This window comes from Homo sapiens, chromosome 5 (assembly GCF_000001405.40).
Source record: "Homo sapiens chromosome 5, GRCh38.p14 Primary Assembly".
Classification (NCBI taxonomy): domain Eukaryota; kingdom Metazoa; phylum Chordata; class Mammalia; order Primates; family Hominidae; genus Homo; species Homo sapiens.
In genome coordinates, this window is record NC_000005.10 from 121,768,671 (window position 1) to 121,890,566 (window position 121,896).

The 121,896-nt window shown below is 36.6% G+C and overlaps 1 protein-coding gene and 3 long non-coding RNA genes across 5 annotated transcripts; 2 read left to right on the forward strand and 2 right to left on the reverse strand.

Annotated features, from left to right (window-relative positions):
* Window positions 1-53,003: 53,003 nt before the first annotated feature.
* LOC105379150 (uncharacterized) lies at window positions 53,004-63,696 on the reverse strand. The gene is made up of 3 exons (XR_001742865.2): window positions 63,637-63,696; window positions 63,316-63,437; window positions 53,004-53,111 (listed from the first exon to the last, which is right to left on the reverse strand). It is a non-coding gene; the product is annotated as an uncharacterized LOC105379150 (long non-coding RNA).
* On the forward strand, window positions 60,816-110,116 carry LOC105379149 (uncharacterized). Of its 2 annotated transcripts, none has more exons than XR_948712.3 (4): window positions 60,816-60,912; window positions 71,979-72,055; window positions 72,570-72,774; window positions 110,009-110,116. It is a non-coding gene; the product is annotated as an uncharacterized LOC105379149 (long non-coding RNA). The 2 variants fall into 2 exon arrangements; XR_001742862.1 differs by lacking the exon at window positions 110,009-110,116 and adding an exon at window positions 98,743-98,796.
* Window positions 83,212-84,163, forward strand: FTMT (ferritin mitochondrial). The gene has a single exon (NM_177478.2). The coding sequence runs from the start codon at window positions 83,294-83,296 to the stop codon at window positions 84,020-84,022; it is 729 nt and encodes a 242-aa protein (NP_803431.1). The 5' UTR covers window positions 83,212-83,293; the 3' UTR covers window positions 84,023-84,163.
* LOC105379148 (uncharacterized) lies at window positions 98,670-103,870 on the reverse strand. Its single transcript, XR_001742863.2, has 3 exons — window positions 103,635-103,870; window positions 99,072-99,184; window positions 98,670-98,905 (listed from the first exon to the last, which is right to left on the reverse strand). It is a non-coding gene; the product is annotated as an uncharacterized LOC105379148 (long non-coding RNA).
* Window positions 110,117-121,896: the final 11,780 nt, after the last annotated feature.

Consider the following 121,896-nt stretch of genomic DNA (forward strand, 5'->3'; position numbering starts at 1 on the left):
GCATCTCTAGCCAGCAGATTTCTCTTCTGTCAAACGGGCAAATTGGACTTTACCTCCAAATCTGTTTTCAAGTCCACATTCCCATGGCTGACTATTCCAAACTACTGAATACTTTGAAAAGGTTGGTTATAATATGACATAGTTTGGATATTTTGTCCCCACCAAATCTCATGTTGAAATGTAATCCCAAATGTTGGAGGTGGAGCCTGGTGAGAGGTATATTGCTTATGAGGGCAGATCCCTCATGGTTTAGTGCTATCCTTGCAATAGTGAGTGAGTAGTACTTGTGAGATCTGGTTGTTTAAGGGTGTGGTACCCATGCCCTCCTCCCAAGCTCCCAACTTCTTCTGGCTCCTGCTTTTGCCATCTGACATGCAAGCTCCCACTTCACCTTCCGCCATGAGTGAAAGCTCCCTGAGGCCTTCCCAGAAGCTGGGCAGATGCTGGCACCATACATCTTGTACAGCCTGCAGAACCATGAGCCAATTAAACCTCTTTTCTTTATAAATTACCCAGTCTCAGGTATTTCTTTATAGCAATGCAAGAATGGCCTGAAACAGAAAATTAGTACTGAGGGGTGGGGCATTGTATAAAGATACCTAAAAATGTGGAAGTAACTTTGGAACTGGGGAATGGGCAGAAGTTAGAAGAGTTTGGAGAGCTCAAAGGAAAATAGGAAGATGAGGGAATGTTTGAAACTTCTTAGAGACTGGTTTAACGGTTGTGACCAAAATGCTGATAGTGATATGGTCAGTGAAATCCAGGTTGACAAGGTCTTGGATGGAAATGAGGAACTTATTGGGAACTGGAGCAAAGGTCACCCGTTTTATGCCTTAGTGAAGAGCTTGGCTGCATTCTGTTGAGGCCCTAGGGATCTGTGGAAGGTTTAACTTCACAATGATGACTGATGGTATTTAGCAGAAGAAATTTCTAAGCAACATGTTCAAAATTGGGCTTGGCTGCTTCAAACAACCTATGTTCATATGTGGGAACAAAGAAATGACTTAAAGTTGGAACTTACATTTAAACAGTAAGCACAGTGTAAAAGTTTGAAAAACATGCAGCCTGGCCATCTGGTAGAAAAGAAAAACCCAATTTCAGAACATGAATTTAAGCAGGCTGTGGAGCCACAGTTTGCTAGAGAAATCTGCGTAACTAAAAAGGAGCCAAGTGCTAAAAGCCAAGACAATGGGAAAAAGGCCTTGAAGGCATTTCAGAGACCTTCTAGGCAACCCCTTCCATGACAAGCCCAAAGGCCCAGGACTACTAAATGGTTTCAGGAGCCAGGCCCAGGGCTCTGCTACCCTTCACAGCCTCAGGACACTGCTCCCCACATCCAGGCCACTTCAGCTCCGTCCTTAGCTCAGAGGGTACCAGGAACAGCTCAGGCCACAGAACTGGAGGGCATAAGCCATGAGTCCACTTGGTGGCTTCCAAGTGGTATTAAGCTGGCAGGCACTCAGAGTGCAAGAGTAGTGGAGGGTTGGTAGCCTCCACCTAGATTTCAGAGGATGTATGAAAAAGCCTGGATGCCCAGACAGAAGCCTGCCGCAGTGGTGGATCCCTCACTGAGAACCTCTGCTAGGGCAATGTGGAGAGGAAGTTTAGGCTTGGAAGTTCCACACAGAGTCCTCACTGGGACACTTCCTAGTGGAGCTGTGGGAGTGGGACCGCCATCCTCCAGATCTTAGAATGGTAGCTCTACCAGCAGCTTGTACCCTGTGCCTAGAAAAGCCACAGGCACTCAACAACCTGGACAACATCCATGGGAGCTAACCTCTGCAAAGCTGCAGGGGTGGAGTTTCCCAAAGCCATGGGAACCTACAAGGAGACTATTTTGGAGCTTTAAGATTTAATGACTGCCCTGCTGAGTTTTGAAACTGCATGGCCTATAGCCCCTTTCTTTTTGCTGCTATCTCTCTTTTGAAAGGGCAATGTTTACCCAATGCCTATACTGCCATTGTATTTCGGGAGTAAATAACTATTTTGATTTTACAGGCTCATAGATGGAAGAAACTTGCCTTGTTTCAGATGAGACTTTGGACTTTGGAGTTAGTGCTAGAATGACTTAAGACTTTGGGGGACTGTTGGAAAGGCATGCTTGTGTTTTGCAGGGTGACAAGGACATGAGATTTGAGGGGCCAGAGTTGCAATAATATAGTTTAGATATTTATCCTCATCCAAATCTCACATTGAAATATAATCCCCAATGTTGGATGTGGGGCTTGGTGGGAGGTGTATCGCTCATGAGTGTGGATTCCTCACAACAGTGAGTGAGTACTCATGAGATCTAGTTGTTTACATGTGTGGCACCTCACTCTGCCATTCCCTGTTGCTCCTGTTTTTGCCATATGACATGCAAGCTCTCGCTTCACCTTCCACTGTGAGTAAAATCTCCCTGGGGTCTCCCCAGAACCCAAGCCAATGTCAGCGCCATATTTCCTATACAGCCTATGGAACCATGAGCCAATTAAACCTCTTTTCTTTATAAATTACCTAATCCAGGTATTTCTTTATAGAAACGCAAGAACAGCCTAACACATAATACAAGTCCAAAGAAATATGGCTTTTCTTCATTTGGTTTATATATTTGAAACTGCATTTTCAAAAAATGTTGGCTAGTGTACTGGGCTGAATGGTGGCCCAAAAGAATATGTCCATATCCTAATCCCTGGAACCTTCAAATGTTACCTTATTTAGGAAAAGGGTCTCTCTAGATGTGACTAAGTTAAGGAACTTGAGAAAGAGTATATTCTAGATTATCCAGGTAGGCTCTAAATGTAATCACATAGAGAGAGGCAGAGAAATTTTTGACATACAGAGAAGACACAGAAAAAAGAAAGAGGTAACATGACCACAAAGGCAGAGATTGGAGTCATGTGGCCACAAGCCAAAGAACTTCTGTAGCCATGAGAAGATAAAAGAGGAAATGTTTTCCCTCCTAGAGAAAGTACAGCCCTGCTCATACCTTGATTCACTCTCTCACCCCTAGTATTGTAAGAGAATAAATTGCCACCCAGTACCTAGTAATTTGTTGTAGCAGCCTCAGAAAATGAATACAGATAGATTGCCTGAGATTTATTTATTGGCAGTGCAGCCAGTGATGAAGACTCTCTCTTGTTTGACTTCTTGGTTCCCTTGAAACAAGATTCTACTCAGGGAGTCAGAGAAAGAGTCCAAGCCGCTGTGACGGCAGAGTCTTCTAGTTCCACTCATGTTTTTCATCCTAAAGGCTCATCTCTTTCTTTCTGCTCCCTCTTCCTTCAGTTTCTGGTGTTGTCCAGAACAGTACCAGTTACTTATTACATTCAGTGATTTATCACCCATTGGTATTTGAAAAGGAAAAGGGGAACATCCCCCAGCTTTCTTAGAGAAAAGTCTCAGAAAATTAGTCTGATGTTATTATAAGTAAAAATCTGTACTACATGAATTTGGAAGAATCAAAATGGGTTATATCTCAAGTTTCTTAAGAAAATTTCCAGATGGTACTTCTGTAAACCCTCAACTATTGACTTCTTTACTCTCAGAACTGCTTTCATCTTTCATTCCCTACGTTAACCCTGTGAATTAACAACTGTGGTATTTAATACTAAATAGGATATATAACTTCCTATTTGGTCGTCTCATGAATTAGTTTCTTTTATCTGTTTGAATATTGATTATATTCTCTTTTTTTTACCATTAATAATGGCCTAAACCTCATCAACTAGCATGCAAGCAAATAGAAAGCAAGATATTAAGTCAAGTTTACCCAGGAGGTTCAAATAAAGTAACTTAGGCATAAACATGGTGGTAAATTCAAGCAGAAAGAGCCACATAAACAAAAACATCCAGATGGGAAAGTACATGGAGAAAGCTGTTTCTGAGAAAGGGCTAATTTCCTAGAAGTTGTTAGTCATAAGTTGTTCCATTAACAAACCCAGCAATTCATCTCTGGATAACTACTCTCACTCACTCTATCACCAGGTAGTTTTTCTAAGTGTGTCCTGTGTAGTATATATTTTGAAAAGTCTATAAACTCACTTTATTCCTAGAAATTAAAAAGTCTTTGGACCACATCAGATTTGATATGTTTTTCAATTAGTTTATTTGTATTTGGTTTGCATTTGGAAGAACAGAGCAATTTTCACCAATCTAATCTCATTAATCTCCAAGTCATCTTTCTGAGAGAGAAAAGCTACATAGCAGGCTATTCATTTTCTGTTCAATGAATTCTTGTGTCATTCTCTTTGCAGTTTAATGAACAGTTTCTCCAAATCCTCAAAGCAATTGAAGTGTTTATTTCAGCAAATAATATGTTTTCAGAAGCACACATTATTACAGAAGTCTTGCCTGGGAAACTTCTCCTGATATATTATGGCCTCTTATCCCACTGTGCAAAGGAAGGTCATAGTAATGCACGTTTATGCTTAGCTCAATGCTGCAGTCTTTCGCTAATAATAAAGTACTGGAATCTAGCAAGGCATTTAAATTGTCAAATAAACGAATTTTTTAAATATTAGTTTTCTTTCCAGGCAGTCTTGATTTGTTACTTTATATTGAAGTATAATATACATACAAGTATACATGTATATCTATAAATTTTTAAAAATTGCATGCATTCATGTTACTAATACCCATATCAAGAAACAGTCCATTTCCAGCACCCTAGAAGATGCCCTCATGCCTCTTTCCAAACACTGCCTCTAAGCTCAACACCATTCTGACTTTTATCATCATAATTTGTTGTATTATTACTTTATATAGTTTTTCATGTCTGACTTCTTTCATTCATTATATTTGTTGCATGTTCTTATAGATCTTTCATTCTCATTCTACATAATATTCTCATTTTGTGACTATGCCATACTTTATCTGTTACACTGTTGAGTAGCTTCGGGCTACTCAAATTGGGTAAATTTACAAATCAGGTTTTGATGAACATTCTTGTATATATTTTGGTAAAAATCAGTATGCATTTCTGTTGGATTTTGCCTATGAGTGATATTGCTGAGTCTTGGTATATGTATATGTTCAAATTTAACAAATAACAGCAGTTTTACAAATCAGTTGTCCTAATTCACTCTCAACAGTATTTGAGTGTTCCAGTTGCTTCACCGGCTCATCAATATATGGTATTGTCTTTAAGACATTCTGATAGGTATGCAGTGGCATGACATTGGAGCTTAATTGGCATTTCCTCAATTATCGAGCTAGAACATCATCTCTATGTAAGTTGGCTACAAATATAAATATATATTTGCATATATTTGATTTTGTCCACATACTGATTCTGTTCATATAAATTGCAGATATATATATTTCTTTATATATTTGCATTTCATAGGTATGCAAACATATAATTGTTCAACTGTTTTGCTTATTCTACTGCTCTCTTTTAATTTTCAAAATTTGTTTATAAATTATGGATATAAGTACTCTTAGAGAAATGTATTATAAATATATTCTCCCACTCTCGGAGCTACCTTTTCCCTTCTATATGAGAGGGAAGACTTTCCCTCTATCCTCTGAGGGCTCAATAACTAAGTCTATGAAATAAACTGACAACAGGCAGATTCACAGTAGAAGAGGTATACACATTTCTTACCTGCACAGGGGCATCACAAGAAAGAAAAGTGAATAGCCAAAAACTCAGCGAGACCCAAAAGCTTACATTCCCTCTTCATGGGGAATGGGGGATGTAGGCAACTTAGGGAAGAACAAATGGCTTTTGGGAAAGACAAATGGGCCTTTTGAAAAACAAGTTACCATCTGTGACAACGTTTGTCTGGGTGTGGTATTGACCACTAGCCTGGAGATCAATGACAATTGAATCCTTTTGAAGAATGCATCCCTAGATAGATAAGGGGAGGCCAGATGAAGCCTCTCCCTGCATCTGCTGTCCCCCGGGTGCCCTCAGTTTGAAGTAATCAGTATAGTAAGGTGGCATATTTGGGGATGCCATTTTGAAAACCCATTCACTCCCTTAATGCTCTCTCCTGATGAACAAAAGTTCTTCAATTTTACTGTAGATCAATTTTTAAATTTTAACTTCTATAGTGGACACTTTTTGTGTACATCTAAGAAATCTTTGCCTACAAAGAATCGTGAAAATGTTCTCCTATGCATGTGTTTCTAAACTTTAGTGGTTTACCTTTTTCATTTAGATGGAAATCCTTCTGTAAGTGATTTTCGGGTATGGTATGAGAGAGAAATAAAGATATTTCCATGGATATGCAATCCATCCAGCACTATTTATTGGATATCCATCCTTTTGTTTACTATACTTTCAAGACATTTTTCATGACAATCATTCAGGTATCAATCTAGCATATTTTTAAAAAACGTGTCTGTAGTCAAGTTTAAATCTTAATTTGGAAAAATATAAATCCACGGACAAATAAATGATATTTGATATGATAAATGATAAATGTTTACATATTAAATTTCAGAATTGGGAACAAGATTTTTAAATGACTGAGGAGAAGTAATTATATTCTTTCCACTGGATGTTTTGTTATTTCAAATGTAACATTGATCTATAACAATAATCACTAATATTTCCCCATCCCCTTTGTCCTGAGGTCCAATTTATCCCAAGAATGCCATGAAAACAGGCATTTGCCTAGGTTCCATAAAGGGATGTGTGAGGAAATTATCGCTCCCTTCAGCAGGCACAACTTTTTGCTTTCTTTCTCACTTCACCTGTTCAAATCTCCACTTATTTCCAAATGTATTGATATGTCTTCCTTTTCTAAATGATCATCAGCAACGTTTTTGCCTTAGTCTTGCCAATGGAAATTCAGCTAGCATTTCATGAACATTTATTATCTATTGAGCAGTGTGGTAGTTTTCTCTTAAAATAATATTTATCATATGTAGACCCAAAGAGACTCCAAAAGAAATTACTTAATTTTTCAGCTGTAATCAGTACTAATATCTTAATGAAGTTATATTCCTTGAAAATTTGATGAAAGATTTTTTATCTCCTGAAAATATGCATATATATAAAATTATAAATACAGTTTCAGAGGTTCCCAGGCTACTAGAGGCCATACACAGGTTGATGAATTTTCCGCTAGAGAACATCATTATTTTTCTTTTTTGATGATTCTCCATGAGCATATTTAATGATTGAACATCACAGTGTATGCAACATGCTGCTTTATTGAGGATAATTTTATGGTTGCTCCTAGGGCTGAATAAATGATTCCATTATAAAAATGTGTTAAACTGGATATAATAGCTACTTTTCATTTTAAATGAATTTAGGATATTTCATTTTGATACTAAGAAGTTTCTAAAAATCCCCTTTCAAAAAGAAGTGTCATTAGGAGTAGACATTTCTTTCAATCATGTAATGATATACTTAGTGGTTGCCCTTCCATCCTATGTTTAAGGCACTGGCTAAGAGAAACACAGACTGCCATATTACCAGCTTTTTGCAAATGAATGAAAGAACAAAGCATAATTATAACAGAGCAAAGCAGCTGGTCCTTTCTTTAAAGAATCTAGAAGAATCAATTTATGTTACAAAAGATACCAATTTGTTATGACATTCAGAAATTCCACATAGAGCACTTTGTAGTGCCATATTGAGTACAGACACACAGAAAGCCTCTCACACCTGAACACTAGAATGAAACAGAAAGCCTGCATGTGGTGTCAGATATAGCTGTGTATTGCAAAGAACTGCAACTTCAGTCTCTTATCCTCAAACAATCTCTTACTCCAAATCCCACTGTTTTAATTTTTTTCTTACTGCTCCACAGATGCTAGAGCTGTCAGCCCTGAGTTTTATCTAATAGGAGCATTCTTTGCTTCACCAAAATAAAATCAAGCTCTGGGAATTAACACCTACTTAGATGTGACATCATAGAACCAGTGGATTAAAACTTCTTCCACATGTTCCAGTTGCCTCCGTAAGTTAAGATTTTAAAAAACCAAAACTATTTTTACTACAAAGATTTTACATGTAGTTGTTCCTAAAATCATGTCCTTTTTATGCCTAAAACTTTCCAAAAGCTTTCCTTTAGACATAAAATAAAATCCAAACTTTTTACCTTCACCTATAAAATTATACATGACTGAATCCCTGGATACCTCTCTGACCTATTCTCAGATCACTTTTCACCTTGATCATCATACTCTAATAACTGTTGCAAGAATCCAACAAACATGATCTCTCAGGGCCTTTGCCTTTGCTGTTCCCTCTGCCTGGAATGTTCTTCTCCCAGATATCCACATGGTCCACCCTTTGCATTCCTTTAGGTCTCTTTTCATATTTCACTTCTGACTCTACCTAAAATCACAGACCATTTACCCTTTATCCTCTTTTTCTGTTTTATTTCCTCAGTATCACTTACTACCTAATATTGATTTACATGATTATCTTACTTATGTTTAAAATATAAGCTTCATGAGGGTAGGCATTGTGTTAGTTTACTGTTATTCCATTGTGTCTAGAACTGTGCTTGGCAAATAGGGGACACTCAGTAAGCATTTGTTAAATGCATGAATGCTTCCTGAATCTTAACACAGGATGAATTTGCTAATTTTTACTCATAACCAAGGCTTTATGTATACCATTATAAGCAGTCTAGTAACTCAATAATTTCAACACATTTTTTTCAAATGAAACAAATATCAAAAGAGTATTAAAACAAAAGGGTTAACTCCATTCATGACATTTAATTCATTGCAAGTACAGAGAGGATATAGTAAAATAGCAAATGACTTCAAAGGCAATTGTTGTCATTCTGTAGCCATTTTCTATGTATCAAAGTAATTCCTTTCTCTGAATCAAACTATACAGTAGGAACTTATTTTTAAAATAGGAATGACATTACGAAAACTTATGTAATAATTATTTCATGAAGAAATTTTAACACCATCTCTGCTAAGGGCTCATTACTAAGATGAAGTAAATGACCAACTTTTCCCAGATAAATTGTATGCACAGAACTGGAGTTGCAGTATACCATAGCATATATACATCCATTTGGCACACTGCAGGTGCCAGTGGGACAACATACCAGAGTGTAAGTCTTCCTGATCATTTTCATGATGTCCTCAGTTATTTACCTTGTAATAAGCTTGTAAACGTCTATGATTGTTTTTGAGTCATCCCAATGCAGTCATGTAATAACAACATGTATTTTAAATGAAACTTGGGGATTTTCCTCCATACCTGAATCTCTAGTATTCACATAAATGAAAAATCAAAATTAGGATAAGTTAGTGTCAAACATTAATGGATTTTTACAATGCTAATTGGTGTTCCTTTTTAAATTATTGCTGCCTACAGACACATAGCTATAGTTCCATGCACTTTCAACCACCAATGCTGCCAGGCTAGTAAAGCAGTTAATGTATATTTGGGGTTAATTATCAGAATCACCAGAAACAATTTTTTTAATTTTTAAAATATTTTATTTTTCCACAGATTATTGGGGTACAGATGCTGTTTGATTACATAAGTTCTTTACTGGTGATTTGAGAGATTTGGGTGCACCCAACATCCGAGCAGTATACATTATTCCCTATGTATAGTTTCTTACCCCTCGCCCCCTCCCACCTTTCCCCCCAAGTCCTGAAAGTCCATTGTATCATTCTTATGCCTTTGTGTTCTCATAGCTTAGCTCCCACATATCCATGAGGACATATGATGTTTGGCTTTTCCATTCCTGAGTTGTCTCACTTAGAATAGTAAGACTACTATTCTAAGTAAGACTCAAGAGACTCCAGTCTCATCCAGGTTGCTGTGAATGCTGTTAATTCATTCCTTTTATGGCTGAGCAGTGTCCATTGTGTGTGTGTGTGTGTGTATGTGTGTATATATATGTGTGTGTGTATATATATATATATATATCTCACAGTTTCTTTATCCACTCATCGATTAATGGGCATTTGTGTTGGTTCCACATTTTTGCAATTGTGAATTGTGCTGCAATAAACATATGTATGCAAGTATCTTTTTCATATAATGACTTATTTTCCTCAGGGTAGATACCCTGTAGTGGGATTGTGGATCAAATTGTAGTTCTACTTTTAGCTCTTTAAGGAATCTCCACACTGTTTTCCGTAGTGGCTGTACTAGTTTACATTTCCACCAGCAGTGTAGAAGTGTTCCCTGATCACAGCATCCAAGCTAAAAGATCTCTACAAGGAAAACTACAAAATACTGCCGAAAGAAATCATAAATGACACAAACAAATGAAAACACATTCCATGATCATGGATGGGTAGAACCAATATTCTGAAAATGACCATACTGCCAAAAGCAATCTACAAATTCAATGCAATCCCCATCAAAATATCACCATCATTCTTCACAGAATTAGAGAAAAATTCAAAAATTCATATGGAACCATGAAAAGATAAAAACAAACAAACAAAAAGAGCCCATATAGCCAAAGCAAGGCTAAGCAAAAAGAACAAATCTGGAGGCATCACACACACACCCGATTTCAAACTATACTATAAGGCCATAGTCACTAAAACAGTGGGGTAGTGGTATAAAAATAGACACACAGACCAATGGAGCAGAATAGAGAACCCAGAAATAAACCCAAATACTTACAGCCAACTGATCTTCAACAAGGCAAACAAAAACATAGAGTGGGGAAAGGAAACTCTCTTCAACAAATGGTGCTGGGATAATTGGCTAGCCACATGTAGGAAAATGAAATTGGATCCTCATCTCTCACTTAACATAAAAATCAACTCAAGAAGGATTAAGTACTTAAATCTAAGACCTGAAAGTATAAAAATTCTAGAAGATAACATTGGAAAAACCCTTCTAGACATTGGCTTAGGCAAGGATTTCATGACCAAGGACCCAAAAGCAAATGCAATAAAAACAAAGATGAATAGCTGGAACTCAATTAAACTAAAGAGCTTTTGCACAGCAAAAGGAACAGTCAGCGGAGTATACAGACAACCCACAAAGTGGGAGAAAATATTCACAATCTATACATCTTACCAAGGACTATTACTCAGAATCTACAATGAACTCTAACAAATCAGCAAGAAATAAACAAACAACCCCATCCAAAAGTGGGCTAAGAACATGAATAGACACTTCTCAAAAGAAGATATACCAATGGCCAACAAACATATTAAAAATGCTCAACATCACTAATGATCTGGGAAGTGCAAATCAAAACCACAATGCAATACCACCTTATTCCTGCAAGAATGGATATAATCATAATAAAGAAAAAATTTTCATGGTCAGAGTATTTATTGTGCCATGTAACAGTAGTGTTACTTTAAGATCAAATTAACTTTATTTGAAAATAACTTTTGAGTTTCTATATGTTTAGTTTTCATTTTATTAAGAAGTGTGGTTTCTATAGGTGGGAAGACTAAGTTTGGCTGTGAAGGAAATTAGGGAAATAGAATTGGGTTATAAGCTGGGACTGACATTTATGAAGAAAAAAAGGATTTGAAAATATTTAAGAGAAAATCTTAAATGATAGGAGCTGGCCAAAATGGGCACTGCATGAGACAAGGAAAGAGGTGACAACTCAGGTGACATGGTGGAGAACAACAGTGTGCTCTTTTTGGTAGTTTGATGTTGGGAATGTGATATATATACTTCCTTATCTATCTCCCCTGTGAAATTCTTATTAAAAGATACTCGATCACTAATAGTGACACTGCATGGGTTGATTCCTTACGAAAACTGGAAGAAGGACTGACCAGTATACATATGGATATGGGAATAACAGGCAAATAATTCACGAACACATAATTAGAGATGGTAGGAGGGCTGATATCTGGATTAAGTAATCTTTTTGATTCACCTTACTTCCAGAATTCAAACAACCATTACCTGCTTTCACCAAAAGCCTGTTTTTCCGCAACAAAATAACTTTGAAACAATTTGAATACCATACTTACAAAACTCATTTATAAAACTGAGCATTAATAAATTTTGCCTTTGAGAAAATTATGCCCAGTTAGCAATTTTATAATCTATCCAAGACTTAAAATAAATTTATTTGAAAATATTTTAAATAAAAAGACAATAATGACTTCCATGCATAGTGAATTTTTGGCAACCTTTAACTCTGTTAAGATCATAAATTCCATGCCAGAAGCCCCTAGAAATAAGAAATAATGTATACTTCCTTTCCATAGTACTCCTTTTAATCAAGATGTCACCCTTCAAATACAGTTTTCCCAAGCAGCTTTCCCCAGTGATGAGTTTATGACTCAATGAAGCACACATTCTCCTGCCCCAAAATTGAAGATGCTTCATTACAGACATAATAAAGTTAAATGGACAAGTCACACGCCTCACAACAGAAGGCTCCTACTGTTCTTACAATAACTAAATGTCCCTAATTTACCTTTATTCAAAGAAAGAAGATATACTATTTGATTAATCACCTAAACCCAACTTAACATAAAAAGACTTTTCATATGTGAAAAAAATCACACAGAGGCTGACTGTTTTGTGAATAGAAAATACACAAAGAAGCATAATCATTTCTCAATTTATGCTTTCTGAAAGTGAGCGTCATCAGGCCCAGGTGCGGCTGCTGAGAACTAAACAAGGTGGAAGAGGAATAAGGAGAGTTGAAAGGGCAAAGCTTTGTTTGCCTGTCTATAATAAGAAAGATTGTCCTTCACACATCCCACACAGAATAGAGTTTGGGAGGTATTTATTTTGGCAGGAGGGGAAAGAAATGGAGAGCCAATGTGAAGACACTGCAATAATCATTAAAAGATCTATTCAATAGAGAAAGAGTTTAGGATAATAAATTACAAAGAGTTATAGAAGACAAATATAAGGAAAAGTAATTGACTAAATAGAAAGGGAACTTAAAGAGTTATTAGCATTGAGTTGCATGGAAACAACTATTCTTCAGATGCTGTATTTAAGTTCCACATTTAAAGCAAAACAAAAAAATCCTTCTATTTTTTAATTCAATAATTGTTATATTTTCCTCTGAAAATGTTCCATAACTCATAGTGATAGCTCTTTCTTCTCTGGTTTGCTTTTTCCGAAGGTTATTTATTTTAAATGATAAATGAAGAAACATCCTAATATTTTGTAAATAGAGATCATTTTTGTTAGCAACCTTAAATAGAATTTCTTAGAGTATAATACACAGGAATGTAACCATTATCTTTACCACTGATATTCAGTCTGTTTTTACATTTTATGTGAGGAAATGCTTCTATTGTGTGAAATTTACTAAGGGCACCTACCATGTTTCATTGGAACTAGAGTTTATAGCTACTATAGTGGAGGATATGGACAGTAAGAATAATAAAAGTTTTGGTAAATAAATAATTTATTTCTACTTCTACAATGGTAAAGGAAACTCCTCAGGACTTTTCATATGTTATTTTTAGATCAACATCTATTCTCACATTTACAAGACAATATTTTACTCATGCCAATATATAAACACAGACTTTAAAAATCATATAGCAGTATTTCTTCAAGCTTGTTATTTAGAATTTTTCCATGATACATTGGTAGGTGTTTCAGAGAAAAATGAATCTTGTTCAACTAAGTTTGAAATAACTAAATTAACAGATTTCTTGTTTACTTGAGGACTTCTCAAAACATTTGGTATGCTCAAGCATTTAACGAATTTAAGAGGCAATAGATTATGCAGGCTTTCACATTTTATTTAATCAGGAAACCATTACACTAAGCATTTATCCTGTGATATTAGTGTTGTGCAGAAAATGCTTTGGTAAATGCTATTCTATTTATTCATAAAATAGATAAATCTATAGTTGTAAATGTGCTATTGCAGATCTACATACTATTTATTCCTAGATGTTGTATGTTAGAGATCATGAAATATATTAACCCTACTCTTTCAAACATCACACACAATGAGAATTCCTTGCTCTATACATGTGGAAATGCAATTATGCTCAGCAAATTGAGGGAAACTAACCGATGGAAGATTCCTTCAGCTAAGACTTATATTTTCCCCAGTAGTTTCTATAGGCTAATATGAAAAGTGCTCTTGGATCCTTCAATTCACATCTCTGTAAAAAGAAACAGCTAGAAAGAATGGAGTAAAATTTTTGTTTATGAGATCATGTTTTGGGTCACAGTGTTATTTAGAGTGAAGGTTTGAGAAAGTATAATCTAATACAGTTTACTGATTGTTGTAAAATAACTCAAAGTCATAAAATGAGACTGAGGCACTAAATATGCCAATCATTTCTAACAAACAAAGATGTGGTTCACTCTCAAATTGTGCCCTAAGCTGCTTACAAGATTTGTTTTCACATTTAGTGTTCAGGCATGTATTTTTGATAATCCTACAAAATGCAGGCTAAATTGTACTATTCAGATAAGCACAATGTATCTTTGCATGTACATAAGGCCTCCACTTAAGTCGCTTAGTAGGGTGTGATCTTGGGTGAAATACTTAATTTTTCTGCATCTCAGAGTCTTCATAAGTAAAATAGGAAAAAAATAATAATCATATGCACACACATTCAGACACACATGCCATAAAGTTACTGTGAGGATTAAATGAGTTAACATACATAAAGCATTTAAGACAATTCTTGGCACAGAGTAAATATTCAATACGCTTTAGACACTATCATATGTGACGTACTATGCTAGTTACTGGGGATGCACACAATAGTAAGCAAGGCAGACAAACTCTGTGACCCCAGGAAGCTAGCAGTCCACTATGAAAGAGAGACAAATAAACCAAAGAAACGAACAAATACATAAATGCAAGTGTAAATGGTATAATAGAAACAGCATATGGCCATTGAAAACTATATTAGGGATCCCACCATACTGTACCTAGGTTAAGGAGAACACCTCCGAAGAAGACATTTCAACTGATATTTAGAAACAAACAGATGACAATAATGTGAAGAATGTGAGAAAGCACATTCCAAATAAAAGAACAGAACGTAGAAATGCCTTGAAATAGGAGTAAATTTAGAGAGCCACTGTTCTGCCAGGAACAAGTGGCATACTCACAGTAGGCTAATTAGAAGAGGAATTATTAAAGGGATGATTTGCAGTTCTGAGCAGGGAACACAGTGTCCTGGTCGTATTAAGCGAAACTATTACCATCTTTAAAAGGATGAGATTGGGCAGTGCCTACCAGAACCCAAAATAAGAGAGATCAGGCCACCTTGAAAGGACTTGACCTTCCAATGGATGGAGTCAGCCAGAGACGGCTGCACAGGGAGAGAATGAGGGAAAAAAATAATCTCTCCCTCACATCTGCTAAGGCACCCTGTCAGTCAACCCAGTGAGCTACACAGCAAAGAGAGCATTGATGTGGTCTATAAAGACCTACTAGGGCAGAGAGCAAGTTGGAGAAAGAAGGAGAGAGGAAAAATAGAGGAACACTGAAAGAAATCTAGCATGAATGGAATATAGTAGTGAGAAGAGGAGTGCTACCAATAAGAGTAGATAGGCAGGGAATAAATTACTCAGAAGACAAAAGGGATTTATAACTTATTCTAAATGCAATGAGAAGTCATGGAAGGATTTTAAGGGAATTACATAATCCAATTTGTATTTTAACAGATTACTCTGCCTGGTATGTTAAAAACACCTTGGAAGGTGTAGCAATAATCTAGACAAAAAGTCTGATGATGGCTTACATTCAAGTGAGGACAGTGGAGATGGAGAGACGTGGGCACATTCAAGTTGAGAACAGAACTGACAGAATCTCCCCTGGGATTTGATGTTGGGTAACAGAAAGGGAGAAATCAAAGATGAATACTAGATTTTCAGCTTGAGCGACAGGTTGAATGTCCCTCAGCGGGTAGAAACAGACTTGAGAGGCGAGGATAAGAAATTCAATCTGGGATATGTTAAGTTTGAAATGATCTGGGACATCAGATGAGAATGTCGAATAAGTAGCAAAATACCTACATTCCCACTGAGAGAAGTTGTCTGGCCTGGGAACAGAGTTATCAGAATGTGGCAGTAATTAACACCATGCCAGAAGAATTAATGAGATCACCTAGGGAGAGTATTATGAGGAAACAGAAAAGATTAGCTCTGATTTATCCAAACCATTTTTATATAAATTAGTTGGATTTAAAGCAGAGATAGTAACATTTTTTATGCCATGGATGCCTTTGGAGATCTGATGAAACCTACAGACCCCATCTGAGATAATATTTCTCAATGCCTAAAGTAAAATATATAGGATAATGAAAGAAACTAATTATTTTGAAGTACATTTATCAAAATTTAAAATCAAATTTATAACAAAGTTAATTATTTTATTTTTAATGCATTAAAAACTGCATAGGTAAGTCTAGTAACTACCATAATTTCAATGTAGTAATAAGTGCAAATTATATTTTGTAATATCTGTGACAACTAGAAGAGGGTATAAAAATCTGCCATTTCTATTCAACATATTCTGATTCTATTGTGTGCATGCCTACATTTAAAATGAAGGAAATATTAAACATCAGTTGGGGTACTCTCTACCCTCAAGGAGGTAATGGTCTTGGTAATATTAGGAGTAGGAGAAAGTGGGGAGGACAAACAAGTCATTAGATCATTGCACTGTAATGAGAGAACATTTGGGAAACAGGAATGCATCATGAGTGATTGGAACGCAGTGGAAGTCCTATAAAGTCTTCTTAGAGATGCCTCTATAGCCATATCAATAAGGAAGTGTGTGTTTAGCATTTCACATAAAGTACCATGAGAATCTGAAACAGTAATGAAAAGCAGCAATATCACAGCTATGCCATGCATTGTCCTTGTGTTCTGCATGAGAATATACGTCAGGGAGTCTCACAACTGCTCTTTCTTCCACTCTCCCAAATAGCATCCTGAGCTTTGTCTGCCTGCATCAAAATATCTCATGTACCCCATAAATATGTATACCTACTATGAACTCACAGAAAAGAATCCTTTAAACTTACTAATCACTGTATATGAAACTTATTTAATTCACTTACATTATTGCACACATTGGCTTCTCACTTCAAATTTTTGTTCAAATGTCACCTTACCAATGAGGCCTCCCCACACCCCTCAATACAAAACAGCCCATTTTCCCATCATTCTCTACCTGCTTGGTTCCACATTACTTATCATTGCCTAAAATTATATTCTGAGAAGAGAATAGTAGCTTATTGTCAGGCTCCCCACTACAAGGTAAACTTCATAAGGGCTATGATTTGGTCTTGTTCAGAGCTGTTTCCATAATACCTAGATAAGTGATTGTCACATGGTAATAACAGTACTGATTGTTGTTTAAAAAATTAGTTAATGTACATATTGTTTAAGGATTTATTTGTCCTCACCCAATTGTAACCATGACTACAACCCTGTCTCACATGTCCATGTCTCTCAGTATCCTTGTCTTGTGTATGTGACACAACATACCCCTCGTCCTTGTAGATACTACAAAAACCATCCCTTGATGCTACATCTTGCTATTCCATCCCCACCTTCTGTTGAAGTTCCCTGCCTTCACCCACTGAAAAGCTAACATTCTGGAGTATCACTATCTTTAAATATCTTACTCCAGTATAATACCCTGCTTATCTCTGAGGATGATGATACCATCACACGCTACATCCCTGCATCAGGTTAGACTGGGACCTTTTCTCATAATGCTGCTGGCAATATGACTTCACAGTACACCGCAGACACCAAGGTAAGGCTTCACAGCAACACTGAGTTCTACTGCTTCCTGGTTCTTGTCTTCGCCACCCCCACCCCGCTCCAATGATCTATTTTCTCTCTAGGCTCTACTACATTTAGTTATTATTTTTTCTTCATTTTTAAATTTCTTTGCATAATCATATATACAACTGGGCAAATAGCCCTCCTTTATCACCCACATGCCTACTTTAATCATTGCTCATGCATCGATTATGGTTTATCTGTCCATGACAGATATTATATCAGTGGCAAACTACTAGCAGTGTGGCGTAAATAGTGCTCAATTATTTTTGTAAGAAGAAAAACAGGAAGAGAGTAAGGCAAGAACTTCATTTATGTATTTAGTGCGCATCTGTTGAGCTCAGTCTTACTATGTTCCAGATATTGTTCTGCGGACTGTGGATAGAGTGGTGAACAACACAGGATAAAAACATACCATCATAATGCTTATATTCTTTTGGGTAAATAAGATAAAAAAATAAATATATAATATAGCAGCTCATGATAAAGGCTATTTTAAAATTTAAACCAAACTAAGGGACTGGAAAAGATGGGTGGAAATGAGCTATCTTAGATAGAGTGATCAGTGAAATCCCTATGGGGAGGAGATATTTAAACAGAGATGAAATATAGGTAGAAGTAATTCTGGCCCAAACAAACCTCCTCAAACATTTTTTACTTTCTTTTTTCCTCTAACTCTTGAGTGGATATTGACCCAACAGCAAGCTTTAAGGTGGCAGAGAGTGTCCTTCAGACTGAGCCTGTCATTATTGCTTTAAACAGAGAGTCCTCTTCCCCATTACCTCCCATAATGTGCCACTCCCATAATGAACATCCTAATACTTTATAAATGTAATGCTGTATGTAGTGTATATATATATATATAATATATATGTGATTCTGTACATGATAAGTATAGTATATTTAATGAAGGTAAAATAGATTTCTGATTTTTTAGCCACTGAGACTATGAAGTTACTACTATAGCAGCTACCTGTAACATCTCACATTATAATAAATAATTAACCCTTCTAGGCAGAAAAACATTATGTGCAAAGAGTTTGGGACAATGAGGCAATACTGTGGCTCTGTGTTCCATTCCAGGCAGAGCATGGAAATTGTAGCTGGAGCCCAGCACATTAAAGAGCTGTGTGAAGTGAGATCTGAGAAGTGGGGATGGTAGATGATAGCACTTGGGATTTTAGTTGGTGTGAAATGAATAGGCCCTAAGCTCAGCTGTGGCCTAGAGCCTTCTAAATTGATGAAAACAGCTGCACTGTCCAAAAAGGTAGCTACTAGCTACAACTGATGAACTGAAATTTTAATTTAAATTTATTAAAATTTAAAAGTACAGAGTCACATGTGACTAATGCCAATATACTGGACAGTGCAGCTCTGGTGGCTTTCAGCAGAGGAGTGGCATAACTTATCTTACATTTAAAAATAAAAATCTTGATTCCTTTTAGGGAATACACTGTAACACAACCGGCATGGGAGCAAGGCTAATAAACAGAAGGGAAAGCTGGTAAAATCGTTCAATTGAGAGAAGATATCTTGGACTCTAATCATTGTAGTGGAAGCACGAAGTGGCTGGATTTTGAACATTTCAAAGGTGCAACCAGTACGGTTTTTAATATCCACAATGTGAGTTGTACAAGTAAAAGAGGAATCAAGAATTACTCAAATAATTCCCTCCCACCCTTGTCCCTTAAACAGCTGGATAAGCAGAAGGCATTTTCTAAAATGAGAAGCTTAAAGGAAGAATACATTCGTTCTGATGTAAGCATGTTTGGTTTGAGGTGTCCACTAGATATCTAAATGCAGATGTGTAAGGGGTCTGGAGTTCAGGGGACAAAGTTAGATAAAATGGTGAGCTACTAAATGCTAACTTGTAAGGGAGAAAACTCTTTTGGCCAAAGTGATGTTAATATCAGTGCATGATGTGTGACTTCACTAAAAATGCTTGTCACTTTTATTTCTGTCCAAATATTTAACTTATGAATTCTCCAGTTTCTATAATTTACACATTTTTTAAAAAATGTATAATTCCATATTTCTATAATATTATTTAAAACTGGATATAATATTTTATAATAAGAAATTCAATTATCTACACACAGAGAATAAAAAATAGCATAAAGGCATTCTTATATACCAAGAAAAATAGTGACTATGCATGAAATTTAATTCTATCAGAAACAGACATGGATGGCAATCATTGAGAATATAAACACATATTTGAATGTTACCCTTTATTTTTTTCTAAGCATTATCTAAAATCTTTATGCATATGTTCAAAAAATATTCCTATTTCTGGATAAGTGTGATCACATCATCTGCACCTTTTTCAGTGCCAGCTTTTGCTTTAGTTTTCCATTTTTGCCTGCTTCCCATCTTTCACTCTTTATCACTTCCTCCCCTCCCCACATCACATGACATACCCCTGCAGGTAGATCAAATTAAAATCTGGTTTGTAGCTGTTCATATTTTTCTCCATGATCGTGGGATAATAAACAGAAAATATGGTCTTATGATTTGTTTTAGAAAAATAAAGGATACACCCTTTTATCTGCTCTCATGAGAAATAATTCTTCCAAACCTCTTTACTTTAAATAATATGGTTTGAATTAATTCTTTTTAATGGCATAACCTCCCACATTGTTAGTTCCATAATTTATTCAACTATCCCCCTATCAGGTACGTTCACTTGGTTTTCAATATTTTTGTCAACATAAAAAAATGTAAATATGAATGTACATATATTCTAATATATCTCCTCACATACTGATGTTTTGGTTTCTATGAGATAGAGTCCTCAGAGTGACATTTCTAGGTCAAATAGCATATGAATTTTTAATAGATGTCAACAGTTTTCCCCAAAATGTGAAAAAAACAATTTGCGTTTCCATCAGTAGTATATAGAAATTTCCTTTTTCTCATATCCCCACTAGCAGTAGATGTTATAAATCTTTTAAATTTTATTTTACTTTAATTTGTATTTCACTAACTTCTAGTGATTTTAAATAACTTTTTGTGTGTAGGGAGAACATATGAATATGCTTTGCAATAAGGTACATATTTATCTACTCAGTTGTTTGCCATCTCCTTGTCAATCTTTTGAAAACTTTTTTAAAATGTGTTATCATCTGCACTAAAAATCTCTTTTCTCAAATTAAGCATTTGTCTATTTCTTTATGGTATTTTGTCATTATAAGTTTAAATATTTCTATCTTCTCTTTTATAAAATCAGAATTTTATTCTCAATTAAGAAGTCTTCTCCACACTTAACTAGTCTCCTAGATTTTCTTGCAAGGTAAAATTATTTTTTACATATAGGTCTTTCATTCATTTAGAATTGTTCTTATTTGTGGTTAAAGACTGGTTTTATTTTATATCCTTTCAGATGGATAGCCAGTAGTTGAAGTACTTTTCAGCAAATTATCTATCCTATTCTCATGATTTTGTATTTTTTCTAGAGAAAATATATTGTAAATAAATAATCATCAAAGGATCTTTAATGAGATTTTAGATGGTTCCACCAAACTACGGGGTAGGGAAACAGTTGGATAGTAAGATAAACTAGCAAACTATCTTTTTTTTAAGGGCATTTTTTCAGAAGTTCCACAAACTACATAAATATTTATTTCCAACATGAAAATGGAAGAGCCAGCCAAAGCCTTCCAGCCTGATAAATGGATACTTTCCTATTTATAGTTAGACTGTGAGTTACTTGAAGGCTTGTAGGTACAAACTACCATTCCAGAAAGTAATCAAAACAATTTTTTAATAAATGAATGAGCAAAGGAGTGAATGGATAAAGAAAGTGAGTACAGAGTTGAGAGACAATTCCCTATGGGAATTTTGCATTTCTTAACATTTTATGAAAAGGTATTGACAGCTTTTTTCCATACTATCTTATCAAGAATGTATGTATAGAAAACAATCTTGGAAGAAGATATTACCCCACTCTAAGGAAGAGGACAATATGTTTTCTGACCAGAATAGTAGCAATAATGTATAAGGCATAGGTGTTCCTCTAAGGCAAAGGTTGGGTAGGTTTGCTTAGAGCCCTCTTTATAAGACTGAGGATTTCCTAAACTCCAAGTTCCTTCAGTTGTGATATAAATCCATGTGTGCAGACCATATCCACCTGGGCCTGACTTTGCATAACCTTTGCAGAACTTAGGGGGCAACAGGAACTAAAGATAGCATGAATTTCATGCTCAGTGTGATCATGAAGTTCATGTGTCATGAGTAATAAAACTCTTTGTTTCTGACCTAGGTAGGAGTCTCATGCCTTCTGTCATCATCCATAAAACTACGACAGGCAAACTTGCTAGCTTGCAAGTATGGTAAAACCTCACACATTTCACTGTTCTTAAAAGAAGAACCAGCAAATTCACATCCCTCACAAAATATCTTACCTGCTTTCTGACACCTGATATTTCTTTCTATTCTCTGGATTAACTCTGTCCCTTGTTAAATTCCAAATATTTCTGGAGACCAAAAATAATTACTACAAAGAAAAAAGATAAAAAGAACATAGGAACACAATTCTAAGGAAATTATTGAAAGACTATAACTGAGCCACTAATGGAAGAAGTGGCTACATAGAAAAGTCTTGGAACTATCCAAGGCAAACTATGCCTCCATCAAATAATTATTTTGAAATCAATACTTGTGTGTTATGGTGTGTTCTAATTAACAATTTTTATATTTTCAATATTCGTTCCGGATTTTCTCTAAAGTGATCAGCCACAGCCCTGCAGAAAATATCTATAAACCACAATTTTCAACTTTTGATAAAATAACCTCTTAATTATTGATTACCAAAGTCCTCTTGCAGTTTCAAGAAGATTTTGGTTTCTAAAATTCTAGCGTGTTTTAGTGTTAAACTAATATACAAGGTGAATTCTTAAATCAATAATTGGGATTAATCACTGAAAAAAGCTAAGATGGCCTGACTAAGACATGTATTTTAAATTTTTACTGAAAAGTTTCAGTAACTATTAGTTTAGACTTGTGGAAAAAAGTTAAAAGTTTTACTAGTAATCTTTGATTTAATATTAAAAAGCTTCGAATGTCTCATGGTGTTATATAATTAATGCTTACATTGCTCTTGGGAAATTAGTAAGGATATAAGTTATTCTCTCTCTACTATGCAGTTAAGGATCCCAAGAAGCCACACAAGTGTTCAGTCACTTTTCTAACAAACACAACTTTTTAAACTATAAACAGAACTCGACACTCTACCAGACTGTATCTGGACAGTCTGTAATAAGGCCCAGTGGGTATAATGATAGAGGAGTGTCTATGAATTTTAACAGCTTGCTGAAATCTTTATGATGGAAACCTGTATTTATGCTTTTAATTACCATGAATTTGGCAGTCATATTCAGGTAAATATTTCTGGTATTCCGTGCATAGGAAAGCATACACGTGCCAATTTACACTGATGAAATTTGTTCTTTTATCAACTAACTAATTAGCTTTCATTATAATGCTTTAAAGATTTTCCTGGGATTTCAGCTCAGTAGTCTGAGAGCTCTCTCTGGGTAATGTATTCACAACAAAACTTGTGAAGCTGCCATCAGAAAGATGGAATTCATGAATGAGAGAGGAAGGCTATGTCAATCTTGGGCAAAGAGAGGGAGGTGTTAAAACTCCATCTCAGAGTGTGCTTCTTAGAGAACACATCTTCAACAGTTGGTAACAGGTTGGCCCAAGAAAAAAAGGCACTAAAATGGATGTTTAGAAGTGTATCACTTCCTACCCCCTTGCAGTAAGAACCTCCACACCTGCTGGCAGATAGAGAACTATAGACCCTGGCACAGGTGACAAGCCATCTGTTAAAAACTCTCACCACTGGTAAACTGGGATGATATTCCAAGGGAGGAAAATACATTCGTTGATGCATTTTGTCAAGCATTTGGAAAAATATGAGGCAAATAGTAACTATGTGGACAATGCAATTGGGTGGTTATTACTAAGAGTAATTGATGATGTAAGAAAAGATAAAGAAAGTCTGAGAGCAATTAGTCCCCAATTGATAGCTAACTGTGAAAGCCAGAGGTCCTCCTTGATAGCTCATAGTCATGGATTTGTTCTGCCAAGATAAAAGCCCTATTTATGAAAGAATGGGACCCTAGCAGCGTTTTATGGGACTTAGAGAGCAGGAAAAAACCCCACTGAACCATCACATTGCAATGTAAACAGCTCAATCACTGAGGCAAATGAACTGGCAGACTCTATGGTGTAAGACATTTTGGTGGGAGGAAAATATGCCACATGAAACTTATGGAAAGGTCCAACGTGAGAATCACAATGTGAACTACTAGAGCTATTGAGCAATGTCTTGCCATCTGCAACTAAAATTATATACCTTTTGAAAAAGCAACTCCTACCACATTACTAAGATAGAGAGCTTGTCCACGGGGCACTATATGATTATGCAGCATATTTGCCAATCATGAGCTGAATATTTTCATATGAATAACAGGACAAACAAAATCGATCATAAGATGAAAATGGTACATCAGGGTTCTAGCACAAGCAGAACCAATCATAAGCAAGCTGCATGAGTATGTAGCCCAGACCTCCACTTCATTGCTGTTGCACCAGTAAACCTCCCTCTGCTTACACCCTTAGCCATATAGGGAATCTCCTAACCAGCTGACTAAAGAAGAAAAGTTTGAGCTTGGTTCAGACATGGGTCAGCTTAGCATGCGAATGCAAATCACAAACGGACAGCAGTTACACTACCCTCACTAAGGAATGGTGTGCAAATCTGGGGCCAGGGAAAATCCTCCCATTGTGCAGAACTCTGGCATTGCACTTGGTCATCTACTTTGTATGACAATAGTGGTCTGAGAAAAAAATTTAAAATGGGCTCCCCTCTCCAGGCACAAGAAATATTTTACTGCTGAATTGCATCACATGCTTTGATTCTAGTCAAACTCACATGCTTACTTTTTGTTAGTTTTATAATCAGAAATATTTAATAAACCATGTCTTCATTTATTTTTTTGGCTTCCTGAAAAGTTAGAGTCAAATTTAAAGCCCAACTGTGACACTTCTGCTGGTTCACATTGATAATATAATTGTGTTTTCTTCCATAGGATTTTGATTTTTCTATTAATAGGTATTTTCTCCCATTCTAATTTTCCCATTTAGACTTCTTTTTAAATATAATGCCTTGCTGTGCCCCTCAGGGGTGCTTTGTGAAAAAGAAACTGATGATTGATATGTAATAAATTGACAGGCAAATAAGTATTGCTACATATTTTTAAAAGCAAACAAAAATATGAGACTAATGCTAAGACAAAACTGTTAATTGGGATAACATCTCTTGGGCATTCTCCTAGACTTAGTGTAGTCCCTACTCTCTACTCTCCAATTTCTTATTCACCTTTTCCATTTTCACCCTAGATTCTCTCATATCCTTTTGTCATAGAAATATGGGTTCAGCCAACCAGTGTCAGCCAAGGCTCTACTCTATAACACCTTAAGGAGTTACCCTTTCCAGGACCACTTTTGTTTTAATAGAAATCTATTAAAGACAAATAGGCTGAATGCCCAAAGGGATGATTGAATTTAACACATGCAGAGAGATAATTGGTTCCCTTATCTCACTTTGCAGCATCTTCTGTATTTGAAGCATGAGAATTATGTTATCCATGAAGATCACAACATTCCTATGTCTAGCTCAAAACTAGCTTGACAAGTTTTGTTTTATTAAGCCCCAAGACAAAGGAAAAGGGCCACATTTTTTATAGCTATATTGTCATTTCTTTCCTCTAAATTTTTATAACATGAAAGAATCTTATAAGAAAAAAGAAAATAGCTCACTAAGCCACTACATGAACAAAACTATTTTCACTTCTGCAAATTTCATCTATGCCTTTGCATAATACAAAATATGTTGCATAGCTGTAATCCCAGTTCCAAGTAAATTTGTATATGATGCTTTATGTTACTTTTAGAATATAGTTTCCCGTGCTTCTATATGGTTTCTGGAGCTACTCATTTTAACAGGAAATGATGTAACATAATTTACCTAATCATCCTTTATATTATTAAAATTAGGCTATTGTTTCTTGCTATTTTGTATAATGCTACAATGAAAACTTGGCATAGCTTTATATCATTGTTGCATTAGTTCTGCAGAATTAAATACCAGAAGTAAGGTGTTTAAGTCAAACATATGAATATTTCGATTTATCTTATTATCTCTTATTACTTTGCTCTTCAAAATTCTTATAGAAATTATAATTATTTAAACCATTTTAATAGAGCATAAGATTGTTGAGTAACCTTTCCAAAACATAGACTTTAATTAGTAACAGAGTAGATACTGGAATCCTGTCTGAGTCCCTGATATTAACTTATAGGATGCACAGTTGTACATAAAAGAAAAAAAGGAAATAATGAACTCAATTTTGTGAAAGAGAAGGATGCAGATCTGACTAAATTCCAAGTATAATAGGGACTTCACTTGATTCTATTTTCTGGGCATAAAATGTTTTTTCCCAAATTTCTTTCTTAGAAATTTATGGACAGTCTCCTCGCTCTAGAACAGAACTCGAGTTTTACTTTAAGAAATCTCCTCTCACCTCCAGATTATATTAGGAATCCTGAAAATTTAATAGGAAATTCTGTCATTCCAAACTTATTTCTTCATATAGAATCTATTACAACTGTAATTAAATCACTAATAATTAATGACTTTCCTAACTGAACATAAGCCAGCTTCCATCTATCCTGTTCTCCACTATAACTACAAGGCCTCAAATAGTGCCTTATATATAGAAGGTTCTCAATATTTATTGAATGAATAACCAATGAATGGATAGAAGAACAGATGGAGAAATTAATATAGTTTTAAGCAGGACTGAATCACCTTCACCAAAACTACTATTATCTCTCTTTCATCTAAAAATCCACCAAGACTATTCTGGTTCAAGATGATAAATTTACTGTAAGCATGTTCCTTTACTACCTTTTAAAATCACAGTAAAATGACAGTAAAGATATACTATAAATAACAAATTGTGGCAACTATGAAAATAGAGAATATGCCATTAATGAAGGAAGAATTTTCTGGAGGATAGCATGCATATGAGAATGTAATGACAAATCAGACCAGAGGAAATTACAACCCAAAGCATTAACTGGAAAAGGCTAATACAGAGAGGGGAGTTGCTTTGCCTGGTAATGACCTGAAAAGGTCTTAAGGCTAGAATTGGCAGGGATAAAAAATAAGCATGGGCCGTGGGGAAGCCATCATATATTAATTGATAGAATACCTAGATCTGCTCCTAGCTAGAGCCCTAAAAAGTACTGTATAAAGAGAAAAAGTTTCTCCTAGTGGCCAGTCGTGATGTGAGTGATAGGGATTGGGATAGAGGCAAATTAAAGCCTGCAGTGATTCTATGCCTCTGCAAGGACCTGCAGGAGCACAGTGGGGGAGGCAGTAGAAAGGAAAACAGCTCCTCCTAGGAATAAAATTGTTCATGTGCTCTCCCACCAGAGTAGAGAATGCATGACTGCCATGCATCAGGGACTGTCTGGATGTCCCCCACCTTTGTAACAAAAAGGTAGGCTTCCAGGTGATAAAGTCCATACAGTTACAGAAAGTCTATATCCAGGCATTCCACTGAGGGTGGAGGCTTGAGGATGTGCAGACATCTGAACTGTGACTACTCTCTATCTATGTTAATCAGCATAGGCCTCTGTCTATAAACAGGAGTGGTTGAACACACTAATAACAGCATGAAAAAGAAACATTAATTTTTCAAGCATTAGGTTTAAAAACAAAACCCTGGGTCAAATATCAATATTGTAAGGATAATTAAAGGAAAAACATCCACCAGTATTATATGAAGAGAAATAAAAGATTATTATTACTGAAAATTCTTTTGCTGTCAAGGATGTAGAGACTGGAAAGAATATTGCTTCCATCATAAAAGCAGGAAAATGCTGAGGAAAAATTTTGAAGAATCACAATTTTTCTTGAAATTATTACAGAGCTGAGTTTGCAAGGTAATCAAGTAGCCTAAATCCAAGGGAAGATGGGTCCCTCCTCAGAGATATGGGATGTGAGCACTGAGTTACCTCAGGCAGAAGATGCAAGAATTCAAGCATCATGCAAGCTGGTTATATGATTTCAGGTAAATTTAGTTTTAATTGCCATATTAAAGTTCTCTAGAGAAACAGAACCACCAGGATGTGCATGTGTGTGTGTCTATATATGTGTGTATATACGTATATATGTATATGTATATGTTCATGTTATGTATATATACATATATGTATATCTACATATACATACATGTGTGTATGTGTGTCTGTGTGTGACAGAGAGAGAGAGAGAGAGAGATTGATTGATTTATATTAAGGAATTGATTCATGCAGTTATGGAGGCTGGCACATCCAAAATCTGGAGGGTGAGCTAGCAGGCTGAAGGCCGGGGAAGAACCAGTGTTACAATTTAAGTCCAAAGGCAGTCTGTTGACAAAATTACCCCTCCTTCAAGAATGGCCAGTTTTTGTTCTCTTCTGTCCTTCAGCTGATTGGATGAGACTGACTCATATTATTGAGGACAATAGCTTGACACAAAGTCCACCATCTTAAATGTTCATCTCATCCCAAAACACTCTACCAGAATCACCTATAATAATGCTTGACCACACCTCCGGGCACCATGGCCCAGCAAAGTTGACAGGTAAAATTAACCATCACGATTGCTAAAGCCCTTAAAAAATGTTTAAATTATTACTGCTAAAAAGTAAGACTATGGGATGAAATAAATAAAGGTAATTTTTTACTTTTCATATTTGACTCTATGGTATAGCATCTGGTTGTTATGTTAACTATGTATCTATGTTATTTTTACAACTATTATAAAGATATAGAAATAAAAGCCACAACGTTAGCAAAGTATTTTAAAGTTCCATGTTGTTTCAAGCCATCATTAACTCTTTGGATTTGCAAAGTTAAATTTGTTATACTAGACCAGATAATTGTTACATGCAAATTATGTTTACATAAAAGAAATTTTACCCAAATTGTACCCAAGGGGATTTTGCTCCTGCTTCGAGGTTTCTTTCTTTCCAATGATGTCCATCACGTGTTCATAAGAAAGACTGGAGGTAAAGTGAAAGATTGAAGACATTCTTCCATAGTGGTTCAGGCCTACAGGACTGAAGTGACAACCACTGTGAGAAAAGCCTGAAGCCCTAACTAGACACTTCTTTACGGAACAAAATCCTTAAACAGCTTAGGCACAAAAGGAAGTTCTGTCCTCACCCAGGGCACAGGCAAAGATTCACTGTGGCTGAAGGAGGGTAAAAGAGAAAATCCTACCCCTGGGAGAGGGGCAAAAAATTATTCCTGGGCTCAGATTCCTATCCCAGTAAAAGCATTCTACTCTGGCGAGGGGAGCAGAAAAACTGTACCAGAACAAAATCTGCAAACTATAGAAGGCCGAGATTAGCTGCCATGGAGACAAGGAGCAGGATCACTGAGACAGCTCCACCCCGAGACCTAGAAGCCCAAAGCCTACTTAAGACCAAGACAAGACCCAGACAAGAGAGAACACCTCTTGCCCCACACCTTCAGACAAGAAAACACCCAGCAGTCGGCCACTGGAGGAGAGTGGAAAGCTTGGAGAGACATTCACATTATGACCCAGGAAAGAAAGCTGAGGCACAAGGAAACATTGAGAAATATTCTCCATCAGGCCAGCCCCTAGCTTAAACACAAAGAAACACCAGAGCGGTTTGAAGCTGGAGGTGCACTGAGGGTAACCATGGCAACCAAAAAATTCCAAACCTGTCTCAACTCCTGATAAAATGGAAGCAACGCTTTAAACTAAGAGCCTAGCAGAAAATGCCTGCCCATTTCTTGGCATAAATGCTATTTTCCTTCATCTTTTCCGTACTACACATTATGTATAACCTCGTAAAAATTATGACACATACACACACACACAAAGAACAATTTATTGTCAAGAAACAAAGAAATCAACAGAACTGGACTCACAGATTACTCAGATGCTGAACTACACACCAGATATAGCAAAGAGGAAATGGGGAAAGTAAAGGAAGCAATTTCAGTAACTGAAATCCAGACACAAGTCTTCAGATTTTTAAAGGATCTTTAAACGAAAATAGTACAACAAATTTTAAACAACTTAACCCTAGATTCATTTTAATAATATTCAGAATTTCAAGAGTAAATTAAAACTTTTAAAAGCATCTAGAAAAAATAAGTTTACTTTCAAAGGTATAAAAATAAAATTTGCATCAAATGTCCCATCAAAAAATTGGAAAGTAGAAGGTGGCGCAATGCCTTCAGAATTTTGAAAGGAAAAATTTTTAACCTATAATTCTATACTCAATGTATTAATAAATGAGGAGGAAGGACATCAGCAAGACAGCAGAATACAGTTCTCCAGCGCTTGACCCATCACAGAAATTCCAATTTGAATAACTATCCATGTACAAGTTTGAAAGCAAAATAAAGATATTCACAGGATAAACAGATTATGTAAAGATTATGTGAATAACCAAATAAATGTTTTAAACATAAAATCTAATAGAAAGGAAATAGGAGATCTTAGAAACAATAACACCAGCTCAGGGGAGAACTGTTAAGAATATTTTAATAAGATCACCAAGTGATTTGTTTGCTTGTTAAAGTCTGAGAAATTGGTGTGAGTGATTTAAATTACTAGTGTTTGATATCAAAAGTCAACTGGTAAACTCTCAAGTTGATAAATCAAGAAATCAAGACTCAAGAATTGAATTTAGAAGTATGGGCAATGGAGGAGCTGAGGGAGTAACAACTTTAACTAAAAAAAAAAATGTTTAAGTTATTACCTCTAAAAAGTAAGACTGTGGGATGAAATAAATAAAGGTAATTTTTTTACTTTTCATATTTGACTCTATGATATAGCTTCTGGTTGTTTTCTTAACTATGTAACTAAGTTATTTTTACAACTATTTTAAAGATATGGGAATAAAAGCCACAATGTTAGCAAAATATTTCACAGTTCCACACTATTTTGAGCCATTATTATTTGGATTTGCAAAATTAAACTTGTTATACTAGACCAGATAATTGTTACATGCAAATTGTGTTTACATAAAACAAATGTTACAATGAAGCATAAGAAAAGATTTACAAACTACAAGTTCTACTTATTTTTTAAAATATTCAGTACAATAAAATTCCATTTTGGTTCAACAAAGTATTAGACAGTTTCTTAGATTTGACTGAAATGGTATTAGACTTGAAAATTTTTGCCATTTGGACTGAAAAACAAATATCACTGTAAAAGAAACTACTCATTTTTCATATCACAGTAAAGTTCTAAATAATAGATCATTATCTCTATTCATAAATTGAAAGCAGTACTTTTAACTTGAGTCAATTTTTAATATGGAGTGGTTCTAAAATGAGATTAATCCCACTTTCGTACTCTAAACCTTAAAAGGAACAAGCTAGAAACCATCATTCTCAGCAAACTATCGCAAAGACAAAAAACCAAACACCGCATGTTCTCACTCATAGGTGGGAATTGAACAATGAGAACACATGGACACAGGAAGGGGAACATCACACACCGGGGACTGTTGTGGGGTAGGAGGAGGGGGGAGGGATAGCATTAGGAGATATACCTAATGCTAAATGATGAGTTAATGGGTGCAGCACGCCAACATGGCACATGTACACATATGTAACAAACCTGCAACGCTGTGCACATGTACCCTAAAACTTAAAGTATAATAATAATAAAATAAAATAAAAGGAACAATATTTTTTGTCCTTATTAATGAAGGAAACCTACTCAATTTACAATTTCTGGAGATAAAAACACAAGCAACCATTTTGTATTAATCATTTGTGTTGTGGTAATAATCAACCCATACATCTCAATAGTTTATGACACAAAGGTTTATTTATCATTGATGTCTGATTTTGGTAGCTATAGGTCTCTGCTTGATGTGTCCTTTCATTCAAGGATCTAGGATGAAGATGAGGCACCTGTCTGGGACACATAATTCTCAGGGCAATGGAGACAGAAAATAACAAGATTTCTGCTTGGACTTGTGTATCTAACTTCTGATCACATGTCATTGGCCAAAGTCCAATGTTGCTGGGGAATTTCTATTCCACACAGTAGGCATATAAAGTTTCTTAGAAATGCATGAGACTCATAATCCTCTTTCAAAAAGAAGAAGTAAATTTTAGGGACCACCATGCAATCTTTCATCATCCTGTTTTTGTCACTTTTACTTCACACACTGTCACACTCACCTTGGAAGATATTCTGAGGTCATGCCAGATGATGATGTGTTCCACAGAGGAACAGGAAAGCTGAAGAGTTGTATTTCTGCCAAAAGTATGGTTGAGTAAATTGAATAATCAAAGTTTTTTAACCTTCTTTAATGCCAAAAGTTCTGCATTTTCGTTAAATTTATGCCACTTAAATTATCTTGTTTTATCTTTTATTTTAGGTTCAGAGTTACATGTGCAGATTTGTTACATAGGCAAATGCATGTCATGGTGGTTTGGTCAGATAATTTTGTCACTGGGGAAATAGCGTAGTTACCCAGGTAATAAGCATAGCACACAATAGGTATTTCTTCTGCTCCTCTCCCTCCTCTCATCCTCCATCCTCATGAGAGCCTCAATGTCTGTTGTTCCCCTAGCACCCATGTGTTCTCATTGTTTAGCTCCCACTTATAAGTGAGAGCATACAGTATTTGCTTTTCTGTTCCCGTATTAGTTTGCTTAGGACAATGGCCTCTAGCTCTATACATTTCATCTTTTAATTGTTTGATAAAATCATAGGTTTATGAATATTATTTCTGTATAGAATTTTGAAAAGGACAATAAATATAAATATGAGATGCTTCAATTAACCATGGGATTAAACTGGGAGCCAAATCTGACACCAGATGAATTCTGAATATCGATTTCTCAGTTGAATAGAAAGAGCTATTTAATTCCAATCAGTTCTATGCAAAATAGACAACTCACAAAAGAATTTTCTATGAAACATTAGAATTTGTCAGACTATGTGATTTTTCTCCATTTGTATGCAGAGTATATGCAAGTCAGACTGCAGATCCTGAAACTGTCAATATCATGTACCACATTGATTAATAACAGTCTGCTTATACTTCTTATCCAAATAGCTATCATCGTCAATCAATAGAATGTCTGTTAAAATTCTTGCACTATTGAATAACAAAGGATACAAAGAGTAAGTTTTCTTACCTAGAGGATAGAAAGTAAACATGTTGCAATGGTTATGTAATGCTTTTTATAAAACTCAAAACATAAAGTGTAATTGTTCTGCATAAAAAGCACTGAAAATGTACTGATTGCCCTAAATAAGAAGTAAAAACTCTAGAAATAAAACTGTACTATACATATATTCATGGCTATATTTTGCCACTTTGCATTCAAATAGAAAAGTGTACATGTGGTGAAAATGTCCTTTTTTTCTTGAATTTTAAATCAAAATAACTGATGTACAGTTTTCAGTGTGATATCATATAAGACACAGATTTAATTTCATTTTTCATCATCAATAGTATAATTCATTAAAGGGAACCAGAAGCTGAACTATAAAGGGAATGTCCCTTGGGTACTGGCAGGGGACAAACTGAAGTTTTTCAGGAACTTCAAAATAGGTAATACCACTATAAATTTTCCAACATCCTTTCATTTTGTAATAATTCATTTCATAAGTATAGAGAACATTTGAAAAAGCTTCTGACATGGGGAGCAGTATTACAGACAGTGCTTGCTACATTTGCATCTGAACTGTGTAGTTACGAGCAAGTCAATTAAGCTATTTGAGCTTCATGTGTAAAATGGGGTAAGACATACCTTGAAATATTATGAGAATTAGAGAGGACGCATATAAAGAACCTGGCATAGTGGTTGGCATGTAAGTAGAAACCAATTTTTGGAAGTTTCCTTTGTTAAGATTGATTTTAATGTTTATTAATCTGAAAAGGTGTTAAAACTTTAATATGCTACTCTGTTGCTTTGAATACACTCTTTTAAAAATAAGCCTTTTGGGAATGCACTCTACGTAAGATATGATGACTTTAATTTCTAACCCATTGTCAATATGCTACTGGGAAGGGACAACAGTGGATTTAGCCGTAATAAAAATTAGAGGTATTCGGTTGTTACTTTTGTAACTGTTTGAATGAAAAAATAGAGTCCTAGGCATTCTGGACATATTGACATATATGGAACAAGCAGAGACATCTCTCTGCAGTTTTTTCCTTATGGAAAGTATGATACATTGGGAAATAGATAGTTGGTCATTGACCCCAGTTCTTAACAGAGCTCCTAAATTCCTTTTAATTTCTTGAGTGATAAGGGTAATAAAAACTTTTTCATATTGAGGCGACTCTTGGTGAGCCCTAACCAGCTTCAGAAGGGGGACTCATCACCAGAACAACTAAGGCATGATTATTTTGTCAGAACCTTCAGTCCCACCCTCACAACCACTAAAGAGGAGAAAACGGCTGGAAGTTGAATTAATCCCCAAAGGCCAATGATTTAATCAATTATATATATGTAATAGAACCTCTTTAAAACATGGGATTCAGAAAGATTTTGGATAGGTAAACACATGGAGGTGCTAGAAGAATGGAGTCCTTGGAGAAGCATGGACGCTTCATGCCCCTTCGCACACACCTTTTCCTATTCAACTCTTCCATTTGGTTCTAGGTCAGTTTTATTATCTATTTAAAAAAAAAAGTAATAGCAAGTAAAGCATTTTCTGGAGTCCTGTGAGGCATTCCAGCAAATTATCAAACCTAAGGCAGAGGACATGGGAACCCTTTGTACAGGCAATCAGTCAGATGTACGGGTGGAAACCTGGGACTTTTGACTAATATCTGAGTGGAGGCAGTTGTATGGACTGAGCCCTTAACATGTAGGGTCTGCATTAACTCCAAGTAGTAGCAGGATCTCAGTGGATTGCAGGACACCCAGTTGGTGTCCAGAAAGTTGGAGAATTAGTTGGTATAGGAGAAAACGTCTACATATTTGATGTCAGAAGTGTGGGAAAGGAAGTGGAAAGGGTATTGGCAACAAACAAACAACAACAAAAAAACACTACTCGGACAGATATTCCAGCTAATTTATAACTCTCAAAAAGAAGGGAAATATTGGGAAAATAGAATTCCAAAGCAATTTGACAAACAGGGCAGAGAATGAAGCTTTTTAAATGTTTTGCTTAGTCAAGGAATTTTAATGGTGTTTTGAAGCCCCAAAGGGATTAGAAGTAGGGAGAGATGCTATTCATGTGATATCCTAAACATTATTAGCAACAGGGGAAATCAAAACTGGAACAAGTATACTGGTTAACAGCAAAGGTTTAGTACAAGGAGGTGTTAAATTCTTATCTAGGGCTCTAAAACATTTCAATCTTATTTCTTATAGTTTCTATTCTGATATATATATACGTAATTATTAAAAACACACTGGTTTGCTTTTACCCTAAAATTGTCATGAGCCACACCGAAGGCAGTACCATTCACTTCTAAGAACAATATTTTCTAGGACCAATCCAAGCAAAGCTTGCTTTAAAATAACTGCAAATATAACTTGGATATATGAGGAATAGTAAAAGAAATGGGATTATTTGTCTGGAGAAGAAACATTTGCCTAATAATTGCTTTAAAAGTTCTATTTAATAATCACCATTCTAACTGGTATGAGATGGTATCTCATTGTGGTTTTGATATGCATTTCTCTAACAACGAGTGATGAGTTTTTCATATTTTGTTGGCCAAATAAATGTCTTCTTTTGAGAAGTGTCTGTTCATATCCTTCGCCCACTTTTTGACGGGGATTTGTTTTTTTGAAATGGAGTCTCGCTCTGTTGCCCAGGCTGGACTGCAGTGGCATAATCTTGGCTCACTGCAACCTCCACCTCCCGGGTTCAAGCAATTCTCCTACCTCAGCCCCCCAAGCAGCTGGAATTACAGGCAGCCACCACCATGTCCAGCTAATTTTTTGTATTTTTAGTAGAGACGGGGTTTCACCATGTTGGCCAGGCTGGTCTCAAACTCCTGACCTCCTGATTCACCTGCCTCGGGCTCCCAAAGTGTTGAGATTACAGGCATGAGCCACGGCGCCTGGCTGGATGTTTGATTTTTCTTGTAAACTTGTTTAAGTTCCTTGTAGATTCTGGATATTAGACCTTTGTCAGATGGGTAGATTGGAAAAATTCTCTCCCGCTCTGTAGGTTGCCAGTTCACTCTGATGATCTTTTCTTTTGCTGTGCAGAAGCTCTTTAGTTTAATTAGATCTCATTTGTCAGCTTTCGCTTTTGTTGCAATTGCTTTTGGTGTTTTAGTCATGAAGTCTTTGCCCATGCCTATGTCCTGAATGGTATTGTCTAGGTTTTCTTCTAGGGTTTTTATGGTTTTGGATTTTACATTTAAGTCTTTAATCCATCTTGAGATAATTTTTGTGTAAGGTGCAAGGAAGGGGTCCAGTTTCAGTTTTCTGCATATGGCTATCCAGTTTTCCCAGCACCATTTATTAAATAGGGAATCCTTTCCCCATTGCTTGTTTTTGTCAGGTTTGTCGAAGATCAGATGATTGTAGATGTATGGTGTTATTTCTGAGGTCTCTGTTCTGTCTACATATCTGTTTTGGTACCAGTACTATGCTGTTTTGGTTACTGTAACCTTGTAGTATAGTTTGAAATCAGGCAGCACAATGCCTCCAGCTTTGTTCTTTTTGCTTAGGATTGTCTTGACTACACAGGCTAAGTTAGGAAACAACAGGCTGTGGAGAAATAGGAATGTTTTTACACTGTTGGGGGACTGTCAATTTGTTCAACCATTGTGGAAGACAGTGTGGCAATTCCTCAAGGATCTAGAACCAGAAATATCATTTGACCCAGCAATTCCATTACTGGATATATTCCCAAATGATTATAAATCATTCTACTATAAAGACACATGCACATGTATGGTTATTGCAGCACTATTTACAATAGCAAAGACTTAGACCAAAATGACCATCAATGATAGACTGGATAAAGAAAATGAGGCACATATACACCATGGAATACTATGCAGCCGTAAAAAAGGATGAGTTCATGTCCTTTGCAGGGACATGGATGAAGCAGGAACCCATCATTCTCAGCAAAGTAACACAAGAACAGAAAACCAAACACCGCATGTTCTAACTCATAAGTGGGAGTTGAACAATAAGAACACATGAACACAGGGAGGGGAATATCACACACCAGGGCCTGTCAGGGGTTGGGGGGCTAGGAGAGGGATAGCATTAAGAGAAATACCTAATGGAGATGACGGGTTGATGGGTGCAGCAAACCACCATGGCACATGTATACCTATGTAACAAACCTGCAGTTTCTGCACATGTACCCCAGAACTTAAAATATAATTAAAAAAAGAATATGGGGGAGTCTTGGGAAATGTGGGCATTTTGAAACTGGAAGGAAAGTGAATTATTTGTGATCAGAGAGTAGACTGTAGATTCTTAAAATGTTTACAATTATCCCTCCTCCCATTAAAAGGCAGAATCCATTTTTCCACCTCTTGAATCAAGGTTAGCAATACAATTTGCCAGGTAAATAAGACATTAGCAAATGATACAAGCACAGAGTTGAAAAGCTCTTGCACGTTAGAGCTTACACACTTGCTGCTCCTGGGACTTTGCCCCTGCCACTATGTGAATACATCCATTGCAGCATACTGGCTAATGAGAAACATATGGTCCAGTCACATACCCCATTTGAGAGGTGGTTAACCACCAGTCATATGAATAAAGCCATCCAAGATTATCCAGGCCCTGAAGGCCTGCCAGGTAATAACAGAGGAATGGCCTAGCACAAATTGCCTAGCTAGACAAAACGTTTTTTGTTTCAAACCACTATAATTTGTTACGCAACGAAGGTAGACCAATACACAAAACTAACATATCTCTAAACAAACATTAAATATAATATTAAGACAATGGCATGAATGTCTTCTATACCTCTTGTTAGAAGTTTGGAAAGCTACATCGTTGGAATTTAGATATTTTATTTGCTTAAAGAAAAACATTTTCATCAGGAGGGTTGAAACATTTTAAAACATGATGGTCTACACTAGCCTGTGTAGTACTATCTTAAAAAGTAAAGTGAATTAATTATACTGCACAAAAAGGATTAAAGTTGAGAGATCTGGCTGTTGGTGGTGGTTGTTTTTCCAGTAATCTTTAGGTACATAGCCGCCCTAGAGTATGAAACTCAACTGTTCTAGTCCTCTGCTGTTCAATAAGTAATATAAAGGGGGTTGGAAGAGATGATACCCGAGTTTAAATCTAAGATTTTTTGGTTTTCTGATTTCATTTCAAATTTTGAGGTCCAATTTTTCTTCTGTCAATCAAACTATGTTTTCCATAACACTTAAACTTACGTAACTATATTCTTTAATCTAAGTATGTACTGAAGATTTATATTTCAAGAAAGAAAATAAGTACAAATGTAGTTTGTTCACTCTACCTATCTTTAGAAAGAGAGATAGAGATTTGTATTTTCTAACATTTTATAACTGGGAGTTTCACTAATCAGTTCATTAAAATAGTTTATTAAACCCCTATTATATGTAAAGCATTTGTGCTTGACACTTTATAGGTTACAAAAAATGTTAGATCTAGAAATTTTCCTCAAAGAGCTTTCTACTAGTTAGAAGAGGTATTTACTTATTAAAAAGCAAATACAAGGTAAAACATTAAAATATATGACAAGTACCAGAGACACACCACATAGATTATTATATGGAATTAATAAATAAGAAATGCTGAGAAAAGTTTAATGTTAAATTCATGAGGTGCTACACACACATAGTAAATGTTATTTAAGTGTTATATGTTTATGTATAGATAGTAAGTGGCTAGGAATAATTAGCTACTTGACATGAATGGCTCTGAAAAAGAGATAAAAGTCAGCTACCTCTTTTTAAAAGTCAGCCAACTTCCTGCCAGGGCATTCCATCCATTAATCAGTTTTCAGAATTGAAACAAAATTTGCTGAAAAGTTTATTTCCTCAAATATTTAAATGCAGTGTTGCCATGGTATTTTATATTATGGATGAACTTTAACACAAGAAGTCTTGTTGGCATATTTTAATCACATCCCTCACATGTTGAGCCTGCTCTGCTTTCAAATGGCTGCATTATCATAGAAATAAACGCATAAACTTCATATTTATGTGGCGTACTGGTGTACTGGCGTGCTGGTGGATCTAACCCCAGAGATTGTTACACAGTAGGCAGTCCAAGAATCTTCTTGGAATAAATAAATATGTCAAAAGTAATTTTAAAATTTGTAGACTACTAAAGGCAGTGTTTTTTAAATGCAAAGCTAGTAGGTACTGTTGTTCAGCCTAGAATTTCTTCTTTAAATATAATAAAAAGTATAAAGCCACCAAAGTAAAAATCCAAAAACTGGAAGTTGAAGATTACTTTGAATTTTATTTCAAATACATAAAGATTTACAAAGCCATGACATTAATCTAAAGAGGCTCTTAAACAAAATAAAGATTTTATGTAAAATTTATATGTAAAAAAGAACTAATTTTCCCAACTTAACTTCCAGCAGAGACAGGCTTGAAAATTAAAAGCAGAGATGAGGGAGGAAATGGGAGAAATACAAAGGGAATTTAGAATCAAGTCTTAAAATTATGCCAAGGTACTATACTATTTTTTTAATTTTTGTTATTTTTATACTTTAAGTTTTGGGATACATGTACAAAACATGCAGGTTTGTTACATAGGTATACATGTGCCATGGAGGCTTGCTGCACCTATTGACCCATCCTTTAAGTTCCCTCCCCTCGCCCCCCACCACTAACAGGCCTGGTGTGTGTTGTTCCCTTCCCTGTGTCCATGTGTTCTCATCGATCGACTCCCACTTATGAGTGAGAACACGCAGTGTTTGGTTTTCTGTTCCTGTGTTAGTTTTCTGAGGATGATGGCTTCCAGCTTCATCCATGTCCCTCCAAAGGAAATGATCTCGTTCCTTTTTATCGCTGCATAGTATTCCATGGTGTATAGGTACCACATTTTCTTTATCCAGTCTATCATTGATGGGCATTTGAGTTGGTGTCTTTGCTATTGTAAACAGTATTACTATAAACATATGTGTGCATGTGTCTTTATAGTAGAATGACTTATAATCCTTTGGGTATATACCCAGTAATGGGACTGCTGGGTCAAATGGTATTTCTGGTTCTAGAGTCTTGAGGAATCGCCACACTGTCTTCCACAATGGTTGAACAAATTTACATTCCTACCAAAAGTGTAAAAGTATTCCTATTTCTCCACTGCCTCGCCAGCATCTATTGTTTCACTTTTTAATAACTGCCATTCCGACTGGCATGAGATGGTATCTCATTGTGGTTTTGATTTGCATTTCTTTAATGATCAGCAATGCTGAGCTTTTTTTCGTATGTTTGTTGGCCGCATAAATGTCTTCTTCTGAGAAGTGTCTGCTCATATCCTTTGCCCACTTTTTGATGGGGTTTTTTCTTGCAAATTTGTTTAAGTTTCTTATAGATTCTGGATATTAGACCTTTGTCAGCTGGGTAGACTGCAAAAATATTCTCCCATTCTGTAGGTTGCCAGTTCACTCTGATGATCTTTTCTTTTGCTGTGCAGAAGCTCTTTAGTTTAGTTAGATACCACTTGTCAATTTTTGGCTTTTTTTGCAATTGCTATTGGCATCCTCATCATGAAGTCTTTGTCCATGTCTATGTCCTAAATGGTATTGCTGGGTTTTCTTCTAGGGTTTTTATGGTTTTGGATTTTACATTTAAGTCTTTAATCCATCTTGAGTTAATTTTTGTATAAGGTGTTAAGGAAGGGATCCAGTTTCAGTTTTCTCCATATGGCTAGCCAGTTTTCCCAGTACCATTTATTGAATAGGAGATCCTTTCCCCATTGCTTGTTTTATTCAGGTTTGTTGAAGATCGGGTGACTGTAGATGTATGGTGTTATTTCTGAGGTCTCTGTTCTGTTCCATTGGTCTATATGTCTGTTTTGGTACCAGTACCATGCTGTTTTGGTTACTGTAGGCTTGTGGTATAGTTTGAAGTCAGGTAACGTGATGCTTTCAAGCTTTGTTCTTTTTGCTTAGAATTGTCTTGGCTACATGGGCTCTTCTTTGGTTCCATACGAAATTTAAAGTAGTTTTTTCTAATTCTGTGAAGAATGTCAATGGTACCTTGATGGGAATACTGTCGAATCTATAAATTACTTTGGGCATTATGGCCATTTTCATGATATTGATTCTTCCTATCCATGAGAATGGAATGTTTTTTTCCATTTGTTTTTGTCCTCTCTTATTTCCTTGAGCAGTGGTTTGTAGTTCTCCTTGAAGAGGCCTTTCACATCACTTGTTAGCTGTATTCCTTTGTAGCAATTTTGAATGAGATTTCATTCATGATTTGGCTCTCCACCTGTCTATTGTTGGTGTAAAGGAATGCTTATGATTTTTGCACATTGATTTTTGTATCCTGAGACTTTACTGAAGTTGCTTATCAGCTTAAGAAGTTTTTTGGCTGAGATGATGGGATTTATAAATATAGAACCATGTTGTCTACAACCAATGAAAATTTGACTTCCTCTCCTCCTATTTGAATACTCTTTATTTCCTTCTCTTGCCTGATTGCTCTGGCTAGAACTTACAATATGATGTTGTATAGTAGTGGTGAGAGGGGGCATCCTTGTCTTGTACTGGTTTTCAATGGGAATTCTTCCATGTTCTGCCCATTCAATATGATATTGGCTGTGGGTTTGTCATAAATATCTCTTATTATTTTGAGATATGTTCCATCAATACCTAGTTTATTGAGAGTTTTTAACATGAAGGAATGTTGAATTTTATCAAAGGCCTTTTCTGCATCTACTGAGATAATCATTTAGTTTTTGTCTTTGGTTTTGTTTATGTAATGGATTATGTTTATTAACTTGTATAGGTTTAACCAGCCTTGCATGCCAGGGATGAAGCTGACTTGATCGTGATAAGTTTTTTGATGTGCTGCTGGATTCAGTTTGCCAGTATTTTATTGAAGATTTTCACATCAATGTTCATCAGGGATATTGGCCTGAAGTTTTCTTTTTGTTGTGTCTCTGCCAGGTTTTGGTATTAGGATGATGCTGGCTTCAAAAGATGAGTTAGGTAGGAGTCCCTCCTTTTCAATTGTTTGGAATTGTTTCAGAAGGAATGTTACCAGCTCCTCTTTCTACCTCTGGTAGAATGCAGCTGTGAAACACTGTGAATCCATCTAGTCCTGGGTTTTCTTTTTGGTTGCTAGGCTATTAATTGCTGCCTCAATTTTGGAAGTTGTTATTGGTCTATTCAGGGATTCGACTTCTTCCTGGTTTAGTCTTGGGAGGGTGTGTCTAGGAATTTATCCATTTCTTCTAGATTTTCTAGTTTATTTGCACGGAGGTTTCATAGTATTCTCTGATTTTAGTTTGTATTTCTGTCAGGTCAGTGGTAATATCCTGTTTAATATTTTTTATTGTGTCTATTTGATTCTTCTCTCTTTTCTTCTTTACTAATCTAGTGGTCTATCTACTTTGTTAATTTTTTCAAAAACCCAGCTCTTGGATTCATTGATTTTTTGGAGCATTTTTCATGTCTCTGTCTCCTTCAATTCTGCTCTGAGTTTACTTATTTCTCGTCTTCTGCTAGCTTTTGGATTAGTTTGTTCTTCCTTCTCTAGCTCTTTTCATTGTGATGTTAGGGTATTGATTTGAGATCTTTCTAGCTTTCTGATGTGGGCATTTGGTTCTATAAATTTCCCTCTTAACACTGCTTTAGCTGTGCCCAGAGATGCTGGTATATTGTATCTTTGTTCTCATTGGTTTCAAAGAACTTCTTGATTTTTGCCTTAATTTCATTATTTACCCAGGAGTCATTGAGGAGCAGGTTGTTCGATTTCCATGTAATTATGTGGTTTTGAGTGAGTTTCTTAATCCTGAGTTCTAATTTGATTGCACTGTGGTCTGAGAGACTGTTATAATTTCAGTTCTTTTGCATTTGCTGAGGAGTGTTTTACTGCCAATCATGTGTTCGATTTTAGATTAAGTGCCATGTGGCACTGAGAAGAATGTATATTCTATTGTTTGGGGTGGATAGTTCCGTAGATGTCTCCTAGGTCCACTTGATCCAAAGCTGAGTTCAAGTCCTGAATATCCTTGTTAATTTTCTGTCTCATTGATCTAATATTGACAGTGGGGTGTTAAAGTCTCCCATTATTATTGTGTGGGAGTCTCTTTGTAGATCTCTAAGAACTTTTACGAATCTGGATGCTCCTGTATTGGGTGCATATATATTTAGGATAGTTAGCTCTTCTTGTTGAATTGATCCCTTTACCATTACATAATGCCCTCTTTGTCCTTTTTTATCTTTTTTGGTGTAAAGTCTGTTTCGTCAGAGACTAGGATTGCAATCCCTGCCTTTTTTTTTTTTTTTTTTTTTTTTTTTTTTTTTTTGCTTTCCATTTGCTTGGTAAATTTTCTTCCATCCCTTTATTTTGAGCCTATGTGTGTCTTTGCATGTGAGATGGCTCTCCTTAATACAGCACACCGATGGGTCTGGACTCTTTATCCAATTTGCTTCTCTGTGTCTTTTAATTGGGGCACTTAGCCCATTTACATTTAAGGTTAGTATTGTTATGTGTGAATTTGATCATGACACTATCTGGTTATTTTGCACACTAGTTGATGCAGTTTCTTCATAGTGTCATTGGTCTTTATATTTTGGTATGTTTTTGCAGTGACTGGTACCAGTTTTTCCTTTCTATATTTAATGCTTCCTTCAGGAGCTCTTGCAAGGCAGGCCTGGTGGTGACAAAATCACTCAGCATTTGCTTGTCTGGAAAGGATTTTATTTCTCCTTCGCTTATGAAGCTTAGTTTCACTGGATATGAAATTTTGGATTGAAAATTCTTTACTTTAAGAAAATTGAATATTGGCCCCCACTCTCTTCTGGCTTGCAGGGTTTCTGCAGAGAGATCAGCTGTTAGTCTGACGGGCTTCCCATAGGTAACCTGACGTTTCTCTCTGGCTGCCCTTAACATTTTTCTGTTCATTTGGACGTTGGAGAATCTGACAATTATTTGTCTTGGGGTTGATCTTCTCGTGGAGTATCTTAGTGGTGTTCTCTGTATTTCCTAAAGTTGCATGTTGGTTTGTCTTTCTGGGTTGGGGAATTACTCCTGGATAATATCCTGAAGTGTGTTTTCCAGCTTGTTTCCATTCTTCCCATCTCCTTCAGGTACTCCAATAAATTGTAGGTTCAGTCTTTACATAGTCCCATATTTCTTGGAGGTTTGTTCATTTCTTTTTGTTCTTTTTTCTCTAATCTTGTCTGCATGCCTTATTTCAGCAAAGTGGTCTTCAAACTATGATATCCTTTCTTCTGCTTGGTTGATGTGGCTATTGATACTTGTGTATGCTTCACGAAGTTCTCATGCTGTGTTCTTCAGCTCCATCAGGTCACATGTCCTCCTCTGATCCTAGTTAGCAGCTCCTTTAACCTTTTATTAAGGTTCTTAGCCTCTTTGCATTGGGTTAGAACATGTTCCTTTAGCTCAGCAGAGTTTTTTATTACCTGTCTTCTGAAGCCTACTTCTGTCAATTCATCCGTCTCATCCTCCATCCAGTTGTGTGCCCTTGCTGAAGGGGCATTGCAATCATTTGGAGGAGAAGAGGCACTCTGGCCTTTTGGGTTTTCAGCATTTAATAGATTCTTTCTCATCTTCATGAGCTTGTCTAGTTTCAATCTTTGAGTCTGCTGACCCTTGGATGGGGTTTTTGTGGGGACTTTTATGTTGTTGTTGAGGCTGTCATTGCTGCTTTCTGTTTTTTGTTGGTTTGTTTGTTTTCCCCCCAATGGTCAGGTCCCTCTTCTGTAGGGCTGCTGTTGTTTGCTGGGGGTTCACTTCAGGCCCTATTCATCTGATTCGCTTTTACACCTGGAGATGTCACTCAAGGAGGCCGAAGAACAGCAAGGATGGATGTCTGCTTCTTCTTCTGGGATCCCTGAACTTGAGGGGCCCCAACCTGATGCCAACAGGATTATTCTTGTATAGGGTGTCCAACAACCCCTGCTGGAGGGTCTCACCCAGTTGGGTGGCACAGGGAACAAGGCCCATTTAACAAAGCACTTTGTACCTTAGTGGAGGGGGTGTGCTTTGCTGGGAGGAAACACACCCATCTGGGCTACCAGGATTTCTCAGAACTATCAAGAGGAAAAGTTAAGTCTAGTGGTCCATAGAGACTCTATACTACTATTTTCAACAGTGATTGAACATCTATATTATCTCAGTAGAAGGATGATAAGTGATTAATGCCACTTTTGTGATAGACAATGAAGGCTACAGGATCAATATAAATCAAACTTAAGAGATTTACATTAGCAGATAGTGTTGCAGTTATTTATTTTTGCTTCAAATTTCTTGTTTTGTATTTTAAGGATAAATCGTTATCTCCTTTATTTTTCCCCTTTACCTTCTATTCTTATAGTTATTCCCTACAACCATATTACAAGTGATTTACAATTAACCATAGTATTAACCACTTTCAGGATTAGAATTTAGATTAACACAGTCCCTGTTCTCACAAGGGTCACAATGTAGCAGAGACATAATCTATCTACTTCACAACGAAAGTACACATCTAAAAGCCCTAGAGAGCAGACAAAAAAAATTCATTTTAACAAATAGATTTATAACACTGAGCTCCAAGAAACAGTTCTATAGTTGGTCTTTATAAGTGAATCACAAAAACAGATCTCCAATAAGATAAAATTATGTTGGTACAGGCCTTACACAGTGTCTCAGACATAGTGGACACTCTGTAAACATTTGTTGCTAAACCTCGCAATAAATTATACTAACTTTACTTTCAGAGTATAAATACCTACACCTTAGATGGTTGTGTTAATATACCAACCAGAGGAGTTAGTAGAAAAGCAAAGAAGATATAATTGTCAACTACACTACCAGAGGTTTCAGCGTTTATGTCATAAGAGGACTTAAGTGACAATGAAATGATTCAGTGAGGGATAATGCTCTAGGGAATACAATAATAAAACTGTTAATAGGAATTAACCTCTAAGAAATTTATTTAAATCCAACAGTGTGTAAGAAACTCTAGAAAACTAGATTTGTATCTAGAAATGGGAGGACAAAACAGCTAAGAAAACCCAGTAGAAGGATGGTAAGTAATAAGTCCCACTTTTATGATAGACAGTAAAGGCTATATGGTCAATATCAATCAAACTTAAAAGATTTACATCAGCAGATAGTGTTGCAGTTGTTTACATTTGCTTCAAATTTCTTGTTTTGTTGTATTTTAAGGATAAAATTATTATCGCCTTTATTTTTCCCCTTTACTTTCTCTTCTCACTCTGCCCAAAGCAAGAATATCAAAGAGCTTATGATGGTGAGATGGAGGATATATGATGAGGAAAATTTACAAAGATAGTAAAGAAAAAGAAAAGAAGATTTTGTCTGTAGTCTGTTCAAAGAAACATTCAATCAAATAAGTTCACAGGGTCAAGGGGGAGGTAGTTAATCTATATAAGATATCAATGGTTTATCATAAAAACAAAAATCAAATCTATGGAACTAATTATAATTGCCACCAAGTTTGCCAGTGAAAATAATTTTTTCCTGACTCATGTTCACACATCCTAAACAATTTACGAAGTGATTTTGTACACATTTTATGATTAATTTGCACAATAAATGGGTAGAAAACAGCTGCTCAGAAAGTTTAAATAAGTAAAGGCTAACAGAAGTTGGATGAAGTCAGGAACTCAAATACTAAAAACAGGTTTCTTTGAAAAACTAGAAGTGAGGAAGCTTCGTGGTCTATATATATTTAATATTAAAATTTCTCCCGATAAAAGTAACTATCATTTGTTAAGCAAACATGTGACAAATGTTTTACCTCTCCAAGTGGGAGTGTCTCCCTGGCCCAGCTGGTGGCTCCTAGGACCCATATATTATCATATGGGTTTCTGCCCTTATAGTCAATAGTTTTCACCTGTTAGTACATGAACCTCAGATATGCACGCATGTGGGTCTCTTTGAGAGTAGTAAAGACAAGGGAGAATAGCTACCAAACTTCTCCCATAATCTTTGCAGACCCTCTGCCCTACTGTCTGCTGGGGTTCTGTTCTCCCTAATTAATTCGTTATGTCCACCATATTGCTGATGCACCACCCAGGCAGCTGGCCACGTACCTATCAATTATCTTCAGATCACTGACCTCCACTCTGCCCACAGGCGGTGCCTATGTCATATTACCAACCTCCAATGCTCCTCCAGTACTCTGCTACCTCCCACAGAGCTCTCTCTACCTACCTCTAGATGTTACTCACTCATTCTCTGGCCAATAAATGAACATTTTCCTCATCTAGTAAACAGTTTTCTTAAGAAGTTCCCCACAGTTTATTTGCTTGGTCCCTTGCCTATTATTTTTACAGTTCCACTAGAGTAAGGTGAAAGAAGTCCTCAGCAGAGTGACTTGGAGACTAATAACAGTCTTTCCTCCCTACCCCAATCCCTTACACATACAGGTACACACATGCAAACACACACACACACACACACACACACGCACGCACACAGTATAGAGGTGATACTAGAGAACATATCAGGAAATGTTCAGCCTCAGCAGTTTATACTATATATTGGATGTATTGCCACCTCTCTTGACAGGCAAAACTAGTACTGAATTTTATTCACTCAAGTCAGATTTTTCATTTCTCTCAGGAGCCTGGTTGACAATAGCTCAATCCCTAAAATCTAGTTTTTCATTTCTATTGCTCCAGTTCAACATACATAACTGTATTCATCAGAAAACCAAAGTCAGACAGATTTCAAGCTCTTTTTTTGGGCTTCTGAGCCTCAGGCAAAAGCAAACCAAGGAATGTGGCTACTACCTCTATCTCTCAAGGTTCTATGGCCATTAATGAGGTTTTGTCTTTGCAAAACAGAGAACTTCTACTACCACAGTATTGTGCAAACCACATTATTGTTTCAAACAGGAAACAATACATGTAACCTCAGATTACATACATCTAAAATAAACATTGATGAGCCTTATCTATGTCCAATGAAATTTGGTAATTTTTTATTCTACTCAATATTTTTTATGTTTAAATGGGAGTCAAACCCACTAAAATGATCTGATGCATCACTAGTAGATCATTCCCGCAGTTTTAAGAGCTTTTTCTAGCAGGCAGAATGAAAAATGCCTAACTCAACATGTTTGAATATTAAGTCTCTAATTCTACCCAACAAAATACCAGGTAACGCATATGTTATATCTTAAACTTTCTCAATCACACTCCATGGTAGATATTGTTATGCCTAAATGACAAAGTCCAAGATATTTAATGACTTTCCCAAGATCACACATCTAGAAATGATACTTCAGAACATCAAATTCAGGTTCATCTGAGCTCTAAGACTCCTCTCCATATGACAATATGTTGTTACTTATGGTTCAAACAACCATAAGTATGGATGGAACAATGAAGAATATGGGGCATATGTTGCAGGAATTAAGAGATTTAAAAGCCAAGCTTCCTTGTGAGCTGGACTTTATCAATTCAGTATACATATATCTTTTGGGGCCCAATTTGCTAGACATTGTCATACAAAGATGGATATAAACTCCCTCTTCTCCGAGAATCCAAAATTGTGGGCCAAACTTGAATTCTGGATGTAATCTGGACAGACAGAAATGATGAAGATACTTCAGGTCAAGAGCAAAACATGAGCAAGGAATAATCACAATAAGAACATTATGCAGAGGCAACAATAAAAAAAAAGAAGACTGAGGTGGAGGAAGACACCCTACTATATGCTGCTATATGTGAGAAGTAGGATGAGGACTAGTCACAAAGAGCAGCAACTATGTGCAGAATGGGGCACTTGGTGAGGAAAAAGACACCCTGTAGGGTCATACCTTTGACAAGGAAATAATAAGGAAGAAGAATATATTCAAAGGCACAGATCTTTTTTTGACAAGTTTTCTAAAAGATAGTAAAAAAAGATATCCAAAAGGCAGTAGAAAAGCTAGCTGCCTCACTCTTTCCACACATTTAATCAGAATGCCAAGTACAGTTGTTTTAAAATGTCTCCCAATTTTTTGATAGTCCTCCCATCAAAAGGCAGAGTCTAATTCTCTTCTTCTTGAATAAGAATTGATTTTAACAAATCACTTTTAAGGAAAACTTCTAGCAATTAGAATGAGAAGGAACTGATGCTATGTGACCTCCAACGCTGGTTCAGAGATCAGGTAACCATAGTATTTCTGTCTGTCTGTGTCTGTCTGTCTGTCTCTCTCTCTCTCTCTCACTCCCAAACAAAAGGAGGAGCATGGATCACAGTATTTTCTCTTGAACAGTCACTGCCTGCAAAAGTAACACATACCGAAAACAAACTGAGGGGAAAAGAAAGTGGGTGCTGATTGAGACGAGAGACCGTGATGGCTTAAAAATACAAATCAGTGGTGCTGTCCCAGAAGCAGAGAGGAGCACACAACATGCAAAACAAACATTTTCTTCAAACATAGAGCTCGATACAAGGATTTGGGTGCAAGAGGTTCATTTTGGAAATGATTGTAGGAAGTGCAATGAGGCTAATAGGGATCTAAGGGAGGGAAAGGAAAACAGCTAAGAAATGTTCTGTTGCTCTGTGGGCAAGTAGAACTTATTCCTACTGGAATAAGTAGAAATAGCATTGAATACTCCCTTGGAGTCATCTTGCATGGGATAAAGAAACTGGGGTATTTCCACCAACTCCCATTCTTCATTAAAGAGATTGCTCCAGAGTTGTTAACTCTTCAGTACTGCTGGTCTGGCACATTTGTGGGTAGAGCGTAATCCTAGAAGCAGATAATGTTTCAAGCAGAGACACAGGTAGCCATTGGCATTCTTCCTGCAGGTGAACTTCAGGTGGGCTGAGGGGATGTGGGTGTGACACTGTCTGCTGTAGTGTCTGACCGAATGTGTCATTGAGCTGTGAGTGAGGTAAAGAAATAGATATGGTGGTAAAAATATCATTCTGGTGAAGATTGACCGTGGAACAAGGAAAGAGATGCAGTGATAGCTAGTGTTTTATAGTTCTAGCACTTAATTCATAGATTCACATTTCAGCACTCAGTGTTTCAACTGCCATCTTATGTGAGAAACCTGGACCTAAGAGGAGATAACTTGTTCGTCCAAATTTTCACAACCACCATGGTTCTGTGTCTCCTAACATTTACAATTCTGTGTTATTACATACTTCCTCACTAATACATCTTTACCTTAAAAAGAAAAAAGAAGGGACAAATAGGGATTGGCATGACCACCTGCACCCAGATAGGGCATTGGCAGCCCCTGGAAAGAGGTCTGTTTACCAGTGAAGTCAACACACAGCACCCAGGATGTGAACACCTCTGTTTCTTGAAATGTATATAAATACTTTTCTTTGAAGAACTCACTTTTTCTCTATCCTCATATATTCTGCTGTTTTTGAAAAAGATGACAATATTTTCCACAGATTGTTGCTTCTGTGCTTTATATGCACATTAAGATATATAAGTGAGAAAAACTGAATTTCTCCATTTGAGTATTAAAGAGTGAAGCTGGATTATCGAATTCAGCCATGTGTTAGTAATCCTCGAAATAAAAAGTTAGCATATACCACAGGAACAAAATTTTACTAAGCCAGATACATCATGGGCTTCTAAGAAACAACCTGAAAAGCTTTAAAAAAAGAAATCAATGTTAACATAGCATTTAATCATTTATAGGAGGACACCATTCTCAGGAGTATCTTTTAGTAACAGTCTGAAATTATATCCCTTAGTAGAAGAACATGCCTTTAGTCATTGGAGAGATTCTGGTGGCACCAAGTGATTTATTAGGGAGTACAGGAAGATTTGAGATAGTAAAGTCTTATATTTGAAAGATTATATCCTCTGCCTGGACAAAATTATATATAAGGGTAAAAATATGACATGAAAAAATGAGAGTACAACTATGAAATAAGAATGCAGTATAAGAGCAATAAAAATTGTTTAAATAATGTGAACAAGAGAATTTATTAATAATATCTAATATACTGAGTACACACCTGAGGGCAATGTAAAAAAAAGTCATCGTAACTGCTGCCATAAGCAATTTTAAAAAGAAAAAAACTATAAAGGAATTATTTTAATCAAGATTAAGTTTTCCAGAGACCTATGTGAGGTTGTGGCATACCTCTCAACCTTTCCTAAAAATCTTCCCAAAATGATGCACCATTTCAAACCTTTCTATTTAAGCGGCTTCAAAGGATCACAGTAAAACTTGGCCTGCTCACACATTTTAAATTCAGCTTTTATCAAACTGATTTATGATTTGAATTAGACTTATGTCAATTTGATTTATGTGTCTGCTCTTGGCCTATGCTATGTGTACTGACCATAACCGACTTGTCACTGAGGAAAGACAATCCACAAGGACAGGGATAATATACCTCCCAAAGGGCCATTAAAGGGAAATAACAGTACAAACCTTGTCCTTTGCTCTCTGTGTCCCGTGAGCTCCAAAAAGTATGCATCTTGCAGTGCCAGGCACAGATTAGGAGCACGGAATCCCCTGAGATAAGCAAACAAATATATCATGTGCTTTCTGGAAAGGTAACATCACTCATCATGTTCCTTTGAAACTATTTTTAAATAATGGCTGAGTTGGGAAACCATTTAAGACGCATCACCTGTTACCATTAAGTGATATTCACAATTCTAATTAGCTTGCATTGCTACACAGGGCCCTTGTGGTTGTCTTAAATTTTCTGATTTAAATACAGACATTTTTCTTGTCCCAGGGAGACACCATTATCAAGGTTTGGTGGAGAAAAAAATATATGAGACAAGTATTGCAATATCAATAGTCTCATAAAATTAAGTTCTTAGCCAATGAACTTGAAGACTTGATATTAAATTTCTAAGGTTATTTTTTAGCAGTCTGCCCTTTTAGGAACAATATTGTGATTTTACCATTAACAACTGTTGGCCAAGATAGAGAGTCCTATTTTCTTCACTTGTGATCTGTCATTATCAAATATATTCAAAATCTTCTTGCCATTGCTAAGCATCATTTTAACTTTTTTCTCTTTCTGTTGTTGTTCATTTCTATATTTAGCTTCCACAAATCTAAAATGAAAAATAAAGTATAGAACAGACTGTAGGTATCTATCTAGGATGTCAGTATTTTATTGGATCATCACCAAACAGTGCAATGACAGGATTCCCAAACTGGTCTGCTGCTTAACATTGCTTTTCAAAGATCTGCTGAAAACATTACTTCTTTAACAACTACAGTGTAATTTCTGCCAATTGCCACTTGTTGATACCTCCTAGGAAACCACCAAAAATTAGCTGGAAAAATATGTTTTGAAATGTTTAAGAGGAAAATTATTTCCTTTGAATATCTGTAGAAAGCAATATACCATGATTTTTGAGGGCTGTGTTGCTGCCAAAAAATGTGTTTGTCTAAGCAGAACTTGAGGTACGTGAAATTTTACATTTTCTATAAACTTAAAGCTGTAACCATCAACAACTCTCTGGCTACTTTCTTCTCTCTGGTTAACAACACTTAATAATAGGGTATCCAGAGAGTTATGAAAGCTTACTCTTTATAGATCTTCAATCAAGAAAACGGCCTTGTCCTTGGTAAGCTTACGTGTAGTTCTCTCATTGGAGAAACTGTTCTAAGCAAATCATGAAGTCCTACTTTCTCCCCAGAATATTAAGGTATCAGGTGCCCAAACTGGAAGGTTCTACTGGTCTCGGGAAACCTCAGGCAAACTGGACTCTTACCAGTTGCCTTTGATATTCTTAAGGAATTAATTTGAAAAACTTTATGCTTTCCCAAAATATCAAATAATACAGTAACATTTCAAAAGTACTACTCAATTTGAGTAAGGGACAATGAAATTTGCTTGAATTGCAAACATTAAAAGTAGTCAAAGCTTACTCAAAAACAAGGTGACTCTTTTCCCATATCTAACACCCTCTGAATACAATTCAAATTTGTGACTTGGTAAAATAACAAACTATGATAGGTTTTAGAAAACATTGTTGAAGCAACAAATGCCAAAGTTCTGTCTTATTACTTCTCTCATAACCATGGCTTCAAGCACCACACTGTTCTGCCTCAATAAAATGCACATCATTCAGAGAGCTGATGGAGGAGAAAGCAGCTAATAGCTCTGAAAGAAAGGAATGATTAAATACAGTGTATTGTGACTATTGTGTTTAATTTCATGATATATAAAGAAATTTAATGACTTATTTAGCTGTTTCTTCAGGATGGCTTCTTCTGACCTTTTACAGCTCATTCAGTGCCCTAGGAGAGAGGAAGATAAGAATGCATTTCAGATTCTTCCATTATCCTACAGTGTAACAGGTGGAGCATTTTCTGGTGTCACTACAAAACTTGATTAGCCTGGTTAGGAAGATGCTTTTCCAAAGGAGTGAAAGTGCTCACACTCTGCATGATGCTTTCCTTTCTCATTAAGCCTGACATTTCAGTGCTTTGTTGCAAACAAAAACTCATAATAGCACTGGACCAAGGGTATAAAATTTTGCGCTGTACACATAATACACTTTGTAAAAGGAAAGGGAGTGACAGAGTTGTTGATGTATGCTTTGTAGTTATCACTTTACGACAGTTACCAAACAGCAGCAGCTTTTTAGCTAGTTTTCAGACAACCGGTTTTGGACAGCTGTTCGAATATTGGCTACTCAACCAACCTATGCAATGATAATTTAGGGTGGGCTTTCGCCAGAAAACCAAGCATATTTACTCTACCCTTTATTCCAAATAAACAAATGGCCTACTTTCTCCGTAGCCAAAAATGTTAGCTAAATTCCTAAATTTCAATTTTGACCTTCATTTTAAGGAAAATGAGCATCTGTTTTACTTTTAGAAATGGAGACCTAACCAGAGAGTACCAGCAACCATTGGAAAAACATAGCAATGGTCTGTTAGGGGTGGAGTGGCTGTTTGATCCAGCTCAACTATCATTATGATCTAGGACTTAGATTTTCTGGAGATTGAGGAGGGGTGGCTAGCCATATGCATATGTCACTGTAACCTTCTCACACTGTATTACACCTCTTTATTTTCTTGATAGAAGTTTAACATTTGGGTGTGCTTTTCTTTTAATATTGAAAACATTTTTTAAATAAGTTGAATATTACCATTATTTAAACTGCCAAGTCTTTGCAAATTTTTTTAAATTTCCACTTTTATTTTAGATACAGAGAGTATATGTGCATATTTGTTACACAGGAGTACTGTGTGATGCTGAGGTTTGGAATACGGATCCAATCACCCTGGTAGCAAACATAGTACCTCATAGGTAGTTTTTTACGCCAACACCCCTCCCTCCACCCTCTGGTAGTCCACAGTATATATTGTTTCCATATTTACGTCCATACGTGCTCAATGATTAGCTCCCACTTATAAGTGAGTACATATGGTATTTGGTTTTCTGTCTTTGTATTAATTTGCTTAGGAGTATGGCCTCCAGCTCCAACCATATCCCTGCAAAGGACATGTTATTCTTTTTTATAACTGTGTAGTATGCCATGGTACATATATACCATATTTTTTTTATCCAATCTACCATTGATGGGCACCTGGGTTGACTCCATGTCTTTGCTATTGTGAATAGTGAAACAATGAACATATGAGTACATGTGTCTTTTTGGTAGAATGATTTAGTTCCTTTTGGGTACATACCTAGGAATGGGATAGCTGGGTCAAATGGTAGCTCTGTATTAGCTCTTTCAGAATCTCTAGAACGTTTTCCACAATGACTGGACTAATTTAAATTCCCACCAACAATGTATAAACTTTCTCTTTGCTCCACAGCCTCGCCAGCATCTGTTATTGTTTTTTACTTTTTAATAATAGCCATTCTGACTGGTGCAAGATGGTATCTCATCACGGTTTTGATTTGCATTTCTCTGATGATTAGTGATGCTTAGCATGTTTTCATATGTTTCTTGGCCACCTGAATGTCTTTTTTTTTTAATTTTTCATAGGTTATTGGGGTACAGGTGGTATTTGATTACGTAAGTTCTTTAGTGGTGATTTGAGAGATTTTGGTTCACCCATCACCCAAGCAGTATACACAGCACTCTATTTGGAGCCTTTTATCCCTCGACCCCTCCCACCCTTCCCCCCAAGTCCCCAAAGTCCATCGTATCATTCTTACACCTCTGTGTGCTCGCAGCTTAGCTCCCACATATCAGTGAGAACATTAAATGTTTGGTTTTCCACTCCTGAGTTACTTCACTTAGAATAATAGTCTCCAATTTCATCCAGGTGGCTGCAAATGCTGTTAATTTATTCCATTTTATGGCTGAGTAGTATTCTATTATATATATACACACACAGTTTCTTTGTCCACTCATTGATTGATGGACATTTGGGTTGGTTCCACGATTTTGCACTCGCAAAATGTGCTGCTATAAACATGTGTGTGCAAGCATCTTTTTCGTAAAATGACTTCTTTTCCTCTGGTAGATACCCAGGAGTGGGATTGCTGGATCAAATGGTAGTTCTACTTTTAGTTATTTAAGGAAGCTCCATGCTGTTTTCCATAGTGGCTGTACTAGTTTACATTCTGACCACCAGTGTAAAAGCGTTCCCTGATTACCGCATCCATGCCAACATCTACTGTTTTTTGATTTTTTGATTATGGCTATTCTTACAGGAGTAAGGTGGTATCACGTCGTGGTTTTGACTTGCATTTCCCTGATCATTAGTGACATTTAAGATTTTTTCATATGTTTGTTGGCCATTTGTGTATCTTCTTTGAGAATTGTCTATTCATGTCCTTAGCCCACTTTTTGATGGGATTGTTTTTTTTCTTGCTGATTTGAGTTTGTTGTAGATTCTGGATATTAGTCCTTTGTCAGGCTGCACGGATTGTGAAGATATTCTCTCACTCTGTGGGTTGTCTGTTTACTCTGCTGACTGTTCCTTTTGCCACGCAAACACTCTTTAGTTTAAATCCCAGCTATTTATCTTTGTTTTTATTGCATTTGCTTTGGGGTTCTTGGTCATGAAATCGTTTCCTAAGCCAATGTCTAGAAGGGTTTTTCCAGTGTCATCTTCTAGAATTTTATAGTTTCAGGTCTTAGATTTAAGTCCTTAATTCATCTCGAGTTGATTTTTGTATAAGTCAAGAGATGAGGATCCACTTTCTTTCTCCTACTTGTGGCTAGCCAATTATCCCAGCACCATTTGTTGAAAACAGTTTCTTTTCCCGTTTTTTTTTTTTTTGTTGTTGTTGTTTGTTTGCTTTGTTGAAGATCAGTTGGCTGTAAGTATTTGGGTTTATTTCTGGGTTCACTATTCTGTTCCATTAGTCTATGTGTCTATTTTTATACCAGTACCATGCTGTTTTAGTGACTATGGCTTAATAGTATAGTTTGAAATCAGGTAATATGATGCCTCCAGATTTCTTCTTTTTGCTTAGTCTTGTTTTGGCTATGTGGGCTCTTTGTTGGTTCCATATGAATTTTAGATATAATTGTTTTTTCTAATTCTGTGAAGAATGATGGTGATATTTTGATGGGGATTGCATTGAATTTGTAGATTGCTTTTGACAGTATGGTTCTTTTAACAATATTGATTCTACCCATTCATGAGCATGGGATGTGTTTCCATTTGTTTGTGTCATCTATGATTTCTTTCAGCACTGTTTTGTAGTTTTCCTCATAGAGGTCTTTCAACTCCTTAGGTATAGTCCCAAGTACTTTTTTTTTTCCAGCTATTGTGAAAAGGATTGAGTTCTTGATTTGATTCTCCACTTGGTCACTATTGGTATACAGAAGACCTACTGATTTGTGTACATTAATCTTGTATCCAGAAACTTTCCTGAATTCTTTTATCAGTTCTAGGAGCTTTCTGGAGGAGTCCATAGGGTTTTTTGAGGTAAATGATCATATCATCAGCAAACAGTGACAGTTTGACTTCTTTACCGATTTGGATGCCCTTTATTTCTTCCTCTTGTCTGATTGCTCTGCCTAGGGCTTCCAGTACTGTGTTGAAGAGGAGTGGTGTGAGTGGTCATCCTTGTCTTTTTCCTGTTCTCAGAGGAAATTCTTTCAACTTTTCCCATGTTGCCTGTGGGTTTGTCATAGATGGCTTTTTTTACATTGAGGTATGTCTGCTGTATGCTGATTTTGCTGAGAGATTTAAATCATAAAAGGATGTTGGATTTTGTTGATTGCTTTTTCTGCATCTATTGAGATAATCATGTGATTTTTGTTTTCAATTCTGTTTATGTGGTGTATCACATTTATTGACTTGTGTATGTTAAACCGTCTCTGCATTCCTGGCATGAAACCCACTTGATCATGGTGGATTACCCTTTTGATATGTTGTTAGATTTGGTTAGCTAGTATTTTGTTAAGGATTTTAGCATCTATGTTCATCGGGGATATTGGTCTGTAGTTTTTTTTTTTTTTTTTTTGGTTATATCCTTTCCTGGTTTTGATATTAGGGTGATGCTGGCTTCATAGAATTAGAGAGGATCCCCTCTTTATCATGTGAAATAGTGTCAAAAGGATTGGTACCAATTCTTTGAATGTCTGGTAGTACTCTGTTGTGAATGCATCTGGTCCTGGATTTTTTTTGTTTGTAATTTTAAAATTACCATTTTGATCTTGCTGCTACTTATTAGTCTGTTCAGGGTATCTAATTCTTCCTGATTTAAGCTAGGATGATTGTATTTTCCAGGAATTTATCCATCTCTTTTAGGTTTTCTAGTTTATGTGCATAAAGGTGTTCATAGTAGCCTTGAATGATCTTTTGTATTTCAGTGGTGTCAGCTGTAATAACCTCATTAAGAAACAAAATGGGAGATATTTGGGTTTTCTCTCTTCTCAGTTAATATTTCTAATGGTTTATCAATTTTATTTATCTTTTAAAGGATGAGTTTTTTGCTTATCTTTTGTACTTTTTTGTTTCAATTACATTTAGTTCTGCTCTGATCTTGGTTATTTCCCTTCTTCTGTTGGGTTTGGGTTTAGTTTGTTCTCGTTTCTCTAGTTCCTTGAGGTGTGACCTTAAGATTGTCAGTTTGTGCTCTTTGTCTTTTGATGTAGGCATTTAGGGCTATGAACTTTCCTTTTGCCTTTGCTGTATCCCAGAGGTTTTGATAGGTTGTCATTGTCATTCAGTTGGAAGAATTTTTTAATTTCCATCTTGATTTCATTTTTGACTCAATGATTATTCAAGAACAGGTTAATTTCCATGTATTTACATAGTTTTGAAGGTTCCTTTTGGAGTTGATTTCCAGTTTTATTCCACTGTGGTCTGAGAGAGTGTTTGATATCATTTTGATTTTCACGCACTATTGAATAGAATGTGTGTTCTGCAGTTGTTGGACGAAATATTCTGTATATATTTAAGTCCATTTGTTCTAAGGTATAGTTTAAATCCACTGTCTCTTTGTTGGCTTTGTCTTGATGACTTGTCTAGTGCTGTCAGTGGAGTATTGAAGTCCCCCACTATTATTGTATGGCTGTCTATCTCATTTCTTAGGTCTATTAGTAATTGTTTTATAAATTTGGGAGAGCTCCAGTGTTAAGTGGAACCTAACAATATGTTTATGGTTATGATATTTTCCTATTGGACAAGGCCTTTTACCATTATATAATATCCCCCTTTTTTATCTGCTGTTGCTTTAAAGTTTGTTTTATCTGATATAAGAACAGCTACCCCCCTGCTTACTTTTGGTGTCCATTTGCATGAAATGCCTTTTTCTACTCCTTTAAGTTTACGTGAGTCCTTGTGTGCTAGGTGAGTCTCCTGAAGGCAGCAGGTAGTTGGTTAGCGAGTTCTTATCCATTCTGTGGTTCTGTATGTTTTAAGTGGAACATTTAGGCCATTTACATTCAATATTAGTGTTGAGATGTGAGGTACCATTGCATTCACTGTGCTATTTGTTGCCTGTGTACCTTGGTGTTTTTTTTTTGTTTTTGCTTTTTAACTTGTATTTTTGTTTTATAGGTCCTGTGTGATTTATGCTTTAAAGAGGTTTTGTTTTGATATATTTCCAGGATTTGTTTCAAGATTTAGAGCTCCTTTTAGCAGTTCTTGCAGTGGTGGCTTGCTAGCGGCTAATTCTCTCAGTATTTGTTTATCTGAAAAAGACTATCTTTCCTTTATATATGATGCTTAGTTTTACTGGATACAGAATTCTTTGCTGATAATTGTTTTGTTTGAGGAGGCTAAAAATAGGGCACCAATCCCTTCTAGCTTGTAGGGTTTTTGCTGAGAAATCTGCTGTTAATCTGATAGGCTTTCCTTTTTAGGTTACCTGGTGCTTTTGTCTCACAGCTCTTAGGAGTCTTTCCTTCAAATTAACTTTAGATAACCTGATGACAATGTGCCTAGGCAATGATCTTCTCGTGGTGAATTTCCCAGGTGTTATTTGTGCTTCTTGCATTTGGAAGTATAGGTCTCTAGCAAGGCCAGGGAAATTTTCCTCGATTATTCCCTCAAATGTGTTTTCCAAACTTTCAGACTTCAATAGGTTTGGTTGTTTAACATAATCCCAGACTTCTTAGAGGCTTTGTTCATATTTTATTTGTTTTTCTTTGTCTCTGTTGGGTTGGGTTAATTCAAAGACTTTGTCTCCGAGCTCTGAAGTTCTTTCTTCTATTTGTTCAATTCTATTGCTGAGACTTTCCAAAGCATTTTGCATTTCTATAAGCGTGTCCAATGTTTCCTGAAGTTTTTATTATTTATACTATCTGTTTCCTTGAATATTTTTCCCTTCACTTCCTGTATTGTTTTTTGGATTTCCTTGCATCAGGCTTTGCCTTTCTCTGGTGCCTGATTAGCTTAATAACTAACCTCCTGAATTCTTTTTCAGGTAAATCAGGGATTTCTTCTTGGCTTTGATCCATTGCTGTTGAGCTAGTATGATTTTGTGTGTTGGGGGGGTTGGGGGGCGGTGTTAAAGAGCCTTGTTTTGTCATATCACCAGGGTTGGTTTTCTGGTTCCTTCTCATTTGGGTAGGCTCTGTCAGAGGGAAGGTCTAGGGCTGAAGGTTTTTGTTCACATTCTTTGGGGTAGTGTTCACTTGATGTAGTACTCTCCCCACTTTCCTATGGATGTGGCTTCCTGTGAGCCGAGCTGCAGTGACTGTTATTTCTCTTCTGGGTCTAGCCACCCAACAAGTCTACCCAGCTCCAGGGTGGTACTAGGGATTGTCTGCACAGAGTCCTGTGATGTGAATCATCTATGGTTCTCTCAGCCATGGATACCAGCACCTGTTCTGGTGGAGGTGGCAGGGGGTATGGTTGTGAAATGGACTTTGTGAGAGTTCTTAGCTTTGGTGGCTTAATGTTCTGTGTGTTGGTTGGCCTCCTGCCAGGAGGTGGCACTTTCCAGACAGCATCAGCTGTGGTAGTTTAGAGAGAAACTGGTGGTAGGTGGGACCCTAGAACTCCCAAGAGTATATGCCCTTTGTCTTCAGCTACCAGGGTGGGTAAGGTACCATCAGGTGGGGGCAAGGCTAGGTGTGTCTGAGCTCAGACTCTCCTCAGGCAGTTCTTGCTGCAGTTGTATGGGGCATGGGGGTGAAGTTCCTAGGTCAATGGAGTTATGTACCTAGAAAGATTATGGCTGCCTCTGCTGAGTCATGCAGATTTTCAGGGAAGTGGGGAAAAGCCAGCAGTCACAGGCCTCATCCAGCTCCCACACAATCTGAAGGGCCGGTCTCGTTCCCACCATGCCCCCAATAACAGCCCCAAGTCTGTTTCCAGACAGCGGGTGAGCAGGGCTTGAGAACTTGCCTCAGGCTACCCACCTCGCAGCTGCGAAAGAAAAGGGCTTTGGTTCTGCCCCAGCCTGTGGACTCTACATGCCAGATTCACACCCTCCCAAGTTCTGGCCAGGAGTCTTCTCTCCCAGTCCAAATTGTCACAGAGTTCAGCCAGAGACTTCCTTCTCCTTGTGGTGTTTTCCCCCGCACCTCTGGCCACCCTCCAGAAGGATCCCTGTGTTGCCAGGCAGGAATGGCTTGCTTGGGGAACCAGCCAGCTCCCAAGTCCTTCCCCTTTGCTTCTTCTACCCCTGTATTTCGCTCAGCTCTCTAAATTGACTCAGGTCCAGGTAAGGTTGGAAACTTCTCCCACAAACTAGTCCTTCGGTTTTCCCAGTGGAGTTGTTTGTTCGGGAGTGGTGAATCTCCCTTTCCCACTTCCACAGCTGGGGCCTCACAGTATTTGGGGTGTCTCCCGGGTCCTGCAGGAACAGTCTGCTTCCTTCCTTTAGAGAACCTGTGGGTCCTCTTGGGATTCCTGGTTTGTTCTTTCAGTTGTTCTGGAGCCAAAATTCACGATGCAAGCCTCCGCACACTGCTCTGTCTATCTGAGTAGGAGCTGCGATCTTGTATGTCTTTTGAGAAGTGTTTTGTTCATGTCCTTTGCCTATTTTTGAATGAGGTTATTTGGGTTTTGCTTATCAATTGAAGTTCCCTATAGATTCTGACTATTAAGCCTTTGTAGGATACATAGTTTGTAAATATCTTCTCCCATTCTGCAGGGTGTCTGCTTGCTCTATTTTTGATGTGCAGAAGCTCTTTAGTTTAATTAGGTCTGATTTATCTGTTTTTGTTTTTATTACAATTGTTTTTGGGGACTTAGACAAAAATTCTTTGCCAATGCTGATGTCAAGAAGAATATTTCCCAGGTTGTCTTCCAGGATTTTTATAGTTTGAGATCTTACATTTAAATATTTAATCCATTTGGAGTTAAATTTTTTATATGATGAAAGGTAGGGGTGCAGATTCAATCTTCTGCATATGGCTAGCCAATTATCCCAGTAACATTTACTAAATAGGGGTTTTTTCCCATTGCTTATTTTTTTCAGCACTGTCAAAGATCAGATGGTGTAGGCATGTGGCTTTATTTCTGAGTTTTCTATTATGTTCCATTGGTTTAAGTGCCTGTTTTTGTACCAATATCATGCTGTTTGGGTTAATGTGGCTTTTTAGTACAGTTTGAAGTTGGGTAGTGTAATGCCTCCAGCTTTGTTCTTTTTGCTTAGAATTGCTTTGGCTATTCAGGCTCTTTTCTGGTTCCATATGAATTTTAGAATATTTTTTTTTTCTAATTGGGTAAAGAGTGACATTGGTAGTTTGATAGGAATAACATTGAATTTGTAAATAGCTTTGGGCAGTATGGACATTTTTATGATATTGATTCTTACAATCCATGAGCTTAGAATGTTTTTCCGTTTATTTGTGTCTGATTTCTTTCAGCAGTGTTTTATAGTTCTCCTTGTAGAGATCTTTCACCTCCTTGGTTAGTTGTATTTCTAGGTAATTCAGTTTCTTTGTGGCTATTGAAAGGGATATTGTGTTTTTTATTTCACTCTCAGTATGGATATTGGTGTTTAGAAATGCTACTTATTTTTGTATCTTAATTTTGTTTTCTGAAACTTTACTAAGGTTGTTTATCAATTCTAAGAGCCTTTTGTCAGAGTCTTTAGGATTTTCTAGGTATAGAATCATATCATCAAAGATGGATAATTTTCCTTCCTTTCCTATTTGGATGCCTTTTATTCCTTTATCTTGCCTGATTGCTCTGGCTAGAAGTTCCAGTACTATGCTGAATAGGAGTGTTGAGAATAGGTATCCTTGTCTTGTTCCATTTTTCAAGGGGAATGGTTCCAGCTTTTGCTCATTCAGTATGATGTTGGCTATGGGTTTGTCATAAGGGGCTCTTGTATTTTTCATAAAGATAACAGTCATTGCCCTATTTAGGAACTGCACTGGACATGGGAATTTTACTTTTAAAAAATGTTTTGAGATCACCTGTTGAAACTGTCATAATCAATTTGTTGCCATTTTTATACTACTGAAATATACTTAGAGGTATTATGTTTGACATCCTCTATAGTGTTGTTAGGAGGCAGCATGGTTTTATGTAAAATACTCATTTATCTGTAATCTAAACCCTTAGTAGAACACACTCTATCTTATTTATCCATAGAAATAAGAGGCATGGATCCACTGAAGCAAGTTAGGAGGGTCAGAAAAATCCTGTTTAGTATATAAACAATACATGCAATTGTATGCTATAAAGAGCTGCATGAAATTAATTTTAAACACAGGGTTATCAAAAGATGATATAGACCAATGGTCAGAAAAGTCTAAAATAAATGGATTTTATCTTATGTTATAATTTCTATTTCTAAATTTCTCACACTTTCCTCCCTGAATTTAAGTATGCCTGAAATTTAGAAATCAAATATACACTATGAAATATAAAACTTTCCTACCCTTTAAAACATATTATTCCTGAAAATATCAGTAACATGTAATATAAACAAATTCACATGCTCTGTAGATCTGCATTGTCCAATTCATGCTGTCTTTAGTAAGAAAGCATATAAAAATTATATTAAAATAGAAATGACTGGTGGTTAATGAGTTAATACTAGTTAATAAATTAACAAATATGTTAGTTACTTATCACGGCATAGTAAGATTAGCAGCCGAAAACAACAAACCTTTATTATCCCCCAGTGTCTGTGGATCAGAATTCCGGTTGTAGCTTACTTTGGTGCCTCTGGCTCAGGGTCTTTCATGAAATGGCAATCAAACTGTTATCTGAAGCTGTGTTCCTCTGAGACTGGACAGGAAGAGAATGCACCTCCAAGGTAAATCATATGGCAGTTGGCAGGTCTCAGAAGACCTGCATCTAAGCTCACTCAGTCCCCTGCAGAGGTCTGCCTCATGACATAGCAACTGGTTTCCCCCCACAGCAAAAATAATCCAAGAAAAAGCAAGAGAAATCCCCAAATAGAAGCCACAGTCTTCTTTTCACTTACTGTTGTATGTGATATTCCATAATGTTTGCCATATTCTAGTCATTAACAAGTCAGTAACTCCAGTTCACAATCAAAGGAAAGGGATTACACAAGGGTGTGTATACCAGGAGGTAGACATCTGGGGTGAAGGTGGAGGCTACCTTTCATTTATTATGTTGACAGTCTCTTAGAAGTATATCTTTTAGGTGGTAGTTTTGCTTAATCACTATTCATTTCTTATATATGATACTTAGTTCAAATATTCTATATCAATATATCTGGCTAATTCAGTTGTTTGCACCTATTGAAATAAAGGCTCCAATAAGTACATTTAAATATAATGTATTCTTCCATATAAAGTAAGGTATAACTTACTTTATATAGAAAAGTGGGATATTTTTGACATTGTTAGAAACCAATTTGTACTTTCTACATTTAAAATCACCTTCACACATAATTTCTAAGTATCAAGTCATTGTTAAATGCCATTATTTGAAAATAAAATTATAAAATTATCCGGTACAATAGTAATAAACTCATTTTTAGCCCACAAATCAAATCTGAAAACTGACCTCTGTATTTCTGCCAAGAATGTTTTTCTGGTTCAGCAGAATGGGGTTAAAACATTGGATAGAAACAAAATGTAAGAGCCAAAATGTAAAAGACTTAGAAAACTTTAGTTCATAACTATCATTTTCTCAGATTTTTATAAATAAAAGAAAAACAGCATTGATCAAAAACAGGCATAACATTCATACCTGCCTTTTAACTATAGATGCTGCACATATAGCTGCCATTCATTCACCACTTCTCAAAGTTAAAAAAGAATCAAGTCTCACTCTAAATTATTTATATAATTCTTTATATAAGCATCATCAAGGATTAAATTTAAATTTCAATAATGAGTCACAAAATCTGTCCCTTCCAGCTTTCTAAATGATTTTTTTAATACATTCCATATTAGACTATTACATTTTTGGCTTTCTTAAGACAGAAATGCTATAAGACTATCTGATTTCTACCATTACTTTTTTTTAATAAGGCGGGGTCAAGCCAATTCTGTGACCTGTGGGTATTTCAGACAATGTCATGTTTAGGGGACTAAATCTTTTCTGAGTATCTTTCTCCCTAACCTGGTTCTTGACTGTGGTTGGTCCTAAACGGAAAGTGTTGGATGTGACAAAAGACAGATACTAATGATCACGCATATCTGCAAAAATCACACCTCACAGCACTAAAGACTTCAAGGCTTTTCAGAATACTCTGTGTCAAAATGATTCATCACTTTCAAGACTGCCACTTCAAAATATTTCTAGCAATCACATAAGGAACATGCTGAGAGTGCTGTAAATTAGATCATTTTAAACATATAGAAGTAACTTTATTTTCTTAACTGCTTTCATCTAAGCAGAAGATATTCCCAATTTAGAGGTTCTTCATAAATGACAATACACATTCACATAAGAATTGTTCATAGAAATGCTAATGTACAAACACACACACTCATTACACATTTAGGCTCACGCATGCTGTGAAGAATAAAACAGCTTCTCATCTCAAGCAATGCTGAAATATACTTTTGTTAAAGCATAAAAGGCACTTGTATAGATGTATAACCATCAAACTGAAGGTTTACAAGTTAAACAATTTAAAAGGGAAATAATGAGTGCTAAGAAGTTTCACTTAAAAATTAAAGCTTGTTCCATAGACCAAAAAATATGTAATTACTAGTAAGCAAAAATAAATCTCTATTTTAATTCCTCCAAGAAAATAGCTCTTTCAACCATTACGTGAATTCATCAGCTCTAAACATGAAAGAACAATGGCTGGTCTTTCCTCTAGAGATGCTTTCTAAATGTGAAAACAAAGTTTTATTCAAGACCTTTACGAACACAGAAGAAGTTAGTTCTGACAATGAGATCTGTGTTTGGAAAGAGTATCATATTTATAAGGATTCTTGCAGGTCATAAAGCACCTTTGTGCAAATTAAAAAATAGCAACCCCTCTGGGCCCAGATTGTCACATGAACAGCATTGTGAATTATGGGCTTCCTTTTATTTAATGGATACAGACTTAAGAGGAAACACAGGCAGGATTTTGGCCTCTTGTAAACCCCTCCATTGTGCCCACTTCTACAAAGAGCACAAACCGCACAACCATAGATGACAGTCCTGGTTTTAGGTGGCGGGACTCTGAATGATTGGGGAGCAACACAGGTCACCAAGCAAACATTCCAGTATAATGCTATTATAGCAGGTAGCTAGTCAGGCATGAGCAGGACAGGAGAGGGCTCCCCCTGACCCAAACACACACCAGGAATGTCAGGTGACCATCAGATTATGGTCAGGCAGTTGTCACCCTGTCTCTCTAAAGTAATAATTGGTCACAGCTGGCACCAGGGAAAGGTTGTCTCCCAGTAGATGGTAACACCTGCAACTGGTGATCAGCAGCTTCCCGGTAAGATCTAGGAGTCAGGCGAGTAGGCTCAAGCATATACATTAAGAGGCCAAATGGCAGAGTTTGACTGGTTTGTGATCTTCCAGGGACATTTACTTGGTAAGGGAAGAAGGCCTCAAATGTGCATGTGTACAATTTCAGTAAACACTGTGCATGCTCACCTCCGAAGTGCTAGCAAGCCACTCACATGGGGACAGCCCACTCCAAGGGAAGAATCGGGGGTAAAGGGATGCAAGAACTTAGAAGTACGCCAACATATAAAACCTCAAGTCAAGGTCAAACATGGCACTTGATCTCTCAAGTCACTGCTTGGCCATCTTCTAAGTGTCCTTTACTTCCTTTCATTCCTGCTCTGAATCTTTTTAATAAACTTTCACTCCTGCTCTAAAACCTACCTTGGTATCTCCTTCTGCCTTAAGCCCCTCACTTGATTTTTTGAGACAGAGTCTCACTCTGTTGCCAGGCTGGAGTGCAAGGGCGTGATCTCGGATCACTGCAACCTCTGCCTCCTGGGTTCAAGTGATTCTCCTGTCTCAGCCTCCCTAGTAATGAACTACAGGCACACACCACCACACGCAGCTAATTTATGTATTTTTAGTAGAGATGGGGTTTCACCATGTTGGCCAGGATGGTGTCGATCTCTTGACCTCATGATCCGCCTGCCTCAGCCTCCCAAAATGCTAGGATTACAGGCATAAGCCACCACACCTGGCCCGAATTCTGTCTTCAGAAGAGGCTAGAATTGAGGTTGCTAAAGACCCATACAGATTTACTGCTGGTAACAATGCAACCCTAATATGGTTTCAGCGTTTGTCCCCTTTAAAACTCAGGTTGAAATTTTCTTGCCATTGTGACAGTACTGGGAGATGGGACCAGTAATAAGTGTTTAGGTCATGAGGGCTCTGCCCTCATAAATTGACTAACGCTGTTATCACAGGAGTGAGTTCAGCCTCTCTTGCTCACATTCTCTTTCACTCCCCCTCTCTCTTTTCCCTTCTGCCATGCTATGATGAAGGCTCTCTCACCAGTTGCTAGCACCCTGGCATTGGACTTCCCAGCCTCCACAACTGTAAAGTCAATCAACTTCTGTTTATTATAAATTACCCGGTCTGTGGTGTTCTGCTAGAGCAGAACAAAACAGACTAAGACAAAGTCTTACAATGCAAATAGTTAACCTGAGAAGATTAAGTTCTAGGAGGTTTCAAATAGAATCCAGAGATCAAGGAAAATAGTGCAGAGAATCCCAAAGCCAAAGAAAATGAATAACTCTGAATTCCACAACAATGATATTCTGGCAATCTCTGTAATTGGTTTTGTCGCCGAGAACTAGTTTATCTGCTAGAGAAAGCAAGAGAAGTAACATATTTTTATACCATATTTTATAACATGCTTTATAAAATGCTTGATCCAGCTGTCTATTCTCTGGATTGGATTACAAATGTGATTACAAATGTGCTATAGACAGGGACCTTAAACTGTGAATGTCATGTACCTTATGGGTACTTAATAATGCAAAGCAATAAAATCTCACTTTATACAGAGGGAAAAAGGGAAAAATGGGATTTTGAAAAATTAGTTGGGTAAAAATGACTAATTTCTACATTTATGGAAACAATTATTTGGTGATAAGGGATAATCTCAAAAGTGTCCTGCATACACTATCCTAAAATATCTCCATATTCCATTTATTTTAGTGTTTTTCCAGTAGGCATGCATGAGTGCATGTCATTAATTTGGTGAATGAGAAGTTTGGTGACACCATTTTTCTATATCATGAAGATATATTCACAAGTTAGCTTTGGGCTTATAATTAGATGAAGCACAAAACTCTGATTTATTAAAATTCATTGCAGATTTTTGGACAGAAATTTATTCATGCTCAAAGGCAACAAGAAATTATTGTGAAGGTCTGTGAACTGAAATTTGTATTACTTTTACCCCAGGAAAAAAACAAGAAGTGAAACCTGTATTATCTTTACTATAGTGTAATTCATATCTAAGTGGACCAAGTTAATAATATGGTTGATGGAAAATATAACTGATAGTAATGCTAATAAAATATGAATAATATTTTTAAAATGTGGTTGAATATAGAAAACACTGCAATACCAATGACAATACAACAGCCCTAGATTCTAGTTAGCACAAATCCCCATTCCCCTTCCAGCAAGCACACTTGTTCATAATCTTTTGCACAACTGACTCTATTTAATTCTCTACTAACATTTCCTAAACCTACATTGCCATCTCAATTTGCCTCTTGATCTCTGCAAATTATTTCTCATCCCCATGTCTCTCCCTGTGCCACAAATTCCACCACTCTCAGACAGATGAGTAGACCAAATTCATTAGCCTGTGTTGAGATTTATTTCTCCCATCTATGATGATCTGGCCTCTTCAAAAGTCTCTTTTAATTTTTTTAATTTTAATACTGAAAAAGTAAAATAGCTTTTAATCACACTATTTTAAAATGTATAAAAAGTTAATGTATAAAAAAATTAAAGTCACATTTCCTTTCTCCAATCCATCCAATTGTGATGGTCAGAGGTTGCCATGGTTAATAGGTTGTTGCCAATCTTTTCTGACATTTTACCCTATTTATTCGTTTGTCTTTCTCTTTCTCTCTCGTGCATCTGTGTGTGTACATACTTACATATTCACCTTTTTTTATCCCTCCAAATATAGAATCACATACACAGGCATACATTGCTTTTCCCATGAATAATATCTTATTAATATCTCCCCATATTAACACAAAGAGGACTACTTTGTTTTATTAAAGGGCTGAGTGGTATTCCATGGTATGACTCTTCAGTAATTTCTTAATGTTCTGTTGATAATTTACATTCAGTTTTTAATTTGTATATACCACACTGCAATGAAGTTAACATACATCTTTATATACTATCTCCTTTTCCAATACAGGATATTGGATCAATATATACTTCAATATATACTTTTGCCTTTTTTCAATATGGTAAATTTCTCAAAATGGAATGGTTAAATTATAGAATTTTGTATAAGATTCCTGAGAACAGGATTAGTGCCTTTTCTTTCCTTGTAGCTTCCCACATGATTCATATAATATTCCAAGATATGGTAGTGACTAAATGGGGTTAGCAGACTCTAGTTAATTGAGTTGTTGACTATTCTAAATACAGAACTGATATTTGTAAACATTCTGAAGAAAATTGATTGACCCTTTCATTTTTTTCCTACAACAATAGAGCACTGCTATGTTATTCAATATCTAAAATATTTCTCCCATTTTGATTAAAAACTGAATTATCAGAAACATTTTTCTATATTCATACAAATTGTATAAAATGGAAGATAAATGTGTGCATATTCTCTGCAATTTGTAAAGAGAAAAAAATGGGTAAACTGATTCCTACTGCACAGCATGTTTGTGAAGGTTCAATGAAAGGATGCTCTTAGTAAGTCTTGTATAGTATTCTCCATATACAGGCACTCAGTGGCTATGACCTTTCTTCATTATAATCACTGGAGAAAGCCAAGAGCTTATGTTTAAATGCTATATTACCATATCCTGTTTTAAGTTATAGAAATTGTTCAAAGTAGGAGAATTAAGTTATAATTATCAAAAAGGTTTTAGTGACATAAAATCTGCAGTGTCTTGGGAACTTTAACATAAATAAAAACACTTTCAAAGATATTTACTTGTGAGCCAATGTTAAAGAATTAAAAAATAACAAGCAGACAGGATTTCGAAAATACAATTAGTCATCAAGCATCCTTGGTTTTTCTATGTCCAATCTGTGAACTGGAAGTACTCTCTTTTATGTAACTTGAGTGACAGTGGTAAACCACATCTTTGATGGAAGTAGCATCCTTGCAAGAGTTCTAGCACTTAAAATTTCTACTCCTGGCACACATAAAGGCCAGCATATGTATGTTTCATGAACTTTATCATTTCCTAAGATTATCATTTCCGTATTACAGCAAGCAAGGACATACACACTATTAAATTCTTTAGAACTAGAAAGACGACTTAAAACTCAAGCCCAATTTCAAACCCATCCTCTTCTAAGGTACAATGTATATTGGCCATATTGGACCAAGCACCACAGAAGTTTAGTATACACTTTTCCTGCTCCAAATGTAAGTTTGACCTTTCACCTTTAAGTTTCTGATTCTATTTTTTCTGCATACAGTCATCATCCCTCAACCTTTTTTAAGACTGTAGTCAAATCCTACCTTCTCTACAAGGCATTCACTAATCCTTCTCCTGCACTTGGGTTTGAGATGCTAATACAGCTGACTTTCTATGACTTTCTGTGATTAAATGTGGCTCTACCACTTTGCCATGAGTCCACATAGGCCATACGATCCAACTTACTTTTACTCTTTTGCAGTATTATTTGATTCTTACCCTTCTAGAACCAGGTTCTAAAGACATTTTTTGAACTGAATTTAGCTGAGTTGAAGATAACTATTTAATCTTTAAGCATGTAAGGCTCAAAATATGTGGTCACTTGCCTCTACTAGCAATAGAGCTAGACAAAAATAAGCCATTAAGTGAACTATAATTAAATTTAAAAAAACCATAACTCTCCTCGACTTTTTTCCTAAAGTATAATTTGGAACTAAGAAAGTTTGAGGATTTGAGGGAAGTTTAGTTCATAATTATGTTCATTAACAATATTATTGACTCCATTGCATCGAGAACCATACTAAATGCTGTATACACAGGAGTGAGAAAAGGGACATTCCCAAACAACCAGAATCTCTTAATTTAGTGGGGTTAAAAAAGTAAATCATTATAATCCAGTGTTATGACAGAGTAAGTACAAGGAGTTGAGATGCCCTATAGGGAAATGAAGGCTTCTAAGAACCATCTAAGAAATGATGCGACAAATGATGGGAATTAGCCAGCAAACAAAGCCACGAAAGGACAGGGCGAGAGTAGACACAGTTGCACAACTATGGAAAAGAAGAAGCAGCATGGGAGCTGTCAGAGGATAAATCCACTCTAATTTTTTTATTCCCTTCAGTGACTACCAAAGGGTTTTCTTGAGTTCAACTAAACATTTAAATTTACAACACTAGCACATGCCACTAAGAAGGACACAGAACACGAACTGCAGCTTACTGGTAGTGTAGTACCAAGCATTCCTCATCAATGTGGACACCTGCAGTATTTCATACAGCAACTCATATAGCTCTCCAGAAGCTATTTTCTCCCCTGTGTAACAACTCAAAAGCCAAGAGACAGGATCCACATAAAATGCATATAGGAGATTCCCTAGATGGAAAGCCTCATAGCTGACAAGAGCCACTCTCTTGTAACAACTCCATACTTTCCAGTGACCACACAAAGAATATACCTGGAAATAAGAGTCACCACACTCAGAGAAGCCCAGTGTTACTTTGCCAATCAAGGGTAATGTTCCCATAAGGAAGATTGTCTAGAAATAGACTCCATATTTAACAGAGCCAGTTAACTGGTGGTCATAATTTCATACAGAAGGGGAAAGAGCTTTGTAATCCTCTGCCCACACTCCCTCTGTGATTAGTCCTGGATGGGCCAGTGATCCAGGTAGTGGACACAGCATACAGAAGCCTGTGGGAAAGAAAAAAATGTACATCCGCTGTCTAAAAGCAAGTTCATAATGACTGGAGCATATTGGGGTTGGAGGAGAGTAAAAGATGCTGGAACTGGCAAAAGAAGAGCCACAATGCAGCAACAGAGAGTATACTTTGCAGGGCTATAGTTTAATATAGAAACACTAAAAGGTTTAAAGCATGGGAATAATTTAGTCATATTTATACTTTAAAAAGTTATCTATTGCCTCTCTATGGACAGTAGATTGGAAGAGCATCAGAAAGCCTAATACCTTATGTTTGACCCAACAAATCCACCCCTACCCTGTTTGCTTCCCAAGGGGCTGATCTGAATGCACTACAACAGAGGATTCACTATCTCATGGCTTCCTGTTAGTTTCAACCTAAGAGATCCAAGGTAAGAAAGAGGCCAGAGTATTCATTCTCCTAAATTCTATCCTCCAAGGATTCCTGAGGTGCTATCTGCTCCTTGACCAGGTGCCCCTACTCTTCTCTATGTGATTGTCTCTGAAGAGCTCACTCACACCTGGGTTCTGATAACACCTCCCCTTGAGACTAACTCCAGGCCACTCAACTATCTTTTCTGACCTCCCTTCACATACATTTGTATACAATCCTTCTATGAAACCTGTCTAGAATTCTAATTTACATGCTCCATCTATTTTCTACTGGTTCCTGTGCCAATCACAATAAGACATTAGGTCAGACAACAAGTGAATAGGTGTTGGTATTCAGCCCAAGACCTTTTTGTAAACATTTTACTATTTGTGTGCCTCTCCACCCCGCTATCTGCATGCTGCCTCTAACAAGAGAAGTTATAACTCAATTAGGATATCAGTCCTCAGACTACTGGAGCTACTTTGATAGGACATGAAAGCCAGCACAGAACATGGGTGTTTATATCTTTCCAGAGTGGTCCTGAGACAATGAGTGGCTGGTGCAAGAGTATGAAAGCCCAACTCCCTCGCTCCATCTTAGGACAATTTCTGAGCTCCTGATTTTCTGTGTTCCTGATTTTCCCTGTGGGGTCAACTGATATTATTCTGCACAGAGGATTCAGTACAAAAAAACGTGTGGCTACCTTCTTCAAAAAGCAGGAACAAAGTGCTATTAGAGGTACTAAAATATAGAATATTTTCTTCTATGATCTGTCTTGTCATGACGTTTTTATTTGCTTTTATGTCATTCTAAGTTTTTTTAAAAAAGCTTAAAATTTTAAATCGTAAGCCTATATTTCCCCATTCATCTTTAGATTGTGCAATGCCTGTTTTAATACCAATATAAAAGCAATTAACTCATATGCAAAATCTCTAATTACACAATTTGTATTTTGTAGCTTGTACATGCACATGTATTTCATTGTTACCAAAACAATGCATACACTACACAAAAGTAACGGAAGTGTTTTTCTTTCATTTATTGATAGGCTCACATTCTATCAACACTCACTTTGGCTTACTGAGAAGGAAGGAGTAAAAGAAAAATGAACTGTGGTTTGCTTTATTTCCCACTTTCCTTCTGTGTCATCGTTTTTCGCATAAGTAGTCACTAACACAGGGAGGTAACTCTAGTAAGAATAAACCTGATGTTTCTTTGGTTGTGTGTGTATCTGAGAATGCCATTGACTTCTTTCTGCATTCTCAGCAAGTGCTGTTTTAAAGGGAAAGCACAGCTTCTAGGAGCTGTTGGCACCCTGATGTATTCAGTCATAGACTCAATCCACTTTTGTGCTTGCTTTGAGTCTTGCTGAACTCCCACTACTGCTGAGTCACCAAAATTCCATGCTTATGGGCCATTGCAAATGCTACATATGAATGGGAAGGCAAGAAATGGGAAACACATAAATTGCACTTCTCTCCTCTGCTCAATTGCATGCTCCATTTTCCCATCAAACTTCAACCACAAATACAAATTCAAAGATAAAGTTTAAGAATTTCAAGACATAACAGCAGAACATTAAGCCAAGCAAGCTCCCCTCTGAGTGAAGGTCCCTGTGCAATTGCAGAGGTTGCACATCCAAGTCATCTTTATCTTCACTGGATTTTGCTGAAATCGGGCCCTTTTATTATTTCTCCCTTTCCTACTACCTCTAGCTCCTTATTGGTTTCTCCTGGCAGTATCTCCTTAATAAATCACTTGTGAATGAGTCTTTTTGTCAAAGTCTGCTTACCAATTTAACCTAAAACGGTTTTTACTGAAAGTGTTCCTGAGAAGCAAATTTAATATGGGATTCAGGAGCTGGATCACATACTTAGCAAATAATAAAACACTGTACTCCCTTTCCACCATACTGGTGATGAGTTTGATAGCTTCTGGAATTCTGTGGCACTGAAATTGCTAGAATATTCGCCTATTTAATTGGGACAAATACAAAGAGATGCCCTGGCTTGGGCAGTATCTGTCTTGATTTATGACTATCGTGAAAATGTGGAATTGATTGCTTTTAACTAGGTTATACTAAAGTTTTAAAAAAGAGAAAATGGCAGACTCAACTGATTTACTTACCAGCTTAATGATACGAAAATCAGAAATTTCCCCATAGTGAAATTTAAAGGGACCCTCATGTCCTAGAGCAGGAGTCAACAAACTCCAGACCTTGGGCCAAATCTGATCCCTTATTGTTTTTTATAAATGTTAAGTGAAATAAGTCAACCACAGGAAGAAAAATACCGCATGATCTCAGTTATATGTGAAATCTAAGGGGAAAAAAAGGTAAAATATGCAGACAGAAAATAAAACAGTGGTTACCAGGGATGGGGGGGGGATGAAGGGAGAAATGGGGAGATGTAGGTCAAAGGATGCAAAGTAGCAGATGTGTAGGATGAACAAGTCTAGAAATCTGATATATAACATGAGGACTATACTTAATACAATTGTATTGCATTAGGGATTTTTGTTAAATAAATAGTTTTAGCTGCTTTTGTCACAATAATACAATGTGAGATCACAGACATTTTTAATCTGTTAATCTTCACTATAGTAACCATATTACCGTTTATATGTATCCCATCACATCATGTCGTAAATCTCAAATATACACAACACAATTTATTAAATAAATTATGCATTATTATTATTAGCACACAACCATGCTTATTCATTCCCTGTGGCTGCATTCATACTACAAGAGCAGTTTAATAGTCGCAACAGAGACTGTATGGCCTGCAAAGCCTAAAATATTTATTGTCTGGCCATCTATAGAAGAAATTTGCAAATCCCTGTCCTGGAGTCTGAGAACCAGCCTGAGCAGAAGAAAAGGCACAGGACTTGTACTAGTGTGTTCTCACACTGCTAATAAAGACATACCTGAGACTGGGTAATTTATAAAGGAAAGAGGTTTAATTGACTCACAGTTCCACATGGCTGGGGAGGCTTCACAAACATTGCAGAAGGCGAAGGGGGAGCAAAGTCATATTGTACATGGTGGCAAGCAAGAGAGCATGTGAAGAGGAACTCCCATTTATAAAACTATCAGATCTTGTGAGACTTACTCACTACCACGAGAATAGTATGGGGGAAACCACCCCCATGAGTCAAGATTAAATTATCTCCACCTGGCCCTGCTCTTGACATGTGGGGATTGTTACAATTCAATGTGAGATTTGAGTGGGGACACAGCCAAACCATATCAGGACTTGATTGTAAAAGTAGGAGAATTTCACTGAAGGCTGAATGCATTGCCTTCACCAAAATTATGGCTCTGATAGAGAAAGACTGAAACTTGGAATAGAAACATCTGGGTAAAATGCATTTAAGTTCATTCAGCTGCCAGATTTTCTTATTGGCTTATTATTGAACCATATTGGCTTGCAGAAGTGGCCAACTGCTTCTTGCTGGAAGGAAGAAGCAAACCCACCTGTCAGAGACAATGCAGAGGCACCAACAAGGCTAGTGCCAGTAGGACAATGCTTTTCCTCAAAATCGATCCACATCGCCCCTGATGGCCCCTTGTATTAGTTTCCTATGGTTGTCATAATAAAGTATCATAAACTAGGGGGCTTATATCAACAGACATTTATTCTCTTACAGTTCTGGATGCTAGAAATCCAAAATCACTGTATCTATTGGCAGGACCGTCTTCCTTCCAAAGACCCAAAGGAAGAATTCTTCCTTGCCTATTCTAGCTTCTGATTGTTACTGGCAATCCTTAGTGTTCCTTGGCTTGTAGATGCATCGCTCTAATTTCTGCCTCTGACTTCACATGGCCTTCTCTCCTCTGTGTATATGTGTCTGTCTAAATTTCCCTCTTCTTATAAGGACATCAGTCATTGAATTAGTAAATACCCTAAGCCAGTAATCTTATTTCAACTTGATTATATCTGCAAAGATCATGTTTTCAAATAAGGTCACATTCACAGGTTCTGGATGGGCATAAAGTTTGGGGGGGATATTATTCAACCCAGACACTCTGACATCAATAATTAGGCATCAATCATTAAGCATGGCCCAAACAGAGAAATACTGATGCTGACCCTGCTGTGAAATAGAAGGTTTATACTTAGAGGGAGCTACAAATCTGGTAAATATATACTGGCATCAACTGAGACAGAATGCTTGGGAGTGGATCTTGAGGGTGTAAACTGTGGCAGAGTGGGGAGAGTTCTAACTCTCCCCACTATACACAATATAAAGTTGTGCAAGAGCAGGAATTGGCCAGGCACGGTGGCTCATGCCTATAATCCCAGAACTTTGGGAGGCCAAGGTGGGCAGATTGCTTGAGGCCAGGAGTTTGAGACCAGGCAGACCAACATGGTGAAACCTGTTCTCTACTAAAAACACAAAAAATTAGCCAGGCATGGTGGCATATGCCTGTAGTCCCAGCTGCTTGAGAGGCTGAGGCAAGAGAATCGCTTGAACCCAGCAGGCGGAGGTTGCAGTGAGCTGAGAACGTACCAATGCACTGCAGCCTGGGCGACAGAGCGAGACTCTGTCTTCCAAAAAAAAAGCGGGTTTTGTTGATGTGGGGGCACTTTTCCCATGACTAAAGATTTAATTCCCTGACAAGAGTGGTTTTGTTGATGTGGGGGCACTTTTCCCATGACTAAAGATTTAATTCCCTGAAGAGACCCTAGAGAAAATATTAATACACTGCTGCATGGCTCTTTGAAATCTTCAAAAAACTGATACTACATGTTAAATGATACAGAAATAGCAGAACTGCCTGTGCAGAATTGAGGGAGAGATCAAGTTCAGAAAATGAGCATGCTGGAATGGATTTACTGTATAAGGCCCAAGAATCCACCAGACGACCACATTCCTTAGATGGCAGAGTACACCGTTTACACAAGGCAAAAATGAACGTGATAATGCGGGAGTCATCAACATTATTCAGAAGATCAGTTGTATAGGCCAGGACTGATTATTAAAGATGCTGTTATATAGAACTAAGTTCCCTAGTATCAATGAGTATGACAGGATTCAGAATAGCAAGGCCAGATAACAGCGTTTATCCACTAGAGAGAGGTAAATTGAATCTACCACAATAGCCAGAAGATCAAACGGCAACCAGGGGCATTGACCTGCCAACACGTATGGTAATGTCTATGGACCATGCTGTTACTAGTGGCAAGACAAGTGAGTAGCCAGCTTGAGATACGTGATATAATAAAAAGGGGTCCAGAGTGGATGATATCAGCTGCCTCAATGGAAATTTATAATCAATTGTCTAGTTTCCAGACATGATCCAATTCTTTTTTTTTTTTAATTGAGACAGGATCTCGCTATATCGCCCAGGCTGGTCTGAAACTCCTGAGCTCAAGCCGTCTGCCCCTCTTGGCCTCCTAAAGTGCTGGGATTACAGGAAAGAGCCACTGTACTTGGCCTTTGACATGAGCCAGTTCACACCCAGACATAGCAATTGAACATGTGTCTCCTTGTAGAATGACCCTGCAACTACACAGCAAGGAGATATAGCTGTTTTGATTGTTTTTGAGACAGGGTCTCATTCTGTCATCCAGGCTGTAGTGCAGTGGTGCAATCACGGCTCATTGCAGCCTTGAACTCCTGGGCTCAGGCGATTCTCCCACCCCAGCCTTCCTAGTAGCTGGAACCAAAGATATACACCACCAAGATCAGCTAATTTATTTATTTATTGGAGATATGGGTTTTCCTTATGTTGCACAGGCTGATCTCAAACTCCTGATCTCAAGCAAGCAATCCTCCCTCTTCAGCCTCCCAAAGTGCTGGGGTTGCAGGTATATGTAGTTTGAATTAACTCTTTCCTTTCCTAAAAGGATCTATGGCCATTTGCTTGTGTAATAATACACTAGAGAAAGAAAAATACCCAATTCTTTAAGGATTGGATACAGAGTCCAACTGATGCTGATATCCAGAAACCCAAAGCACGACCATAGCCCATTATTATAGTAAGGGTAGAGGGAAGACCTGTGACAAATGAAGTCCTCCCCTAGGGTTATCTCACTGTGGATACAGTATATCCATGGACCTACCAGTTGCTATCATCTCAGTTCCTAAATGCATAATTGGAATGCATATACTTAGCAGGCACCAGGACCCTCACATTGATTCCTTGACATATGGAGTAAAAATCTCCACAGAAAACTCAAGAGGAAGCCCCTGAAACTTCCCATTCATCAAAGTTCTTCAAACTAATGAGTTCCACATCCTGTTTGGAATGGCAGAGGTTAGTTTTACCCCTAAAGAATTAAATGAGGCAGGGGTGTTGGTTCCCACTCTATCACCATTTAATTCACCAATGTAGACTCTGCAAAAAACAAAAAAATATTAGTGAAGTATGGTGGACTTGTCCAAGCAGTATCCACAATCACAGCTCTTATCCTGGGTGTGGTGTCTTTACTAAAACAGACTAACTAAGTCTCTAGTTCATGGTATGTGAATTTTGATTTGGGTGCATATGTAATTTTCAGTATTCTTCATGAAAGCATCTGAGGTAGTTTACATCCATCTAGGATGGGCAACAGTATATATTCAGTCTTGCTCCAGAGATATGCTGACTTGCCTGCTGTCATGATAAATCTAAAGACAACTGGCTTATTTGAACATTCCACCATATTGGAATGATGACACTAAGTTAATAGACCTAATAAGTGAAAAAGTACTCTGGATAGTCAGCTAAGAGGGTAAAAGGTAACCAGTGACTGGAATATTGGTGAAGTTTTAAGAGTCCAGTGGTTTAAGAAAAGCCAACATCTCTTGCAAGGTAAAGAGTTACTGCACCTTGCACTTCCATTCCTAAATGAATAAAATGAACGAATAAAGCAGAATTTGCTAGACCTCTTTTGGTTTTAAAGGCAGTATGTACTACACTTGGGAGTTTGGTTCTGACTCGTATATGGTTCTTACCTAAAACGTTCCCAGTTTTCAGTGGACCCCAGCATAAGGCAAAGAAAAGTACTCCATAGCTGAGTCCAACTACTCTCGTCAGAATTCTGAGAGACTTCCTAGTGATAACAGAGCAATACATATATTATATGCTTTTTCTTTTCCCAAAAAGTAGAAAACAAACCCTCTATTGTTTTCTATTCAAAACCCTCAAATATTCCATTAACAGCAAGTGCATAATCCATAGTGATCAATGGACTTATCTCCACCCTGGCTTCATCACATTACAGGCTTCTGATAGCAAGTAATTTTAGAAGGGACCAAGGTCAGCAATGAAAATGAAGAGTTGCTTACATGACTGACTTTGTTATATAAAAGAGAATTTTTTAAAAATGAGAAAAAGAGAAAAATGTCTTCATTACAAATGCAAATATAAAGGGGTCAAGTTACTTTCTACCTTTTTTCCTCATTGTTTATGACTCTGATCCCATCTGTTAATGTAAAAGAGTAGCATATTCTTCAAAGATTTTTCAAGGTATTTAAATTCTAAAAAATGTTTAGTGTTTAAAATAAAGTGCTTTCAAGTAAATAATATAATAAAATGTGATCTATATATTACATAAATCAAAACATGGCTTAATAAAAAAATCCACATTCATATAGTTAATTTCCCATTGGCAAAGCATTTTCACATATATCATCAATGATTGTCTAATATATCTATAAAGGAGAAATGAGTGAATATTGTTATTCCTTTGGAGACTGAAACCACCAAGTACAGAGATTTTCTGCAAAGCCTCAAGTAATTTAAATTAAAGTGAAGATGTCTCCCGATATACTTTATGAAAATGTATTAGGCTAAACTGGTATACTGTATGAAATAAGAATTTCTATTCCAATATATTTGGACATTTTAAAGCATTTATATGTGTTTATTTTTTAATATGTGTCAAGCTGTAGGCTGAGGCCTGGGGATTTAAAAATGAATAAATAGTAGGCTCTGCCCTTAAGGACATATACATACACACATGAATATACAAGGAATTATAACATAATACAATATGCTCTTGATATAAGCAAAATACTTAACCAAATACAAAGTAATGATTAATTCTGAATGATGCTATATAAGACTTTACAGAAAAGGTAATATATTTGATGAAACAGTGAAAGGAGGTTGGAAAGATGAGTTCTAGCTGCGAGGAAAAGAAAGTGAAGAAGCAGAGAGAAATCCAGAGAAGCCTGAAAGCTTAGGGTGTTTTAGAGGAAGCGAAGACATTACAACTAAGAAAGAAATGAGTTGTGAAGAGTGGTGGGCAATGATCTCGGTTTGTATTTTTTTAGAACATTAATTTTACTATAAATACTAGAAATCAAAATGCCCAGAAGATAAACATAAGACCTACCACATCCTTGCATTTTCAAAGTCTAGCAAATTATATGACAAGTTTTGTAATATGAAGAAGAAATATTTTTGACAAATTAACATAATATTTCAATGTGTATTGTGTTTAATGGCATTTCTGCATTACATTTCATGTATTACATTTGTTTTATATCTATGCATTTTATTACTTAGGGGATAAACATTTATATGAAGAGCATCAATTTTCCTAAAACGCTAGTAGCAGCAGTCAACATTTAATACTACTCTAAACAATCATTTTCATAACCTCTCTTTAGGGTACTATATTTTAGGAAGAGAAAAATTTGGGGGAAAATAAAATTAAAGATGGGTGTGTTGAAGTGAAAACTAGTGAGAAATTACCTGGTGAATATCAATCACCTTCTAATAGCAAAGTTTAAGTGCAACTAGATCTTAAGCATCCCTTTTATTTACAGGGAAATAATATAATGTAATATAGCTTTTAAGAAGCTATATGAGAGCAGGGAGCTTACTAGTAAACTACAAGTTTGACACTCCCATATAATACAAGAATTTTCACCTCACTACCCATATATTATAGCAACAATATAATATCTGTAAACATCCTTTGTAAGCTGTAAAGGTCTTTTCATATTCAATAACAATAATACTTGCTTACTGAATAATTAAGATAATTAATTTTGAATAATTAAACAGGAATTATCCAATAAAAACTACTAAAGGGCATTCCAAGTGCTTATCCTGTGTCAAGCACTGTGATAAATGCTCTGTATGCATTCTCTTATTTAATTCTTTCAACCACCCATGGGAGGTAAATAGTTTTCTCAATTCACAACTAAGGCAACTAACCTAGAAAGATAATCTGAGCTGACCAAGGAGATAAGGGAAAGTAATATAGACACAGTAATATACAGATAACATAAAGAAGACCTAAACAGAAGCAGTGCTAATATCAAAGACAGATAATAACCATAAGAATCAAACAACCATAACAAAAACAAATAGCTCAATATATGAATGGACAAAGATTTGAATATACACTTCACCAAGAATATGTGGTTGACAGAAGGCAGGTGCAAACATACTTCAATGCAAATTAAAAACACATTGAAACACCAGCACACAGTCATTAGAAATTTTTAAATTTTAATTAAAATTAAATGACTGACAATACCATGTGTAAGCATAAAATGTGAAGGAACTTGAACTCTTAACACTCTGCTGATGGGAATGTAAAATGCCATAATCACCTTGGAAAACAGTTTGGAAATTTCTTTAAAAAGTAAACATATACCTATCATGTAATCCGGCTTTTCCTACAAGGTATTTTATCAAGAGAAATGAGAGCATCTGACCACAGAAAGACTTGTACAGGAATGTCTATAACGACTTCATTTTAATAGCCAAAAACTATAACAACAAAAATGTCCATCATCAGATGAAAGGATAAACGAATTGTGGTATATCCATACAATGGAATACTACTCAGCAATAAAAGGAACTACTGAAACAAGATACAGTGTGGATGGAACCTAAAATAATTACACTGACTAAAAGAAAGCAAGTAAAAAGGAGCACATACTGTTGACTCTATTCACATGAACTATCCGCAACTGCAGTTTATTGTATGTCAATTATATATCTCTATATAAAGCTGTTTTATATGTCTGTATTCGCTTTTGTGGGTCTGTAATACACGTTTTTCATTTTTTTAAACCTCTGAGCATTACCATCAACATTTTAACAATAGTAATCTCGGCAGAAGACGAATTAGGGTTGTTTTGAACTTTCTTCTGCGTGCTTACCCTTTTTTCTTCAGTACCCTGCAACAATTACATAAATACTATTTTAACACTAAATGCTATTTAAAGTTTAATTTTTAAAGAGCTATTTTAAGAGGATATAATCTCTGCACTAAGAAAAGATGGGAAAGTAACATATTTTGAGTTCAGAGGCATTTTATTCCTCCTAGGGTTTCTACGGTATCTCATTTCTCATTCTTTCTTTCTTTTTTCTTTTTTTTTTTTTTTTTGAGACGGAGTCTTGCTCTGTCGCCCAGGCTGGAGTGCAGTGGCTCGATCTCGGCTCACTGCAAGCTCCGCCCCCCGGGTTCACGCCATTCTCCTGCCTCAGCCTTCCAAGTAGCTGGGACTACAGCAGCCTGCCACCACGCCCGGCTAATTTTTTGTGTTTTTAGTAGAGACGGGGTTTCACCGTGTTAGCCAGGATAGTCTCGATCTCCTAACCTTGTGATCCGCCCGCCTCGGCCTCCCAAAGGCGTGAGCCACGGCACCCGGCCTACAGTATCTCATTTCTTTACAATGAAGATACATTTTATGTTTAAAAATAAACTATGCATGTATTTTAAAAGAAACAGAGTCTTAAAAATTTTCCCACTATGCTGGCAATTGTTTCCACACTTACATGTTAAATAACCAGTTAATTTATGTACACTTGCTTTGGATGTGGACCTTTATTCTCACAGGTAAATTGGTGACTTTTGGTTCACCCTTTTCACTGTGTTGCCAGTCCAACTCTTGGTCCTTATGAAAAGGTCAGAGAAGAAGGGGGAGTACAGCTTGGTCCCTTCTTTGGGAAGTCCCAGGGCCTACTCTCCTGACAGCCTTTTTAACGCAGGTGAAATCAGTGACAATCGCCAAAGAGCAGAAATCTCACGTCGTCGGTGGGGGCGAATGCTCACGGAATCGTGACTGGGCATCTGCGCTGGCCTCCGCCTAGACTGCGCCCCACGCGGGTCCCCAGAGCCCCCGGCGGCGCTTCCCCAGCGCCCTCCGCGTGGAACCCCGCGCCTCTGGAACAGAAGGGGCGTGTGACGCAGTCACCGTTGCCTAGGGCCACGTTCTGATCAGATCTGACGCCTCCAGCGCCCGACCCCACGCCAAGAGGGCCGGGCCTCAGTTTCCCCACTTCCAAGGAGGCGGCGCTATGCTGTCCTGCTTCAGGCTCCTCTCCAGGCACATCAGCCCTTCGCTGGCGTCTCTGCGCCCGGTGCGCTGCTGCTTCGCGCTCCCGCTGCGTTGGGCCCCGGGGCGCCCCTTGGACCCCAGGCAGATCGCCCCCCGCCGCCCCCTGGCCGCAGCCGCCTCCTCCCGGGACCCTACCGGGCCCGCCGCCGGCCCCTCTCGGGTGCGCCAGAACTTCCACCCCGACTCCGAGGCTGCCATCAACCGCCAGATCAACCTCGAGCTCTATGCGTCCTACGTGTACTTGTCCATGGCCTATTACTTCTCCCGGGATGACGTGGCCTTGAACAACTTCTCCAGGTATTTCCTTCACCAGTCCCGGGAGGAGACCGAGCACGCGGAGAAGCTGATGAGGCTGCAGAACCAGCGAGGAGGCCGGATCCGCCTGCAGGACATCAAGAAGCCGGAACAGGACGACTGGGAAAGCGGGCTGCATGCCATGGAGTGTGCTCTACTCTTGGAAAAGAACGTGAACCAGTCGTTGCTGGAATTGCACGCTCTAGCCTCAGATAAAGGTGACCCCCATTTGTGCGATTTCCTGGAAACCTACTACCTGAATGAGCAGGTGAAGTCTATCAAAGAACTAGGTGACCACGTGCACAACTTAGTGAAGATGGGGGCCCCGGATGCTGGCCTGGCGGAGTACCTTTTTGACACACATACCCTTGGAAATGAAAACAAGCAGAACTAAGCCACGAGCTGCCTTCCTCCCAGGCTAGTGGATCCAAAGACCAAAGTCAGCTGTCTCCTGCTTTCTTGCCCTTAAAATCACCTCCATCTTTATATTCTTCTGTTATACTATTCCTCCAATAAAGTGATTTGTAGAAAAAAATGTTTTGCCCATGTTTAACAAGGGCTTTTTACTAACCATCAAGGCAGTTATTTTCCCAGGCTCGAAGATAGCACAGGTAACTATGGTATAGAAAAAGACTCCAAAAAGCTACTGAAAGAGGGTGCAAACTAACGTTCTCCAGTTGCCAAGTATTATCAGAATATGAACCTACACTTAAATTCTGTGATTTTTAATTCAACAAGTGCCTGCCATATTCAATACCTTATGCAAAACGCTAAAGTGGGAAAATGGATAAAAATATACAAATAACTATAAGTGAAGAATATTTAGTACTGTGAAAATTATACATGCAAAAATGCTATGACAGCTTTTGCCTTTTCCCAGTGTGTCCCAAGAAGCAGTACTGTCTGGAGATCGTTTTTTAAAAGAATTCGTAGTCAAATTTGGGATAAGCTACATGAATTATCAGTGTTAGTCTTGGAAAATCACAGCATATATTAACATTTTAAGGGCTCTGGGAAGTTTTGCAGTTAATAAATATAAAAGCTTTAATTATTTTTGTTTAGCTCAGTGTTTTCCAAACATATGCAATCTCAGTGTTTTGTTGTTTTAATGTTGGTAATATAACAAACCAGACCTGATTCCACACTCTATATACTTCACCATTGAGTCTCTCTTTTAACCTGCCAAGAAGAGTGAAAACACTGCATAAAACACCTTTCTGTGGTCTTTAAAATGGACAGAAAAGAACATGGGGGTTTAAAAAGTCAAGAAGGGATCCAGAATAGAGGAGGCATCTAGTCAGGTAGATGTTTTCTTTAGGCATGGAAGTGAGGAGTGGGAGAGTCCAGCATTGGAATAGACTAGAACACTGAGTGGTGATTGGAAAGATGAGCTGCGGCAGAGTACAGAGGTGAGAAGGGTTTGGGCTTAATTCAGGGGACAAAAGCAAGGTCTTCAAAGGCTCTTAACAGAAGAAAACAGTGCTCAAAATGGAGCAATCTGAGGCTTAGTCTGGTTATACAGAATAAGAATCTGAAAACAACCTAAATATCTCTGTTAGTTTGGGTTTTCTGAAACACTGATGCCAAAATGGGATTAAGTGTACAAGAAATTAGGGGAAACAGACCTCTGAGAGAAAATGGAAAAGCAGCAAGTGGGAGAAGCAGGGAGAGCCTTCAGACTTCATGCAAATGTAATCCCCCGGGGGGATGAAGAAGGGAAGTTGTGCATATTTCTTTGGAAAGGTCTGCAAGGCTGTCAGGGAGGCCTCAAGCCAAAGTCACTAGTCAGGAATCCCAAGTCTCCCAGAAATGAGCCTAAGTACCTTTCCTGTATTTAGGTATTGACTGGGAAGTATGGACTTGCAGCAAACCAAGTAATGAATCAATTTCAGAGCACGGCAGCTGAGGCTCTTGGCAAATTGTGCTCCCTGCAGTCCAAGACCTGAGAGCTACATGCATATTACGGCACAAGCGCAACAAAATGGCTTAGATTAAAACACCAAACACTCAGTGTTTTAGATTAATACACAGAATACTCTGCAGCTATTGTTAAATATGGTTTTGTACAAACACCTTATGATGTGGATAGAAATTCTCAATGTTTTATGTTAAACATGAGGAATATTACAAGATGGGGTTATATAATTCTATATGTACAATTATAAGACATATTATATACGTATATAAAATGACAAAGTATATATACCAACAAGCAAAGCCAGAAAATTCTTTTAAATAGTGAGATTGTGGTTGATATTTATTTTCTTTAATTACATGTCTCTTAAAAATACATTTGTTATAATGGACAGCCATTATTATAATAAGACAAGAAAAGCAAAACGTAAGATGGAGGGAAAAGCAATAAAGGCCAGAATTATGGTAAAACCAATGGAAATACAAACAGAGATTCTGGTAAGAGTTTAGAGGCAGAATCATTTCAATTTTGTGATCAATTTAATGACTGGAGCTAAAGAAATGAGGTGTGGGAGAAAACGTGATGGGTCTAAAATTTGAGTTACTAGAGAATAGGATATTTGAGAATAGAGATCTCAGCAGGAGGGATAATTGGAGGTGGGGGAATGCATAATGATTTTTGTTGATTTTGTTGATCATTCTCACTTTACATTCTATTCTTAAGTGGGCCTATTTTGCTGCTCAGGAATCCTGTTATATTTCTATACAAAATCTCTTCAATTTTTCTAGATGAATGGTTTTCAAACTGTACCTTGCAGCCCATTAGTGTGTCACGAAATATTTACTGAGTCACTACACACGTTTTGTGAATAAAATAGAGTAGAATTGAAGCGACAGTAGGTGAAGTAAGGGTATTATTTCCTGAAGCTCTTGTTTCAGGTGTGTGAGTGTGTGAGCGAGAGAGAGAGAGAGTGTGTGTGTGTGTGTGTGTTGTGAATTTACATCCTGGATAGTGATATTTCTTATTCTGTGTTTCTGTCAAAAACTTTCAATAGCTGCTCTCCTAGATAATTATTTTACAGATTCTCTTTTCTCCTCAAATCTCCAAATCTCCTCTCCCTCCCCACTGTCAGTTGATAATCCGTTTACTTCACTGAGAAATTAGAAGTACTAAAGGAGAACTTCACACTTTTTCATCATTGAATTAATCATATGCTTATATCTGTGTTCACTTAGATTTTGTTCTGCTAGAATGGTTGTTGCATCAGTGTTCCTCCTTAAAACCAATGTCCTCAATCCTAACCTCCCCACATAGGCAAGGACACAAGGATATCACACCTATGGTTATCCTCTCTCTTGCAGCAGCTTTGCCTTCTTTATCACTTAGTACCATGAGAATGCAAACACTGTATTATTTCTCCTCATCCTTAAAAAAATGCCACCTCTGGACTCACATTCCATCCAGCAAACACCAAGCTACCCCTCTTTACTCATCTCCCTCGTACAACAAAACCTCTTGAAAAAGTTGTTCTTCTTCCTGTCTCCACCTCTTGTTCTGCTCTCTCTTGATCCCTCCCAAGGAAGCCCATGTTCACCACTACACTAGCCTTTTTATTTCCTGTCAATAAAAATAGTGACTTTCATGTTAATAAGCTCAATGGTCAATTTCCCAGTCTTCCTAGAAGTACTTGTCCATTCTCTGTTGAAACATGTGCTTACTGTTCTGTATTTCAGTCGCTCTTTCTAATCTCTTCCCATCTTTCTGACTGTTAAAGTTTGGAGTGTCCCAGAGCTCAGTCCTCACATCTGGACTTCTTTATCTATACTTGTTCCTTAAAGATCTCATCCTATCCGGGGACTTTTATTTAAACATATATTGGTTAACAAATCGCATGTTTTAGTTTGCTTCAGCTCATCTTTGAACTCCAGACTTACATATCTAAATACCTAATCAATATTTCCCCTCAGATGCCTAATAGACACTTCATATTTAGCAGGGTCACAGCCATACTCTTTATTTCACCACCCTCCAAAACCTGTTCAACCCAGTCTTTTGCTTCATAATGAATAGAAACTCCAATCTACCAGTTTCCATGGCTCAGTCATCCTTGACTACTCTCTTTCATACCAAAGTCAGGTCTTTCAGCAAGTTCTTTCAGGTCTTCCTCTAAAATAGATCCCGAATCTCACCACTTTTTAAAGGCTTCATCATTGCCACTTCTGTACAAGCTCTCACCTTTTTTTTCCATTATCACATTTTATGTCACACTCTGTTTGTTTTTTTTTTTTAATTAATATTCCCGGCAATCCAAATATGTCACACTCTTAACAGATCTAACTGCTTTCACACCTAGGAACATTCAGTCACTTCTTCACAAAGCAGCCAAAGTGTTCCTTTGCAAGTATAAGTCATTTATTGTTATTTCTTTGCTCAAAACTCTCCTATAACTTCTTTAATTTGGAGAAAAAGTCAAGGTCAGGATCCTTACTATAGTCCACAAGGTGCTTTGTGATATGAGATCCTAAAATCTTTTTGACCTGATATTTCTATATGTACTCTGTGTGTGTGCATGTGTGTGTGTGTGTGTGTAAGAGGTGGTAAGATCTGAACACAGTGTGCCCGTGGCACACAGACTGAGAGGTGCAATTCAAGCTAAGCATTCCCTTAGGGGACCAATTAATAATGATTCCATAGGAATCATTGTGCAGCACCTCTGTCTGTTCTGCAAAGCAATCTTCCTAAACAAGTACCTTCATTTTTTCTAACTGGGTCCAATCCTGTTTACAAATAGGTTTTTGAGGGCGGTATGCCTCAATTATAGGAGCAGATTTATTATGGTAAATACTGAGATCAGAAAGCATGTGTAACTGTGTCATAGAGTGATTACATCCAGGCATTATTGCCAGCCAAGATTGATAAATATGCCCAATAAGTATAATTGTTCTCTGTGTCAGCTCTTGTTGAAGAAATACTCACAGCAATAGTGATCACCACTATCATAGCTACCATTAAATTATTCATTGTGACTGGTTGTCCTGCTTTCCTCAGATTTTCTTCCGCCATCTCTGACAGCTTCTTGATCTGTCCCCAGGTGGGTGCTGCGCTCGACAGGTGTTGCTTGTGACAGATGGGGTCCTCCTCAGCGTCAGTCTCAACATGGCTGCAACTGAGGGGTCCTGGGGATCCTCCCGGAATCTGACTCATAAGGTTTCAGGTGTCTTGATGGTATCCAAATCAGCTGTTGATTTTTGCCTGGAGAAACACAAGCATAACCTCTACCCCAAGTTATTATTTTACCTTCAGAATTATATGGGATACCAGTAATGTGTTTAATATTCCACATAGAGAAAAATTTAGCCAGAGCTTGGCTAGTATAGCCAGGGGCATTATCTGTTTTAATAGAAACTGGGATGCCCATCACCGCAAAACATTGCAAAAGATGACATTTAACACAGGCAGAAGACTCTCCTGTTTGGCATATAGCCCAGACAAAGTGAGAAAAGGTGTCCACACACACATGTACATAAGCGAGTCTCCGAAACGAGGGAACAGGTGTGACATCCATTTGCCAAAGTGAGTTAGGTTCCAGTCCTCAAGGATTAACTCCTCCTGTAAAAGATGAGGAATGTACCATTTGGCAAGTTGGGCATCGCTGGATAATAGCTTTAGCTTCTTTCCAGGTAATGCTGTATCTACGTTTGAAACCAGAGGCATTAACATGAGTTACATTGCGAAAGTGTCTAGCATTAGATATTGCAGTAGCAACTAGGCGATCAGCCGTTTGATTCCCTTTAGTTAAAGGTCCTGGAAGAGGTGTATGAGCTCTAATGTGAGTGATGTAAAAAGGATGCATTCTACTCCTAACTGCTGTTTGCAATTGGGTAAATAAAGTCACCAGTTGTTCATCTGTAAGAAATCGTAACTGAGCATTTTCAATTAACTGTGTGGAGTGAACCAAGTATGAAGAATCAGAAATCACATTAATAGGCATATCAAAAGCAGTCAATACCTCAATTACCACTACAAGCTCCGCTTTTTAAGCTGAGGTATAGGACGTCGGAAAAACTTTACTTTTTGAGCCAGAATAAGAAGCTTTACCATTACCAGACCCATCTGCAAAGCAAGGAAAACGCTTAGCAGGCTACAGGTTGTTTACTGCAGGAATTCTAAATGCAAACTGTTCACAGTCTTGCTCAGCTAAAGGGATAGTAAAGAAACAGTCTTTTAAATCTATGACTATTAAAGGCCAATTTTTTGGAATTATAGCAGGAGAAGGCAATCCTGGCTGTAATGCTACCATAGGTTGTATAACTGAATCGATGGCTCTTAAGTCAGTAAACATTCTCCATTTACCTGATTTTTTTCTTAATTACGAAAACTGGAGAATTCCAAGGAGAAAATGTTGGAGCTATGTGCCCATTTTCTAATTGTTCAGCAACTAATTTCTCTAAAGCCTCCAGTTTTTCTTTACTTAGCGGCCATTGTTCTATCCAAATTGGCTTATCTGTTAACCATTGTAAAGGTACAGGTTCTGGAGGCTTAACAATGGCTGCCATCAAAAATTTTTTCCTAACCTTTGGCGGGAACTTTGTTTTTCCGCTTGAAGCAGTTCTTTCAAACCTTGCAAATTTTTTTCTAGTCCCATACCAGGGACATACCTCAATTCATGCATTGTATATTGACTTTGAGGGCTGTATAATTGTTCTGGAATTAGAAGTTGTGCTCCCCATTGTTGTAATAAATATCTTCCCCATAAATTTATAGGTACAGAAGTTACAATCGGTTGAATAGTCCCAGGTTGTCCATCAGGCCCCTCACGATGCAAAATATAAGTACTTTGATATACTTCAGCGGCTTTACCAACTCCAACTATATTAAATTGAGTGGGTTGAATTGGCCACGTGGACGGCCAGTGCTGTAGAGAAATGATTGAAATGTCCGCTCCTGTATCTACCAAACCTTTAAATTTCTTTCCTTGAATAGTTATTTCACAGGTAGGGCGTTTATCAGTAATTTGATTTACCTAATAAGTTGCTTTGCCTTGTTTATTTGTGCTTGCAAATCCTCCTGTTCGTTTAATTTCACTTTTTCCCATTCCCACATACGGCACCATCAGGAGCTGTGCTATGTGCTCTCCTGGCTCTGCTTTCCAGGGAACAGAAGTAGATATAACAATTTGAATTTCTCCATTGTAATCGGAATCAATGACTCCTGTATGTATTTGTACGCCTTTTAAACTATCGCTAGACCTTCCTAAAAGTAATCCTATAGTCCCTGCTGGCAAGGGTCCACCAACTCCTGTCGGGACCTTTTGCGGGGGTTCCCCAGGCAAAAAGCTCACAGCTTTTGTGCAGCATAAATCTACTGCGGCACTACTGGCTGTGGCAGGGGACAGACATTGTATAGGGGTGAGGGAATGGCCTGAGCTGGAAATGCCCTGGTTTAGAACGGGGCCCGGGACAGGCCCCTCATGGCGTTTCCCGAAATCGGGTTCCCATCTTTATCAAACTTAGAGTGACACTGACTAGCCCAGTGTTTTCCTTTTTTACATTTTGGACATATTTCAGGATCAGCAGTTTTCTTTTTTCCCCTATCTGGTGGCCTGACTCACTGATTTTTTCCACATTCTTTTTTAGTATGAATAGCTTCTTTAAATTCTTTGAGTAATTTAAAAGGAAAAGGTTCAAATGTATCTGTAATATTTCCCTGTTGATCTAGGGGGTGTATTCTAACAGGGAACTGCCAAGCCTCTAAATCACCCTCTTGTCTAGCTTGCTGAATTCCTGCCTGAATAGAACTAAGAGCAGTCACTTGAGGCGCTGCTGCTGCTCAAACAGTCACTGGGGCAACTGTTTTTCACCCAGCGTCCTCCAGAAAAGAAAGATCTGGGGGGTCATTTTCTTCAAAATAATAAGGAGGGTGTGCAGAATGGTAGGGATGAACCTCTCCTTCCTTTGCCGCTTTAGCTTTAGCCAGCAAATAAACATGCTCTGTAACCTCTTCTGCTACTTCGCTATACTCTTGTTCCTCCTTGTTATCTGTGAAAAAGTTCCAAGGTGGAGCGAACCAGACCCCATACCTGTCCCATTGTTACCCTGATGCTTCCGAGCTCCCCTTCTTACTCACCACAGGGATTGCTTTAAGAGTACTCGGTGTCCTCCAGCTAGTTTTCCGTTCCAACCATCGCTCTTGCGACCCTTCGACCTGGATTCGAGCCCCCACGAATGGAAGCCACTTGCTGAGACCAGCTCGGTGGAGGAGACCCTAACCCAGCAGCTCTAGAGGAATTAAAGACACACACACACAGAAATATAGAGGTGTGAAGTGGGAAATCAGGGGTCTCACAGCCTTCAGAGCTGAGACCCCCAAACAGACGTTTACCCACATGTTTATTAACAGCAAGCCAGTCATTAGCATTGTTTCTATAGATATTAGATTAACTAAGATGGGCCAAATTAAAGAAATAGGTTTGGCTAGTTAACTGCTGCAGGAACCTGCCCTGAAGGCATAAATCGCTCATGCTTATTGTTTGTGGCTTAAGAATGCCTTTAAGCGGTTTTCCGCCCTGGGCTGGCCAGGTGTTCCTTGCCCTCATTCCAGTAAACCCACAAACTTCCAGCTTGGGCGTCATGGCCATCATGAACATGTCACAGTGCTGCAGAGATTTTGTTTATGGCCAGTTTTGGGGACAGTTTATGGCCAGATTTTGGGGGGCTTGCTCCCAACAACAATATGCATACAATAATATATACTATATGCAATATATATAATATATACTATGTATAATATACATACACTAATATATGTATACAACATAATACTGTGTGTATATTGCTTGTATACACATGTATATTGGATATGGTATGTACTCTATGTATATTGTATATTGACCTCACTATTCACATGTATATGAATATATGAATATGATACCTTTTTGGTCTTAACATTCATATAGATATATGAATAGTTAGGTCAAAGAGGTATCATTATAACTCTTTCCCCAGGCCTTTCTCTCTTTCTCCCCACTCCCTCTCTCTCAATCTCTCTCAGTATCAGTTAATATCAGAGAAATGAGTCTGGAAGTTACTTATATAAAGTTGATAAGTAAAACCGTGAAAAAGCTGAACTGACAAAGGAAACAGGAGACAAAAGAGAAACAGAGGAGAGGGACCCAAATACAGAAACGTAGAAAGTGGGAGAAGGTCTACATTTAGGAGAGATTCAATAAAGAACTCATGAAAGGATACAGAAAAGGGAACACTGGACTTGTAAGCCATGAGATGACAGAACTTCTATCAAATCCTGCAGTTTAATTAGATTACGGATTCATCAGAGTTGGCCATCATAAGTCATTGATTATTTTAGAAGAGGGACTTCAAGAGTTGTGGTAAAATAAATGAGGTGGAGAACATAGAATTCTCTTTTGAGTTTATTTTTTAAAAATAATTGAAGGAGAAAGAGGGTAAGGATGGCTGTGAACATTGCTAGGCTAAGGAAATAAGCCAGCAAAAGGGAGAAACATGAGAGGCAAGTGACAGAACAAGGTTCCATGGAAGAACAAAGCACAAGATAAAGAGCTCAGATGCAACCTGGAAGAACATGTCATTCCAAACTAGCTTGCACGAAAGAGGGAAGAAGTGACAGGTTTTAAAATGAGAAGAGGGCACATTTAGGGTGCTTACATGGGTTGAGCTCAAACTTCTAAATAAAGGAGCAAATTAGATAATTGACTGAGATATGGCTATCTCTATACAGAAATATTTTAATTTTATGTTTCAGGTATTATTACAAAAATAAGTCAATGTAAGTTATTTTACAGATAGGAAATAAGTGTTTACCCTATGTCTAAAATTTAAATACAGAAGCTTTCACAATTTAAAAAATACGTTCCTGGAATTGAGCAAAATGGAGGGTATATTTCCAAACAGAAACCTAGTATTTGAAAGAAATGATTCCAAGCCCCTAAATATTAGAATAGATTGTATGAATTTTGAACATAAATACCCAGTGATACCAAGATCCAAGGCCTTCAGACTTGCAGAAAAACATATAGTACAGTCCCCTAACATTAGTAGCTCTTGAAAATCATCATCCTTCATATTCAATTATTAATCAGGTTTTGTGTAATTCATTTAAAAGGTAGAAATTTCTTGGAGAAGCCCTTAAAATTCATGCCAAGATCTCCCAGAAAAAAGAGTGAGTGTGTGTGTGTGCATGTGTGTGTGTGTGTGTGACCTGACTTTTTAAAATTTTGAACATGAACTTCAAGCTTTCTGCACTTGGATAAAAGGCAAGAGAAAACATCCAGCACCTTCAATGCAACAAAGAAAAGTGAGAGGAATGCATGGTGGAGAAAAAGACTCCCTCACAAGACATTTCTCCACTCCCTCCAAAACTGCACCAAGAGATGTATTCAGAAAATAGACGTCTGGGAAACACGCACAATTGCTAAGCAGAACTGACAACTGTATTATCTCTGCTTATAACAGGCTGTTAGCATAAACTGCCAAGCAGCTCTCAGGTAATAAAATCAGAAAAGTACATAGGCTTTGGGATGTGATTTTTAGCTTTCCTGAACTTCATATTTCTATTGTGCATGATTAAGACACTTAATAGGTATATTTGTCAATGAAGGAATAAATAAAGAAATGTGTGTGTGCATGCATAAATGCATATATACTGAGTATCAGATGGAATTCCAATGCCCAACAAGGAGTGGGACTGCCTGGCAATTCTGGACAACAGACACAGACATGCACTCAGGGTTGGGCTTCCTCCAAGCAAGCCGGCCAATTTCCCAGTACAGATGATGGCCAAATATTCTCTTGAGAAAGATATCTAATGCTTTTGGAAATACCTTAGTTTCTCTCAAACGCCCTAAGCACCATGTTTTCACAGATTGAAATAGCAAAAAGAATTTCCAATACCGTAAAAGGACTGCTAGACTACTGAATTGGAATTGCATGACCTATATACAGATCATAGGCAATGTAATCTAGTCATTAAGAGCCTCCCCTCGAGAAGGCAGAATACCTACATAAGAATAGCTACTCCACCACATACTGACTGTGTGGTTTTGGAAAGAAGTTAAACTGCCGGAGACCGATTTTTCTCCACTAAATAATAACCCACCACAAAGTTTATGGTGGGGATTAAATGAGATAATGCATATATAGTTCACATATTATCTGGTGCCTAGAAAATACTCAGTAAATATTAGCTGCTTAGAATTTGTGTTTTAAAGGGAGAGAAAGTGATGTGAATGTGTTTGTGAATTTTTTTGCTTATATATGCATAAACTATCTCTGGAAGGATAATGTCAGTTATCCTAAATGAAAAGAATAGTAGTTGGGAAAGGGAACACAGTAAGACTTTTTCATTGTATAGCCTTTAGTATCTCTTCAAATATTAACCACCTGAATTTATTACCTATTCAAAAACAGTAAACTGTAAATATAGCAAATAAATTAAAAACTGCTGTTAATTTTACTCACTTCTAAACAGCATACATATACTGCACTTCACTATAATATGTTCCCACACTAAATTTAGAAGTAATCCAAATAGCAAGTTGGAAGACTGATCAAAAGAGGACTTGTATTTTTGTTTAATCCAGCCTAAGGCATTTCCCAACATTTTTGTTTGTTTTACTCTCCCTTTAGCCATAGATTAAAATACAGGCAGTCCTCACTTTGCATTGTTCCACTATGCATAATTTCAGTTACTACAGTTTAGTTTTATAACAGCAATACTCCAATAACACAGGTCAAACTTCAGCTACCACAGTATATTTACTGAGAATTAATTGCATAAAGAACCGATTTGCTGCTGGCTCTTCGGCCCACAAATCACCATATAACCACCAGATGCAGGTCATGATCAGGTACTAATCAATCATGTCACTTCTTTCAAGGTCTGCCTGAGATTGGAGATTGGTCATCATTCATCTGTTATGAGGTTTATCCCCAGATCATAAAGTGTGTAGTTGTCTCCTTGTTTCCCAGTAATAAAGCCAGGTAACATTTATAAAAAATGGATAATCCAAAGAGTGAGCCAGTCAAAAGAAGTAAGTGCAGCAAATAAATGAAAAGCAATCATGCAGGAAGTCAAATTGAATATTATTAGAACTTATTCACCTAAATGAGCAGTTATGACAAAAAGGATGAAAGATATACCAGAGAGGTTATGCCAGCAAAAAACTTCACATTATCAAACTCTTGGAGCTATTTTACAATATTTTACAACACTCAAAACACACAAAAAATAACATTTTGGAAACGGATTCAGATTTAGAAAGGAGTATGACAATTTTCCAAGGTGTAAAAAAGATGTTGGCTCCATGTGCTGAGTTACATTATAAGAAGAAAAGCAGAAAAGCACTGTTTAAACTACTCTTATTATTTTTTCAAAGAAATGAAACACTAATTTTTAATGTTTCAACTGTTTTAATTACAGTGTACTAAATATTAGTTTTACTAGTTTTTATTTTCCTTTATATTTATTCCCAGAAGTAAGAGAGTGTTTAGTGTTTTGACAAAAAATTTAAACGCTCCACAAAAATCATGATTTTTTCCATGATTACTAAACTCACTTTGCATAGTTTCAACTTGCAAAGCCAAGCTGAAAGTAGTCATGCTTCTTTTCCACCAGATAATATGAACTTTCTGCTTCATTTTAAAGAATGTGTGATTTATGAACCTAACTATTATCATTAATGGAATATAATAATGTCAAATCTGTAATATTAGACCTATTTTCAAAATTAACACCAAAAATGTTACAAATGTCAGCATTACCTGAATTCAGTTTCTTGTTTTCAGTATTTTATTGTCACATATGAAATATATACACAACTGGATTCATATGGTCAAATGAAAAAAATAGTTATCGTGACAAGGCTAGTAACACAAAATAATTGATGGTATTTTATTTTTTCTTCTGTGCATGAGTTCAGGAGAGTCAATTCCATCACTGAAACAGAAAAAGATTTCGATAGACTTGTTTCCAACATTTTCTTTACAGATACATACAAAATGTGTTTGAGGAATAACTTGACTATTTTAGGGTGAACTACTGTATATTATTACTGGCTACTCTGCATTTTTAAATACTTAGACACTACATATTGTATTAGTAATCTTGAAAGAGCAAAGGACATAGGTTGTTTGGATAACAAGAGGGGTAATTATGAAGAAGGAAACATGAGCAAGATAGAAATAAACAGAAACTATAACTGGAAAATTCAATGTCACCAACGAATTTTAATGACACAAAACTTCTAACTGACAGCATGCTACTTCCATTCATTGCTAATTGCACACAGAGTACATCCAAAAGAGGAGGCAGTTAGAAAGAAGGTGCTGTGTGAACTTGGGGAGGAAACTCGGGGGTGGAAATCTCTGAAGATGTAGTGACTGAGTAAGTAAGAAGAGGACATGAGTTCATTTTGTAATGTAGGGAAACCAATCAAGCATAGATGAAATATCATTGCAATAAATGAAGATTTGTGGGAAGAGTTAGTGGAAATATGGAGAAAAGTTATAACCGTCAAAAGGAAAAATGAATTTTTTTCACAAAGTGCGTCTAATTTAGTCAGAAACCTGATAATCATGCTTAACAATTTTCTTTCCCTCGACTTCCATGTCCAAATAGTTGCCAAGGTCTGGAGATTTTTACTTTCTAAATATCTCTAGATTGTATCTGTACTCTGCATCTTTTCCACTAACACAACTACCATGACTGCTCTCCCAGACACCCAGACCACTGGCATAGTCTCCTAAGTTTTCTTCCCACATTTACTCTGCCTCAGTCTGCTCTCCAGACCCACTCTGTGCTCTTCTCCACCTCTCCCCATGCTTCAAGATGCTGAACTACAAGAACATATTAATGGGCCCCCCTGCTCTGTGGAGCCCTGTGGTCCCATCAAGGTATTTCTTCTCTCAGCTCTTTGTGTTCAGTGTCGCTGCAGGTTTGCAGCATCCCTCCACAGAAGCGATATCTTCTGTAAGGCAGCTCCCCTCTACTTAGTCCCTTTGTCTCCAGGTTCCAAAAAAAACCCTGTAATTCTTCCTGCATCAGGCCTGGGGAGGAATTATCCAACTCTTGGTCTCCTCTCCTCCCCATCTTTTGTAAATAGCTGCTTTATTATACTCTCTTCAAATAATTCCACTTGACTGTGCCATGTGTTTCCTGTCAGGGTCTGGACAATGGTCTTGTCCCTGCTCTTTCTCCAACAGCATCTCTTAATAGTCCTCATCCTAATCCACACTGCTTACAGTCTCAACGGCAACCCATTGAACTACTTACAGTTCCCCAAGTGTGCCCTTATTACATTCCAGTTTTCTTCCTTGCTATTCACCGGCCCTAATATCCACCCCATAATTCAGAAATTTCATCTTCCCAGAAGTTTTGATATCCTCTACTTACTATCTTCTAGTTTGTGTTTGGGTAGTCATTTTAGCTCCTAGAGCACGGTATCTATCCATACCACAATGCTTATCACTCCGTGATTGCCTTTTATTTGTCTGTCTATCCTACAAGCTCTGAATCACCATCTTTAGTTTCTAGTCCCCAGGGCCGAATAAACTCCCTGGCACATGATAGCTGTTCAATAAGCAAATCAAACTATAAAGCTGTGTGTGTAATCTAGCTAAAGTAGTTCAGAGCTATTTTGTAATATATTGAGGCACAGTATATTATAAACAAGCTTACCTATTTATCCCAACCATTTTCTTCTTCCAATACAGATCTTAGTGGGAATACAGCTCCCATAGCCAAAATACTGTACCAAGTGTATAGACTGATGCAACTACCTCCATCAGCCATTTATCCTTCCAAAAATAAAACCTTTAAGCTTCCTTCTCAATTCTCCTTTACTGAGCATTTTATTTCTTCAGTGTTGTCAAAGAAAATACAGTACATTAAAAAGTAAGGATGACCCAGAAAACTGGATTGAGAAAGATTTCAGAAGGAGGTTTATTCAGGGAAAACATTATGAATGTTTCATAGTATTATTACTCCCATAAGCTTTGCAGTGAGAGTAACATTTACCATTTCTTTACATTATTTTATTAAAATTATTTGTTTCTTTTCTTTTATGGCTACCTCTTCCTCTCCTCTCCCCCATTTCAACCATATTCTTCACTCAGTCCTTTAGAAGACACTATGGTATTCCAACTAGATTTCCTTACCCTTTTCAGGACTAAAGAACTTACTTCTCAGCTTCTGGGAATGCTGACAGTTGATGGCTCACAGGCGAATCCTTCCTTCCAAGTTTCACCCTCAGCTGAAGAGAGCTGCGGGTATGACATCTTACCTCCTTCCTGGGGCAGTCCACAGCCAATGACTAGTCAGTGCTGAGGGCTGGAAGGGGAAAGCATACAGAGAATGTCAGGAAACAAAGCTCCCTTGCTCCTATTTGGAAAAACCATGCGGGGATATCAGGGATATTTCAGCTCCAGAGGGCCTTCTGGAACCAGTTTTTGCTGTGACTTCATCACAACCCAACCCCTCCCTAAGCTTGACCTACCTTCATTTCCCTTCAGTGGTTGACACAAGGAGCCCTCTGCCACTCCCCCATTCACTCCTTGAATGCCAATCTCTGTCTCAGAACCGCTTTCCAGGGAGTCTGACTGTGAGAGTCTTCAACAAGGACCCCATGTTAAAAAAAAAAAAAAAAAGAATTCTTCCGTGCTTCCTTCTATAACAGTTTAATCACATACACAAACGTATGTAGGCATATACATGAATAAAAGTGTTATAAATATATAAGATTTTGGTTTTTGTTAATGGGATATTATACATTTCTTAGTTTTACCATTCAATAGCACATAGTATAAATTCCTTCAACACAACTTGTACCATTTTATAACTTTAGTTTATTCTTTGAGTAGCTACATAATACTCCATGATGTTGACATATCATAATGTAGTCATTCATCTTTTGCTGGGCATTCATCTTGATTACTGTTTTGTTTTGTGTTCGTTTTGGCCCCCATGAACAATGCTGGAGTAAATATCATTGTATATATGCCCCTATGGACTGGTAGTTTCATTTCTGTAGGTTTCCAAAAATAATAATAGGTTCAAAAATATGTATATTTTATTTTCATAGATATTGCCAGATTTGTTTCTAAAATCCTATAATATTCACATTTGTACCATTAATAAGAATAACTTATGAAATAATTCTATATAAGTCATTGTGATATATTTCTTTCTTGTCCTATACATAAACAAATGACTTAATGAAAACTTTCTTTTTCAAGATGAAAGTCTAGAGAGGTCCCCAAAATCGATCCAGCAAAGATTTTTTTGGATATAACCCTAAAAGCACAGGCAACAAAAGCAAAACCAGACAAATGAGACTACATCAGGCTAAAAATCTTCTTCACAGCGAAGAAAACAATCAACAGAGTCAACAGGGAACCCATAGAATGGGAGAAAGTATTTGTAAACCATACATGTAAGAGGTTAATATTCAAAGTATATAAGGAACTCAAAAAACACAATTGCAAGAAAATAAATAACCCAAGTTTTTAAATGGACAAAGAACCTAAATAGACATTTCTCAAAAGAAGACATGCAAATGGCCAACAGATATATGAAAAAATGTTCAACATCACTACTTATCAGAGAAATACAAAGTAAAACTGCAATGTGGTATCACCTCACATCTGTTAGAATAGCTATAATCAAAAGGACAAAAAATAACAAGTGTTGGTGAGGATGTGGAAAAAAGAGAACCTTTGTCCACTGTTGGTGGGAATGTAAAATGGTGCAGCATATCAAGAAACAGTATGGATGCTCCTCAAAAGAAAATTAAAATAGAACTATCATATGATCTAGCAATCTCACTTCTGGTTATACATATATAAAAAAATCAAGTCAGTATGTTGACAAGATATCTGCACTCCCATGTTAATTGCAGCATTATTGACAATAGCCAAGTTATGGAATTAATGTAAATGTCCATCAACAGTAAATGGATTTTTAAAATGTGGTATATATACACAATGGACTATTATTCAGCCTTTAAAAAATAAGGAAATTTTGTGATTTGTGAACCTGAAGTATACTATGTTAAATGAAATAAGCTAGGCACAGAAAGACAAATACTGCATGATCTCATATGGATGTGGAATCTGAAAAAATCAAACTCATAGAAACAGAGAACAGAATGGTAGTTGCCAGGGGTTGTGGATATGTTGGTCAAAGAATACAAAATATCAGTTAGAAAGAATAGGTTGAAGAGATGTACTGTACACATGGTGAATATATTTAATAACAATGTATTTGCATACTTAAAAATTGCTAACAGAATAGATTTTAAGTGTCACCACAAAAAAATAAGCATGTGAGATAATGGATATGTTAATTAGCTTGATATAACCATTCCACAATGTATTCATATTTCAAAACATCATGTTGTAAACGATAAATATATATAATTATTTGTCAAATAGACAAATAAATACATAAATTGTATCATTATAAAAAAAATGTTTTAAGTGCTACTTGATCACCAAAACAGAAAACACAAAATGAAAAACCACTCATTTTAGAAACTCACAGACTGGTAGAAGTGATGATAACATAAAAATGGAAAACTCTTTTTTAAAATCGAAAGTACTACAATTAATTGTAAGGCAAGTCTAGCTTTTTTTTAAGTTAATAAAATATTTTTTAAGTTTTTTTTAAATGGAGCTAGAATTTATGACTGATATACTTAAATTTATCTAAAACAATTTCTTTTGTTATTCAGACTCTCCTAGAAGCAATAAAAAGTATCCAACCTCTTTTCCCCCAGAATTGATATTGTGATGCCACTAAATATGTTCAAAAATTAGGGATAGCCAGTAAGAATTATAACTAACGATTTCCTGAATCCAGGGAATAAATATTGGTTTAAAAACAGAAAACAATGATGTTCAATTCGGAAAGCTACATACAACGTTCCATATTCAGATTTTAAATGTAGTCAGGTGCAAGAATAGCTAGATACTACCATCCCTGATTTCACCAACAAACCATTATGGACATTTTTAATACATGATACAAATCTAACATTCTTAAATGTGTTTCTGCTGACATACGATAAAATATATATATATATATATATATATATATATATATATATATATATATATATGTATCACAAAGTTCAGCTATTTTGTATTTTGTCATTGGAAAATGTGTTGTGATTTGCAAAGAAAACAGTTTTCCTGTTTTAGCAAAATTAGAAGTTAATGAACTGAGTATTCCACTGTAGCATTAACATAAATAAATACAAATCTACAACAAAGAGAGTTAATCAAATTGAGTTGAACAATGCATTATCCCAAGTACATTTTGCACAAAACTACAGGCTGAGGAGTAATTATGTTTATGCATGGGCACTTGGCATTTTCAACTTGAAAAACATTTTTTCCAAGTAAAGTTGATTCCATTTACAAGCGCAACCAGTTGGTTGCTAATGTTAGGACACCATCTTGTGGATAAGGTATCTAATTTGGAAACGTATTTGAAATCATTTACACAGTAAAATGCAAAAAAAATGTTCTTGATATCACAGAAATTAATCAACAGCTTTACCTTTATTAGCATGTCTACAAAAGGTATGGCTAATAAAAGAACACTGAATAATTTTTATCAAAAAAGCCTTTTCTCATTGTGCATCTGCTATGGACCAAATGTTGTATTCCAAAGTCAGTGTATTAGAAAGGCATTTTAGTGAAATCTTTATTCTACAGAGAATTAATGAAATCCATGTTAGTAAAGATAAACTTTCATTTGCTGCTATCACATAATGCTGAACACGTTTAAGATATAGATTGTTTGCCAATATATTGTTCTTGAGTTTTATATTGTCAATATTAAATACATATATTTAATATATATATATAGGAGGCATATAAGAATCTCAAATATCAAACTGGTTTTCTCCTTAAAAAATATTAATATCCACTCCAGCCTGGGTGACAGAGTGAGACTCCGTCTCAAAAATATGTATGTATATTAATATCTCCATTAACCTGCCTGTTTACTTAAATAAGAAAAGTAACACTTATAGGAATGCTGATACAGTTTGGCTTTATATAACACAATAAGTTAGCAGAAACAGAATACATGCCTAAGAAAGCTGAGCGCCAGTCTTTCCTCTGCAACTGATTAGCCACCTATCTTGGACAAATCAATTCACTTCCCATGCCTTAGTTATCACAGCTGTGACAAGAAATAGTGGATGCTTATCCAGAGAATTTTTGAAGACATAAAATAATACATATAAAATTTCTGCATCTACCGCAATATAGGAAATAAGAAAAACAGATCTGATTTTATTCCAGATCCTTGTTCTAATCCCTGTCCTCAAAAACAGCTATGGTTTCTTTAGGTCTTTTTTAAAAAATTCTGTGAACACCCACTGTATCTTCCAACACATTTTTCTTTTATTAAGCTGTTATGTGCAGTAAACCTTCTTGACTAACACAGCACTCATGTGATTTGGGGAAGGTAATTACATTTAGTTAATGGAGGAGGGAATAAAAATTCGGGTTTTCATTAAACGGGTATGGGTTTGAATTCTGACTTTCCCACTTATCAGTTGTATGACTTTTGGTCAGTTATTAAGCTTCTCTTGCCTTGGTTTTCTCATTTGCCTCACAGAGTTCTAAAAAGCACTAAATTAAGGTGTGTAAGGCATTTATCACAGTGACTGGTCTATGGCAAGTGGGATATGGTGAACAAGAAAGATTATTATTATAATTATTGTAAATGGATATTATTTAATTTGACATCCTCCCAAATCTCAAAATAAATCAGAGTATGAAATACTCATCATTCATAATATCTGTAAAAGAAATAATACTGTTCTGCATTGATGCCCACAAAATATCCACTTAGAAGAAGACTTAAATGGTATTTTTATAGTCTGAATTGATTTCCTCTAAATGGCTAAAGCTCTGAAACAACTTGTAACTTCCCATCTGCACCATAGTACACAGACCACAATACATCCAACTCTTCGAGAGATTTGAATCTTCACAGCTCATTAATCTATAATGAAAATAACTTATGAGCATCTTTGACTTACAAAGGCAACTTGCCTTCCTCATCATGGATTCGTGGCTCCTCCAGTAAACGTGGTGAGTCAAGGTTCTGCAGCATTCAAACAGCTTAACCATCAAAGTGACCAAAGGTCTTTTTGAAGGAGCTAAAGAAATAAAAGAGATATCCCCTAGTTTCTCTTCTGACTGTATGATACTTCAAAAAGTAAAAATACAAACTGACTATTTTGGAAATGTGAGATTGTGTTGTTTTTCAACCACATATGTGATTTTTTTGCCTTCGATATCTAGTTAATTAAAACAGAAGCATTTTACAAATACATAATGTCTCAGAAAATAAATCTGCATTCCCCTCCTCCCTCCCATTTTTTTTTCTAATTCAATTTCTAAACTTTAAGAATCAACTCAATTCTCAGCATATCCTTCTATCCTTCCTGATCCATTAGAAGTCCTAATGACCATCCTAGGCCATATTATACTTTATTTTATTCCATGTCAATAACTTGGAGCAAATAAAGACACCTCAAGCAGGCTAAAAACCTAGGATTTCATCAAATGTATAGCTTTTAAATATGAAATTAGCATTTACCTTGGAGAGAGGCAATCTGATTTTTTTCTGTTCATAAAAGTATACACTTTTTTTATTATGTTTAGACTGAAGAATTTATCGCATGCCTATTGTTTGAACTCAAGATTGTCTTTCATTTCACATTTTTCTCTTCAGTCATAACTGGATCACATTACTCACATTAAAAAAGACATAACATGCAAGAAAATAGTTCCAAATTCCTTTTCAAAATATGTGTGTACTTTTTTCCTGGCTTTCACAACAGCAAGGCATTTCCAATCTGTCTATGGTTTTGTTCTTGCTAGAATTTTTTATGCAATATCCTAAATAAGCAATTTTGGGGGAGGCATATTAAAGCGCTTAAACTTTTCATAAAAGAAAATACTCTTTTCTGGTAAGCTGTATTCCTCCATTTATTATTTATTTTCTGAAATCCAGCTACCAGTATTGCTGATTTTAGAGTATCAGCAGCTGACTGGCTCTGAGTTGGTAAGCACAGTCTACAATTGTCCTCTGTGCCTGTGTGTGTGTATCACTTGTTTAGGTAGGTGATGGTGGAGAGTGGTTTTTATTTTGAAATTTTTGATTGTAGAGGCTGACCATGTCATTAGGAAATATGTGTAAGGAGTCACACAATACTTATCGATTAGCTGCTTGGGCATCCAGCCCCTTAATCTAAGTCTTCACAAACTGTTACCTCATGCTATACTTTGTAAGTTAATGCAGGTCAGGGACTTCAAGAATCTCAAAATAACAGGTGGCTGGGATTATGTGGTAACTATTTTGAGATCACTGCTATCTGCTACTTTCCCTCAGTTACTGATACAATCCTCTAGGGACAATTGTTTGAAAAATCCATTATATTTTCTGTTATGTCCCTATCCCTACCCTTTACAAATTATAATTTGAACAATATTAGCACAATGTTGAGCTGTAATAGGCACTTAACATGATTTTTCTTGAAACTATTGTTTTCATACCAATCCTAGATTTCTTTCTTCCTATGATAACACCTCTATATTATACCCTCTGTGAAAAAGAGTTGTGTATTTCAGTAAGCTATATTTTGAGGTACTTCCTAATATATACCTTTCCATTTCAAATATTAGCATTTTTGATATTTGGTTATATTAATATTTTTAAATAGACTTTTATATACTCACACTGTCTACTTAATAACTTTTTAATTGTGATCAATAGTGCATTCTATCATGTGCTGATTCATTGGAAGCAAAGATTTGAGAGAAAATGTTCTGCATACTACAGTACTGCTTTCAATTGAATATTGATTGATCCAGCACATTTATATTAGGAGTTTTTTATTGAAAGTAATAGAGCTAAGCCCAGATTAAGAGTGCTCCATTGCTTTCAAAAAAGTCCAGTCATAAAACACATTATATTTAACATCTGTGGCCACTTTAACCTCCTAGCTTCCTATGACAGTATATGCACTGTCTTTTAACCCCTGCCAATTCAATATTATTACTTGTTTTGATGGTATATTTCCGAAATATATTGCACAGGAAACTGAGTTCTGGTCCAAGGCACCAGATAATTATTCTTGTAAATATTAATTAAAATAAAATAAACTGAAAATGGCATTGTTGTTATTTACTTTTTTATCTAGATTCTTATAACCTGACAATTCTACCGTCTCACTGATACATGATAGTCCAAGAGCTAAGATGATATTGCAGGACTATCATTAGAGGGGAAAAAAAGCAATTCTAAGCTGCCTTTAAAAAATATTCCTGGCTGAGCACAGTGGTTCACACCTGTAATGCCAGCACTTTGGAAGGCCAAGGTAGGGGGATCACCTGAGGTCAGGATTTCAAGACCAGCCTGGCCAACATGGTGACAGCCTGTCTCTACAAAAATACAAAAATTAGCCAGTCGTGATAGATTATGCTAAAATGTTCACCCTACCTGATACTAATTTTCCATTATGACGGGAAACACATATTAGAACCTACAAAGTAGTTGAGAGGGGATATGTACTTGATGGATGGAGAAAAATTGCCTCTGCAAAAATGCCTCATTTACATGATGTTAAAATGAATCATTTTTACCTAATTGGCATCACAGTTGAGCTGAATTAAGATAAACAGCTATAATTTATTAAGTTAAGCACTCACATGTGTATAACAAGATGCCCATCACAACAGAAGTACAGCCAAACAATATACTAAAGAGTCACAGATTTATTGACTATTTTAACTGAAAATATCTTTAAATATTATCTTGTCCTGATATGTTAGCCACTCATCTTTTAAGAAAAAACAAAGAACAGATAAATTCATGGGTGACTGGGTTGAAAAGGTGAGAACTGTTTAAGGCAGGTGTTAGAAATTTCTTTATTAAAAACTGCATATATTTAAAATATTACGATGCTACTGTTTAAGAAAGAATATTTGAAAATATGTATTAAACTTGTAAGTGAACAATAAGAAACACAAAATATTATTAATTTATGCTTACAAAAAAATATTAAACTACAATAGGCAGATTGCAGCTTCAATTAAAATTACTCTGTTCATTTTTTAGGCTACAATAGACATTACCAGAATTAGTTATAATTAATTTTAACCAGGTCTAAATTTAAAGGCATAGGAAATCTTTTTTTTTTTTTTTTTTTGAGATGGAGTCTCGCTCTGTCCCCCAGGCTGGAGTGCAGTGGCACGATCTCGGCTCACTGCAAGCTCTGCCTCCCGGGTTCACGCCATTCTCCTGCCTCAGCCTCCCAAGTAGCTGGGACTACAGGCGCCTGCCACCAAGCCCGGCTAATTTTTTGTATTTTTAGTAGAGGCAGGATTTCACCGTCTTAGCCAGGATGGTCTCAATCTCCTGACCTCGTGATTCGCCCGTCTCGGCCTCCCAAAGTGCTGGGATTACAGGCGTGAGCCACCTCGCCCGGCCAGGAAATCTTGATAAGGTGTGTGAGATATTAAGATTTTTAAAATCTGATAGCAATTTTGTTAACTATAGATAAATATGATATTACATCTTGTTATTCTTCTCAATTTTAACAGAAATAAAGTAAATGTGTTCCCCTGGTGAGAAGGTTTTGGATCTGATTATGTTACGCAGAGAACTCAAGTCTGACCAAACTTGAAATGAAAATCCTCCAAGAAGAAGCCACATAAAAAACAAAATAACGTTAGAGGTGCCAGTATTTTCATAAATTTGGAGGAGTTAGGCTCAATGCATACTCAGAATAGTGTAGTCCAGAAAAAGAAATGATGACTTAGACCCATAGACAGATGAGGAGGCTGAGTTTGCTCAACAAACATTGCTTTTGCTTAACCAATATCCATTCCAACTTCCTTTGTATGTAGCACTATCATTTGCTTGGAGGACTGTTGTTCACCAGTATTGGTTCTGTCATGTTCCACATCCAAGAGGTTCACTCCAGGGAAGAATTCACACTGGAAGGAGAAGGAATTGCAGGAGCTACATTTTTGCATGAGTAATTGTATTGTCATTATCAAATTACCAATTTCTTCAAAACAGTAAGTCCACCAAGGACAAGAATGCTGGGTCCACTCCCTGAAGCCAAAGGAAAAGCCTGGCAGAGTACTAGTGATTCCACAGGCTGAAGTTCAGCACAAGGGACGAAACAAGGGGGTAGAGATGATCTATAGTTCAAGGCCCTTCTGATTGTCAGGGCTCACCCTAGCGCAGCCGACCGTGGATCTAACAAGAACTTATTTCAGTCTTCTGCTGCTGGGAACAAAGTAGTTAAGAATGTTTTTACTTCAGTCAAGAATGACCAAGGGCTGAGCAAAGCTGCCCAGCTGGTCTTCCAGCTTGGGTAAGTAAGTAGGCCTGGAAGAAGCAAGCCATAATGGTGTAAGGATGGTTTGTTAACAGTGGATAAAGTCAATAATATGGTGTGTCTCAAACTGAGAAAAAGTTTAAATATATAAACAACCACACTTCTTGATATTTTGCAAAGATACTCTCTCTCTGCACTTGAACTACTCACCTCTCTTTGGGACATTCTTTATTCTCCTGTGGTAAGATTTTTTTTTATATCTTAAATGCACTAAAATGCTATCTATCTTCTAGGGAGAATACCTGGTTCTGCAAATGGTTTTTTTATATTTCTACGTAATTCTAATTTGAATTAAGTATTCCTTCTACAGGAAGGTATGGACAATATCTAATTAATAAATAGATCTGTGCACTGGGCCCTGCACATCAGAGGCATACAGGAAATAGTTGTTCAATTAATAAACGCCAGGTTCATGAAAGGAGTAGTTCCTTCTCTGACTGAAATTATTCAGATCTATCTTTAATGTTTTAATTATTCATAAAAAGAGTTTCAGCTGGAAATTAAACCTCATTAGCACCTGAGACACGAAGTGCTCTCCTTTACACACAAAATTAATTCGATTACTGATGGAGGAGAAGTCTTTTCAAAATGAGAAGAAAGGAAAATGAATATAGAAGAGTAGAGAGGAAAGAAAGCATAGTCTCAAAACTTAGGTATGGCATATATTTACAGACTCTTAAGTACTGCTCTCTGGTTTGTATATGGAATATAACAACATGGCACTTAAGTGTGTAATTAGAAAACATGCATAATAAGAACCTTAGTTTCAGTGAAAAAAAGTGTTTGAGTGCTCTAAAACCAACTACGGGGGTTGGGTCTAGTTTCTCTGCAGTTAATAAAGAACTATTCTATGCTTCACTTAGATAGTTCTTTATCTTCAAAAAAAGATTTCTTTTCATCTCTGATACCTGAAATTCCAGGTTTCAATGGCCATGGTCATCAGCATTATCTTCTTTGGAAGGATTCTTCCTCAATGATAAAGAATGATAGGTAGTAATGTGAAAATCCAAAAGACATTCCATTTACAAGTTTTTCTGTATAAAATACAAAATACTTATAAAAGGAATGATTTGTGCTTTATTTGTGTTTTTCTGGTTTATTTAACTTTTTTTGGTTTCTTATCCACATAGATTTATCCACACTATAAGTGAATTTAAAAAGAAGGAATTTTAAAATAAACATGATGACCTATTCCTTTATAAAACATATTTAAGTTTAAGAGATAATGAATAACATAGTCAATAGAGAATTTTTCATTCTCTTCTGGGTTTCAAATAAACTTGGTTTCAGCAATTTAGAGTTCTAAAAAATATGTCAATGTGTAAAGCGCATTGGCGCATCTCTTCGAATAAATTTTGGAATAAATCAGATTTTGTTCCCTTCTACAAAGATAATAAGAAATATGTCCAACAACTGTTTTCAATGGGTTATGAACCTTCAGAAGGTTAAATTCTCTATTTCTGTTACTTTGGGGATCCTTCTTATATCTCTGACAAGCTCAGTACAAGTTGCACCTGTCAAATATGTTGGCGGTTTACAAGACAACTGTGCCTGAAAGAAACTGGGCCTACATTTTCACTTATCTTATTGAAGTTTGATATTATAAAACTGTGACTGAAATTTTTCTATCAAATAATGCTTCTACTTCCTTTATAAGAGTGAGAGGCTTAATGCCAAAAGCACAGCAATTTGAAGATATCCTTTTTCAAATATTAGGTCTTCAAAACATAAATGCTACAACACATTAGAGCTTATAAAGTGACACATAAAGCTTCCTGCATAAACTGTATTTTTTATAAGACTTTGTAATAATTATGTCACATGAAATACCAAAGAATGTTTCCTTCCAAAAGATTATATCTAAAATCATCTAACTTTATAAAAGAAAGCAATAACTTTATAAAAGAAAGCTATAGCCCTAATTAGTAGAGGGTCATCCTAATGATATAGTGACATTCTGATCTAATCTATTGCTTTGATTTTTATTGTCTTTTTAGAAATATATTATGACACAAATCTTCATACAGATTAGAGACACATGAAATACCTGAAAATTCTACTTCCACCTAAGGAAAAGAGGAGAACAAGGTTCTTAATTCAGCACAAGTGCTCTCCAAAATTCTTTCCTCAGAACTTCAGCCGTTCAGAGGGTGGAGAGTGGGAGGAGCCAGAAGATCAGGAAAAATAATTAATGAGTACTAGGCCTAATACCTGGGTGATGAAATAATCTGCACAACAAACCCCCATGACACAAGTTTACCTATGTAACGTACCTGTACTTGTACATCTGAACTTAAAATAAAAGTTTAAAAAATACATAAAAATCAACAATAAAAGAAATTCTTTTCTCTCTCTTCTAGCACTTTTTTTCTTTAGCCTCCAAAAGCAGTGTTGTTTCATTAGATCTTAGATAAAAACTGAGTCTCTGGTCTGGCTGTCTCTATGGCAATGTAGATGTTTGGTTCATTGTTGGTTGAGCGGTGGGGTATAGAGGGGTCAGTCATCTTCAGTACTCAGGTTAAAAGGAAGCCCTTCCTCTCTGAAAGCTAGAAAATGCTCTCCTATCCCTTTCACTTCACCACAAACATTCATTTTCCCTGAAGCCTAGGGCAGTGCATAATCTCCAGCCATCCTGGGGTTAGATAAATCAGTCATTCTAGAGCTTTCTTATTCTGGGGATGGAGAGAAATGGGTTCCAGCTCTTCCACTTCAACCATTGAAACAATAAGCAATTATGACCAATTTCAATCTTTTACTTTACTGACCACACTCCAAAATATCCTCCAATAAAAGACAATGAGAGGAAAAAGAAGCAAAGGAATATGTCTAAAAACTGGAAGTGTTACGGGAATGGTGTCCCTATCCAGACCCCCAAGAGAGGGTTCTTGGATCTCATACAAGAAAGAATTCAGGGCAAGTCCGTAAAGTGAAAGCAAGTTTAAGAAAGAGAGGAATAAACGAATGGATACTCCATAGACAGAGCAGCCCCGAGGGCTGCCGTTTGCCCATTTTTACGGTTATTTCTTGATGATATGCCAAACAAGGGAAGGATTATTTATGCCTCCCCTTTTTAGACCATATAAGGTAACTTCCTGACATTGCCATGGCATTTGTAAACTGTCATGGCGCTGATGAGACTGTAGTAGTGAGGACAACAAAAGGTCACTCTTGTGGCCATCTTGGTTCTGGTGGGATTTACCCAGCTTCTTTACTGCAACCTGTTTTATCACCAAGGTCTTTATAACCTGTATCTTGTGCCAATTTCCTATCTCATCTGGTAACTTAGTATGCCTTAACCATCTGGGAATGCAGCCCAGTAAGTCTCAGCCTCATTTTACCCAGCTCCTATTCAAGATGGAGTTGCTCTGGTTCACAGGCCTCTGACAGAAGGAGAGGGTCTTTTAGCACCTTTGGTGCATAGGGCAATAGAGTCCTAAAATTATTTTGAGCAGATCAATCCAACAGAGGCATAAGGTAACAATAACAGATAATGTGAATGAGAACACAACAGGTAAAAGGAGCCTGCTTTGCAACCTGGGAAGCTGTTCCATTTGCTCTAAAATCACAGAGGATCATATATTGTTTATACAATGTGACATAATAAATTTTGAAAACTATCTGAAAACTGATCTAATTCTATCCCTAGTTCCTATGTCTTCAGTTGGAATCAAAATTGAAATTATCTTGCTTGGATAAGCATGCTTTCCACATGGCAGTTTACAGAGCAAAAAATAAACTATTTTTTATCAAAAAGAAAAATATAGAATAACCTAGTTAAAAGAATATTGATTTTTTTCTTATATAGCTGGCACAAATTAAAATCATACAGTAGAAGTCCAGCAGCTAACTCTGGAGTTTTCCCCGAATTTTTCAAGGATCTCCTCTTCCTATTTACCTGCTGTTCCTCCCTCTACCCAGCCTCAGATGCCCTAAATTTAGTGTTTCTCAAGTTTCAGAAATGTACTAATCTATTTCAATGTAAAAAAAAATGCTCTTTGAGGCTTCCTAGTATTGACAAATTATTTTTATTATTGTTTGTCCAATATGTATAAACACAAAGCTAAGTATAAACTCCTTATGCTTAGAGCTTATGGTTAGAACATCAATTCTAAAACCAAAATAAATATATACAAACAAAATTATAAAAGCAATAAAATTCAAATTAACATTAATTTAGTGTGGTAAATTATGCTATTTTGCTGCAACAAAATGTAAAGATGATACTTAACACACTGGTTTGTCATCTTAGTTCAGAATGCTTACGCTATCCTGTGATATCTGATGATTCAAGTATTCTAAGACTTCTCTATTAAAACTATTGGAAAATGTTCAATTGTGCAGTGCACTGTTTTGTAATTGGGCCTTTACTTGGTATTAGATGCATCATTTATGTACGAAGCTCTGCCTCTGTTCTTTTAATATTATTCTACATTTAAACTACCCCTTAGCTTAAACACATTATATTCACCAAGGCACAACTCTCTATGAGGGCAATTTTGCCCTACAAGGGACATTTGGTAGCATACAGAGACATTTTGATTGTTACAAAATGGAAGAAGGAATACTAGCTTCTAGTAAACAGAGGACAGATATTCTGCTAAACATCCTAAATGCAAGGATAGAGCCCCATGACAAAGAATTACCAAGTCCAAAATGTCAGTAGAGTGAAGATTGAGAAGCACAGCCAAGGCAAATACCAACTGTGAACAGTCAAGTCCTACTTGAGTCCTTGGTTATAAGTGGTTATCTGGATGATCCAAAATATGCTTATATCAATTTATTTCATATTTTTGGTTGAAATTTTTAAAAGAAATTTAAATTGGCATTCTACCTATCTAAAAATTATTGAGCTTCATCAGATATATAAAAATTAAAAACTATAAGAACCCAATGAGAGTTATCATTTTGAAGAAATTCATTTTCTTACATAATATTATTAAAAAATCACACAAGGCTCTGGGATTTTTTATTCTTAATCTAATTGTTTTAAAAATACCACTCTAAGAATTAGCCTGTGTTATATATACTTATAGAATTACTCTAAAGTGAATCACCTTCAGAAAATGTTTGTTAGTCACCTAATTGACTGTAATAACATACAAAAGAAACAGAATTTACTGCAGAATCCATGTTATAGTATAACGGAGCTGGATATACATTTCTAAAAAGGGGCGATGATCTAAGAAAGTTGGTAAACTAGAATTATAGATTAGTTTAAAATGATATGATAATTAAGAATCTTAATATCATCCCTAGTTTATCAGAAAAGCATTTATTGAACACTTGTTATGAGGCATCGTTTTTATAAACTTTAATCTCAGGTCAAGCACAGTGTATTTTTCCTCCCTACTAGTTTCCATGTCTGATGGGCTCCAGTCAGAAGGTCTGGGAAATAAATATTTGCCAAGGATAAAGAAAAAAGCAATGCTTTTAAGGCTAAAATTCTAGTTTGCTGCAACAGAAAATGTTTCAAAATAGTTTGCATTTCAGTTGCTTCTTAACATCTTCTTGCTAGTTGCAGCAAATTGTGGATCATCTTTAATACATTTACTGCTGCCTAAGAGGCAGTATTGATTAAGACACTGGCCTAGAATCAAGCAGTCTTCATTGGACATTTGATTGTTCTGACCGCTGATAGTGTGGCCTTAAGCCTATTCTTCCTATAGTCCATTTTTTATTTGCATAGTAGACATAACATTAATAGTTCTATTAGCTTTTTGATGGCTAAATGAGGTAAAAGAGAGTGCTTAGAAAAATATCTGGCACTTGATAAGCTCTCAGTAAGTGTTTGCTATAATTATTTCTTTATTTGAGTTGTTATATGAGGAATAATTAAAAGATTACAAAAATAGCAAATGAAGATGATTAAAGCCCCATTTTCAAAATGCAGCTGGATATTTGAAATGAACAGAATTATCCTGCCTAGAGTAAATCATTCTCTTAATTCTCTCTTGACAATAGTTCCACTGAAAATGTGCCCATTTACTATGCTTTAATTCAATTTTTTTCATTAATTCAAACAAATAAACATGTACTGAACACCCACTAAGTTCCAGAGCAGATGCAGTCTAATGTGGAGATGCAAAGAAAAATAAGGCAGAGTCTCTGTCTTCAAGAAATTAATGATGAAAAGGGAAATTGATATTGGCACAGAACCAAATGACCAGAAAAAATGCTTTAGCCCACTCCCTGATTCACAGGCTTACTTAAAAAATGTTAGTGAACATTTCATAGCAACTGATAATGCAGGTAAAACTAAGAGCAAAGAACTGTAGCTTGCATGCATTTGTATATGAAGAACTCCTTTTATGAAGAAAGATGCTGATTATAGGTTGGGAAAATAATCCCAAGCTTCTCTTGGAATTATTCTCTTAGAATTATCTCACTCCATAGTTTGCCTTTCTACTGTATTGTGCAGAAACACAATGTGGGTCCACAACACATACACACACACACACACACACACACACACACACACACACACAGCATTTAAGCATGCATTTTTTTTTCTTTTAACTTCATATACTGTTCAATAAAATACTCAGCATGGGTTCATCTTAAGATGGCCTCCAGTTAAATAAGATGGTGGAAATCAGTCCCAATAAAGAAAAGACAGAACAGACAACTGAAATCAGAAGTATTGCATTTAGAACACTCTTGCCATTTGCTTGATTCCCCACAGCGTTGTTCATGAAGCTTCCCCTGCAAATACTTTGGGTATTTATAGCCTTATCTAGCTTCTGCAATGTTCCTGGGATTTGTCTGCTAAGAGCCTTGAAAGGAAAAGCATTGTGAAGAGGTGAAAATGACAAAGTAGAGCTATATATGGAAAGTTAGGAGCAAATGATGCTTAAAAGTTAACAGAAGAACAGCAAAATAATCAGCATGCAATTATCCTTGGAGGAATATTTCCACCGGCAGAATTTAAATCATTGCACTTGTTCTTGTTATATTTATTATAATAATATTAAACCTGTAACACTTCTGGGGGACAAAAACCAATGTGGTCTTATGTCATTGATACATAATAACTGAGGATCTACATTGCAGTGTCATTTGGCTCTGTAAAAGGAAATCAGTTCTAACTTTTTGTATCTATAAAGGATGTGAGATTTTTCAACAACTTCGAAACTTACAAGTTAACCTGTCACACCAAATAGCCAAAACAATTTTAAGCAAGAAAACAAACCTAGAGGCATCGTACTTCCTGATTTCAAAATATGCTACAAAATGACACCAATCAAACAGTATGGTACTATCATTGAAAAAAATACACATATAGACCAATAGAACAGAATAAAGAGTCCAAAAGTAAATCCACTCATATACAGGCAACTCATCTTCAACAAGGATGCCAAGAATACACAATGGGGAGAAAGTAGTGTCTTCAATAAACGGTATTGAAGAAACTGGATAGTCACATGAAAAAGAAGAAAATCAAGCCGTTATCTTTCACCATATACAAAAATTAACTCGAGATGGACTAAAGATTTGAACATAAGATCTGATACAGTAAAACTAGGAGAAAACAGAAAATACTGGAAAATCTTCTTAACTTTGGTCTCAGGAATGATTTATTGAATGTAACACCAAGAGCACAAACAAAAAATCAAAAATAGACAAATTGGTTTATATGAAACTAAAAAGTTTCGGCACAGTACAGTAGAAAGGCAAACTGTGGAATGAGATAAAATATTTACTAGCCATATATCTGATAAGGGGTTAATATCCAAAATATATAAAAACTCCTCAAACTCAATAGCAAAATAACAAATAACCCTATAAAACAATAGGCAAAAGATTTGAATAGACATTTTTCAAAAGAATATATACAAATGTCCAACAGGTACTATACGAAAAAATGCTCAACGTTATTAATTATCAGGAAAATGCAAATCAAAACCACAGTGAGATATCACCTCACACCTGTTAGGTTGGCTATTAGTAAAAAAAAAAAAAAAAAAAAAAAAAAAAAAAAAAAAAAGATAAATGTTGGCAAGGATATGGAAAAAAAGAGAACTCTTATACTCTTGCATATTTTTGGTGGTAATGTAAAATGGTGCAGCCACTATAGAAACAGTATGGGCGTTCCTTAAAATATTAAAAATAGAACTATCACAAGATCCAGCAATCCTTCTTTTGGGGAAATATCTGAAGGGATTAAAATCAGGATCTTGAAGTGATATCTGCACTCCCAAACTCATTGCAGCATTATTCACAATGGCCAAGATATGGAAACAAGTCAAATGTCTATCAACAGATGTTTGGATAAAGAAAACGTGGTATATACCTACAATGAAATATTATTCAGCCTTTAAAAAGAAAGAACTCCTACCATTTATGACAATATGGATAGACCTAAAAGACACTATGCTAAGTGAAATAAGCCAGACACAGAAGGACAATTAGACATAATTCTTCTTATATGAGGTATCTAAAATAGAAGTAGACAACAGGATGGTAGTTACCAGGAGATGGGAAGAGGGAGATATAGAGAGTTGTTATTCAATGGATATAAAGTTAGAGTGATACAAGATGAGTAAGTTCCAGAAATCTGCCGTGCAACATGTTGCCTATAGTTAACAAAAAGGAGTGTGTATTTAAAAATTTGTTAAGAGGGTAGGACATAAGTTCAGTGTACTTATAACAAAAAAAGGCAGATGTAAGGGAGACATTAAGAAGGTTTTGATATATTTATTGTCTGGATTGTGGTGATGATAACTCAAGTGTATACATTTGTCTAAACTCACCACATTGTACACATTAATTATGTGCAGTTTATTGTAAACAATTTGTATGTCCATAGAACTGGGGTGAGGGAAGTTAGCCTGCTACAGTTTTATTGGTGCTGACAGAAGACGTGATACTCCTAAGCCCCCAAAAAGCTCAGGTTTTTAATCACAGCAGTAATAGTAGCCAGATCATCACCATTTTGCACCAGTTCTCTGAGCCCCAGTATTCATGCGTCACTGAAAAGAGGGCCAGATGACACCTGTATAAAGAATAGGGTATATTACAGGAAAGGACCTCTAAGCTTAGGAAATTCAAGTCTTTTATCATGGACAGTTAAGCCTGCTTGGCCCAAAGGCAAACATTTTATTTATTGTATTCAGCAGTAAAAAACCCTTCCCTTTGCTCTGAAGGGAGACACTATTCTTATCTCCCAAGGTTGTTTGCTACACAAACATCCTTAAAACCATAGTCTAGAATGTGGTAGACGGTGCCTTTACTCACAAGGCATGTAGAGATGTGAGAGAGCAATGGAGAATGGTTGTACAATTGAAACTATAATAACTTAAACATTTTCTAACTCTGAAGTAGTATACATCAAACAAACCTCTTTAGGGTTTAGGAAAACTATATTTGTGTGTACTACACAACATATATAAAACTTACAGAAAATTAAATGCTTACAAAAATAGAAATTTAAAAATGTGAAATATCGAAACAGCAAATGAACTGTTATGACTATAGTTTATGTTCTTTGGTGGGGGTTAATTTAATTATTAATCTATGCTGACTTTTACTCTATCATTAATTAAAATCTAGAAAAATTTCAACAGATATTTTCTTTTTTTTCTGGAAGATATTACTTTGACTTCTTTAGTACCAGGGAGTTCATTGATTCTACAGTTAGATTTATTATTGGGAGTAAGATCATACATTCTTCTTCTCATACTCCTTTTCACGCCAATGATAGTACTAGAATGGAAATAGCTTTGACCAAAAACATAGGTAAAGCCTTTTTCTATGTTGTATGTAGGTGTAGGGCTGTGTGTGTGTGTGTGTGTGTGTGTGTGTGTGTAAGAATGAAAGTTCTGGAATATTGAAAACTATCAACACTCATTTATCCTCCCTGGTCATCAAATAAGCCAACTTGTTTTCCAGATGAAAAATGACATAGAACACAAGAACTGAATATTGTTTTTCTATCATTCTGAAATCCACTACAGAGTAAGTGCCTAATATCACATATTATGGAGCTAGCCCAGAAGAGAATTTGAAGGTTCATTTTTAGAAAACTTAAATGGATTTCCAAATCCTAATTAAAGTATTATCCCTACAAGACAACCAGGATTTCATTTTATCTCTCTTCATATTTCAAATCCCTACCAGAAAATGTGAAATATAACTATATAATTCAGGGTTGCTAAATAAAACAATTTAAAATATGCGTTTTCAATATTTACATGACCATGTTAACATAACTTCAAGTGACTTAAATTATTCATAAAAATGCTGCTTCACCTGGACTAACAGTTGCACAATTAAGATAGATTTCACACGTTTATTCAATGACACAAATGTACAAATACTGTGTAAAGTCTGTACTAATCCAAATATAAAAAATTAATTGCTTCCCTCTAAAAACTGACATTATTGCAGGAGGCTAGGAAGAATATGACAAGTATGTAGAAATCTTGATAGAAAATTTAAAAAGAGAACTCAGATGAGACAAATTTTATGTAAAATATCAATTTCATTCTAATTGGAGCAGCTAAATTAGTAAATGTCTGATTTGCAGACTATTTAACCATTAATAATTGAATTTGGCTTCACCATGGCTTACTGAACTCAAAAGTTTATGTAGGCACCCTCCTAAAATTTCACTGAGATGACAGAAAGAAATATATAAAACTAAGGATATATAGCAAGGAACTTGTTGAGTCAAAATAATCAGAATATACTTTTGATTTATTGTTACTCTCTTTTAAGAGAGGTTGCTACTTGAACATTCTAGCTAATTCTATTTTACTACTGCAAGCAACAAATCACTTTAAATTAGGAAAAAAATTGACTATAAGAAATGACATAGTATCTGGCAAAATTGAAAATTTTTCTTCAGCCCGGACCTTAGAATATTTTTTATTATTATAAAATAAATAACATAAATAAGGCATTTATGCTATGCCTTATTTCTTATTATTTCTTTTTCATTCCCCACCAAACCTATCAAGTGAGTTGGAAATGTCATTGTACCAAAAGAAAGAGAGGACAGCATTTATGCTATGGTCTATTTTTTATCCAAGATAATGCAAACCAACAATCAGACTCTATTCTTGCTGCTTCTGTTCTTCCAAAGTTGTCAGTTCTCAACCAGGACTATCTAGGACTCTCCATTCACCTGGCTGACTGGGTCATGAGAACACACAAAGAGTTCTGCCAGCAACCCTGAACCAGGCTCTGTGGTCAAGCTCAGTTGTTGCTTTAAAAATAAACAACATTCTGAGCAGTTTTATTTCCTCCCTGGGGAAAGATTTTATGATGTTGGTGACAATTCAATTATAACACTCTTAAATCATTTCAGGCAGGTTCAAAACAGGCATAATCTCCACACAAAGAAATATTTTGCATAGAAATTTTGCAAACATGATTTGTTATACCCCCTTGTTGTGGTATGTATAACAATTCCATCTGTGGAAAGATACACACCAAGCTTTACCTAGAAAAAAGTAGTCTGGCAAAGCTATTTGTTTCCCATTTAAAAGGTTACTTAATATTGGGAAGACCAAGACAGTGTGAATAATGGACTTACACATAGTGAGTCCTCAATGTAGATAGCCACTAAGTTAATTCAGATGCAACAGATTCAACTCTACTTTATTTAGCACCTACCATGTGTCTGTTCTACATAGGGACTTCATTTAACAATAGAAAAAATGAGTTGATATATCACCATATTAAAGAGCCCAGAGATTTGCTTAAAGGTCTCATATAGTGCCACATACCATTGTGAGCATTATTCAAGACGCTTGTTCACTGAAGAACACAGTACAAGAGAATCATTCTTCATTCCTAGTCCAATTGCCCAGTTCAACCCATAATGCCTGATGAGTACAAAATCCCAACAGCCTCCTAACTAGTCTGATGGCTTTAGACTATTATTCACATGCCAATCATCTTTCACATTGTTGTCAATATTTATTTCTAATTTTTATTTTAGCTCTAAATATTTATTTCTAATATTTATTTTAGCTCTGAAAATGGTCATTAATCCACATAGATTCTTCCCTTGCTGACTCCAATTATCTACATAGAGAGTTTAAACTCCTTGCCATGGTACTTCAGATACTTACAGGACTTAGGTCTGACTTACCTCTTCAACTACATTCTCCTTCATTCCCCACCATACCTATCAAGCTGAACTACTTATCCTTCCCTGAAAAAAAAAATCATACATTTTCAAATCTTTATTTTTTTTCAGTACTCCTGTCTCTGTTTGGAAAACACGAAGTTTGTACTGGACATGATTTATCTAGTTCTGTGACTTTGTACAATACAATAAGACTAGAAAGCAAGTATAAGCAAATTAGATAGATACTTGGATGTCTCCAAAGTTGAGAATTGATGATGTTAAGATACAAAAAGGTAATAAGGGTGAGAAAACATGACATGGTGACCAGAAGAGTCTAGCTTGAATAGAGAGGTGAAATCTAGAAATGACTGAAAGACCAAATGAATAGGAAGGCAGTGAAGCAACTGATGGCTAAGGGAAGAAAAAGAACACGTTCTATGGCAGAAATGAGTTCATGTCCTTTGTAGGGACATGGATGAAGCTGGAAACCATCATTCTCAGCAAACTATCGCAACGGCAAAAAAACAAACACCGCATGTTCTCACTCATAGGTGGGAATTGAACAAGGAGAACACATGGACACAGGAAGGGGAACATCACACACCCGGGCCTGTTGTGGGGTGGGGGGAGGGGGGAGGGACAGCATTAGGAGATACACCTAATGTTAAATGATGAGTTAATGGGTGCAGCACACCAACATGGCACATGTATACATATGTAACTAATCTGTACATTGTGCACATGTACCCTAAAACTTAAAGTATAACAAAAAAAAAAGAAAGAAATTAAAGAACAAAAGTTTGGGATCAAAAACATTAGCTATTTGAAGTTGAACGGTTCTAGGTGATGACGAGTTGCAAATGTTGAGAGGGAATTGCTGAAATTGAATTTTGAATGGGAGATGACCAAAGGGCCATGAGGCTAGAGTTTGGAAAAGGTCACACAGATCATATCAGCTAGATGAAGCAAGTATAAGGAAAAACATTGTCTTAATTGCCCAAATCTTCCCCAACTATGGAGGAGGTGAAGAGGATGACATTGAGAAGGTGAAGAGATCATATATCTCTGATGACATAGACCTCAGCTCATTGCATAACTTAAAACCAAACTGCAATACATCTAATTAATATCATTTAAATATAATATAGCTTAAGATAATTACCATTTGAACATAATTTCTATCAAAAATATCCATAAAGTTGATTTGTATTTTTATAGTTGATTAAAAAGTGAAAGATACATTTTTTTTTCCGAGACAGAGTCTCGCTCTGTCGCCCAGGCTGGAGTGCAGTGGTGCTATCTCGCTCACTGCAAGTTCTGGCTCCAGGGTTCAAGCCATTCTCCTGCCTCAGCCTCCCGAGCAGCTGGGACTACAGGCGCCCGCCCCCATGCCCGGCTAATTTTTTGTATTTTTTAGTAGAGATGGGGTTTCACCGTGTTAGCCAGGATGGTCTGGATCTCCTGACCTCGTGATCCGCCTGCCGCGGCTTCCCAAAGTGCTGGGATTATAGGCGTTAGCCACCGCGACCTGCAAAAAGATACATTTTTTAAGCGTGCAATTGATTCAGGATTTTTCTTGGCCCCTTTGCCAGACTTCCATCAAGGGTACCCTGTCTACTCGGCCTGCCATGCTTAGCCTCTTGTGGGAAGGAGCACAGGAACAAGTGAGTGCGGGATCTGGCTGGCCACTCCATCGACATAGCAGCAAGGTCTGTGCGGGGCCTGCAGCCAGACCAAGCTGCGTGTCACCTAAAGAGGAACACAGTCGCACCCAGGCAAGGGTGCCTATGACCTGGAAGCCCCAGAGGG

Coding starts and splice junctions, on each gene's coding strand:
- FTMT (NM_177478.2), top strand. CDS start 83,294: ATGCTGTCCTGCTTCAGGCTCCTCTCCAGGCACATCAGCCCTTCGCTG.